This window comes from Myripristis murdjan, chromosome 12, assembly GCF_902150065.1.
Source record: "Myripristis murdjan chromosome 12, fMyrMur1.1, whole genome shotgun sequence".
NCBI lineage: Eukaryota > Metazoa > Chordata > Actinopteri > Holocentriformes > Holocentridae > Myripristis > Myripristis murdjan.
Window position 1 is genome coordinate 20174051 of NC_043991.1, and position 119967 is coordinate 20294017.

The 119967-nt window shown below is 39.9% G+C and overlaps 5 protein-coding genes across 5 annotated transcripts; 3 read left to right on the plus strand and 2 right to left on the minus strand.

Moving 5' to 3' along the window:
* Positions 1–780: 780 nt before the first annotated feature.
* Positions 781–59018, minus strand: megf10 (multiple EGF-like-domains 10). The gene is made up of 25 exons (XM_030065415.1): positions 58893–59018; positions 45181–45316; positions 42956–43057; positions 42282–42382; positions 38728–38820; positions 28011–28257; positions 25718–25838; positions 24898–25034; positions 19648–19860; positions 16606–16780; positions 15823–15943; positions 14948–15111; positions 11449–11551; positions 9283–9429; positions 8469–8603; positions 7585–7713; positions 6048–6176; positions 5234–5362; positions 4658–4786; positions 3650–3877; positions 3383–3498; positions 2731–2854; positions 2315–2359; positions 1999–2205; positions 781–1064 (listed from the first exon to the last, which is right to left on the minus strand). The coding sequence occupies exons 2-25, from the start codon at positions 45297–45299 to the stop codon at positions 898–900; spliced, it is 3381 nt and encodes a 1126-aa protein (XP_029921275.1). The 5' UTR covers positions 45300–45316; positions 58893–59018; the 3' UTR covers positions 781–897.
* A 4645-nt stretch (positions 59019–63663) lies between these two features.
* Positions 63664–68565, plus strand: c12h5orf63 (chromosome 12 C5orf63 homolog). Its single transcript, XM_030064622.1, has 4 exons — positions 63664–63796; positions 65496–65617; positions 67146–67202; positions 67298–68565. The coding sequence occupies exons 2-4, from the start codon at positions 65510–65512 to the stop codon at positions 67460–67462; spliced, it is 330 nt and encodes a 109-aa protein (XP_029920482.1). The 5' UTR covers positions 63664–63796; positions 65496–65509; the 3' UTR covers positions 67463–68565.
* A 251-nt stretch (positions 68566–68816) lies between these two features.
* LOC115368837 (E3 ubiquitin-protein ligase MARCH3) lies at positions 68817–85209 on the plus strand. The gene is made up of 5 exons (XM_030065210.1): positions 68817–68945; positions 78928–79241; positions 82000–82204; positions 82819–83028; positions 83400–85209. The coding sequence occupies exons 2-5, from the start codon at positions 78985–78987 to the stop codon at positions 83556–83558; spliced, it is 831 nt and encodes a 276-aa protein (XP_029921070.1). The 5' UTR covers positions 68817–68945; positions 78928–78984; the 3' UTR covers positions 83559–85209.
* A 7348-nt stretch (positions 85210–92557) lies between these two features.
* aldh7a1 (aldehyde dehydrogenase 7 family, member A1) lies at positions 92558–104586 on the minus strand. The gene is made up of 18 exons (XM_030065209.1): positions 104327–104586; positions 101975–102028; positions 101240–101305; positions 101066–101146; positions 100105–100228; positions 99684–99816; positions 99113–99157; positions 98931–99008; positions 97917–98014; positions 97775–97816; positions 97203–97297; positions 96046–96130; positions 95843–95949; positions 95467–95583; positions 94869–94966; positions 93733–93806; positions 93569–93644; positions 92558–93000 (listed from the first exon to the last, which is right to left on the minus strand). Exons 1-18 carry the CDS (start codon positions 104516–104518, stop codon positions 92946–92948), a joined length of 1620 nt encoding a protein of 539 aa, XP_029921069.1. The 5' UTR covers positions 104519–104586; the 3' UTR covers positions 92558–92945.
* A 3250-nt stretch (positions 104587–107836) lies between these two features.
* On the plus strand, positions 107837–114185 carry isoc1 (isochorismatase domain containing 1). Its single transcript, XM_030065840.1, has 5 exons — positions 107837–108146; positions 109661–109780; positions 110038–110241; positions 111419–111535; positions 111996–114185. The coding sequence occupies exons 1-5, from the start codon at positions 107883–107885 to the stop codon at positions 112140–112142; spliced, it is 852 nt and encodes a 283-aa protein (XP_029921700.1). The 5' UTR covers positions 107837–107882; the 3' UTR covers positions 112143–114185.
* The last annotated feature ends 5782 nt before the right edge of the window (positions 114186–119967 follow it).

Consider the following 119967-nt stretch of genomic DNA (forward strand, 5'->3'; position numbering starts at 1 on the left):
GAGCACATCAGACTCAAAAACAAAATAACTTTCTTGAAGAGAAGGATATAACAGGATATAAAGTGTGTCACAGAGTGTAGTCGTGGGGCCTGGACCAGGAGCAGCACTGAGATTATTGTGCCTCCGATCCTTTAGACGCACTGTGCAGAAAGGACGGGTGCCATGATTAACAAGAAGTTATTTTAAGTGAAACTGCATCACTATTTTCTCTGTATTTATAGATTCCACTGATTAATTGATTGCTATCTGCACATAAATACAAAGTGATTAAAAATGATCTAACATGGAATATGGTAAACAGTGAGGGGGTGCTCACCTCGTAGGCCACTGATTAAAAAATTGAAGACCTTTGCCCTAGGTAGATATATATATATAAAAAAGGCTTCAATGTCACCTGTACCTTTGGTTAACTTGAATACTAATCCAACACTGTCAAGCAGCTTGAGATCTACTCTTCCTCACAAGACACAAACGGACACAAACAATATTCTTTGATAAAATGGCTGAAAATACGTCAATTTAGCTGTTCTCTAATACTGTTAATCGTTATAAAAATAGAGGTTGATTTGTATTGAGTGTTATAAGCAAACGATATGACTCCACATATGGAATATGGAATGATGCATGAAGACTAAATCGCACCTTGAAGATTACTGCAGGAAGAAAACAGCTGTACCTCAAAATGACCTCCAACCTATTTCCCCCCTCCCTCCCCACTTTGTTCAGAAATAACAGCCATGCTACATGATTACAGTGATAGTTTAAAAAATATAACAGCAACAAAACAATTACTAGTATGTAGCAGGTGAGTGTAAAGAGTGCCTGTGTTTGTCGGCCATCGGTTCCTGGAGCTGGAGGTCCGAGGCGAGGCCTGGTCTCTACTGAGTCTTTGTAAGATCATTTGCTGTCCAGCTCGCTGTGGTCTGAGGTTGGACTTTCTCTGGCCGGCAGGAGGTCGTAGTGGCAGGGGATGTGGCTGTTTTTTGGTAGATCATACGGGTCCTGGCCGAACGGCACATGGCCATTGCTGCTCCCACTGGGGTGGATGGTGCTAACAGTGGGCTCTGACAACAAACACACACTGCATTACTTTAGTATTAGCTTTAAAAAAATAAATAAACTGAACGTTTGCATATCATTTTTAATACTCTACTATTTTCAAAGCTGTTTGATGTGTAAACTTTAATGTGATTTATTTTTAGATAAACTCAGCTGCTGCAGCTGCAAATAGTGATGGGATACAGCGAAGAAGAATAGATTATAAAGTGAAAAGCTGGTCACACTTTCTCTGTATAGTCCTTTATAGATGTTCGACAGAATGTCAATTGATATATAAGTTAAATATCAACTGTAGAATATCAGTAAGCAATAAATTATATCTCAACAATATATCAATATGTTGTATGTGTTTCTGAATTTTAACAAACATGTAGGCCTTGTTGACATTATTGCTGGACCCCCAGTGCCTTATTATGAAACCCACCAGAGTTCTGGGCAAGCTCCGCCCACATGGTTAACGTTAGGGTTCTGATTGGGTGACGACTCATGTCAAGTCTGTTTTAGTGAATAGGCAACAGGCCAACAAATTTTATGACCAATCACAGTGTTTGTGGGTGTATCCCAGAACTCATAATAACGCTTTACAGACATTTTGAAATGTAATTGATATTATACTGAATTCTTGTTGATATTTAACTTTAAATTGTATATCAGTTGACATTCAGAATCTATAGGGGACTATACAAACAAAGTGTTACCAAAAGGTTTAATTACCTTAAATTATCTTTTGTATTTGTGAAAGGGCAGTATGAGGTATGAAGTTATAAATCTGGAGTAATAGTATTAGTAGTAGCAACAGCAGCAGGATCTGTAGTTTTAGCACTACAGTTAGTAGTAGTAGTGGTAGTTGTAGAACTAGTGGTTGAATAGTAATATTGAAGAACACCACTACACAGGCTTCACAGTGATGATAGGCAAACGGCAGCTTTAACTCCTTACCAACTTCGTAGACATTCTTGTTGGTCGGGCTGGTGTTGTTGATCTCAGCGTACGGTGAATCCCGTCTGGCCGGCGACTTCATTTCCACGTAGCCGCACTCTGTGTTTTTGGGTGTGAGCAGGGGAGGGTCCTTGATGGTGGCGTAGGGGTTTTCAGAGCTGTTGAGGGAGCAGGAACTGACATGATAGGGCGTTCCCTTCACCAGATCTGAATGACAGGGGGAAGAACCAGCTAGAGATAAATACCAACATCACTTCAACCAATTAAAAGTTTTTTTCTTTCTTTTTTTTTTTTTTTTGTGCAAAATGAGACCCACCTCGTAACGATTTGCCCATGTATCTGCTGTCAACTCCATAGGCTCCTGGTATGATAAGGGAAGGAAAATGACAGATGAAAGTTTGTCCATGAAAAACAAGGAAGAGGTGGTAGAATTTCTGTGAAAAGGGTAAGGCTCCTACCAGAAGCAAAAAGCATAAAATACATGTAAGTGTATCTGAAGCCTCGGTACGCCTTGCAACTGAGAACGATACTCTTTTAGCGAACCTTTATCGGCAATATACATCTTGTGCCTCTCTTGTCTCTTTTCAGGTACACAGCACCACCGACACTGATCACTGATATCACCTCACATTTAGAGCTGTGAATATTTAAAGTTCGCCGGTATAGCTGTAGTGTTTTTATTTCTGAATCTGTGTCAACATCAGTAGATATTACATGCGTTTCCTGTCTTACCCAGTTCATTGAAGCAGTCTCCTTGTTTCCAGTCTGCAGGCAGCGTGCCGGTGTGATCGGCCATGGGAGATCTCTTTCTCTGGTCCGCGTTCTTCAAGTTCACAAACAGCTGGTTGTTCTTGGCCTGAAATAAAAATTGACAGACCACAGCAAAATAAATTGAAATAAAATACCTCTATACATCCATAACAGAAATAATAATGATGATGATATTAATAATAATAATAATAATAATAATATGTTTAGTTAAAAACTGCAGCTTCCTGCTTTGACATCTTTCCTGCTGTAAAATACAAAGATTCAATACAAGCTGTGGGACAACTTGTATCAAACTATTTATTTAACTTTAATTAAGACATATTATCTATTTTTAAGACTACTCATAAATAACATCACACACCAAAAAACACATGCAACAGGACATATTTTCCAATACTGACAATGTGATGAACCACCACTTCTGACCTCCATGCAGAGGAGACGTAACATAATGTAGGCCCATTTCTGATGGGTCATATGCCTTTATTACATGCAGTATTATATAACTAACAGCAGGCGTACTCCATAAGTATATTGTTAACCTGAGATATCAGTGCTCCTGGGCCAATTCTGTACAATCTAAACAGTAATAATACAAACTCTGCATTAGTACCTTTGCATATGGAAGACTGTTGACATGTGGGGGGCTGACGCACTGAGTCAGAGTGTGGTAGCTGGGGTTGGAGAAGTAGTTGCTGGGATGTCCTTCGCACGCTGGTGGGTGAGCATCTAAAAATGATGAGAGAAAAAAAAAAAATCAGAATACAATATGTTTGTAATTATCAGACCCCAAAACTAAAACTAAACTGCATCTCAACTCAAACAAATAAAGAATCATGATAAAAAAAAAAAATTAAAAAAAAACCTGATGTGAACCTACCAGCGATGGTGTAATCAGCGGCGACCCGCATAGCAGGGGTGTAGGTTACAGCGGGCATGGTGGGCTCTTTGCCCTTCTGCTTCTTCCTGTAGATGATGAAGAGGAGGAGGAGGAAGAGCACCAGCAGCACCAGCACAATGATGCCTGCAATGGCACCGATCTGGTAGGTGTCCACTGGCAAGGCTGCACTGGTCAGACTGTTGAGGTTTCCCACCACCACCAGGCCGGCTGCAGAGAGAGATGACACACAGAGGAGATGTTTTAGGATCGCAGAATCCTTCTTTCACTCAGCTTGGTGAAACTTCCCGTCTTTCACAAGGAGATTATGTAAATCTTTAGTGAAGAAGGAGCATGCTGAATGATTGTTACACTGATATATTGTGATTTATGGGGCCCATTACCCTCAAAATGAAATCTGCTCCACTTTGTGTCATGCACCTCTGATATGATGGACTTGATACTGTTTGAGTCATTACATATTAGTGGTAGAACTACCAAAAATTTACCAAAACATTTGTTTAAAAGTACTAATTTTAAAATTGTATTATGAGGAAAATTACCATTTGCAGTATTAATAATAAAAAGCACTAAAATGAATTTTTGTTTGAGGGATGAAAACATTCAACCTTTCAATCACTCAAACCACTTTTTTTTTAATTAGTGGTAGAATTAATCAACACTGCTTGTCTGTCAGAAGCCATTAACTTGATACTCATCAACTTTTTGCTCAGGTTTTACACAAAAATGCATGAAAATGTTTTATTGTTTGTTGTTTTCATCCTGGCTTTCCTGAAGAGATTTAGTGTCCAGTATTCAAGTATTCAAACTTCAAAAATGATATGTGTGTGCCCGTTTCAGTAGAGCGACTACAGACTGAAGGATCAACAGTGGGAAAATCCGTGGGAAAAGAAGTCAAAGAGGGGAAGAGAAGTAAACATTACGAGTGACTCACTGCCACTTCATCGACTGCGCTTACACGCGCACACACGTCTGTAAGGAGCCACCCACCTTGATCGCAGCGAGCTCCCTTCCAGCCAGGGTTGCAGTAACATGTACCAGTCATATGATCACAGGTAGAGTTATTTAGACAGTCGCACACCTGACGGCAGCCGTAACCATATGAACCACTAGGACACTCTGGAAATGAGCAAGGAGGGACAGAATATCCACAAAATGGGAAGCAAACAATCAATCAAATGAGCTCCAACACAAGAGAAGACATTAGATCCAACTTTGATGGAAAAACCTGCCCTGTGAGTGGAGAGGTTGTTTCGTCAACAGGAACCAGTAAGCAACAGCAACAAAACATAGAGTGTCATTTTAATTTGCTTCAACACTTTTAGAAGGACTGTACTGTATCAGTGACTTTAAATGTTTGGCCCATTTTCAACAATTTCAACACATTTTACATTGCAACAAACCATTTTGCAAATGATGGGGCATTCAGACAGGATAGCTCCATGTAAATGACAAACCATATTAGACATCTCTGACACTGCACATGCATTTCATTCCACCACTTAGTAATGTAATGTGTTTCAGTAATGTGGCAGTCTACAAACAGTGCGGTGAGTTGGTACTGACTCAGTTCGCAGTGGCGTCCCATGAAGCCGGTGCGACAGGTGCACTGTCCTGAGATGTGGTCGCAGTCGGCTCCATTCCTGCACTGACAGGTCTGCGAGCAGTCCTTACCATAGAAACCCAAAGGACAGCCTGCAAGCAAATGATTATAGTAATCATTATTAGATATATAACCAATGGTTTGCTCCAAAATGTTCTACTGCCATGTTGTGAGTTTACAAATTGTAGTTGTTGATATTCATGTCTTCACATTGTGATTATAATCAACTCTTCTTTTGGTAAACATAAACTTGAATTATGATGAACTGTATATTTTTCCATTGTGCATTCAGAGAAACACTAAGTACCATGATGCTCAATGCAGTGGTTTTCAGAGTGGGGTCCTGGGACCCCTGGGGTCCCTGAGAGCCTCAAGGAGGTCCTCAGCAAAATAGAACTAGTTTCTTTTTGCAGTAATTTAATTCACTAATGTTAAGATGCCCCCCACCTCAACCAAAAAAAAAAAAAAAAATGTATGTATGATCATTTTCACACTATACCTTAATCTTGCCACTTCTATTTGTAAGTATGACATCCAAGCAATTTCTCACAAAATGCCAAAATAGCATCTCATATTAGGTTTCCTGGGGTAAAATCACTTGGGGGTTGAAATGAAAAGCAACCTGGGGGTCCAGAAGCTTCATAGGTTCAAAAACCCTGCTGTAACCATAACCTCTGTACATGTACACGCATCATGCAGCTGTCACAAGAATAAACTTGTTTGAAATAGTTAAACCTGTCCTTGTTACACTATTTTTTGTGTGTGTGTAAAACTCACGCTGTGTGCAGTACAGGCCGGTCCAGCCTGGCGTACACTTGCACTCCCCGTCATAAGCGCTGCAGTAAGCTCCGTTGTGACAGTTACACGTGTGGATGCAGTTTGGCCCCCACTGACCAGGCGGACAAGCTGCAGCACAACAACAAGAGGGAAGCACAAACACATGCAAATTAGTCTACATAATCTAAATTGTGTCTCTAATCTGCTGTCATACTATGAAGCCAGGAACTAACAACACATCATAAAATATTATTACCAATTTCATTTTTTTCTTAACCCCTTGAAGCCTGAGCAAATTCATTTGATGCCTTTCAGAAAAATGAGAAAAAAGGTGATAAGCGAGAAATGAATCACAAGAAAATTACAAAAAGAGCAAAAAAATTGTAATTTCTTTAACATTTAAAATAAAATTACAAGAAAAATACCAGAAAATTACCCCAGAAATTTGGACAAACAAACAAACAAACAAGCAAGCACACACACACACACACACACACACACACATACACATACAACAGCAAAAAAATTAAAAGTAAAATGACATGAAAATAGAGTGAATTTTGTTGAGACGATGAAATAAAACCTCTAAATAAAAGCCTGCCAATGGGATCTTAGCTTTGAAAGAGTTAATATCTGCAAATGTAACTTTTATGTCGGATGTTATGAGTTTTGGCTTTTAACTTTTAATAACTGAATATTTGGCAGAGAAAAACATGTATTCAAGACTTCATTTACTGACCAAAACTGCTTTGAATAAATTATTTTTTTCCTTTAAATTACAGAGTGGACTGTCACTGCTGTGTGTACTGAATGTATGTTTTTAGCAGATGAGCAACAGGCACTACTGTCATTAGTATTTCATAAATATCACAAACTTCCACAAGATGGAGCCACATCATTAACAGTTTTTATGCCTCCTGAGTCACAACTCCCTCATGTTCTCAGAGGCTGGAAAATACAAGCATCGCTGCACCCAAAGTCTTCAGTAAAGCGAAGGGCAGAATATTTTGAGCTATTTACTGAAAAAAAGACTTGCCGCTGGAGTGAGTAAAGGCCATATCACCTGCCACTTCTTTTCACTACTGACGGGTTTTGAAGGAGGTGAAACTAAAAGGCAGCAAATGGAGCAACAGCTGATCGGTGATGAAGACGTATCACCCGTGATCAGTCTATTTTTTCTCTGGTTTTACTTTTTCTTTTATTGTTTCCTGTTTTATTTTTTGCTTTCATTCGTTGTCTATCCCTTTTCTGTGAAGCGCTTTCTGTTATCCTCCTGTAGTATTGTGTCAACAGGAAGTGGAAGCCACATGGTGGGGTTGATCTGCCTTCTTGCTTCTCCATCTGGTGTCCCTCACTGCTCCTCCACTTGTGCTCAAAATCGAGTAAGGTTCCCTGTGCCTACCTGGTTTTTGTACCAATTATTTTGACTCTGTAGTTCTGCCTCTTCCATAAAGATCTTTGTGTGCACATTTGTAGATATATATTTAACTATTTTATCCTGTGCATCCAGTCAGCAGCAGCAGGATATGTGACTCACGCTGGGAGCAGTCACTGCCGATCCATCCTGGATAACATTGACACGATCCGTCGATGGGGTTGCAGGTTCCATTGTTGGTGCAGCTGCAGCTCCAGGCACAGTTCTTACCAAAACGGCCACTGGGACAAACTGGACAGAACACACACACAGGTTGCAAAAATCATCTTGTAGCATTTCTGCACATTATGTTTTGTTTTTGAATTGTGCTTATCTAGAAAAAGTTGCTGCACATTCACACAGCAACATTCACACCAGGAGCTGACAGCATGAGTCGTCTTCTACTGTCTGCCACTGTGCAGCTTGAAAGGACCATCCCAGTGATTCTCAAGGTTTGGCCCATTTACTGCAGTTTCCCTACATTTTACATTGCAACAAACCATTTTGCAAATCATGTGGAGGTATTAAAGATTCCACAACATATAATCAATATCCCTCCATTTTCAAATTTTAATTTTCGGTTGAAACAGCCACCTTATGATGTTCTGCTTCTGTGGCAAAAAAGTAGTCACCATTCATAAACCACAGAACTGAAAATTGGCTGTGAAAAGCATGCATTTCCCTGGGGACTATTTTCTGGGAGAGAGACCGTATCACTCCGCCCAGTTTCAAGTCACCAAAACAAAACAGTGCTGCTGCTTTTAGGAAAACTAATGTGGACAACTTCATTACAGTGATGGAAAACTGCTGTGAAGAAAGTTTGAAGTCTCTGAATGTTCATTTTCATATCGTAGTGGAATGAACGGAAACCAACGGCTGGATAAAGGGTGTTGAAATGATATCGACTGCTTGAGTGGGGAAAAGACACCAAAAATACCTAGACCTATATAACTCAATCTATTTTTTTTTTTTTTGTATAGACAAACAGTATATAGTGTGGTGCTCACCCTCGTTGCATAGCGCCCCCTTGAACCCCGGCAGACAGTCACACTGTCCTGTTACATGGTGACAGGGTCCATTGCTGTGGACACATTGGGGGCAGGCCTGACTGCAGCGATGGCCAAAATAACCTGGAGAACAGACTGCAGGGAGGAAAAAAGGTTAGGACACTGAATTCATCCCTGACCTCACACAAACCCATACATAGCTGAAACTAAATAGTCACATTTACCGTAACATGAGTAACGGTTTGTTCCTAGGTTTGTTGTTACTGAAATTTATTTTCACTGGAATAAATTACTTGTCTCTCTTCCTCTCTCTCTAAAACCTGTGAGAAGTGTCTTCATGCAGTGATTGAAATGGGCAGGTCAGGTATCAAACTAAACTGGAATAACTGTAAAAATATAATATAAGGTCAGGTTTCAAATATGGCGGTATCCGTCAGGCTCAGCTGGGTTGCATCTGAAAGTCGTGGTTATGTGCCAGGTTTGGGCTTCAATGTCATACCTGTGCAGACCTCTACCAGTTTGCATTACTAGTTACCACATTAAATATGTAATGCTTAAAGGACCATACTAGTGATTTTGCAAGTTTGGCTTTGTTAGCTAGAGGATGTGTGGAAATTGAAGGAAATTGGACGTCAAAATCACTGGTGCGGTCCTTTAACATGTTTGCCACTGCTCTATGATCTAAATTCTTAAAAGCTCTCTTTAAAAAGGTCCTGAACATGTTGTTTCTGATTGACTGTTATCTCAGTGATCACACAGACTAAAGTGATACAGCCCTCACAGCTGGGGTTAATGTTGCTCATGTTGGACTTACTCCTCTGGCAGGTTGTGCCTCTGTATCCCGGAGCACATTCACACGTGCCTTCATCTGGAGAGCAGGATGCTCCGTTCTTACAGTTACAGGGAAGTGAACAGTTTGGGCCCCAGCGGCCTTCTGCACACACACTGTCACAGTGAATACCTGGTGAAACACACACACACACACACACACACACACACACACACACACACATTGGATGGCTGCACAATGGATGCAAGCAAACATGCACAAATCTTGAATATCACTTACTAAAAACACATTCCTGTATTCCATTCTCATGTGGAATTGACTGTCAGAACAACTTGATGGTCAAAAGAAACCACCTGAAACTCATTTAAAGCCTTTCCTGTGGCCTGTGGCTGCTCCTGATCAGCTGTTTCCCACTTCAGAAACATGCTGTTAGTGAGTGATAACATCTCAGTTCATGTTTTACAACAAAACAAACATTGCAAAGCAATGTCCCAGCCTCCCTGTCAAGCCTGTGATAATTCCTCAGCATGTCCATAACTCTTCCCAGCCTCCTTCCCTTGCTCCCCTCTCCCATTGTCTTGGCACTGAGCGATAGGCAAAAGAGTATGGAGTGAGGAGCCAAGTGGAGGAGGTACAAAGGCCTCTTTGAGGAGGCTGTATGCACGTTGCTAGGCAAAGCTGGCATGCTGTCCATAAATGCTCAGGAAAAAATGCTGGAGTATTTAAAGACCCTGAGACTGTGAGATGAGGTCCTGGCATCAGTATGCCGTCTACATATAGACCTGAGTGATGAGGCAAGGCAAGGGAAGGCAAGGAAAGGACAGGAAAGGAAAGGAAAGGAAAGGAAAGGAAAGGAAAGGAAAGGAAAGGAAAGGAAAGGAAAGGAAAGGAAAGGAAAGGAAAGGAAAGGAAAGGAAAAAAAGGGAAAGGACAGGAAAGGACAGGAAAGGAAAGGAAAGGAAAGGAAAGGAAAGAAAGGAAAGGAAAAAAGGGAAAAGGGGAAGGAAAGGAAAGGAAAGGAAAGCAAGCAAACAAAAGGAAAGAAAAGGAAAGGATAAGCAAAGCAAGGAAACAAAAGAAAAGAAAAGAAAGGAAATGAAAAGGAAAGAGGGGAAAGGAGAGGAAAGGAGAGGAAAGGAAAGGAAAGGAAAGGAAAGGAAAGGAAAGGAAAGAAACGTCTTTACGGCTCTATAGTTACGTCTCATAGTTTATACTCTGAAATGAAAAGGGTTGTTTTGTCCTCACCCTCAGCTTGCTGATTTCAACAGCAGTTAGGTTTTTCTTAAAATAACACACGGAAAATTGAGCCAGTCAAGCTGGCATTGTAAGGCACACCAAACCAACATCAAAGTGCCAGCGACTAAAAAGGCCGACTGTTGCGTTGCCTCACTTCACCTGGGTTGGGTCAAAATGTTGCACTTGAACGCACCACAAAAACTACAGCCCACAGCCAACAAGCACGCATGTTTTGAGTCTGCATGAGAGGAAATAAGTCTCCATACCAGCAGGTGGCAGTAATCTGTATTTGTTTTTCAAAAAGGGAAACCAGAAGACTCGGGGATGCAGACCGTAAACAAAGAAGCATTTGCTTAGCATTTTCACTCTCACTCACACCAGATGGCTGTGTAATATCTCTGTTCCTGATTGTCATTTGCAACTACCGATAAGACATTGCAAATTCCACTGGCATTGCAGCCATTGGCGTTTTGGTTGTGGAAGAAGAAAAAAAGTGAGGCAGAAGCGAAAAATAATCCCATTTCTCTTCTCATGCACTGATTTGCCAAGCTGATCAACCAATCAGAGTGATTTTCTCACTGACTGAGTCCACCACCAATTCAAAATGTTTAATTAGCCAAAAAGCCGCCGACGGGGTCTGACTGGTGCCAGTGATGCGGGACACACTGCACAAACCCGGGCTACAAACACTCACTGACAGCTTAACATTGGCTGACGGCCAACCATTGGCTTGGGGAGTCACGGCCTTTGAACTGAGACAATCTCTACCCTCTCAATGGCATGACTGATGAAAAACACATAAACATACATCAGAACAGCAGACAGCAGAAAAGTAAGGCAAATAATACTTTTTTGAGCTTGATCTGCACACATAATTGTCACATATTTGTTTCGATCGTGCGGTAGAGAGTTAACCACGTGAAGAGTGCACATCTGTGACCCGTAGAGACTCACCAGTCCATCCAGCCAGGCAGCGGCAGTGGCCAGTCGACGGGTGGCATCCATCAGCATGACTACAGTCGCAGCGCTCTTTGCAGTCCATGCCATAGGTCCCATCCTGAGGAGAGCAAACAATGACACCGATTCAAGAGATTGGCCTCAGTAAAATAAATATGGTCACAATATGTCCCAGGGGCCTCTGCTGGAAAAAATGGGCGAAAAAATGACTTACTATTTATTTATTTATATATCTTTTTATTAGAAGTTTAGCTGTTCGGCAAGGTAGACATGCAACAGGATTGCCTTAATATGAAACAATAGACCATTTAAAGACATGAAACAGCAGGTAAACATAGGTGTTACTAATGACATTAATTAAGATTCTGTTCAATTTCAGTGCAGCAGAGTCAACAGCAGGGCGCTGGCTCTGTTAGAAAATGGCTGCTGTGAAAAGCTCTATTATACTTTGTATTTTAAATGATAAAATACCAGTGAACGCACAAATGCACTGTGCACCATATCGAAATCCAACATCCGCTTTGCTCATATGACGTGAGACACGGACTTTCCTCAAACCAAGACCATCAGCTCGTCTAACCTCCTGACCTCCCTCTCTCTCTCTCTCCTGGTTAGGGGATTTATCAAGTTGTGGTGAAAAGCTCTGAATCAGGCAGCCTGGAGCAATTAGCTGTTAGCATGTGACTCAGCCACACACTACACACTGTGCACTACAGTTCAAGTGTACAATGTAGCACTTCAAATGGTTTAACACAAAACAGACTGATGATGGCTGCCAATGTGCCTCGCAGCTCTTTTTTTTTTTTTTTTTTTTACAGTGTCCTGGATTCGTTGGGTGTTCTAATAACCTGATAATCACACAAAAAGCCTGATGAGTCATCACCTGGTTGTGTGGACTTTGTGTGGATTTTTTAGCATCATTGCTACAATGTTACAGCAACATACTTTGTCTATGCATGTTCTCATTCGTCCAGGTCATAGACATCTAGACTGCATGAACTAATGAAGCCACTTGGATAAGAGGCAAAATGTCCTCTAAGACATATAACTAAGTCCAGTTGACCTGATTCAATTTCCTTGAGAAACAACATACTTTGATCATGCTAAATAAATAATGATAAATAAACTCACTACAAGTAGAAGTAAAGTCATCTTTGTGAACGTTAACAACCGGCATTCCAATAAAGGATGATGTGATTAAGGAGACACTGATCAATTTGACAGATGTTGTTGATGTCTGTTGACTGGATGAGCATCGTAAGCCTTGAAAGCTAAAGCTCCAATCCAGCTGGAGCTAGAAGGTGACAATCAGAGATCTTAGAAAGAGCTAGACAATGGGCTCGAAATGGGCTAGCGAGCAGCATTACAGAAAACGCATAAAAATGAAAATTAAAAATGAGATTCTGAGATCAATCTCAGAAATCTGAGATTAAAGTCAGAATTCTGACTTTAAGACGATGTTTGCCTCCACGATAGTGCCACTTTCGCTGCAGACAACATCAAAGAAATCTGTAGACTCCTCAGGTCAAAGAGTCAGAGGATGATTGGAACCAACAAGATCAAAATATCTGGAAAAAAAGTGGCTCAGGTTTCTCATAATGTATGCCAAAGTGGATGATGCTTGTGCAGATTCCTTGTAAGTGAGGTCAAGGTCATGCCTCGTGGCATTGTGGGTGGTTACTGAATGTGGCTTTAGACATGTGAGAGACTGAGGGCAGCTTACTAGGAAACCATCTTGAAATGATTTCCAGTAGCTGCCTTCAAGCATATCTTTGTGGTATAATAATAATAATAATAATAATAAAACTTTATTTGTATAGCACCTTTCATACAAGAATTGCAGCTCAAAGTGCTTCACAATAAAAAGAAGAACATTTGAAAACATTAAAATAAAACATTAAAAACAGCACAGGGTGGAATTAAAAAGAAAAGGCTAAAAACGAGAACTTTGAAATAAAACAAAAGATGCAAATAAAACAATAAAAGACAACAGTGTGGAATAAAATATGAGCTAGTTAAAGGCTAGAGTGAAAAGGTAGGTTTTTAGTCTTCTTTTAAAGATATCTAGTGAGCTGGCTTCCCTGATGTCTAAAGGTAGTGTGTTCCAAAGCTTAGGGGCGTAAGTAATAAAGGCGGCATCCCCAATTTTCTTTCGACTGTTGTAGGGAACCAATAAACCAGCAGCAGACGATCGCAGTGTTCTTTGGGGTGCATAGCCAATAAGGGAGTTGGCAATGTAGCTCGGTCCTAGCCCATGAAGTGCTTTATATACAAGTAGGAGAACCTTAAAGTCAACTCTAAATGTTACAGGGAGCCAGTGTAGGGCAGCTAGGACCGGACTAATGTGCTCTCTCTTCCTGGTTCTGGTTAATAAGCAAGCAGCAGAGTTTTGGATGAGCTGAAGTCTGTCAGTGGTTTTCTTTGGAAGGCCAGTAAAAAGTACGTTACAGTAGTCAAGTCTGCTTGAGATAAAAGCATGTATTAGTTTTTCAGCATCTTTTTGATTTATAAATGGTCGCACTTTAGCGATGTTTCTAAGGGGGAAGAATGATGTCTTCATCACCTTGTTAATGTGAGACTTGAAACTAAGATCTGGATCCAATACAATGCCAAGACTTGTAACCTCAGATTTAATCCTGGCAGCCAGTTTCCCCAAGTTAATGGACAGCATCTCTCTTTTTGTTTTGGGGCCAACTAACAGGATCTCTGTTTTGTCTTCATTTAGCTTTAAGAAGTTATCGCTCATCCATTTGTTCACTGCCATGAGACAGGTAGTGATGGGATTTATTGTTGTAACATCATTTGGTTCAGCAGAAATATACAGTTGTGTGTCGTCTGCATAACTATGAAAAAATACATTGTGCTTTCTGATGATGTCACCGAGTGGCAGCATGTATAGTGAGAAAAGTAATGGACCAAGGCAGCTCCCTTGTGGAACTCCGTAGCAGTTGTCCTATTAGAGGATTGTGCTACACAGTTCAACAATTAGCTCATTTTTGACAAGCATTCTTCCAGTAAATGACACAAGTGAAGCAGTGAACAGTGTGTCTACTGCACGTTTCACTCCCAGCCACTCCCTAGAGGCCACAGCAGGGGTATCCACATTTCTCAACCTTGAAGTCTCACTCCTCTGGGCTTTATGTGAGAGTTTCTTATCCACACAGTGGCTTTTGCTGCCTTATGTGAGTGTAATACGTCCACCAAGATTGGTCCACTAATTCCTGCCCTGTCACAAGAACAAGAGCTTCACTGAGAGTGTTCGGCTCCAAAATGTATGAAGAAGATACAGGCCAGAAAACAACACAATTTTGAGAAGCAACACAAATCTGGTAAAAAAAAAAAAAAAAAAGCTTCAAAAAATTTGTTTAAGTTTTATTTTCAACGCTCTTCTCAGTCCCCTGGCTTCTGAAATGGTCAACCTATTTTCTGCTGTAGCACTGACACTGTGTCAACATGCAGCGGTACTGTGAGGATTAAAGGGAATTTTTGTGCTCACCTGGCACTGGAGGTCACATCTCTCGCCTCTCCAGCCAGGGGCACAGGTACACTCTCCATCCAGGGCATTGCAGGCACCTCCATTTCCACACATACAAGTGAGGTTGCAGCCCAAACCCCAGGAGCCACTGGGGCAATTGATGGAGCAATCTACTCCATGCCAACCTAGGAGGAAATGTTTAAATAAGGGAATGAAGATCTTGACCGACACTAATAGTGTTTTTTACATTTGATATACAACAACTAAATAACCAGCTTTCCAGGGGTTTGCCAAGAGAATATTAAAGGGACATGCTGTACAATTACAATTGCATTTTTGTTTTTAAAGGTTTTTATTAAACTTCAATTAAACAGTGTCCTGTCTTCTGTATTTTCCGTTTTACTGATAAATACAAAACATAACTAGACATGCAACAACATGGTGTATCCCCAAAATGACCCGAGTTGGGCTTGAATGTGGAGCAAGAGGAGAGGTCAGGGTTCACCAGTATCAAAAGGCTTTTTCCTCTTGGGGTCATGAGTGTCAACACCAAATTTACACCGGCTTCAATGTGCTGCCTTAAATCCCCAAAAAGTTTTACTTGCATGCCCTCATTGTGAATTTGCATTCAATACAAATGGATACTGGAGACTTGCCTTATACAGCGAGTGTGAGGTTTTTAAATGGGACTTTTGACAACAGTTGGCTCTCATAAAAAGTATACATCCTCTTTTTCTCCTGGATCACATGGCTAGTGTTTTTTGGAATATAACTTTCTTCATCAGGGATTCAAGGCAGCACAGGGTGAGCATACTTGACAGCCTAATCACCATGTGCTGCCTTTGAGACGGTTAAGTTATCACATTACTTTATACTCCCCTCCTTTTCCATCTCACCTGCTTTACAGGAGCAGGATCCATCCACTGGTGAACAATGAGCTCCATTCTTGCAGTTACAGGTGGAAGAGCAGTTAATGCCGTGTGTTCCCACCGGGCAGGGGACTGAACAGTTGGAGCCCTGCAAACATCGACAGTCAAATGCTGATCATAACACAAATCACCACACCTGTAATAGATGGCTTTCAGGTGATGTAGCACCCTGTGGATGCCATGTTGGAGATAATCAGCTCATCCATTTTACCACTCAAATACACAGTATGATCAATTTCCTGGAGCCTTTTTTCCATGTTAAACAACCGTTTATCTGAATGAATGTGCTAATGTAATTTTTTTTTTTTTTTTTGTAATTTTAATGTAATTTTCACATGTGAAGCAGCATAACTCATTATGCCATGTATATGTATACACAGACACAGACACACACACACACACACACACACACACACACACACACACACATATATGTGCAAATGTAAATGCTTTTGGTTTACCCTTTGTGTTTCCTTATACATTTGCTATGCTGCAAAAGAATAGCCAAAATGTGTGAACCTTGTTGGCATATTGGGATTGTCACATTGTTACTGACAGGCAAGAACTCTGTACCCTGAAAACAACAACTTTCAAGGACCTGCTGCTTTCAGAGGGTTCTGAAAGGCTTTCACCAGCCAAGGCTTCACAAATCTCTGTCAGTCCACAGGGGACCGTGTCACCCTTCAACTGAAATTAAACCTTAAACATTCATTAACATTCATATACATGTCAGAGGTAGGTATGGGTTACCTTGAACCCCGGTGCACAGATACACTCTCCCGTCACACTGTGGCAGTCGGCACCATTCTGGCACTGGCAAACCTGCTGGCAAGCCTCGCCGAAAAACCCCGGGGTGCACGTCTCGTTGCAGTAGAGGCCTGACCAACCGGGCTGACAAGTGCACTCCCCTGACATCGGGTGGCAGCTGGGGACAAGACAGGAAAATGTGTTTACTGTTTTTTTTTTTTTTGATACCTCAGTATGCTCTGCAGTTGCTGTTTGCACACACAGCATATATGATTTAATTCATTTGTTTTGATAAGTTAGACTTTCTTTTTTCAATCAAAGTACAAAGCAAAGTGGAGAAAGTATACACACTGGATCAATGTTCCCAATCTGTTTATCTGAAATGGCTTGTTCATGATGTACAAATAAATGGATTGGGAACATTGATCCACTGTGTGAGTATACTTTCTCCACTTTTCCTGCTACTTTTTTATACCTTTGTATTTGGCTCATGCTGGGATGTGAATACATTTATTCCCTTTTTTGTATAAATCAAACGTACAGAGGAAATTTTAGGACTGCACAATATTGCACAGGTGGAGAGAAGCATTAGCATTTGTATGTGGCTGGAAAAACAGGGATGAATCAAAGACAACACTGAGGTTTCTAATAGATAAGCCTTTTCAGGATTCAGCGGCATAAAGTTGTCTGACATCTATTTTTGTACTGAACAGGCAAGCGGCTGGATTACAAAGTTGAGAAGTGTCTTTGGGCCTAACAGGCACATACAGCTGCATGTCCTGCCCGCTGATTTGAGCCAATTTGGATCCCAGGAGTTAGACTCACCTTTCCTTTTCTTTTCCTGTTTGATCAGAGTTCATGAAGCCGCTTGATCATGTGATTGATCAAGAGGTGGAGATTACAGTAACACTGACTGTACCACAGTGATTACATTAATGATATTTTGCACTCTCAAGTCCCCAGCTGAGGTTTTTATTTCCCATCCTGATCCTGACATTACCCTGCAGTAGTCCTCCTGTCCTCCAGATTGCAGATGCAGAAACAACAAACTAACAAACTCACACTTGTGTTGTTGCAATACTCTGCACAACTTCTGTGTTCTGTGAGAAAAATCACTTCTGGATTACCTGGGTGTCAACTGTGTAGTGGAGGAGAAAGTCTACATTAAAAAATACTTTGTCATGAAAAAAAAAAGTATTTACTTTTATGGATAGCTCTTCAAACTACTGGTACCCTGGTGGCTCTAATGTTCTAATGCAGTGGTTTTCAATGTAAGGTCCAGGGGCCCCCAGGGATCCTGGAGGGGCTTCCAGGGGATCCTCAGCAAAATGAGAACTAATTTAACTTCACTGTAATTTAATTCACTAGAAACTTTTGGAATGCAGAAAATGTATGGCAGATCATCATATTAACAAAATAACCTTTTCAAACCTGTGCATGTTCCCTTGATTTCCTTCAAGAACATCAAAGAGAATTATAAGAAAACTGGCAAAAAAAAATATATATATATATTTAAAGAGTTACAAGAAAACTATAATTTATAGGCCAGATCAGTGATGATGGATTGCCATCAGATTTTTGGTGATTAGGCTGTTTTTCACACCTTTCACAATCATGTCCATATAGGTCATAATCACTTCAAATTATTGAAAGTCAACTTAAGGGTCCAAAACATGAAAAGGTTTGAAACCCCCTGTTGCGATGCACATGTCATGTGGTTGCATCCAGCCCAGGGATTTTGTCACATCACCCCCTTCTCTCTGTCCTCAATCTTTCCTGTCACGTTGCACTTTTTTTTTTTTATTCTTAACTGGTAACCGGGCACAACATCTGCTTAGTAGGAAAGTAACTTGGAAGACAAAATAAGAAACATGAATCCCTTCAAAGAGACTGAGTATCCGGAGTAAAAGGAGGAATTCCAGTATTTATCCGGCAGTTTATGAGTGGACAAACTGTCCTCAGAGGTTCACTGACTGAATGTCTATATTTTGATATTATCACATACATGCAGGGTGGAGGATTAAAGGCAATCAAAGGAAGGAGGTGGAAACTACTTTTTCTTATGCGGTTGACTGACAGCTGCTCCACCTGAAACAGCAGCGCCATTGAGCAGCAGTGGGACAGCTGTCCTCACTCACAACACATGCAGGCCTGCAGCTGTGCCAACCTATCTGACAGTGGACCGCTGGCTCACAATGGCCAACTGTCTGCCTGGTTAACTGTGTGACTGACATACACATGCAGACCTGATATAATCCCAGACACATGCATAAACACTTTAAAGTCAGTTAACACAAGGGCTCAACTGGGTTTTGAAGGCAGTATTTTTGTCCTGAAGCTGCTCATTGCCACTATCTTGTGTGGCTATTCAGTATCTTTAATCTTGACTCAGGGATTCCACTAGATTTTTTTTTTATTCTAGATGAATCGAATAGTGCAGGTTTTACTGCAGGTTTTACAGGCTGACAGCCAACGGTGGAACAACTAATTACATTTCCTGTACTATTTTGGAGTTTTACTTTGTAAGTAATGTTATTTGTACTCAACTATGTACTTTTACTCGTGTACTGCACTTTAAATCACATTCATTACAGAGAGCAGATTTTCTGTCTCTCCATAAGCACGACAAGCTGGACCAGTGTAAACTGACACACTGCTTTTCCATGACAGGGAACACACACTCCGGTGTAATCTGACTTTGTGCAAAAAATTTAAACTCCATCCTCTTATCCTTTCATAATTACATTAGTACCTTTACTTTTTGGGTGTTTTATTTTTCAGGTCCTTTTCTTATATATTTTTTTAAACTAATTTTGTTCCCAATTTTCAGGTCATTTTCTTTTCTTTCTTTTTTTGGTGCTAATTTTGCAGGTAATTTATACATATCTCATATCTCATTGAGCTGTGAAGTAATCTGATTGGTTGTGGGGGGGGGGTCCTATACTAGATGAGAGAAGGCGGGCCCATAGGCACTGTGACTGACAGCTCTGATAATGGCAGCAGTATTTGTCGTTACAGCAGCAGTGATAGTCGATGACGGGCTACCTGCGTGTGTTCTGGGCAGAGCACGGGCACTTCTTGTCACATTTAAGGCCGTAGTGGCCCTCGGGACACAGCCGGACCTCGCATATCTCGCCGGTGTAGCCTGGGTCGCAGAGACACATCCCGCTGACGTGGTAGCATTTGGCATTGTTCACACAGCGACACGTCTGCGCACAGCCAACACCATAAGTACCGACTGGGCACTCATCCTGGCACCTGCAGAGGGAGAGACAGGCCAAGAGGCAGTGGTCAGTGATTTGCAAAGGTGACAGTATTCAATTATGGCTTCTCCTCTTGGTGTAATTGTGGTGGACTTGCTGCCAAAACATCATATTCTGTGAAAGCATGCATCATGTCAGGGTGTCAGGTAGTAAATTATCTTTTCCACTTTGAATAACACGTCTGTTCACACCACGGAACTTGAATGGAATAGAGGAGTCTCTGAACTGTTTGCTCCAGAATAAAACAGCGATTGTGATGAGCTGCTTTGTTGACAACACACGGCAGTAGGGCTGTGAAGTGTGTCACTCTAGTCCTCAAATGATGCAACAATCCTCCAGCAGCACAAAACCTCTCTCTCTCTCTTTAAACTTTGACTCTATTTGCCGGTGACCTTTCAGTGCATCCACTCACATTCAAGATAACAACATCCAAAACTGAATCTCCTAAATTATATGCCATTAATTTAAAAGGTATCAAGACCTTGGACGGGAAAAAATCCTTGCATGGAAACTGTAAACATTCATGAACCACAGAACTAATGATTCTTTGTGTAAAGCAAACGTTTCCCCCGGGGATAATTTTTCAGCGGAGGGACTGTTTCACTCCGCCTAATTTCATGTCATCAAAACACAACAGTGCTGCTGCTTTTAGGAAAACGTGGACGACTTTATTACGGTCATGGAATACTGGAGTGAAGAAAGTTTGAAGTCTCTGAAAGTTCATTTTCATATCATAGCGGAATGAATGGAAACTAATGGCTGCATAAAAAGGGGAAAAAACAGAGTTCTAAAATACGACTGCCTACTTTGGGAAACAATTAGCAGGAACATCAAGTTTATGCATTTTATAGATATTACGTTAAGCATGCAAAATCACCAGTGTGGCCCTTTTAAGACACATTCTATAGCTGACCTTTGACCTCCCTGTGGGGGACCATTGGATTTTGTGTGTGTGCTCACAAACACACACAAAAGTCTAACTTCACTCAAGTACATTCATCTACTTGTGCTTCACATACTTGCTTGGCACACACTGCTGACAGAGGCAAAAAGGCTACGGTTGCGGTTCCACGGGTCACTTTGAAGCAAAGTCATAGCTGGAGCAAGAAGGTTTAGATAATGTGGCTTACTGCTAAGCAAAACAAACTACTTGCAAACAAACAATTTGAAAATGAATGCAATGGGTCACCATTATCTTTCCCTTAATTACATATACCAGCCACAACCAACAAACCAAGCTATTTGTGTGCTCTCTCAGATGGTTTGCGAATGAAATGGCCCGCTGCAAGCTGATAATTTTAGAACAAGCAAAAACATGATATGGGAATATTAATTGATTTGGATTTATCACCGACTTAAGCACAGGGATTGGTTCTAGTTATTCCCAGTCTTCCTGAGAGGAAGATAACATGCTGCCAGTGATATCTAGTGCACTACATTGTATTCAGCAAACACAACAACAGAATAAGTACAATGGCTGGCCAACCTCCTACATGTTTTGAATAAAACAGCAGGCTCTCAGCAGGATTCCCTTGGGACATATTTATTATCCCAACTTATTGCTCTCATCAGGCCCTACAAACCTACAGCGTAAACGAGGGTGACGGTATTAGAGGAGAATCTTTCATCCAGCATATAAACAAAGAAAGACATAACAGCAAAATCCACACTGAAGCCTGCACTCCCACTGTGCACAAGATTAAAAACAAAACAAAACAAAACAAAACAACAATGTTCACCCCCCACGCCCCATCCCCAAGATCCTGTTAATGGTTTCCAGTGGGTAAGGGTGTGGTCGGCCCAGTTACCAGCGGTGCTATACCCTGACGTTTGGCTTCCCTCAAGCCCTTATTTACTCATAAAAGTGTACTTGAAGGGCTATTCCTGTCTCTTCACTGGTCTGGCTAAGTATATGGTACATGCTCTCTGATACTGCTAATTATATGGACTTAAAGCCCGGGGCAGCACACACCAGGATTTGTCTGTGAAAACACTGCCGTGGCTTCCTGGTTGTGACGGTCTGAAGAATGTGAAGGAGGGATGGGGGAGAGTATCAAATATATATCTAGACAGACAGATCTTAAACGGTCTTTCCAGCATCATTTTTACGATGACATTTTGAAAACAGGTGTGAATGTGCAAACAAAGGTTTTACTTCCCACTTTTATCGAAACTAAAGGTTTTTAGTTACTACAGTTATGCTTGCTGGCTGCTCATGTTACGCATTGTGATTAATGAAATGTAATTCACACGGTCTACATCAACTTTCCAACAAGTCCAAGCATAGCAGCCTTACTGTCGTTTCATTTACTCTGTCAACCAACCAAATTTGCAATTTTCCCACAGAAAGGAAAAACACAAAAACCACGAGCTATAAAAGCATAAGGGATTTCTGCTCCAAACTGTTGTGTGTTAAACACTAGTCTGGGATCCAGTGAATTGCACTGACCCGCTTGGTCACATCAGACTTTTGTCAGACACAAGTGGGTCAGGAATTCAGCTCAGTTTTAATGTCATAGGGTTTTCAATGTACTTGTGTACTGTTTGACATTAAAATAAATTCAGCACCAGCACCATTCGCTGGTAATGATGGGGGTGCATCAAATCACCCCCATCATTACCAGCGAACTGGGCACTCATGCAGTTCAGTCAGGCGGCTCACATAAACATATTTATTGATGCAGTTAAGTGTATGTTATTATTAAGGCATGTAGGCTGTGATCTTGTCACTTCCTGCGAGCACACATCTGAGCGAGCCAAAGACAGTGATGAAAGGAAGCTTCCCCACTGAGGGGTGGAGGTGGGAATAAAAAATGCTGCAGCCACTGAGTCATCTGGCAGCGAGCAGCCGCACAGCAGGAGGGCAGAGAGGGAGAAAGCACACTTGTTGATTTAACAGGCCGCCATATTGAGAGGGAGTGTTTAATGTGAAAGTCGTGAGCCATATGTTGAATCGCAGCGAGAGACGTGTGGTCAAGCTGTGCTGCCGAGTCACTGTTAACAACTAGAAAGACGTCATTTCCACATCACACAGTCGAGCAAATTAAACTTTTGTCACTTTTCATGCTTTTAACTGAGGGTATTTTTTATTGTTTTAATATTAATTTTTGTTGTTGGGGTTATGCACCTTTTTGTGACCAGCCACACCCACCACCACGCTCCCGTTTGGCCAATCAGTGTGAAAGCTTAATCAGCTCCTTCCCTGTCCCATGATCAAGCTTCCCACAAAATGTTGCCATGTTACATGAATCCATTTGGACTTTATGTGCCTTTTTGTGACTGCCGACACCCACCATCATGCCCCCTTTTGACCAATCAGCATGAAAAGTGAATCAGCTCTTCTTTGTCCCATGACTAACCCTTCCACAAAGTTTAGTGCGACTCCGTTCATAACTTTCTGAGATGTCCTGCTAACAAACAAAAAAAAGTTCAATGAAGGAAAATGAGCAACAACAAACAAATACACACACATACACATAGACACACATGCATACACACAAACAAAACAGGGCCAGAATAAAAATGAAAACACTAACAGTAATGGGATAATTTATGATGAATAGATCTGAACACAGGGTCATAATAAAAGCCGGAGTGTTAGAGAGTGTTTTGAGGTTCAATTTCAAACAAGAAACTGACTTTGCACGCTTGACCTCAGCATGACGATGCATCTGTGGGAAAAGGTGGACCAGATCAGAGCAGGTCATCTCTGGTTTTCTGGGGATATCCCCAAAACGTCTGGGCTAAGGTCTGTGGTGTGAAGTTAGAACTGAGGTTAAAGGAAAAAAAGCAAGAGTGTTTGTTGTTCTGAGGATGTGAACCCTGGGCTTTGAGTTTCAAGCGTGAATCCTTAACCCAGAGCTCACAGTGAGACCTGGGTTAATGAGAATAGTGTGAATCGAGGCTAACCTAAGCCCAGCTCAGTCAGCCTAGGGCTAAGGAGGCCAAATGTGACGAGGGCCACTGACGGGGAGCATGTATATGGCGAGGAGCATGAGTGCATTTCCCCCTGCGGCTGTCAACATGTGATGTCTGCATGTGATGATGAGGACTGATCTGTTCTTACTGAGAAGGTCCTGCCCTGTCTGCCAGATATGAACTGAGCCCGTACACAGCAGCACCTGTGAGCTCTACACACACGTCTTTACGCTGATCTGATAAAACCAAGCAATCAACGAGTCAAACGCTGCACTAAAACATAAGAAGGAAAAAAGAGCACGCTGAGAAGAAAACTACTCTTCACTTTAACCCTATGAAACCTGCGCAAATTCACTTGAGGTCTTTCAGGAATAAAGATAAGCAAATTAGCACGAAATTCCAGGAATATTTGTAAAAAGCAGATGGGAAAAAAATTTAATTTGAAAAAAAATTTAGAAAAAAAATTCTACATATTGAAATTATTTGTTAAAATGTCAGATTTCTTGTGCTCAATTGACTGTGAAACCTGAGTTGGTTCACTTCATTTCTTTCAAAAACACAAGAAAAAGGGTGATAAGAAGACTGGCAAGAAATGAACAATCAGCAAAACATTTTTAGTCAAGTCAGACAAGACAAGTTAAAAGAAAATGACTTTAAAAGTAGCTAAAAACAAACAAACAAACAAACAAAAAAAACAACTAGATTTGTTAAATCCCCAAATAATGAAACAATAAGAAAGGACTAAAAGGGATTTTGCTCCACAGAACTAAATTTGTCTTTCATTTCCACTCTTGCTATTTTGGTTGTTGTTACTGTTCATGAGAAGTCCTTGTTCTGTCTGCTGTCACACGTGTTTTTTTTCTCAATTCTCAACTGGAAATCTCGCCCTGGACTTTTAAATGAGGAATAAGAAAAACACCTTCATCGTTGGACAGTTTATGATGTATCTTCTCATGTGGCACCTGACCTGGATGCATCTTGGTTTGTTAAAGCAGTGGTACTTTGTTTTATGTATGTAATGTAATGAACACTGCGATCTGCGACATAAGAAAGAAAAAAGAAGAAGAAATCCTCCTAAAATCCTCCTGAATATTATATCAAACGTTGGTCTCACCTCTCTCCGGTGTATCCAGGGCTGCAGAGACATTGTCCGGTCGACGAGACACAAACGCCCTCGTTGTGACACTGACACTCCTGGGAACAGTTTCGTCCAAAACGTCCCTCTGGACACGGCTGGCCACACACTGTTCCCTAAACACACCAGTAACGAGAGGAAAGTCACACTTACAGGGACCTTTTGACAAGCTGAGCAGGATTTACGCCTTCACTCTGTACATATAGCATGACCTCTGTAGACCTGTTGATTGTTTGTATTCTCGTTCAAGTGTCTTCATAAATATGTTTTATTCGATTTCTGTCTATTTTACATTTGTCATATCTAAAACTGCATGTGCTGTTTTTTAAAAATTTATTTTAATATTCCATTAATAGAAAATAATCTAAAATAGCAAAATAAATAAATAAAAATAATACACAATATATAAAATAATAAATGAATATTTTTAAACACAGAATTATAAATATAGAATTATAGAAATATATAGAATTATAAATAATATTCTAAATATAGATATAAAATAAGATATAATAATATAATAAATGATTACAAAAAAATGTTGTGTATATACATCTATATCTATATACATATATATATAATGCTGTGTCAGTAAGTCTGTTTTCCCACAGAGAATCACAAGAATCAGTAAACTTCAGCCTATCAACAAGCAAGAACAAGACACAAACACATCAATAAATAAAGAAGAGTAGGACGTGTGTGTGTGTGTGTGTGTGTGTGTGTGTGTGTGTGTGTGTGTATGTGTGTGTGTGTGTGTGTGTGTGCATGTGTGTGTGTGATTGTGTGTGTGTAGGCGTACCATCCATCCTGCAGGACACGAGCACTCTCCAGTGACATGGTGACACACTCCTCCGTTCTGACACGGGCATCTCTCCTCACACTGCTGCCCGTGTTTCCCGGGTGGACACAGGTCCTCACAGCTACGCAGCAAAACAATACAACACCCAGTTATTATTCAGCATTTATCCATTTATGGGGTAATATACTGTCCTTTTATTCAATATGTAAGGGACAGGCAGCTATGAGATGGTCTGTTACTGATAATTAATTACCGAGGTGCACTGATGTTATCTCAGAGTGGATTATCCTGCTCATTACACAGCGGTCTACATTCAAATGTGTCGGTGATAAAAGCAAAGAAATTACAATAAACTTTTTCCCAAGGTGGGTGGTGCCGTCCTGTTCATGTATTAAGGTTTCCAAATAGCTCAGATAAGCTGTGACAGTCGGGCAGCCAGCTGGGAGAGGCGCTCACCTGCTCCAATATCACATGAGCCACATTCGCTTCACCTGTATTACTCCACAACAAGAGCTGCCAAGTAACATGTGATTATCTGGCGCCTACAGCTGATTCTCATTGTTGCTTACAAGGGACACGTCTACAAATATGACTTTTGGTTCGGAAAATGAGACTAAAGAAGAAAACGTTCATCAGCGTCACAGAAGATGAGTTGACAGACAGATGGCAGGGCCCTCCACTTTGTCGACAGTTGGCTAAAGGCAACAGTATAACAGATGTAACGTCGCATGGTGCCTGTAAAAAATAAACCCCTCAGATTGGTTTATTTTGCAAAAGCTTTAGTTTGGGGAGCTATACTTTTCGGTGGAGCATTAAAAACGGTAGTAGACGCTTTATTTCTGCGATTTATTTGAGATAAAAACAATACTGCTAAATCAGTGTGTCAGTGTCTCCCACCTCTGACGAGACCAAAGCTACAGAAACACAGGCTGTAAAGCTCACGTGACATTTCCACTGACACTGAAAATTTTATTAGCCAGCAGCTCTGTAGCTCCCTCTGTTGGTCTGTCGGCCAAACTTTGTAGAAACACACACATACACACTTTTTTTTTGCCACGCCCCCTTTCATAACGCCTGATCGGTTCGTCACAGAGCCATGCGGAAGGCGTCAGTGGACTTGCCACGCCCACCCTAGAGCTCACATTTGTTTGGTCATTTAATTGCTCCATAATGTGTGACTTAATTGTTCATTTGAAAGCAGTCATGTGTTCCACCGCAGAGGAGCTGTGACCCTGCCTCCAGCAGCTGCTAACCCCTAAAAGGTTATCAGTGATCTCAGTTTCACCTGGCCTTTAGGGAAACACTGAATACTTTGGCATATTTTTGGCAAGAATAATGGACAAATTTATGGATCTTGGACATCAGCACAATATATCAGCAACGTCAGTTTTGAAATATTTGTACTCGGTAAAGCAACGGTAGCTTGTCAGGTTATTACTTGTGTTAACCTGTTTACATGAACCTTTAATACCATGGCCACAGCCCTCCTTTCAAAAGTGAGGGAGATTTAATGTTCAGGGGTAAGATGTTTTTTTTGTGCATTAAAGTAATTTAACAAATTTGTTTTACTTTTATAGTGCGTATATACGAATACTTTGAAACTAGTAAACAAATTCACTTGTTCCTTGTTTCCTTTCATATCCTGTTGTCTCAAGTCACATGGTTTTAGGTAAACACATGGAAACGTCATAACTGGGCAAGAACAACCTGTTTGGGCTGTCCCAGTAGCACACCTGGTAGAGTGCGTACCACCGATCAATACTCAGTCCTTACCGCAGCAGCCTGAGTTCGAACCCGAGCCATTTACCTTTCCTGTCTCTCTCTACTGTCACTGAAAACCAGATTATTTCAGAAAATGGTCTTAGAAGGGAATTTTTCATGTGAACACAGCTGTTGATCCATGTAAAAGACAAACCACCGCTGAACGCTACGCACATGTGTATGCCTTTCTGAATGTGTGTTTCCTGTGATAACTGTGGCCTTATTTGCACCAGGCCACAGCAGAAGTTTTGATATTAAAGGTTCACCATGAAATTCTGAAAAATATTTGTTTATATAGATACATTTTTTAAATTAATTGTACAAATAAAAAGAAATCAAAACACTGCTTTCTTGAATTGTAAATATGCATGTAAAGAAATCTGCAGGTCCTGCTACTGTAAATAACAGGAAACTGCTAACTTTTCAGTATCGTAATATATAGGATTTTTTTGACTCTCTCAAAACAACATAGTGCACCTTTAAAATGTTACTGTTAGGCTTATAAAACAGACTCCCACACAGGCCAACTCACAAGGCACCAGTGTATCCTGGTGAGCACTTGCACTCTCCGGTCACATGGTGACAGGCGGCACCGTTCTGGCACTGGCATTTCTGCTGGCATCCGTTCCCGTAGGTGCCCGCATCGCACTGGGCCTCGCAGCGCCAGCTTCTGTAGCCCGGGTTGCAAATACAGGCACCGGTGATGGGGTTACACAGGGCGCCGTTCTGGCACTGGCAGCGGTTACTGCAGTGGGGACCCCAGTGGGAACTGTCACACGCTGAGGGGAGATGACAGAAAAAATAAGATTTAGATTAGACTGAGCACAGATTTAGCTACTGAGGCAGGATTGAGTGAAACTGATGAGAAGCCGAGAGTTCCCCCTGTCTGTGATCTCAGTGATGATACAAATGAGTTGCATTTTATGTTTTTATGTCCCTTATATTGATTGATTGTTTCATTGATTGACTGATTGACTGGTTGAAATCCTCAGAGAACACAGTGAGGGAGAAGCAATTTATAGTCGTGCTGAGGCACAGGTATACAATACTAAACAATAAATATGCAATAAAAATACAAAAAAAAATAAAAAAATAAAAAAATAAATAAAAACACCACAAAATCACAATATGAAGCTAAAAAAAAAAAAAAAAACATTGTCACATCAGTTAAATATATAAATAGAGTATGATCAAAAAAATTGTTTTATTATAAAAAAAAAATCAAAATGTCACCAGCAAAGGTGGTTAAAGATAAACAGTAAAAGACAGCCAAATGGGTTTAAAAACAATAACAATGAAAATCAACAGAGATAAATGATAAAGTGGGGTGCCCTCCTCTATGAAAATGCACAGTCTGCCTTTAACTATGGACGCTCCTCCTGAAGTTCCTGTATCTTATGATATTTGTTGTATGATATGGTTTTTAATTTCATTATGGATGTGCTCTTTTATATGTCGTATGATGTATTTTGTCTATTTGATCTAGATATCGACGTGTGTGATGTCAGATTTTGATGGATGGAAATTAGTCCAATCCCTGCTTGTCATCAGCAACAACATATTGTCCTCTTTCAGCTAATTTAGGTTTTGATAGGAGGTGGTGTGGCACCACAATATCAATCAGTTTAGCTCACTTTAACGACTATAAACTTTGGAGGTTGAGATCGAAGCTCGTCCCTGACATCCAGAATAAATGATCCTAAAGGCAGGAGTCAATTATTTTAGGGCATGGTGTGCAGCTAATTTAACCCACATGATTAAGCTCCTGCTGCTGCACTTCAACCACATTCAGACCACACCTCATCCACACAGAGGAGCCCAGCCATGTAGCCGGCCTTCCCGTCATCACGTTCTGCATGGTAGCTCCATCATGCACCCCTGTAACCGCAGTACACTGGTAAACTTGAGGAGAATGTGTTTTACCGCATGTTTATTCTAGATGGCTTTCATCTTGCAGAGAACACGTAAAGAGGCCGCTGCACTCTTATAGCCTGGCAATGACTGGGAGGGGAAAAAAGGGAGTCAAGAAGGTTTATATTGCTTTGACTGCCAAACCTTTCATTACAGGGCCCTACGTCATGGAGATCTATATAAAGCTTTGGGAAAAGGAAGAATCCTTTTTTTTTTTTTTTTTTTTTTTTTGCAGCAAAATGCTCGGGCAGAAAATGAAAGTTCAGACAAGGACATTATCTTATGACCTATATTACGATTGAAAGTACTGACATATTCAGGGGTCACTGACCATTATCTGTCAGGCTTTCAGACACTGTTAGTGCTATACTAAGCTTTGTATTCTTGGTGTTACTCAAGTGTCTTTCCATTTAACACTGAGATGTGAGCTACTACACTCAAAGTTACATTAGAGTGACAAGACGTCCCCATTTTGTGGTAACAATCCCCTGATATCATGCTTTGACCCAAGATTAGAAAATAAGAAAAAAAAAATTAAATAAATAAAAAAATAGCAAAAAGGTACCTCAAAATTTGCACCCAAAAAAGTAAAAAAAATGTCCTTAAAAGCAGCAAAAACTCCAGAGAATAAGATATATTATTATTAAAATAATAAATTTAAATGTCAAGTCAGTGATTCTGGATCAATGTAAGATTTCTTGTCCACTTAAGAGGGCGTATCATTTTTGTTTGATTCTGGAAAACGTCTCCTGTTTTCATTGCTGGTCACAAAATCACAAACGTACCCTGATTTGCTCTGAAAAAATCTGGTCACCTTCAGTTACATGTGACCAGATATAATTACTTTTCAACAGTCGAGCCTCTGTTGAAAGTCACTCAGCCCTAATTTAATCCACAACCAACCATCGGCTTTAGGTTTTTCAGAGCTTCACCCGCTGCATGAGCGTGGTGGGAGTGTGTCTGCTGAAACCATACAACCCCTCTCCTTCCATCATCCAGGCCCTGACGTCTGCGGCTACATGCGTTACTGCAGCGCTGATTACAGAAAAATAAAGAACTGATGAGGGCAGAAACATGGTGGCTGCAGTAAATTATTCTAGCATGTGGACGGATGCTGCCATTGGAGTCGTTACGTGTGTGTGTTTGTGTGTGTGTGTGTGTGTGTGTGTGTGTGTGTGTGTGTGTATAACATGTTCACTACTGCAGGGAGAGAACCTGTTGCCACTTGATCTTAAGGCACATTATCTTTATTTTTTATGTTATTACTATTCTACTACTATTTAGTCATTCATCATTCATTCATTTCACTTCTTCTTTTAACTTGCTTGTCACTTTTTTTCCCTTTTTTTTTGGAAAAAAAGTGAAGTGAATTTGCTAAGATTTCAAAGCTTCCACAAGCATTTAAACCAAAAAGAAAAAAAAAAACAGATGCAATAGTGATGACAGCGGTAAACGATTTACTAACTAACAATTTGCAGGTGGAATAAAAGCTGCTCTTTCCTCCACAGAGGGCACAGGTTCCAGCCATGAGCGGGACGTGTCTCCCCATCCCCCATGTCTGTGTGTGCCCCTCCCCTCCCTGCTCACACACTCATGTTTCCTCCAAGATCCCACTGTAGCCAGTAATAACCCGAATCCTGCTCTTCTGTATCCCTGTTCTCACTACAACAACAGAAACCTACAGTAAGAAGGACAAATATAATTCAAGAAAATGCACTGAACAATTTTAAAATAGCAGATGCCACGTTTTAGATATTATCACTGAAAACTGTGAGATAAACCATCAAAAAGATGTCAAAATGCACAAGTGAAAAAAGTCAGAATCTCAGGAAATCAATCTCAGAATTCTGACTTTATTCTGAAAATTATAACTGTAATCTCAGATTTTTCCATGGCCCTAATCCTCCTCTGTCCTGCGAATGCTGGTTGAGGCCACCACTGAAAGGAAGCAACACCACACGTATACTGGTCTTCATGTGCAAAGCGTGCACAGTAACTCAGTCATGTACGACCATTCTGCCCAGGAGCCATTCAAGCGATTAACAAGCTCTTTTATTTCCACTTGCATTAGCTCCTTTCACTTTGACCTGATAAGGAAAAAAAAGTGCATTTTGCCTTTCCTCGGGCGATCACGCTCAGTGTGCCACAGTGGAGAGGCATGGCATGTAGGGAGAGAGGGCGACAGACAAAGAGCAGGAGATTAGACACACACAGACACACATGTAAAGCCCTCTTACATTCAACTCTGGAATCCTGGTACCTTTGTGAAACCTGACCTAGATTAAAAAAAAAAGGCCAAACTCCAGAAGCCTGGGGCTCCTCATCCCCTTGCCTTGGGACAGACTGTTCTCTTTCATCAGCCTATTCAAGATGCCGTGGCAGGACAAGGGAAAAAAAAAAAAAAAGAGTGCAGTGTGCAGTGTGCCAGGGTTTAATCACATGGCTGTATGTGTCACAGTCTGAGGTAGATGTTCATCACAAACAGAAAAAGTGTCAGGATGTATCATTGTCATACTTCTTGATAAATCCATATTGTTGTCATAAGAATTTTTGATAATTTCATCTGTAAAATATTATCTATTGTCGTGAACCGAAGAGGACTTCTAACTCTTTCATGTGTGAATAGGGACCAGCAGAAATAATCAAATAACACTAAAAACAATATAAATACTCATCACAGCTCACAAAAGGAAGGATTTGAAGGGGGAAACTGTCTGTTAAATGAAGGAAAAACACCATCCAGTAATTTGACCTGCCAGTTGTCGAGAGCTGGCACAGATCTTACTCCCCATCCCCAGACCAGGGAGGGATGTTTTTTCCATCTATTTTGTGATTACCCAGTCTACTAGGCATGGTGTGCTCATGGGAACAGACATACATTTCACAGAGATATGGAGGATTCCTGGTGAGAAAAAACATCTGTAGCCTTCCACAAGTTTTCCACGGCGACTGTACATGTGCGCAAATCTTCCTCCGTGTTTTTATCGTCGCTTTACAAAACCGAAATATCCAAAGCCATCCCATCCAAAGAAATCAAAGCTCCACAAGCACTTCATAAACTGTATTCGTGTTTGAATTCAGTGATTTAACACGGAAACTGACTCAGACTATTTGCGCAAAAGAGGAGCCATCACACAAAATGGGTTCACACCCCGACTAAACCCTTGACCATAATACAGAAAACATCATCTGGAAAGCCTCTTCTCTCCTCATTAGTCACAGTTTTTCTAACAGCTCTGTCACCCATGCAACAATTTTACAACCCATATTTCAACTACATGCTGTAGGATGAGAGACAGGAAATGAGACGAGAGACCGGAAAGCTATAAGACAAAGTTTAATTTATCGCACCTAGAGATGCTTTCTGCTAGCTAAGGTTAAATCTGAAAAATCCTCCACAGATTGCACAGATTGTATGCTACCTTTCTGCAGTCTTTGGAGAGTTAAACAGAGAGAACTCACCAGCTTCGTTACAGGATTAGGATTGGGGTTACTACAAATAGAAACTATAGTCGAATTAGAATAAGAATCTTACATTAATTTATGGGAGGAAAATTGGTTAGATTATAGATTATTAGATTAGATTAGATTATATTAGATTAGATTAGATTAGATTAGGCAGATTTAGATTAGATTATAGTTTTTGTATGAGCAGTTCATATGCACCTCAAATTTACTTGAACTGACCAACAAAGTGAAGAGCTGATAGCTAAAATTTGCTGACAGGTCCTTGAATGATGGTGCAAATAAGCAATAAAGCCGTTATCACTTGATGCTAACAAAATCAAACTACTGTCATAAAAGGATTCTGGGTAGTCATACTGTATATCACTTTGCTGATAGATGGATGTGATGCATTTGATTTGATGGATTGCATGTTTATTATATTGCTGATAACGCACTCAGAAGGAAGTCTGTCCCTTAAACTGACATTGAAACCTGATGCAATGACACCTTTTGATTAGACAGCACACTAGACTCTGTTGTTATTGTCGTCGTCATTGTTATGTTGTTAGTATAGTAGTTATCAATGTTGTCATCTATTATAGTATTTATTGTTTTTGTTGTTCGATGTTGGTGCTACAGTTGTTGTTGCTGTCATGATTGCTGTTGTTGTTTTTAGTAGCATAGTAGTTGTTATTATTGCTGTCATCATTATTATTGATGTATTTGCTGTCGTCGTTGTCAATATTAGCTGTTATTGCTGTTGTCAACATTGGTGTTATTGTTATTGTTGGTAGCGCAGTAGTTTCATTGCTGCTGTTGTCGGTGGTTTAATAGTTGTTCTTGTTGTCATCATCATCTACGGAAGCCCTAAAGGGCCATACATAAATATATTTTATTTCCTCCGTTTTCTCGTGATAACGAGATAATTCCTCCGTTTTCTCGTGATAACGAGATAATTTTCCTCCGTTTTCCCGTGATAACGAGATAAATTTCCTCCGTTTTCCCGTGATAACGAGATAATTTCCCTCCGTTTTCTCGTGATAACGAGATAATTTTCCTCCGTTTTCTCGTGATAACGAGATATTTTCCCTCCGTTTTGAATGAATGAATGAAACGTGATAGGCCTGAGATTTCCATCATACGTGACATGTCATGCTGACTGACGTCTCCTTGGACACATAAAACAGGGGTCACCAATCATGTGCCATGGAGGGCCGAGAGGCTGCAGGTTTTCATTCCAACCAAGACCTCCACCAGGTGATTTCACTGATCACCTCACCTTGTATCAGAAAGGAGGAACTAATCAGTGAAATCACCTGGTGGAGGTCTTGGTTGGAATGAAAACCTGCAGCCTCTCGGCCCTGCATGGCACATGATTGGTGACCCCTGACATAAAGCATAAAGCTATTTCAGCCTGTGTCAGGCCTTGATTGAACAGATAAGTGATGCGGTGATCGATATTCTCCTGCTCCTCTGACATTGCTACACTGACTGATGTCTGCAATGCTTTAATAAACTAGACAATCGCTTTGTTTTCTCGATTTAATTATCTCGTTATCACGAGAAAACGGAGGAAAATTATCTCGTTATCACGAGAAAACGGAGGAAATTTATCTCGTTATCACGGGAAAACGGAGGAAATAAAATATATGTATGTATGGCCCTTTAGGGCTTCCGTAATCATCATCAGTGGTATCATAGTTGTTGTTATTGTTGTGGTAGGCAGTATAGTAGTGGTTATTATTGTTGTTGTTGGCAGTACAGTAGTTGTTATTACTGTTGATGTTGTTGTGGTGGTTGGCAGTATATTAGCTGTCATTATTGTTGTTATTGGCAGTGTAGTAGCTGTTATTATTGTTGTTATTGGCAGTGTAGTAGCTGTTGTTAATGTTGTTGTTTGTAGTATAGTGGCCGTTACTATTGTTTTGGTACAATAGTAACTGTTATTGTTGTTGTTGTTGGCAGCAGCAGTAGTTTTAGGAATATTAATAGTAGTAGTAATCGCAGTAGTTAAGCTCATACCAACTTGAAAACACTGGGATCCAGAACCTGCAGAGTCATAAGAAAATCCTCTTAAGCCACAAAGCTCTCTTTACTCCTCGTAATGTTTCACTTCTTTGCTCTAACTGGTGCCAGGAGCTGCTCTGACCAGAGCATTTTAAAGCAGTTCTGCTCAATAGACACAGAGTGGCACATCTTTTTGTTATACCATCATTGGACAGATTTCATACCAACTTTGTAGGCTTCCCAATAACCAGCAAAGAAAAGCCTCTGCAGTAACAGCTTTATTTCAGCAGACAGGATCTGTGTGACTGCGACCGTGAGAGGGAATCTTCTGCAACAGCTGTGAAAATCAGCTAATCTGAAGCATTTCTTGGGGCACTGCGATGAGTTATGCACTAGCAAATATCTCAGCTCAGAAGTCTATAGCTGTTATTACTGCCTGTTTTTGAAGGTGGGTCTAAATGAATCTGAACAGTGACAAACAAAAACAGTTTTTTTCACTTCTTTTGTTATAATGTCACGGCTCAGCAGAAAGGTCTCCTGAACATCTTGTGTTGTTATCATGTGCACAGCCAACCAAATCACAAGCTTTAGGCCCTAAGGTGATTTCCTACATCATGATTTGACCATCTTTCATGCAACGAGAGCTTTCCACCCTTTCCTGTTCTTGGGCCCCCAAATCAATCCTTAGACATATTGTCGGGACCTGCTGACCCGTAAAACAAAGTCAATACGTCTGACTCTGGTGCTTTTCTTGAGGAAATGAAAGTTATATTACAAACCAGGATGTTGAATGCACAGTGACTAAATGCAGTCAGTGGCAGACAAGATCTCTTTCAGTGAAAACGGAATATAGCGTACATGTGCTGCTTTTTTGTTTGTCTTGCAAAGACCTGGATATCCTACACAGGAAAACACTGTTCCACTCAATGACCCATCTCTAATCTCTCAATATAACAGGATGGAAACAGGTAGAATATAGCCAAAGTCTTTTTCCTCCTGAAAAACATTAAACTTTTCTCAGAATGATGATGCACCTCACACGTCTCTAAACACATGATAATATCTCAGTCGATCAGAGAAGTACTTGTGCTGAGAAAACACACCTCAGCGGTCTAACTAGGATTTATCCTCATGTTGATTCATGGCCATTATATACTGCAGCCACTAATTACATTATACCCCTGGAGTCCTGTGAACACCGAGAATAAATGAGACAGAGCCATGAAAAACAAAATACCGAAGGAAGGAGGAGGGTGTGTATGATGTTTGATGGCCACATTTACATGTACAGTAAACACAACCTTTTAAAACTGGCTCCTCAGCTGATGTATGGTAGGCACATACAGAATAATCTGGTCAGCTCACACTGACTGTGAGAGGTTTGGTTCAGGCCTGGACTGTCTCCCATTTAATTAATTGGCTACTGTAGCATGAAAGCCTTTTAATGCTATTCACTTTTTTTTTTTTACATACACACAGCATTATGGGTACATTTTGATTTTAAACAGAGAACACAAGGATACACGTTCTGTTTAAGTCATCATCAAGCAGAGCTGATGGACTGATGTCTCAGACTCATTTCACAAGCATTTAACCCTTTGAAACCAAAGCAAATTCAGCAAATTAGCAAAAAAATGACCTATAAATTAGCAATTAACAGAAAGAAATTACTAGAAAATTATAATAGTTTTCTAGTATTTTTTTTTTTTTTTTTTGGCTAATTTTCTAATTGTTATAATTCTATATTTTAAATTATGTTACAAGAAAAAAAAATTATAATTCAACCCAAAAAATTGTTAAAATAAATAAATAAATACTTACCACAAAATTATCAATAAGTGTGAAAAATTCGCAAATAATAATAATAATAATATAATAAAATAAAAAGACAGTTCATCTTTTGGATCTACATTGATCTATTCATGTTTAACACTAGGGGCCCCAAATTATTTTTCGCCATGGGCCCCCAAATACACCATTACTACAATCACCATTCACTTCCCTTGTATTAGTGGTAAGTTCATATTTCTCAGGCAAACAGAAGGGGGACATATTCTGTTTAAATATTCTTGGAAAAAAAAAGATGACCACACTGAATCAGAGCATGAGTGAGGCTGCTGTCTAGATAAGTGCCGTCGCAGTGCTGCTGTGTCCTCTGAGACGGCGCTGTGGGGGCCAAGTGGAGCCCCGGGACCCAGACACAACAATAAGCTCCTTTATTACAGGCCTGAAACCCAAGGCAGCAGGGCGCACCCCTTGGGCTCCTCATACATATCAGCATACAGGCCTGAGTGCACACACATTCATGGGCGCAGAGGGTAATAAGCGGAGTTCCACAGTGGCAAAAATAGTCGCCCACAAACAGGCTTGTGTGGAAACACACAGTGACACACTTTGTGGAAACAGTCTGCCGCTTTCCTGTAAACAAGATCTCACACAGTCCAAACAATAGCTATGAAAAACACAAACAAAAATCTTTATATGCTGAAGATTTCACAGCCATGACTCTAACGGAAATGGAGGACATTGGCCTGTCTGAGTCTGGTGGCCTGGAGGTGTGAGTGCCGTTCAGCTTAATGCAAAGACGAAGCTTCGACAGTCTCACAAGACACACAGGAATTCCCCCACTTTATCCACAGCCGCCTATAAAAAGAGCGAACTCGCAGTGTTTTGTGTCAAATCTGCTTTTACACATCAAAGACTTGCCACAAAGCAGAAATAGTAAGACAAAAATCACACCGCACAAGGAATTTTTATGTAAAACTCATCCATCAAGCCATCCTTTCAACTCAAATCATGATGCAGGGAGAGTCCCATCCACTGACTGAGCCTCCACAGGTTCAGCTCGTCTCCTCACATAAAATTCAAATGTTGCTGGTGTCGGCCCTGGACGGATGGGGCCCTAAACAGCAAAAATAATCTGAGGGGCCATCAATAGATCAATGTCCAGAACATGAACAACCTGAACCCTTTTATTCCACCCTCTAAACAAAATTTTATTTTTCATTTCAATTTTTTGTTTTATAATTTATATCTGCAATATCTACAAAATGTATAAACTTCCTGTTTCTGCTAATCTTTTCCCAAAGCTGGAAGAAGTCCCATATCATTTTTAGACAGCCAGTGGTTTCCAGCCAGTGGTTTCCATTCATTCCACTTCAATATGAAAATGAACTTTCAGGGACTTCAACCTTCTTCAAACCAGCATTCCATCACCATAATAAAGTTGTCCATATTAGTTTTCCTAAAAGTAGCAGCACTGTTGTGTCGAGATGACTTGAGTGAAACGGTCCCTCCACCAGGGAAAATAGTCCCCTGCAAAATGTTTGTTTCACACAGCCAATTCAAACTAACTCAAATCAAATTTAATAATGCAGGGATTTTGATCACATGTTGTGAAATCTTTAGTGCCCCCACATAATTTTGTGAAATGGTTTGTTGCAATGTAAAATGTGGATAAATTGTAGTGAATCAGCCAAACATTCAAAATCATTGGTATGGTCCTTTAATGTCTTTACAAAAAGACAGAAATACAAAAAAAAAAAAAAAAAACTGCACAAACTGTGTGTTCGCTTGTGTGAATTTGTCTCTAAAATGCTGACTGCAAGAGCACTGTAAAAATCTGCTTGCTCTTGTAATGTGTTTGACAGTGATATAAATATATATGTGTGTGTGTGTAAGTTACAATGAAAGACATAAGTAAAGCAATACAAAGATACATAGAATATAAGGAGTCTGTTTTTCTCTGAAAGTTCAGTGTGCTTTCGTAGAAAATCCAAGTCTCTCTCTCTCTCTCTCTCTCTCTCACACACACACACACACACACACACACACACACATATACACATACATGCTCACAGACATGCACAGCTGTAAGGACATACCACTGGAGCAGTCAGGCCCTCCCCACCCCGGCTCACACTGGCAGGTGTTGGGGGCCACACAACGGCCGTGAACACACTTCTCTTCACAGTAAGCTGGACACAGACAGAGGAGAGGGAGGAAAACAAGGGGAGAGAGGAGTCAGAAAGCTCTTTAAAATGCACATTTTTGCATTGCATCCCACCCAGTCACCCACTCAAATGAGATACACAGTTTTAAACAGAGTGATACTCTTTCATTGTGTCTTAATTCAATGAACAACAGCACATTTTGCCGTGGGTAAAGCAGAAGTACTTTAACTTAACAAGTTACTTCACAGCACCTGTTTCTGCCATGTATGGGTTCAAAAAGGAGATGCTGAATGGAAAAGTCTGTCTCTCACTGTCAAAACTTCTTCCTCACTGAACAGTTTTGAAAGGAAAATGAAAGCATGGCTGCTAGACAGGGTTCCTCTATAAGTAACATGTGTTCTTGTTGCTGTTGTAATGAAGAAAGTTTTAGTGTTTCATTTGGATTTTAACAGATATCGTGTTATTGGTTTGGTTATTGCCAGTTGTAACTTTTATTATGTTGTACAGATTCTCTGATTTGGACTGTGTTTCTCTATTTTTTAAGAATTAGTGCTTCCAGATTGTTTTAATCAAGTACCGTACAGTGTATGCGGCTTATTAATCAAAATAAATCATTGATCGTTGGTGTATAAAATTCCACTAAATCTGCCTCCATAGAATAAAGCAACCCTTGTTTATCTACTGAGAATCCAAGTTGATAGAGCAGATCTTTGAGTTTAATTCATTTTCTAACATGCAGAACTTGTCACTTCCTCGCAAATATTTAATTTCATCTTAACGCAAAACGAAATTCCCTTTCGGTCTGCCTCTCATTTGGACGTGCCATCTTGCCTCGTCTTGCAACCAAGCGGTCGACAGAGAGGCTTGAAGTATTTGGCAATAACTGGCGCCCCTTGTCCTTGTTAGACTTTATTGATGAGGGATAAAGTGGGGTTATTAATGGCAGCATGTGACGGTCTCTCTCAACAACACGGCCCTTTTACACTCGGGAGAAAGTCTCTTTTCAGCTCCGCAGTCACACCGTCACAATCCTAATTTGAAGCTAATTGCGAAGAATGAAAACAAGCACTGGCCTATCAATCTATCTGCTAGAGCATTAGAGCTCCTCCATCTGTAATATCACCAGAGCTCAGATACAGTGGGGTTTTTTTTGGGGCTCACTAGCAACTCGCACCATGACAACAACAGGCTGAGTGTTGAGCTGACATTTCTTTTTACGACTGCTGTTACTGCAGGACCACATCAGTTGTTGTTTTTGTCGCTGCCCACTGTGGCCACTGTTTTCCTCCGGGCTTCACACCTGTTCCCTCTGGCTGGCTAGAAAGAGAAAGGGGAGGAGTGGAGCACAGTATCTTCATGGGGAAACAAGATCCTCTCGGTGTTTTTGGTGTATCTGTGAAAAAATGTGTTACTGCACAAATGTACAGTCACATTTTCTTTTTTTTCGTCCTGCCAGGCCTCTGTGGCTCCAGTGGCTGCTGTTACAGGCTGGTAAACACAACGTGTGCCAGTGATGGTCATTCAGCCCGACCATGTTTCCTGCCCTCCCACAGCAGGGCAAGACCAGCACTGTGATGTGGACGTGTGCTTGTGTCCACTGTGAGCTGACGCAACAGCCTGTAAGGACAGAAATCTGGTTCATATCAGTTTGATCGGCCTCACCGTCACTTTTCAACAGCTCAGAGCCGTGAGGCCCATTAGGAGGATCAGGCACAATGGCAAGGGCCCCGCCTTCCTCAACACAAAACCTCAACACATGAACCGCTTGAAATGTGAGCAAATTCACATGATTACTCTCAAAAACACAGGGAAAAAACAAGTAGCAAATTAGCAGAAAATTACTGGAACATTAGTTTAAAAAAGTGGGAAAAAACTGCTCTAGGGTTTGGCAAAAAATAAAATAAAACGAAAAATAAATAATAAAATATTTGCAAATAACTTTTGCAAAATTACAAGGGAAAAAGAATCAGAACATTTGTAAAAAATCACTAGAAATTACAAGAATATCAATAGAAAATGAGCCAAGAAAATTCTAGATATTTACTAAGAAAATTATCAAAACTAAGTTTAAAAACATAAGGATATATTTAACCCTAACCCCCATATGAACAGTTAACTTAAAGTTCCATAAATTTGCATTAAAAAAATTGTAAAAAAAAAAAAAAAAAAATTGTAAAAAAAAAAAAAAAAACGAAAGAAAGAAAGAAAGAAAACAAAAGAAAAACATGAAATGACCACAAATCAAAAAACAATACAATTGTAACAAAAATTACAAAAAAATTTACAAAAAAATGCCAAAAAGTCACCCAAAATATCAAAAATAAAAGAACTAAAGTGAATTTTGTTCAGAGAGTGAAATAAAATCTCTCAGGTTGTTTTCAGACCTACACTGATGTCTTAATAAAAGGCAGGGGCCTCCAAAATATTGTTTTTGGCTGGGGCTGTGACATGTCAAGGGACAGCAGTGAATCTGCCCATAAATTGAAACAAGTGTGTTATTTTTTAAATCCCTTGCTGGGCCTGCCGGTGGCACTACAGGAAGGGTCATGGTGCCACCAAAATAGACTGGTTTCCACCCCTAACCAGCTTGAATATTGTCCCCGAAATCCATGGCGATCCACCAAGTGCATTGTGGGATGTGCCCTCCTGGACCTAACTGCTGATCGACAGACCGACACAGTGACGACTCACACTGGTCACTCTTACAGCAAAGCACACACAGCATCATGTAAAACAGCCAAAAATATCAAGACAGTTCCACTTTGGGCGATGTTCACTACTGGCTGTGAAAAAACTGATGAATACAAAGGAACACAAGCATGCCATAGGTCTTCCATCTTAAGTGTTTGAGTCCAACCAGGATGATTTATGACCAAAAGTAGACACCTTTTTCCAAATAACAGCTTAATCACGTATAAAAAAGTGCAAAAAAAGTAAAAAGTGTAACATAAATTGTATGAAGTTTGCTGCTACCTCTTCATATCACTGAACTGGCTGTGGGATGCTTCACAATTAACAAGCAATAAGAGAGCAGTAGTTTCCACAGGCTGTGTAGGTTGACAGGTTAACCAGACAGTGGTGGATCTAGAAATGTTTACATGGGGTGGGAAAGGGGTGGCATGGAGTTTTGGCAGGTGGTGGGTGGATCAGCCAGCCTTCATCTAAATTAGTTTTATTTACTTTGATTGGTGGTGTCATTATGACAATTACCTACAGCTCATAAGAAACCCCCTCAATGAAAGAGACAGACTCCTCAGAGATCCTCTCTACAGAAAGATGACAGTCCAAACTGGGACCAGGACCCGTCCACTTCACACTAGTTGTAGTGAACATCTCTCTTTGGCAGGACTGCTTTACTATGGCAGTGCACCAAAACCTTAGGACATCAGTTGCTATTGAATTTTAGTGAGATGGCCTGTTCATCAAACTTGAAATTTGTCAAACTGTGTGGTGGATCAGTTGTATCTGGGCAAAAAAACACTTACGAACACACATCTCTCCACTCTCATAGAAACCCGGGCAGCACTGGGACTTTCGGCGGTACATGGTCTTCTCTCCTCTGCGATAGGCTGTCCGGTAGCTCACTCTGCAAACAAGAGGGAAGCATGTTAAAGTGATTGATGGATTCTTACCTATACAGTGGCATTTCCTCCTCCATGCATGTGTGATACGTTTGGTCCATTAAAACAGAGTGGATAGTGGTGGTGTGCATCTTTCACAACAAATTTTCAGCTTTGTGCTGCTGATTGAAATGGCTCTGGCTTTTGTGACTGTGAAAGAATTTATGGACCAAACCTGGAGGATGTATTACACTCACATGGACCAGCAAATACCACTATATGGGTAAGAATCCACACCAACACTTTAATAATAAGAAGGAAACATTTAAATTATACAGCACCTTTCATACATGAAATGGAGCACAAAGTCTAGAATTGGGCAACAGCAGACCTGTATGAATCGCTACAATTTTATAAAAAGTTAATATGTGATTCAAGGGTCTGGAATCAGGCTAATGATGTAGCATTCCCTCTCATATCTTATTGCTCAGGGAGCCAACTCTCTCTCTCTCTCACTCTACACACACACACACACCCACACACACACACACATACACACACAACCTCTTCTTCAGCACCCCCAGCAGTCCCCTCCTCACCTGTGTCTGGTGCACTTGAACCAGTTGAGGATGTCTGTGCAGCTCGTGTAATAAATCTGATCGTAGGGATGTGCGTACGACTCCTGGACTGTGACTGAGTAGCTAAACGAGAGGAAGAGAAAGACCAAAGAGAAATCTGTTTATTCAGCCGCCAATGTTCAATCAGCAAGATTCTTGTAAGTCACAAAGCGACTACACCAGGGGTTTTCAAACATTTTCATGTTCTGCACCCCCAAATTGAAGTGATTTTACCCTGGAAAGACCCTGATATGTAAATTAGAACATTGACAAATAGATTTTAAGTTATGAGACTAAAAGATAATGTCAAAACAATCATTCATAGTTTTTTGTATTTTAAGAATTTCTGGTAAATTGTTGTGAAATTAAAAGTGCTCTTTGCAAAATGCCCATGGCTTGATTTAAGTACCATTTGTCTCAACTAACAAAAAATCATGTAATTTGAGTTGTGTGGGTGATGAGAAGCATGTAGTCTAATCCCTCAAATGATATGCTTTTTCCACATCTTTTTGTCAATAGAGTCTAAAAGTCCTTGTGTGATTCAACCCCCAGGCAAATTTGCATCATGTACCTTTCCACTAGTCCTCATTTGCTGAGGACACCCTGGAGGCCCTTCAAGGACCCAGGGGGGTCGACGGACCGCAATTTGAAAACTGGTGACCAACAACAGCTAGTCTAGCCGCTGAGTGCTTTAATAAGGCCATCATTAAGCTGCCTGTGTGCATCGAAGCAGGATTAGGTATCAAACAGTTTCCTCGACCTCCCTGGTTGGCTTTGTCCGGCACTGATCACTGAACGATACCGCTCCGTGCTGTGCGTGTGTGGCCCTGCATTTTTGCAGTGGGAGTAAGACGACGTGGCCTAAATTTGTGACCATTTTATATAAACACTTGAACGATTATGTCTAGCAGGCAAATCAAAAACACAAAAGCTCCCTTGTGACTGTGTTGTGAGCTGTGGCTCTTTTGGAGACACACATTTGACTACAGTTTTAACAGATCAATGAAATCTTCTTTGAAAATGGGAGTACGATACTAAAACACCCAGAGGAAAATGCTTGTTTCAACATTTCATATTTTACTCTTGTGGTGATATCATAAACTGACACTAGTGATGATAACCGCTTTCACTACATGGAGCTTGTGTCGTAATAATTAATAATAAATAATTATCAACTGACTGTGTGGAAATACAAATGTTGCTAAAGATGGCTTAAAAAGTTAATTCATCGATGCCATGCCAACCGTCTTGTTTTCACTGTCTTTTCTCTCTCCCTCTCTCTCTCAGTTTCTGGGACAGTTGCAGCATGCAGTGAAAAGCTTTGAGTGTGTATGCAGCTGTTTCCTCAGATTAGTCGGTGAAAGTCAATATAGCTGGGAAAGCTACCTCCACTTTTGTTCTTTCAGTCTGGCTTAATGGATTTTGAAGCTTCCTCCTAATTTGGAAATCATCAGCTCATTAAAACTTTTGTGATTATTCCAGCGTCCGTTACAATCCAGCAACTTTTTTGAATGGTTTGATGCTGGATAATGTAGTCTAATCACACTACAATCTAGGAAGCTACTAAGTATGTTTGATTAAATATTTTTTATTATAAATTAATCTATTAAGGGCATAGTCCTCATTTACACTTTAAAAACTGTGGTCAAAATGTGTTTGTGGGTTTGTGTGTATCTGTGACAGCAAATGATTACCCTCAAGCACCAAAAGTGATGTTAATGCACTCATTCCAATCATGTATCAACATTTTTTGAAGTGCTTTTTCTTTTTTATTATTTTTATTTAATTATTTCTACCTAAGCAGCCGTAAAAGGTATTTCCAGACACATAAATAGAGAGCTTAAGGGCTCAGTGGTGACCTCTCAAAGTCAAGGAAAATGCAATGTTTAGGCATCATTTAATTGCATGAGATGGTTGAAAGAAACTTCGACTCAAATGCATAGTGAACATTTTTTAAATTCTAGATGTTCAGATGAGAGAATGATGACATAATTCAATGTCTTTTAAGAAAACGGCTTCTTTTTCCACATAGATGTTCAGTCAAATTTTCCAAAAATTAGTCTTCAATTTTTAGATTTAGCAACATTAAAAATGCATACTGTTTCCACTCATCCTCCAAAATAATTTCTGTTGACTGAATCTTAGGCCTCACTGCACAGCGGTAGGTGTGTGGCTGTAACATCTTGACCCTTTGTAGTGTGACTGACCTCTCCCAGTGGCTGCAGACGTTGGGATCCTCCAGGTTGAGGGAGGAAGTGATGCAAGGCAGGAAACAGAAGGCGACAGCCAATAGGATTGTCCTGCTGCACCACAGTGATACGGCCATCTTGGTCAGAGCTACACCTGAAGACATTACATGATTTGGTAAGTCAGCTGTCTGCCTCTCACATGTTTGTATCAGTTCACTGATACAGAAAGGTTTCATATAAACACGCAAAAGTAATGAAATTATTTCTTGTTGTCACATTTTTCTCTGACATGATGTGAAATCATACACATTTAAGAAGCTGAATACAATTTCCAACCAGAACAGCAAACAACTTGCAGTGGATAAAAAGCTGTTGGGGTCAGTGTATTGATGAAGAACTCTTTGACATCTGGATGCTGATGTACACATTAGCTGTTATGTAGCTCAAGAGATTGATTATCTCTACAGTCATGAGGCCTCTGTGACATGATGAAGCTGCAGATACTTAAATGTTAGGATTTGTCTACAAAACATGCATATGTATGAATCAGGGCAAAATGCGTGTGTGCATTTAATTTTAGGATTTATGTTTGCCTCAACAATAGCATGGGAACAGGATGAATTTTCAGCCACCATGAATTTAAATTCTTCCAAACTCAAGAGCTCAACCGCAGGACAGCTGATAAGTCATCTGAACATTCAAAGTGTATGCCAAAATTTGAACAAATTCATAATTTCCTAAATGACTCAAATTTGAACTTCCTCTGCTTACATGAGGGGGGTGGGTTATGTGTACTGTCAAAGACATGACTTGTAAACAGCTAACCAGCCGTCTAGCAGTGAGCGATAATGTGTTGCTATAGATTTAACTCTTTCATGACAAATATCTTTTACTATGATTGTGTACATTATTGTCGCATAGTTAGGTGCTTCATGAAGAGTTAGTTACTCTTTTGAGCATGATTTGGAGGAGCTGTTGGTGATGTGTTTTGTTAATCTGAGCCTTTCATACAGCAAACATTAAGGTGGCTTTTCCAAATTAACAGGGTTTTAAATGTTCACTAAATACAATTTATTTGATACAGTTATACTTTACTATATATATACATATATATATATATATATATATATATATTGATGATGATATATATATTGATGATGATATATATATCATGATATGATATATATATCATCATGATATTGGTGTGCCACAGGGCTCAACTTTGGGTCCTCTTTTATTTAGTCTATACTGATGACTTTCTTAAAATTAGCACACCAGATGGTCTTATGAATACTGATGATACCATACTTTATGCTTACGCCAAAAATAAGAAGAAAGCTGTGCAAAAACTCACAGATGCGATACATAGTGCTATTAAACACTTGTGAGCGTCATCTCAATGTGAGCAAAACTGTGTACATGTGCCATTCAAAGAAGGCTGATACTGATACAAGCTGGGATGTTTTAGTAGCTGGGAAGAGGCTTGAGGCGGTGTATCAATTTAAAGACTTAGGTATCATGTTTGATTCGCAGCTGAAAATAAGGTAAGAAAAAGAATCAAACTGGCATCCATGACAGGACTTACAGGAGTTTAATAAAATTCAACAGGTGGATTGAGAAAAACTGAAAACAGATTGACTCTGTGTAAACCTGTGTTTGTGTCTCAGGTCACTGGCTCTGTCAAGTTGCAACTTTAGAAAGGCAGATGTTCACGTGTATGTTCTTTTGAAATTATCTGAAATGTTAATTTGAAATAAGGAACAAAAACTGAGATCTACATGGTTCCCCATCTTAGGGTTAAACCAGGTTATTTCTGGAAAGCTCTTTGCCTTTGTTTCTGTTTTCTTAGCTTTTTGTGAATGTGAAATCCAGAGGATCTGCAGTCTTTGCAAAATGTAGAACGCTTACACCACTAAGTACATACATGCGTCTTCTACCGTGAACCTTCAATTTGAAAAATTGTGCCTTTACTCTAGCAAGAAAAATGTTTCATTAAAACAAATCAAGGCCATAAAAATGAACCGTATTCAACACAATTGTATCTTTACTGGAGCATGTGGAACCACAAAACCTAAGGACACTTTGCTTTCCTTCACCAGCTGTGGTATTATGTTTACAGGAATGACAGGACTATTCCGAAAGATTGTTGATTCAAAAATGCCCAACGCTTTTTGGGAATTCCAAAGCCTCCTGTAATGACAAGGAGGACAAGGCACAGACCAAGTATTTCGTCTAAGAAGTAAAGTTTCTTTTGCTCGACAATAAAACTAGCAATTATGTCCTTCCTTCAAATAAAAATGACCAACAATGACTGCACACAAACAACGACTGATAAAATACTTAAAGTTAAGGATTGTTGTATCCCCTGTTTCTAGTGTAGGAACATGAGAAACATGACAACCCTACAATAGTTGATTCTCTCTGTGGACTGAACTAAAACATCATAAATCTGTTCCTCATTCATCCCCACTTTGTAGTGGTGGCCCATCGCTGTAGCATAACCCCAAAATGACTACTGTCCCAACTGTTCTGTTTGATTTACATACTATTGCATCTAGCTCTCAAAAATAAAAGGACTCTATGCATTTGGATCACTTGGAGAATCATATCTATATCCAATAATAATAATAATATACTCAAAAATAATAATGGTAACCCTTTCTTCGATTAGTCAACTATATATATTCAACAGAATGCCAGTTGATATAGAAGTTAAATATCAACAAGAGATCAGTAGATTATCAATAAACCATAAATTACACTTCAACAGGATGACTGTAAAGGCTCACTATGGATACCACCCAAGTTCTAGGTAGAATAAGCCCACCAATGCTGTGACTGGTCATAAGAATTTGTTGGCCTGTTGCCTATTCACAAAAACAGGCTTGGCGTAAGCTGTCACCCAATCAGAATCCGAAGCTTAACCATGTGGCGCATCTTGCCCAGAAATCTGGTGGGTTTCATAATAACACTGCGGGCATCCAGCAGTAACGTCAACTAGGTCTACATGTTTGTTCAAATTCAGCAACACATACAACAGAATGTCAATAGATATGTCAGTATGTTGCTGAAATATAATTTATGGTTTATTGATATTCTACTGATCTCTTGTTGATACTTAATTTACACATCAATTGACATTATGTTGAGTATCTATAGAAGACTGTCCAAAAAAAACATGACTTTATCGTTAGGCTACTCAGTTATTCAATATTTCAAATTTGTAGTTTACAGACACATCACAGGTCATTTCTCATTCATATAAACTGCATGAAAAAAGTAACTATTTATGAAGAAAATGCACATCATGGATGAGTGGATGTTAAAACATTTGTGTAATGCCTCATACATCCACAGACACACTTAACTCCTCTGCTGCTCTGAATACTTTAAATTAATGATTTTCCTTCCTACCAGGTGATTGTTTTAGGAAGTGAAATGCTGTTAAAGAGAAAGTGTGTGTGTGTGTGTGTGTGTGTGTGTGTGTGTGTGTGTGTGTGTGTGTGTGTGGCATACTGTGTAATACACTACTTTCTTGTCCTTTTTTGAGCAGATAACAAATAAATAAGTAAATTATAATTCAGGTCATATCTATATATTCAAGTAGAGTCATTTGATTAATGTGGTGATTGCAACTGGTTGTGATCTACTGATGTCTCGAAGCTGAAGTGAATACAGGGGCAAGGGGACATGTCTTCAATTTCTACAATTCAGGAAAACCAAAGCCTTGTTTGTCGTGCACCCCCGATTCCCCCCTTCCCCTCTCTCTCACTACAGCATATTTTCTTGTCTGCCCAGTAAAGGCCTCACAAAGCTCCCCTGGCATCAGTAGTCATGTCACATCACCTGTGTGGATTTAATCTGGGAGGGAATGGGCCATCAAATAAACAGGCAGTGAGAAAGGATTAACTGGTGATATGTGTTTTATGCTCATCAGCATGTTCACAGACATGAAACAGGACAGAAAGAGAGACTTTAAAACTGTACAAAATATGCGTGAAGCCAAAATACATTGCTACCTCAAAGTATCCAGAAGTTGTTTATAATGAGAGATACCCAATATGATTTAAGAGGAAAGAGTGTGTTAGGAAACCAAAGGTGAGGATTTATGTTAAAAATATATGTCAGAGCTAGTGCCTGAAAACATGCAGCACACTTTGCAAGTTTAAAACATGATTACAAACAATATATTTAACAACTTTATGAGTAATAACCAGTATTTTGGCATTAATATGGAATGGTCAGTGTAGCTGCAGATTACTGAGATTCCTAATGCCTTAGATGCCTTAAGAAAGGTACAGACAGAAATACACCTAATAATTTCAAGTGCAGACATGAGTTTTAACAAAGTCTATAAGAAATATACTTTTACATGGCACAAGGCCATGTAGCAAGCAGAAGTAACTTCCTTACATTATCTACATAATGAAACACGTATCACAGTGGAAAGGTACACCTGCAGTCAGTGATCACTATGATGCAAACACCTAGCAACAAAAAAGTCATACTTTCAAAAACGCATTGGAACAAGTTGCATTCCTTTTGAAACGTAAATCAGAAAGGGTTGGGTCAAAGTACAAAGGTGGTAAACACTTTTCCCCAAACTTATGATTCAAGTGGGTTTACAATCCGCTGCACGCCTGCCTGCATTTTAAAGACCCCACTGCATGCAAAAATGTATTTTCTTTATGTTTATGTCCCCTAAAATGTCTGACCTTGATTATGCTAACTAATATCTGTGCAAAGTTTGTCACTAGAGAGGTGTCACCCTCACTGAAGGTGGAGGTGTGCGTGCACGTCCCTAACATCTGAGATTCAGACGTCCCCTTAGTCAGCTAGATTTGGTACGTCACAAATCTCGAGTGTTTTATTTTCAAAAAACACAAGACCAACTCAATATGCCTGCTTCACATGAACAATTTTAGTGTAACTAGTAGATTCACCGAATTTTTTTTTTTTTTTTTTTTTTTTTACATGGATAGATTATCAACACTGTTAGTGAACAGAGATGTTTTTTAGGGGTTTAATAAATGGCCAGACGGGGACTATAAGGACTTGTTTGCATATTCAGATTGCGTGGGCCTTTTCTGTGATATTCCTTGTGGTAGAGAAACAACTGGTGACTGCCCCACATGATATGCCCATTTTATTGCACCAGCTGCTCGATGCATCTCTCGGCAATAGTGGGCAAGCTAGCTAAACAAATAGAGACTTGGCCACCAAGGTTAACCCTTTGCCTTTTGGCTAGCCTCCTCTTGAAACCTTAGTTGACAGTGAAAGTCTGCAAGATGTCTTCAGTGGCTGTGTGCCTGTTGACAGTGTGTCTGTGCTGGCGGTTAATGGGGCCAGCAGGGCCAGTGGTCTCTGGTTTCACTGAGCTAAGAGGGCACAGCTGCAGCCACCAACACTGAAACCCTCCCCACCCAAAGACAACTGTGCTGCTGCACAAACAAGGGCGATGGTGTGTGTGTATGTGTGTATGTGTGTGTGTGTGTGTGTGTGTGTGTGTGTGTGTGTGTGTGTGTGTGTGTGTGTGTAAGACTGCTAGACACACAACCCCTAATGGAGCGGATTAGGCTGGGCTGCACAGCTTTGATACACTGTTCCAAGCGGCCCACTATCGACGCCTCCTTGTCCATTCACAAAGGGCTGCCAGGAACCAAGACCTGGCGTCTGAAGTTCCTCCAAGACCAGACAAAGGCTGCACTGAGGCCACGTCAGAAATATTTATTTGCCAATGAACACAGGCTTCTTTGGCAGCTCTTGCCAATTCTGGGATTAAGTCCAAAGTTAGCTAAGAAGACCTACAAGGCACAGACAAAAATTAGCAATCAAAGGTAGCCAATCATGCTTTTACATAAAAAAGAAAAAAGAAAAAAACAGTACATCAGAAACTACTGGTAATCATGTTGGTGTACCACAGGGATCCTTTTTGGGTCCTCCTTTATTTAGTTTATATTGACAAATCACTTGAAATTAGCTCACCAGACTGTCACCAGATGATGATACCATACTTTGTTTATGCCAAAAAATAAGGAGCAAGCTACACAAAAACTCATGTATGCTATGCATAGTGCTTCCAACTTGCTATTAAACACTTGCGGTGTTAGCCTAGCTAACCTGTTGTTAGCCTAGCCCTAGGCTGACTTCCTAGAATAATAATAAAGCTAGGGTACTTCTAACAAACAGGCTGAGGGTCCTCTCTCACGGGCTAGTTTATAAATTTAACTTTTGCCAGATCCCATCAGCAAAATATAAAAACCATCTTCTCATCTCAGGAATTTCTTGAGTACACAATGTTGCTCTGCTTTGAGTGTTTTTAGTTTTAAGTTATTTAAAACAATGTTGATAAATGGTTTATAACTTTTGTCATCTGTCTTCACATGTTTGCCAGTGTTAACTAATATGCTATGATCTCTGGCATAGTCTGGTCACATCAACAACATTTGTCCCACCCTAACTGCGCTGATTGGCCTGGTTAGCTTTTAAACCAAGTAATTCCACTTGAATTGGGCAACACCTGACCAGTATGATTCACTAGATTTTTTTTTTAAAAAAAAGTGAATGTGCAATTCACATCTTGTACCAGGCTTACAGTCTTATCTTGGACAATGAAGTGGCAAAAGCATTTAAATGGCTTCAAAATTTTTCAGTTCAGCCCTGACTGGCTGGGTACGAGAAAACACAGCTGCTGTGTGTATGTGAGCACTACTGTGTCTTGTCATGTTGTCTACGTTTGTCTTTCACCTGGCAGAGTCAGCTGTTATCGTCTCTCCTGCAGTGCAAGCTTTCACTGGGGAAATGCCTCACAGTAGGTGTGATCCTACAATGTCAACAAAGCTCAAAACAGAAATAGAATTACATAAATGCCACTGCACTCAAAAAGACAAAACATAACATCACAAGTATGTCATTCATATCCCATGATAAAATGTTTTTTGTTTTTTTTTTCTTGGCACTGCTGCACTGCTTTGGTGAGACTGCAAGCGAAGCTTTTTCTCATGAAATCATTATTCTCATGATGAGACAATGACATGCACATGCAGGCTGGCATTGTGATTCCCCAAAGATCAACTTTAGCACGTTTTCATTGCTGGAAGTGCAAAGAAAGGCCCCTGTATACATGCAGATTGACAAATACTGTTTTTTGCTCACACACCATGTGTTCAGGGCCTTTTCTGACCGATTTGTTCATTGATTAGGTGGCTATTCGATCAGGGATGTACTTAGTGAAGATTTACCACATTTTATATGTTGGCCTATACATTTTTATATTGTAAATTACAGCTGTGCCAAAAAAAAGATACAGATGGGGATCTTGATAATATTTTTCTCATTTCTCTCACTGATACTCACTGTTTATGCAGTTCATTATTTCTGCCAGCAGAGCAAGATGCGGATTATGTTTTAGGGATTAAATTCAGAATTCTAAGGACAATGGTCAGATAGAATCTCTGTGCGTGTGTGTGTGTGTGTGTGTGTGTGTGTGTGCGTGCGTGTACTAATCCTCTTCCGTGTGTTTGTTTGTTTGTTTAAACCAGGTGTAAGCAACCATGTGCCATGGAGAGCCAAAAACTCCACCAGGTGATTTCACTGATCACCTCACTTTCAAGCAGAGAGAGGGGACTAATCAGTGAAATCAGCTGGTGGAGTTTTTGGTTGGGATGAAAACCTGCAGCCTCTCTGCTCTCCATGGCACATGGTTGCCTACCCCTGGTTTAACAAGATATCTAATAAAGTTATGAACAGATCTGCATGAAACTTAGAGTAGAAGCGAAGCCATTTCTGTAGAGTACTGCAATGTATTGTGATACAACTCATATCAGGACCCATGTATTGTGATTGCATTGTATCACAAGGTTCTTGCCAATACCTGTTCTTAATATGAAGCAACTGACTATCAAACAGACATACACTCCATGATTTGAGAATAGGATCTTTTACGAATGAAAGCATGAATTTATGTGCATGTATTTTTTGACAGAACAAAACAAACATGCAACTTTCAATTGCAGATGGCTCTCCAATCATTACACCACTAATCTCTCCAAAGTATGCAACAATAAGTGTCATCAGAAGTATTTACCAAACTTGAAAAAGTAACTTTGGGCAGCAGGTTGTGATCTGAGGCCACCTAATAATAGAAGGAAGTCCAAAGTACTGAGAACAGCATATTATGTACTGAGCCAAACAAGTCCCTGAAATCTGTTTTTGTGGTGGCACCTACTGCTCTTACTGCGGAAAAGTGTGTGTGTGTGTGTGTGTGTGTGTGTGTGTGTGTGTGTGTGTGTGTGTGTGTGTGTGATGTTGACAGCTGCAACTTATTAGCCACATTAAAGTCTTTCAGGCACTGTTTGTTAAAAAAAAAACTCCCTCCAAGGAGTTCCTTACTACTCTTAACAAGAACAGGTGGCACATTCAGAAAAGCTGTATACTGCACTGGAATGACAAGTGTCCATGCACAGAATAGAAATGACAGATTTACAACAAACAATAAAAGTCCACACTTGAAGACTGCAAAAAGGGGGAGCCTTGTATCTACAATGTCTCAAAAATCTGCGCCTTGAAAGATGCGAGCGTTTGATGAAAAGACGCCACAGGTCTCATGATTCAAACCGAGGCCTTCACACACACGTTTGATGAACTGCAACACAGCATCATCATTGTCCTGTTGTTTTGCAAGAGAAAACTTTCATTTAACATAATGTATTACACATATTCACTGTGGTGGGACACTGGGATTACAGATAAACAAGAAGTCCTACAAATGTGGAACAAATTATAGGAACCAGGACAAACAGGACAAGGCAAAGAGTATGTGAAGTTACTTTCATTGCAAATTTGGGTTAGGGTTCACTGAGATCATCCAGCTTCCTGAGGCTGTCTTGATATTGTGATTGTTTTTGTGTATTTTCAGACTGCACATATTCCCTCATTATGTTCTCTGTCTACGCTCATTATTCTACACGTCCTGCAGGCATGCCATGACTCATATTTTCATACTTTTTGCGTATCTTCTTGAGTAGTAATTGGCATCTAGGCTTCTATACTGTCATTTGTTTTATCTATCAGTCATGAAATCAGATTTTATTCATATAGCTCATTTTGTGAGCTTGTCACAGTTCTACATGGTGGAACAACAAAGTAAATAAAAAACAATGAAAATGACATAGTTTTATTTTGATCATACTTAAAATCTATAACCTTTTCTTCTTTGCCGTATTCTGTTACTGCTCTATTCTGTTGCTGCAGTGGATTAATTAAGTTTTATGTAGTCTCCTCTAATCTAATCTAATTCTGCATGCATGATGATGGGCCTTGATGACTGAAAAGGAGTTATTCATGTCCAGTTTTGTGTTTATGAGTGATTTCGGTGCACAGAATCTTGCATGTCTTCGTCCATATAAAGTTGATTGGCTCAAAAATACACACGCGTATCCTCTGAATACGCGTGTGAATTATTAAGTACAACCTCTGATCCCTTTGCAGATGTAATTTTCAGAAAATCTAAAAATACTTGATAATACTCACTCTGAACTGTCAAACATTCAGAATACAGAATTGCCACAATTTTGCATATCATGTGGTTAGAGCACCTTTGAATGGAGAATACAGTAGTGAAGCTGCTCATGTCTGTCATCTACCCAATCTAATTAAAAAAAAAAAAAAAAAATGTTGTTCCTTGTTGGAAATTTACAATACCAAATCTCCAGTGTCCAAGTTCAAGTGAATGCAGCATGGTGTGTGGAAACCTGCGGACAAATGACACTACATGTTTTCTGTCTCAGCACTCAATGGCCTTGGCTGCTCTTTCTCTCTACATAGACTTTGCATGAATGGATACAGCCACCCTTTTCAAACCTGTTAGCCCCGGGCTAAGATGTCCATTAGCCCTGACTGAGCTGGCTTTTCACACCTGCAGCTCCGAATGTGGGATATCCCTCCTCTTTACACGGCAATAACCGAACCCCGCTCCAGAGCAGGGCATCCCTGATTTCCTGGGATATCTGGGATATATAAGCTGATGTGAAACTGATTGTTGTAAAATGTTGTCAGTTTCAGAGTATTTCCACTATATTCTGCTATATGGTATTGTGTTTTAGCCAGTTTTAGCACCTTGTGTCACCCCCCAAAGTGGGCCTAAGGTATGTCTTGTTTGTCTATATACGTATATGTATATGCACACACACACACACACACACACAAATACAGCCTGGAGTGTATAGCCTAGAGTTTGTGCTGCTTTTCTAGTCACTTCGCACATTCCAGCCTTATCAAAAGTGTCTCAAGCTTGCAAACATTAAACTAAAGATATTGTTTTCCACTTTCATGCTGTTACTACATATCAGTGTCACACAGACCATATCATAGGACCCTACCACTAAATATAACAGATTTTTCCCTCCCCCCTATTTTAGATTGTTACCTGGACATATTTGATTTTGAATTAGTGTGTTAAAGCATGTGATTTGCCTTTGCATGCGCCATATTTGTAAAAATGTAGGATTCATTCACTCTGCGGCAATGCCATAGCCAGTTCTAAAAGTTATTCTCTTCAAAGTCAATGAGGAGTTGATGTAGAGCAATGTTGGAGAGAGGCGCTCTACCAGCACATCATGCAAAACAATCTTCAACATATTTTCCCAGAGGCTGTCTATGTAACTCCTGTGCAGCTCCTCATCACCACTCCAGTGACGTCACTCTCATCACACATGACTCCCCATCCCTGCTTCTTTTATTCCCCATAAAGAGCTTCTAGCTCATTCCAGCTCTCCAACAGTCACGTCAATGAGCCCTGATCTTTGCCCTCCTTGTCTTTGGGTGCTTGTAATTTTCTGATGACATAGCAAATGAAACTAATTCTACTGTTGCTCTTAAAGGACCACACCAGTGATTTTGAATGTTTGGCCCATTCACTACAATTTAGCCGCTTTTACATCACAACAAACCATTCTGCAAATTATGTGGAGCTTTCACAACATATAAACAAAATCACTCCATTTTCAAATTTGACTTTTTGGTTGAAACACCCACCTTATAATGTTCTGCTATGGGGGCTAACAAAGTCATCACCAATCAGAAACCACAGAACGGATAATTGGCTGTGGAAAGCAAACGTTTCCCCGGGGACTATTTTCTGGCGGAAGGAACGTTTCACTCTGCCCAATTTCATGTCACCAAAACACAACAGTGCTGCTGCTTTGAGGAAAACTGATGTGGATGACTTTATTACAGTGATGGAACACTGGTATGAAGAAAGTTTGAAGTCTCTGAGAGTTCATTTTCATATTGTAGTGGAATGAATGGAAACCTATGGCTGGATAAAAGGGAGGAAACATGATATGGGAGTTCTAAAATATGACCGCTTGCTTTCTGAAAAGATTAGCAGAAACATTAAGTTTGCACACTTTGTCGATATTACACTGAATATGCAAAATCACTGGGATGGTCCTTTAAAAGTCACTGTGAATAGCAGCAGCAAATATATGCCAGACAGCTGGATCAGAAAAACACTTTTCAGTACTGAGAAGGATCAAGAGCTTCCTGAGCAACACCATGACTCAGAGTAGATGGGATCAATGAGGTCAGTATGCATTTGCCATGCTCTACATAGAGTAAAGGGGAAGACTGCCAAGGACAGAGCCCTCCCAAAAATCTGCATAACGTGGTTAGAGGCAGTGCCCAGCAGCACAAGTTGTCCACAGGAAGCAGACTGACTCTGACTGTAAGCCATGCTCAGAAATGGACATTTAACAATGCCATTTGGCAAGATTGCCTCAGTTTTTATAGTGTGGACATCAGATTTAAATGAATCAATCTCTTCTTATAGCAATAGAAAATAAGATGCACTACCCACTGGCACTCACGATCCATGTCTTAGCTTTCCCAGCACCATTAGAGAGGGTTTTACAGGACCATTGACACAAATGAAAACATGGAAGCATTCTGCCGACAAACAAATCAACCGAAATTTTTTTTATCCCTCTCATTATGTAATTGTAACCCCTTACTTATGATGAGACATAATGTTTTTATTGCTCATAACTGGGAAGGTAAATGACTCCCCACAACAACCAAAACTAGTGCAATAATGAGACGGACTTTGTAAAGGGATTACTGTGCTTTAGTGCTGTCTCTCTGTGAACTCTTCCCATTTGGGGTGTTTACATCCATCATTACATCATTACTTTCACTGATTACAAGCTGGGATTTTAAGCTGGAAAAGACCTATTTCTGCTAAATGGATCACACTCATTTTACAGGACTTTGAAATGGTCTCATACTTGTAAGACATGCCATTCGCTGGCTATGACATAGCGGGCAGCCACAAATCCTGTGCAGAGATTTTAATCACTATTAGACAATTGGATGATTCCCACATGATTGGAGCACTGATGTGTTCATTAGAGCTGCGAGGAGGTGGAGGGATGATTGACGACATCATAGGGATTTTAAGTCAGGTTGATTTGTGTCAGGTGGGTGGACATTATACTTGCATCTATTTGATTGTATGTCAACATAAAATGAACAATATCTGATTGAGTGGTTCAGTACAGACTATAAAAGCCTTACTTCCACTTGGACTCTCAAACACCGAACAAAAATTTAAACATGAAAAAGGTTTCGGTTCCCTGTTTCATGAGCTAAAACGACATCCCCCATCATTTTCCACCAAGTTTATTCCTCTCGAATCTCTAGTGCCTTGCTGTACCAAATGGGCCAGGGAACCACAAATCTCCCATTCAGACACTAAAACGGAAAAGAAGCTCTTCAGCAGGACCTTTGTGCTCGCTTCTTATCCCGAGGCACCAGAGGCAACATTTCCCTCAACAAAAATAGTTGTGCCTTGTGGCGAGGACCAGTTCACTCTGTTTGGTGGCGTCCCAGACATTTGGGGTAACTTGGCGGGAGCCTTGCTATTCAGAGACTGTGAAAGATGAATCAGAGCGATAACACACAAAGTGGTGAACAGACATCACAGACACACAGGTACATGTATTCAAACTGCACACACATACACACTCACACACTCACACTCTCTCTCTCTCTCTCACACACACACACACACACAAACAAAGCGCTGTTCTCAATTGCATGAATGGCCCAGAATAGAAGTGGTATTATGCCACTGCAGGCAACAACTAAGGATGAAATGGGAAACAGGGAGGCTTGTGCATTAAACGTGGGGAGATTCCTAGATTAGCTTTGTTTTTTTTTTCCTGCGAAGGAATAACAAACTTTGAATTTGAATGCTGGCAAAGCTCTACACCGCCAAATGTCCAGCTGCTCACTGCATGACTGGAATAAGACAAATCATGTAAAAACAAAACAAAACAAAACAAAACAAAAAAATGTATATATATATAAATATATATATATATATATATATAGGCTATATATATTAAGGCTCATAAAAGTTGTTAGGAGACTTCTGTAGTCTTCAAATTGGACAGACAACATGTGAGAGTCGTGTTTGGACGGCTAATCAACCGTATTAACACAGTCAAGTCACAGTAAACAATTTCCATGAGCCTTTGGTGACTTTGTTGAACACTTGTTTTTGTCTATTGCGAAACTCCTTTGCGCATCCCTTGGTCGTTTGCGCTGTCAGGCGTGCAGGCTGATCAGTAGCCTGCGTTTGCAACTTCCACACCTCTGCTGTAAAATATGTACAGCACGTACATATTGTTGAATGTAGGGGCGGGGGGGGGGGGGCAGTGGGCACTTACCTTTTCTATAAGAAAATGACGATTGTGCCTTGGCTCATGGATCCGTCCTTTGGTGCGCTCCGCAAAACTGGATAATCTCCGAAATGCAGCCTCATTAAACAAGTTAGGTTGTTCAAATAACGCAAAGCGGCAGAATATTCCTCCAGAAAAAGGTGGTGATGTCAGGTCATTTGAGTAGCTGTGTCTTGTGCTGCTGGAAGTCCGTCAGAGGACAGCGTAAATCACGACCCGTCCCGCTCGGCGCCTCCTCGACAGTAAGAAACTTTCTCCATCCTGAAATGTGCTCGCTGCGCTGCGGGCGTGACGCAGCGGCCGCCCGGCCAATGAGGCGCACAGGGGAGATCAAAGCCCCAGAGGCAAACTCATAATGGTAACGGACCAGTTTAACCCACTCGATTAACAAAGGACTGATGTTTAATCATTATTTCCTTTATTAACAAGAACACAGTGAGGATCAAAGCTGCCAGACATCACCTTGTAGCTGATGATGACTCTTATGAAGGTTTATTTTGGCGTTGGGATGGAGTTTGTCACACCCGTACTCTTCTTCTGTGTGAGCAGGGCCGTAGCGGACACCTGGGGTGGCGAGGGGACCTGCCCCCCTCACCTTGTTTTTGGGGATTTTGAACCATTGAATCAGAATTGGCTCTCCCATAGAACCACTGTGAAGAACTATTTTATTTTTCCTTTCAGAGATGAGAATTACAATAAAATGTATGCTACTTAAAAAAAGAAAGAAAAAAAGTCAGTAGAAATTAGCTTCTACTTTCAAGTACAATTTCTCTTGAATTGTTTGAAGCACATTTGAACCATTTAAAGAAATGTTGTTTTTTTTTTTTTTTTGTTTGTTTTGTTTTGTTTTTGTTTTTGTTTTTGTTTTTTTTTTAAAATGTGGTCAAGATGTTCTTTGTGGAACCAGAAAAGGTTCTCCTATGGCATCACTCTGAAGTACCACATTCGGTACCAACTGGCACCTTTATTTTTTTGTGTGTAGTGAGGTTAATAGCTAGAAGTTAATAGCTAATTATTGTCCTATTGCCTGTTCACCAAAATTTATATTTTCTATTGAGCCATTAGCCTATATTACTACTGCTGCCCTAATTGTGAAGTTGTTTTCCACTCATATAAAAAGGTTCACAGAGCTGTCCGAACTACATGCAAGTATACTCTCAACATTATGCCATAAAAACAGTGGGTATATAATAATAATAATAATAATAATAATAATAATAATAATAATAATTAAGGCTGTTGATTGCTTTTCACTAACACAAATTCGAATATAATTGATCATTTCTTGATATCTTCAACATAGATTACCTGATTCCATTAAAGCGCAAAAACACCAGATAGGTTATTACTGTCATACACTGCAGATTCAACAGATTGAATCAAGTCAAGCCACAAGACAGGGTTCCATCAAAGTAGATATATGATCATTTATTGCAGTTAAAATTATACATATAGCATTTTCAATAAGTTCATGCTTCTGTTTCTCTGTATGCAGACCTGTATGTTCTTCATGGAAAGTGCAGAGGTTGATGCATTAATTGGAGCTAATCTCACACTGCCTATATAAATGAATCAGCTTCAGTAATGAAAAAAATCAGTCATCAGTGTATAATATAAGCTATATATTTATGGCTATTCGAATGTCAGCAAAGTTGCAGATTACAACTTCTCCGATGGACAAAAATAAAATTATAACAAAAAGAATAAGAACTTATTCAGTTCCTGGGGGAGCACAATATATTTGACACTCTTCAGTTTGTTTGTTTTTTCATTGTCACTAAATGAGCCAGTTACCAGCCACAACCACAGAGCGCTATTTTAACCTGCTATAACCACGTATCACCACCAGAGGTCAGTGTTGCTCACACGTAGTGTAATGTGTCACTTGCTGGTGAGAGATAATCTGTGATGTTTGACTGCCTCCTTTTGTTTTGAAAATTAATTCAGTATAAGACAAATTATTTGTATCAGTCTATGACTGAAGAGAAGAACCACATCTGTCTTTCCTCATGATTATATCATCACACGTTTTATAATGTGATTATCTTTGTCTGCTGACAGTTTCTGACAGTCTAACAAAAATGACAAATGAAAACAACAATGATATAAAAGACAGCTTAAAGGTCTTCTAAAATAAGCCATCCAGGAGCAAATTTTAACAATTGTAACCAATACAAATATAAAATGTCAACAATGGCATATGTATAAAACAAAATAGATTTTTTTTTTTTTTTTGTATGTATGCCTCACATTCCAAAACTGATGCCAGGTGCCAGGCTGCCCATCAGGAATGGTTAGGGGTTCAACATGCTCTCTGGAGGAGCTGAGGAATGAACCAGGAACCGTCTTTTTATTTATTTATTTTCTGGCATTTCTGATTTATTTGACAGTCACAGTAAAGAGAGACAGGAAAGGCAGGGGAGAAAGGAGGGACAACATCAAATTTATTGTTATGTTTCTTGGGAATCTGATGTCAACTTTTCCAGGCCAAGAACACAATCGGTGGCTTCATCACCATCAGGTCCTTGATCAGCTACAAAACTGTGGTCAATATACAAAACAACTGATCATACTTTCCATGTGGCGTCCTGTTTGTTTCTAGAGAACGACCCCAGTTATTTTAGGCAGCACTTCAGGGTCGTGGTCAGTGGTGCTTAAGAAACTGTTCCTACATGTCATCATTTAAAAAAGCTCTGTACTCTGTTATCCAGAAAAGAGAGCATGCATGTAGTTTCCCACAACCCACCTGTTTCTTTACAGGACCTAATGTCTAAAAATCACTGCTCTAAACTGGTGTGAATGTGTGTGTGTGTGGCTGTGTTTGTTGCTCTGTGTGTTAGTTATAGTACCCTTGTCTAATTGAACTGTTGCTCCTCTGATGTCCAGGATATATTTATTAAAAGTTTAGAAGGGCCACAGTGTACTGTATGTGACTGTCCAAAATGAAAAAATTACAATAAAAAAAAAATGACTGACTATATCCGAGGCTGCTGCTGTGAGGCTACCTGACCATGCACGTCTACTTGGTCAAAAGACATTTACTGTTAGTTTAAAACAGTCAACTTGAATCGAAGTAAACCTTTATTGGAGTTTCCTGGGTGTCAAGGTGCATCGTCATTTTGAAAATGCTGTGTGTTGCCGAGTGTTTCTAAGTTTGTTTTTGTTGTTTGTTTTTTATCTGGTGTGTTTATATTTGATTTCTTTGCTAAATATGTGAAATCTGTGTGAAATATGGCTTGTCTTTGTGGAAACTATGACTGTGTGTTTCATAATATAATTTAACCCTCTATGGCATGGTGTTGCCCTCAGGCAACAAACCACTATTTTGGCCCATACACAACCCCTTTAAATTTTTTAAAGAAAAACATAACATTAAAAGTCTGAGGACAAGTCTGTGACCAATCAAATTTGAGGTGGGTCTTCAGCGTCTTCATGGCTGGATGACTGAGAATCTACACAGAGACCAGCCCTGAGTTCCAATACCTATACTACCGTACTATTTAGTATGCAAGAAAAAAAATTAGTATGTCCCAATACATAGTATGTCAGATGCAGTATGCCAAGAGTACCAGGATGTTCTTCTACATCCGGTCAGATTTCGCAGTATGCATGTCAGCATGCTGCTCTGGCCATTCTGACCCACAATCCTTTGCGCAGCGGAAGTTACGTGGCACTGACTGAGCTGCGTGTACAAGCCACGCCCACATCTGGAAGACAACAAGACACGCACATTACACTCACCTGGCTCAGTGACAGCAGAAGCGGCAGAAAGACAAAAGATAAGAAATATGACAGACGACAGCGCATTCAAGTGTAAATGTGGCGCTTTGGATGGTGCCGTAAGTGAGCAAGAGGGTCGGAGTTTAGGGATGACGTATATAGTGTGTCCCAAAAGTATGCATACGCATGCATACTGCATACTACACTACATACTTTGTAAGGGCAGCTGCAGTACATACTAAAAGTAAAAAGTAGAAGTATGCAATTTGGAACGGAGCCCTATTCTGCCCTATTTTGTGCTTCCTAGTTTCCTTTGAAAACAGATGGCCTGTCTGATGACATTGAGTCTGTGGATGAAGAGGAAGACGAAAACAAAGATGATGTATCAAAAGAAAATGTTCGCTGTTGTTGAAATAAAACTTGTTGAAATTGTTGCTGTTGTTGAAATAAAACTTCTTCTAATGTATTTATTGCTTGTTTGTTCCTCATTCCACTTATTACATAATGTAGAAAACCTTGGCGTTTTAGTACCCTGATAGCATGTTGTTGCCCTGAGGCAACAAACCAAAATCTGGTGGGGGGTGGGGGTGGGGCACATTTTATGATTGATATATTATCAGGGACCCCCAAGCTCCCAAAAACTAGGCTGAAATATTATTTTCCTCCTAAAATAAAAATTCATGCCATAGAGGGTTAAATATATGCAAAATATTTAAGCGCGAGTGTGAAATATATGCAAAATGCAATAAAAATTTTGTTAGAAGAAGAAGTCATCCTACTTTTCCAGCCCCATTGTCGTTAATCATAATAACCCCAGATTGCTTTTTAACTAGTTCTAACTAGTCTAATGCTGCAGCCAGACTAATCACTAAATAAACTGAAGACATATCCCTATTTCAGCTACTTTCTTCTTCCTTTTCTCCTCCTTCTCCTTCCTCTTCGTCTGCTTTTGACCACACTCCAGTTCACAAGGTGGCGGTAATGCATCTGAAGCTGTTTGCCAAACGCCAAACACACCAGAAGAAGAATGTCTGCTCTTGTGGCCCCTCCTCTTCCGTTGTTTTTCTTCCGGGTTCATCATCGCAGCTGGAGGTGAGCCATGCTGTGAGAGTGTCTGTTCAGCTCTGACCCGCATCACACCGACTCTTCACCTGTGGCTGCTGTTCTCACAGGTGAGACGCTCATGGCTCATAACTCAAGTAGAAGTACTGTTACTCTGCTGATGTTTCACTGCAGTACAAGGAGAAGTTCTGCTGTAAAAATCTACTGAAGTGAAAGTAAAGAGCAGCTCATGTAACTGGGTGTAAAGGTTAGTGAGTCACGTTTTCAGACCAGTAACTGTGTCAGCTGTGATCTTGATGCAGTTAGAAAAGGATTCGAGCTAAATTTTTTAAAGGTGCATTCTGCAAAACTGCCGAGGGTAGATTGAAGTGAGGACCCTGTAGACTCAACTGGCAGATGTGGACTAAGCACATAATGATTCTGGTTGAGTCTACATGGTTCGGACTCACTGATATTTCCCCCTGTTTTTCAGCATTTATTCCACATTTTTACCAGTTGAGTCCAAACGGTCCCCATCTGCAGTTTTTCATGTTGCAGCTTTTATTTTGAAATTTGCAAACGACAAAAAGTAGAGCCAATAAAGCAGAAGCAAATACCTCTTCTCATATTAGCTGACTGAGCTTTTATTATTTTATTATTATTATTATTATTGTGAAAGGTTCCACAATCTGTCACTGATTTGCTCTCTGTAATCGATGCGATTTAAAATGTAGTGAAGTCCCAGAGTTAATGGTGATGGTGATCAGTGAAAAGTAGCTATAGTATTAAAATAATAATAATAATACTGTTCTAATAATACTTTTCTAATAATAATAATAATAATAATAATAATATAATGATGATGATGATGAACTTAATATGTACACAAAAAGCTTCAAAAAGCAGAATTTACAAAAAATGAATAGAATATACAATACATATTTATATTTATTATATTTATTTATTTATATATATTCATAAACACTCAGCTCCACCAGTCTAATAAAGTTCAGTGCAATAGCTCTGTCATAAATTCTACCTTTAACAAAGTTTGTAATGTCCCGTTTTTGTTTACATTGTGGAGAAAGTGTAAATTTAATTCTATGTTTATTACTGAGGTTGTAGTTTGCAGAGCTCTTGTACTGGAATACATTATATTAGAGGTGTTTCTATTTGTTTGTCCTCCCCTATTTATTTACAATGAGGGGGACAGAATAGTAGAAACACCCCTCAATAAAATGCAGCCCAGTACAACAGCACCACTAACTATGAGCTCAATGCCAAACAGAGAATTGAATGAACACCTCTGTTACTGTGGCAACAAGAAAAGCTGAGCATTATAGGCAGCAGGAAAGTAAACTTTATGGCACAACAGTTGTATTGGATTGTATTAGATTGTACATGTTGACCTAATAAAGTGGCCACTGAGTGCATGTTTATATAGATCTATATATCATATGATTAAGTCAGGTGTGAATAGTGATGGATCTCAGCTGTCCACTTGTGTTCAGATCACCGGGACAAATGTTAAAACCAAGTGTAAACATGCAGGGTCAGATATGATCAGAGTTATTATTGATCATCAACCTGCAAACAGCATCTGTGTTCGATGTAACTGTATTATTGTTGATTCAACATCACCCTGCAAAACCAAATGAATGCAGCCTTATTTTGGGGAGTAAAATGACTTTTTGGCCTAAGAATGGGGTCACTGCCCAAATTACTGAATGAATGCAATCAAAAACACAGATATTTATGCACTGTCGTCATGGTGTCTTTGGTCTCTCTCTCTCTCTTTCTGTGTCTCCTGTGGCTCCTATTTCATTTTAGATAATTCACAGACAATGTTTGCCCTGACACTGAGGAGCTTTCATCACACAAGGAATTCAGCTCTTCCTCTTCAGAGACTCTTCTCGAAGAAGTCACTGCCAACTTTAACACTTTTTACCAAGGTAAAGCTCCCTTTTCATGTGAGTCACAGATCCGTGGTGTGAGTCAGTGCTGTTGTTAGGTGATTCATGTTCATATCAAAGAAACGCTGCAGTTCCTTTGCCAGTGACAGCATCTGTTTCATAAGAGGTGTTATGACAACCCATTCATCATAAAAATACTCTGGGGATTTTTTTATTTAGTAATTTATCCAGTCATTCACTTATTTTTTGGCAGTTTTACCCCTTTTCTTCCAATTTAGTCATATCTGTCTGTGTGCATCACAGTCCTTGTCACTGCCGCCCAGCACTGTTGGTGGTTGAGGGGGCAAACTGCGACCTGACGCCTCTGATAAACATGGAGGTGCATGTTTAAGGCCAGAGTCACACTGGACACAACAGAAGTGTAGAGTGTAATAGTGTAGAATTTAATGTCATAGCCGCAATACACTTCCACAGAAAAGCACATATACAAAAGACAGTGAGGCCGGTCGTGAGAAAACTAGATCAAATTTCCCTTGTGCCACAGCATTTCTGAGGCATTATACACAGCCTTTACAGTGTGTGACACCAGATCAGATTTGATGGGAAATCTCTTGAATTGCTCTACTGCACAAAACAAGAAGAAGGCCTTATTCCTCCACAGAAAAAGAGTTTGAAGTTGAGGCGCCCCGGTGGCTCAACTGGTAGTACATCACATCATGGACATCATATCAAGGCTTTCCTGTCTCTCTCTACTGTCACTATCAATTAAAGCAAAAATGGCAAAAAAAAAAAAATCTTTAAAAAAAAATGTCACTGGCATTTCCAGGTATGGCACATGGTGGAAGGAGTGAAAGATCAATAGAACAAGCATGTTATTTCTAATGCAGATGCAGTGCTGGGCCTGCTGGTGGCGCAAGAGGGAAAGTCATGGGGTCACCATAATTGCCGAGGTTCATCCCCTGTCCAACGTGAATATTTTCACCAAATTTCACGGCAGTGCAAAACCTTCTAGAGATATTGGTGTTCAAAATTAACAGTTTGACCTGTTGGTGGTGCTAGAGTGATGGGGTCACAAAAATGACCAGCTTTCATCCTCAAACCAACATTAGTGTTGTGACAAAATTAATGGAGTTGGAGATTTTTCACTGTAATTTGACAGTTTGGCCTGCAGGTGGTGCTAGAGAGGCAGACAGGAAGCAACAGGGTTCATGGAAATGGAGCCTTGATTTGGACAAACAATAACAACATCAGCGGTGTGAGACAGAAGCTACCGGCCCACCGTCACGTCATTATAACACAGTTTTACCATATATTTTTGTTATATATAGCACCTGTGTATGCATTCCAGGTATAACATGGCTGCTGGTAAAACTCAACATAGTGCATCATTGCAGATATTAGGTTTATTAAGACTTCCACTTTTGAGAATACTGGTTTTCTGAGTGATGAAATTGCTTTTTAATTATATTGTTTTTGGTGTTGAAGAAGAGTAACAACTCCCTCCAGAACTGGATATGTAACAGTGTGTAATGACAACCTGTGACTGTGTCTTTGTCGTTTTATGAAGGACCCATGTCCACTGTGTGATGAAGCCAAAGAAGTTCTTGAGCCATACAAACACAGGGTGAGAATATTGTAATTTGGACTGAAAATGAAGCTCATGTCATTGTAGTACATGGCGAGCAGTGTGTTGTGTAGTGATTCCTCTCTCCTCTTCAGTATATCTTCCAGCAGATAGACATCACCCTGCCAGAGAACAAGGTTTGGTATGACAAATACAAATACGACATCCCTGTCTTCCACCTGAACGGACAGTTCCTGATGAAGCACCGAGTCAACACTTTCCTGCTGGAAAAACAGCTGGCCAAAGCAGAGGACGGATGATGAAGCTTTTCCTTTTGTGTATTTATTTAGATTAGTCACTCAGATTGATGCACATCCAGTCACTGTCCACAGATTGTTAAGTAAAGGTGTGATTTTAGTTTTATTTGAGTTCAGGGGCCTTCCAAGGTTAAACCTACTGCCATTTTTGGGCACATTTCCTTTTGTTTATTTATAGAGATCATTCAAATCAGTGCACCACAAGGCACTTGTACCAACCATTGAGAGATGTTTTATTAAATAAAGGTATGTTTGTTTTTTTTATGCAAGTTTAATTTGATTTCACAGGCTTCAGATGGGTCGGCTGCTGCAGTTTGTTGATATGGTGCACACCTTAGCCAAAGTCCACTGAACTCACAGTTTTCCTGATTGTAATGGAGAGTAAAGAAACACCGTAAATTATTTGTGACATCTATCTGAGATGATAGTTCAGTGACCTATACCTAATAATTTATCACCAAATAATAATACATTGTAAAACCTTAGACAGAAATTCAGTAGATAAAAGGAGGTTTGTAAGTTTTGGTCGGAAATGGAAGAGATGTGTTTTTACTATTAGTGTCATTGTATTGTTATTGTCATTTTTGCCTAAGAAAACCAATATATTTATAATAACAGCTGACATTCACCAATGATAGATATTAGGGCAGACAAGCCTTCATGGGACACTGCAGGTTACCCTTACCTAAAACCAATGCTTTAACGAAAACTGTAATATATAGAGCCTTTATGTCGAACTGGAACAAACTACTTCTCTATTTAACCCAGATTATGAGTAAAACCAGTTATAAAAACAAATTAATAACAGCAGCAACACTGGTAGTATTGTACAGATGAATATATTTATCTCACTATCTGATATTTACTCTTGCTGCTGAGGTGACATTGGGAGAACTTGGGAGAGAGAACTACTTTTTTTTAATCTTTTTTTTTTTTTTTTTTTTTTTTTTTTCCCAATTTATATTTGTTGATTGCCCAAAATATGATGTTTGACTTTTGTCTCTCTCTGTGTGTGGAGCCCCTTGAGGAATGGTTATTATTGCGGTAATAACTGATGGAGATCCTAACATATGTACATATATAAATAAAGGAATGGTTGTTTTTTCTGTTCGTTTCTGTATTTATTGGTTTGTACACAGATTATTACATTTTTTAATATGTGAAGTGGGTGGGGAGGTTGCAGTCCTGTTTATATTTCACTTGTCACCATCATCCCTCCTCCAACCCAAGACCCTCCCTCCGGTGACGCCAATTGCCATCGCGCTGATACGATTGGCTCTCTTGTAAACGTCATGGTATTGACGGGGCGTGATTGGCTGAGCGGGAGCCAGGACGTTGTATATGTCCGCCTGAACAACACTGGCTCTCAAAGCGGAAGTTTGGAGCGAGTGTGGATAACGGGAGTCACAGAGGGAATTGCTCTTCCTCTTTCTTCGCCATTCAGCCTGTCGTCACTGTGAATTAACTAAAGCCATCGACTTCAGAGGTGAGTTTCTGTCTAGCTGTGAGAACAACAAGGCGAGGGGCGGCTCTTTCAGGCCTGTCGTGGCTGTCATAACATGGCATGCGTGTTGTTTGCGCACCATGCCTGGACTGCAGAGCGCCGTTTCAGGCCAACACACTTCCTTTTCGCATTATCATGGCTGTTAACTATACATTTTAGGCTTGTAATGTGGTTAACGAGGGTGAAATGTGAGTATAACACGCTGAAGAGGCTGTCATGACGCCTGGGTGAGCCGCACCACACGGGGGCAGAGACTTCCTCCCCGCCGACACGGGGCGCAAACAGCTGACATGGCTGCACACACACACACATCTCCCAACTTAGTTTGATTAGTCAGGGCATTTCTCAGTGGTCCCGAGTGTCGCAGCTGTCGCATAGCTTCTCCTGCTGGGGCCTCGCTGCTTCTCGACATGAAAGCCAAACTCACCGTGGGCTGCATGGTTTATCAGCACGTCGCATCCACCCGCTGGAGTCATTTAATAATGTGAGCCGTCCAGCAGGTCGTGTGTCCTGTGCCTTTAATGTGCTGCTGCCCAGCCGAGTGACAACAGGTCAACTGGTTATCGGTCACTTATTATCTGTAAATTAAAAGTGCACCTGTTATGTCAGGGGTTTGAGCCGTAAAGACAGTAACAACAGGTGAATTAGACATGCATATGGTTGAAGGAAAAGAAGATAAATATCAAAATATCACGCAGGGATTGTCATGTGGAAAGTACCGTGATCTAATACAGTGATCTAAGGTACTTCCAAAATAAGTAAAAATTAAATAAAAAAAATAAAAATTTGACTAGTGAAAACGATTCAGTTACTAGTCCCAAAGCCTTCATCAGTATGTTAAGTTGTATTTATGATGAGCCTTTAGCGTTAAAAAGCTTTTGTTGTTCTTTTGTACAGTGTTTGCTGATGTTCTCACTACAACACAATGTGATCATGCTAATATGAATACTAATAATACCAAAGATATGGTTCAAAGCTTAATGTTAATGTGCAAAAAGAAAGGAGCTAGACGAAAAAAAGGGAGGTCAAATAAAAAAAGACAGTAGCTGAAAACTCAATACATGATAAATACAGTATGTAAAATAAAGTTTAAAAACATTAAAATAGATATGAAACAATACAAACGTCACATACTATATGAATTTATTTTCTGTGCATTTATTTCAACTTAAGTAATTTAAACTCACTTTAATAAAATATTTTAAAATACATTTTTTTATAGGTAGCAAAGTTAAGGGAAAGTTGTGATGGTCTACATGCGCCGGCTGTGCATCATACAAAACAATATACCAATTCAAAGCAACTTTATTTATCCCTGCAGAAGGCAATAAAAGTGGCTCACAGACAACATGCAGCACTAACACGTTTAAAACATTTAAAAAGGCGTTTAAATCAACACTAATGGCATCTTGATCTCATGTCGGCTGCACCTCAGAACTGACCGGAGAGATCTCATCCTGTAAAGCACAGGACAACCTGAGCGTCAGGCTGAGCATAATAAGGATCTGACGTGCTGGGAATTTGTGCGGAGACAAATATTTTATTGTACAGGATAATTCGGCACGGTTCAGTGGACGACAAATGGTCCTGTCTTGACCCATATTGATTCATCAATGCTGTCGCTACCAGGAAGCAAATTACGCGTCTGTGCTGTGGGCGTTATGCCAGTCCTGCAGGGCAGTCATCATTAAAACGTGGAGTGGAAGTCCTTTAGAGGGCAATCAGCTGAAGGTCACTTGGAAATGTTTGTGCTGGTGTCTAGTTTGAATCTGATGGAGCTTGTATTACTGATGCATTTAATGGGGATGAGCAGGAATTTATTGATGAGGCTGTGAAGTTGGGCTTGACCTGGATGTATCTGACAGAGTGCTGAGTATGAAGCCAGATATGTGTTTGTTTAAAATGATCATCCTTCAGTGTTATTGTCGTGATGTACCTTTTTACGCCACTTAAAGGACCATCCTGATGATTTTGCATGTTTGGTGTAATATCTACAAAATGTATAAACCTTTCCCCAAAGCAAGCAGTCGTATTTCAGAGCTCCCATATCATTTTTCCTCCTTTTTATCCAGCCACTGGTTCCCATTCATTCCACTACGATATGAAAATGAACTTTCAGAGACTACAAACTTTTTTCACTCCAGTATTCCATCACGATAATAAAGTTGTCCACATTAGTTTTCCTCAAAGCAGCAGCACTGTTGTGTTTTGATGACGTGAAATTGGGCGGAGTGAAACGGTCCCTCCACCAGAAAATAGTCCCCAGGGAAATGTTTGCTTTACACAGCAAATCATCAGGTGTGTGGTTTATGAATGATGACGACTTTGTTATGAAGCCACATTGTGTATTGTTTGAAAAGTTGGTAAAGAGATGATCCTGTTCATGTGTTATAGGTTTCCTGGTGCAGGTGTGATGAATACAGGAGGAACACTGTTCTCTCTAAATTTTCTGCTGTTTGCTTAGTTAGAAATGGAATTTAAGAAGTGTCCAGAATCTAGGATGGCTTCTTTAAATTAGTTGTGGTGGATTGGTTTGATTGGACAAGAGGCATTCCACTGTGACATTTTACTATCAGGTATCACGTGGCTTTACAGGTGTCCAGTAATAACCGTTAGTTGTGTTAACATTCAGGATCTTTATTATGACTAAATTTGCATCACGATGGTGCGGAGATGGAAACGCCTCTAAAAATAGTAATAGAGTTAAATCATGAATGGTGGACGAGGGGAGGAAAGAAGCCTGGATACTGCCTCTTTGTGTGTTTCGTGCCCCAGCTGTTGACTGTACTGCAGCGGGCTGAGGTTATGATGAGGGTTAGGAGATGTTGCAGGAAACTTTTGGGGCAATAAAGTTAAATGACTGGATGCCGTGGAAACCTCTAGGCAAGCTAGCTGGAAGTTAGCTATCAAATCAATTGAATTCTGACAGAACTATTTTTGTTTGTGGAACCAAAAAAAAATGTATTAAATAAATTAATCATAATCTGTTATGGCTTATTACCTTTATGTGATAAATTGCTTTGTTTGTGGAACTGGATACATTTGGAAATAGTCCGATTGCTGTTTATCTTGCATTTAGAAATGGAATGGAATGAAATATAAGATGGTTGGTGTAAAATAATTAACAGCAGTGTAGTGTAAGCCCAGTCCACTGTGTTTATAAATGAGAGGCACCTTGATAATGTTTGCATTTCATTTCATTCTTGTCCATCAGAGTATTTAGAAAAAAAATTGCTGACTGATTATAAAACCCTTCTTCTCTTCTGATACTGGGTTTCGGACATCAGCCCCACTTTACAGCACTTCCTGTTACAGATCTGCGTAATGTTTGTCCATAAGACATGGTATTTCATAATGGCAGCTTGGCAGTGCAGTCTCAGAAGCCAAGTTCCCAGCAAAGACTGACCCACTTTTTTTTTACAGAGCGACCTTTAACCTGCGTTTAAACAAATTGCACTAACTCCTTTTAGAGACTTTGTAGGGAAGGAGCTTCCTCATGCGTGAAGTTGGGACTGGCTGGTGGTTTGTGTCTGTGGTCTGCAAGGTTGTGGAAAAGCTCTGATCGTCCGGGTGGGGAGAAGTTATTTTTAATCCCAACTGGTCGGCTTTCCCACAACTGTCAGTGCTCGGGGAATGCAGGAGGACACATCAAGATAAAGCAAGTGGTATGGCTTGTTGGCAAAATGCGGTGGTACGCTGTTAAAAAGAGAGATGATGTATAGTATGTTTTGAAGCAAAGCATAGTTAATATAGATGAATGCAATGAATCATACTCTGCACAGTGGCTGTAGTTGTTTATTGCTTTTCATCCTCAGGGGTTTATGATGGTACGAGAGGTAATACAACATCATGTGGGTTACAAAATCCCCTGTAACCCACTTTATCACTGTTTGTTTAAACCAGGTGTTGGTGATATGTCTTGCATTGCATATCTCGCTCAGAGTGTTGTTTGTCGGTGTGTTTGTATTTTCATGGAGATAGCTGGCTAGACGTCCTAGATATTTCCAATACAGCTTCAGTTGAGTTTGATAGCAGAAAGGCATTCTTGAAAATGTAGAATAACACCAGCTGAAGTAGACAAATGGAGGGAAAGCTTATTAAAACACCTCCTCACAAAATGAGTTCTGGAGTGCATTGAATACATCACAGATTTGGGATAAATAATGGTGACACATTATCCGAGTGTCCCTCTTATGAAGCTGAAAATCCAATTTAGAGTGAAATGATCTAGCAGGCAGCTTTCAAGTTGAATCAAGCCATCATTTCTCAGTCTGTGGTGCCACAATGTGTGCCAGAATGCTCCAGTTCATTCAGTTTATCCGAGGAGAGAGTAAAAACTCAGGGCCAGGCAAACGTCCTGACAAATCCAATGTCACGGCGACCATGTCTTCATGTTTGTCCCTAGAGCGTAAGGTTGTCCAATAAAGTGTCACAGCACTTGACTAATGGATCTGATACGGTGGAGCTTTTCCTTTCTCCCTATTATCTTAAAAGGATCATCATCCCAAAGACAAAACATAGGATGAATTTAGCATGCAGGCAGACTTTTAAGGAATAGAGTCATTTCCCATGCCTTAGGATAGTTGGCCTTACAATTGTTTTACAGCACCAATACAACTAAATATAGTGAGATACTTGACGCAGAACTAGTGAAGCCTTTTGAAGAGGTTCTGCAAGTTTAGCCTCATATCTACAAAATGTACACACTTCATGTTTCTGCTAGTCTTTTCCCAAAGCAAGCAGTCGTTTTTTATAACACTAATTGCACTATGATGTGAAAATGAACTTTAAGAGACTTCAAACTTTGTTCATACCGGTATTTCATCACTGTAATGAAGTCGTCCACATTAGTTTTCCTAAAAGCAGCAGCACTGTTGTGTTTCAAATTTGAAAATGGAGGGATTTTGATTATATGTTGTGAAATCTTTAGAACCCCCAAATGATTTGCACAGTGGTTTGTTGCAATGTTGGTAAACTGTAGTGAGTGAGCCAAACATTCAGAATCACCGGTATGGTCCTTTTTTTATGTCATGAGTCACCAACAGACAAACAGTGATGAAGTTAAACCTGATGAAATGATGAACTGACACACTCATCAGAGAAACAGCTCTTCACACCCACTTATTTGCTTTTGTTTGTGTTCTAGCCAGTATCCAATAAGGTTTTAGCTTTATCTCGTGTTTGCTGACATTTGGGCCAGAGATTGTTCTTAAATATCAGCTGTCAGTCTGTCAGTGTCAACCACCTCTGATAACATGGAGCATAAACCTGCAGTGACATCTGTTTTTTTTTTTTTTTTTTTTTTTTTTTTTTTTTACATTTAATTGTTCAGTAATGGTTTTGTAGCTTAGCTCTTCATTTCAAAACAGTAATGTACCACTGAACAGCTGTGGTGGGTGGCCCCACATCAAAGACCTGCTAACTCTCATTAGTCTGGGTTTCACTGGCCAGTTTCAGTGTCTCACGATGGTCTCTGCACTTTATGAGGCTTTTCCATCCTGATGAGAATAAAAATCTAGGTTGACCACTGAATACTAGGAATTCTTGGACATGAAAAAGTGTTGACTGCAGGACTCCAGAACCCCATAGTAGTCAAGCTCTAGTATCCAGTGTGGGCCACACCTCATCCTGAAAAATGCTGATCACATTCAAATGCCCGTTTAGCATTGAAGAGATGACAACTGTTCTGGTGCAGCTGTGAGCAAAGGCTCCTGCAGCAGCTTGTCCTTTGGCGGTGGAGGTCACTGACTGGGAAAATGCTGTTTACTTCCTTCCCGGAGTCTTGTTACAAATATAAACACAACAACTTCCCAGTCATAATAAACCCTTTATGGAATAAAGATTTGCCGTCCACACTGTGGCAAGCCTGTTACGATACGAAGATATCAGATATATATGCTGATATGAAAACGTTTTTCCTGTCACTGTGTAAGACAAGGTACAGTAATAAGTTTTCATTACATTTCTGATAAGATTTCAAAGAGACTCTGACTCCTTTAATGCTCTTCTTCAAACACCTGGTTCACATGCAACATCTCAGATCCTGCTTTCAAACCATTAAAATATTGTCCTAAGTAGTTCAAGGGCATGCTCATGGCAAGTTAACTCCATGGAGTCCATTTTCAGGCATTGATTTTTAAAGTTTTTTTTTTTATTATTATTTTTAAGTTTAAATGTTTTTTTTCCCCCCAAAGCAAGCAGTGGTATTTTAGAATTGCAATATCATTTTTCCTCCCATTTGTCCAGCTATTTGTTTCTATTCATTCCACTACGGTATGAAAATGAACTTTCGAAGACTTCAAACTTTCTTCACACCAGCCTGACTTAGGTCTGGGAATTATTTTAGGTTTTTTTTTTTTTGTTCAAGCAGCTAATTGTTCTGGCCTGCAGGAATACCCTGGATGTTTTATACTAGGCTACATTTTAAATGAACAAAGAATAAATTATTGTAAATCAGCAGGGGGATCAACAGTCTCTGATGTATTTGTTCAGTCGCCCAGCATTATTATGAATCTCCTGAATTTAGTGTACACCCTGGGTTTTGAATTTGTAATATTACTAAAAAAGCTGCCAGTAGTGTCTTTGATATCACACCACCGCCAGACAGTGAAGCATTGCATAACACTTTAACTCATTGCTGTTCCATAATATGCTATTTTAAGCAGGTGTGACCACTGACAAACGGGGGGTTTTCTCAGGAATCTCCACCTCATTTATCAGTAGGAGCTTTTAGTCTTATCTGTGCAGAACAGTGCTTAGACTGTGTCACAGCTTAACCCTGTTTTGCATGCACTTACCAGCCAATTCCCACTTCAGCCCCATCAGAAAGTATGAAGACTCAGTGAGAATGTTGTTTATGCTTAACTGTAAACCAAGGTATTTTATTATTATCACATTTAATCCTAATGCTGTACTACATAGCTGACCTTGTATTGAAGGATGTCAGCATGAGGTCGGATAAAATGACCAAACAGATAAAATAAACAAGAAGCCCTGCCTTTATTAACGTTCTTCTAGCTCCCTCTTGTCTTAGACCTCCTTCCCACCATTAACATTGTGGGTGATTGGACTGTGTTCAGAAAGTGCAGAAATGCATACGGTGTAAATGTTCTTAAGATGAACTGAGGCACACAGACACATTTGGCGTCATTAACAACAAAGTATAAATGCAGTGTTTCTTCAGTCCACATCAAGGAGATGTGCAAACACAAGTGGATCCAAAGAGTGACCACAAAACAGGGATAATTATGTACTCAATCCACAGCCATCGGTTGCATTAACCAGCCATTAACCAACAGATTATTGAGAGCTCAATTAACCTTTTGAACATGGGAAAAAGGTGATGAGCAAATTTAGCAAGAAATTACCTGAAAATGAGCATGAAATTAGTTCTTTTTTTTTTCTTTTCTTTTTTTTTTAAAGTGCAAGAACATGACCTGGGAATTAGCCCAATAAAATTACAAGAAAATGGTCAGATAATAAAAAGAAAAAAACAGGCAAAAAGAACAAAATTAGTCAACCAGAAAAACACCAGAATATTACCAGACAATTAGCCAAAAAAAAAAAAAAATTACCAGAAAATTATCACAAAAATAGTTGTTATAAATTATGCAGTTAAATGTATGTTTTAGGTAACTTTATTATCATAAAATCAATCAGATATTTTGTAAAATTGCTAGCCATAAAACTACCAGCACTGAATGAAGGAATATATATTTGAGTATGTCACTACTATTGGACAATACTGGGTCTTTAAGAGATGTTACTGAGTTTAGCCTATTGATGATGATTATTTTTTCACATTTACTGTACAGTACGCCTTTGACAGGAGAGAACACATTACATAAATCCCATACAAGAACATACTTTAAACAGATGTGCCTTTGTGTGCCAGAGGAGTTTTCCCAGTGTTGTGCTCAAAAACGTCCTTATGAAAACATTTGTACCCTAAGGAAACTGAGCAGGAAATGCGCTCATGTCAAATGACCAGTTGACTAATGCACAGCCTGGCAACCTCCTTGTAGGATCTATGGGCACTTGTGGTTGAAGAGGAGATCACAAACAAGCCGGAACTCTGTTCAATATGACACTCTTAGGCGTTCAATATTTGTAATTCTATAAATACCCAGACATACACTGTTTATTCTGTGTTGTGAATAACATCTGAAAACCTTGTACGGTGCCATCACAGCACTTTCTGTGAATGGGAACCAGCATAGTGAGAATGAATGACGTAAATAAGACATAAAGAAGATGTCAAGCACATAGCTAACTGATAGTGCTGAACAATTAATCAAAATGCTATAAAAACCACAATGGTGTTTCAGAGATAGGCCTACCAGACATAAGAAAACAGACCCCAAAAGTCTCATCATTACTGTAAGAGCATTTTCAGTGAAAATGAAAACTGTTGTGTCAAAAATGAGCATCCTCACTCAAACTGTAATCATATCACCATTGTAGTATCTGTCAGTATAATAGCAATTTATTTTTGTAATACCTATATACCAGATGTGTTGTTGGAGAGTAGCTCAGAGCTGACAGGTTGTTCAGTTGTGTTGTGGCAGGTTTTATTTTCTCAGCGTATACTGTGTGATATAACTCAGCAATGACATTGATAACAGCAGAACCAGACACTTCATCCTGTGGCAGGTGGAAACTGATCCCTTTCCTGCTCCTTAGCATAATGGGACAAACCCAGTTATCAAGCAGGCTCTCTGTTGTTTCTCTGCTCCAAGCTGATCTTTGCCTGGTGATTTCTGTCTTCTTTTGTTTTTGTTTTATGCTCGACAGCAAATGGTACCATAATAAATAAATGGCAGATAATGTAATAATTTATCATCAGATTTCCTGCTAAATGTAAGAAATTTCTGCACATCATATCACATTATAACTCATATAACTGTCACAATGGCAAAACTTTATTTAATTGATGATGCAGTAATAATATTGACTAACAATGTCCTCAATGAAAATGCAATAACCTCAGTTGATTTCATTATTAGTCAGTGTTATTATAAGATCAAAAGTTAAAAATAGATAAAACCTTATATGAAGCAATAATCACTGGTCAATCCATTAATCTAATACCTACATAGATTGGATCATATTTACAATCTCTTTGGAGTGGCATTTTCTTTTAATTTATTTATTCACACACAAAAAAACAGTTAAAAAACTTAAACACTTCAAACACATTAAATGAAAAAAATCATGTTAAAAGTTTTACAGTGAAACTAATTAGAAGACAAAATATATATTTATTTACACATATGCACACATACATACATAAACCATAAAAATTTAGTAAATTTCTGTTTGACAGGTGTATAGAGAGGCACTTTTAAAACCACTGGTTTAGTACAACTATTAACTTTATTTTATTTTATTTTACTTAACTGGAACAATGCATATTAACCTTAATAAACAATTCTATAAATGTGCCAGAATTAGCCAAAAGGCTAGTTTTCATCTACAAAAAAAGTAAAAATGTAAAGGTAAAAAACTAAACAACATAATTATGGAAGTACACGCTAACAACGTTGTACTGAAAGAAATCTGCTACACTGACCGTGGTTTACGTTAAAATAAATTTTCATAGAGCTGAAATAATTGGCCCAGATGGACGGGGTGACATAAAGCAGCATTAAGTAAATGTGAGCCTGCAGCCTGATGAATACCTCTCCAGCAGTACCATGTGTCATTTTGTGCCAAAGAAACCCTGATTCACTATTCCTGGATTTGTTTTCGCAGTTTTTCTTCTTATCACCAGTTGTTAAGCTTTTTGTCACTTGTGTTTGGCTTGGCTAGCTCTCCATACGCTGGGACCCAGACTGATGAATCCAGTGGGAGTTTTATGACATATCCTGTTTGCCTGACCCTGCCTCTCATCAAATAAAATCACGATAATAATAATACTACTAATAATAATACTAATAGCCCTAACCCTGTCTTGTCCCTGCAGATGGGAGATGCCCAGTAACGTCCTCAGTTTGGCTCCAGTCTTCAACTCTCTGCCACCATGATGGCGAGCCGCTCGACTTCGCTGCCGGAGGTTTCGCCAAATCAGCCTCTCTCTTCTCACGTGGGATGTCGGACCGGCCAGGACTCTGAACCGCTGAGTGTGTTGGACTTCGCTGCTGAGCCCCCTCTGCCGGGCAAAACCATGGCGGACTGCAGCGCGCCGTCTACTGGCCAGCCCCAGTATTACATGCAGGTGTCGACCAAGCTGGACGGTCAGCTGCTGTCGCCGGTAGTGGAGGCGTTCTCCAAACAATGGTAGGCACTGCTTTTTGTCCACAGACTCTCTAATCAGCATTATGTTATTGCATTATGAAACTGTGGCTTGTCCATTAAAGGTAATGGGGTTCAGTTTTGGAAAGTTAAATTTCTTCTTGAACATTTCCTCAATGGTTTGTTCCTTCTCTCAAGGTCATTTAAAAGTTAAATATAGATTGCAAATGTGCACGATACAATTCAAGATTAACTTTATTATCACCTCCGCAGGGAAATTCAGCAAGACACTAAAACATAAGAGCTAAGAGACGTCCTTGTGAAATTGGTTTTCAAGTAAATTGATGAAGTACAAAACAGTTTAAACTACCATTTTTAAATGCATGTAGTGGTTGAGTCATCTGACAATACTGTAGGTGATTTCGGTTTTCCCTGAACTGGCGTGTGTGTGTGTGTGTGTGTGTGTGTGTGTACCTCCATTTAGCCAGGTACACTCCCGTCCAGTGCACAAATGGCACCAAAGCAAAACAGCTAAAACCAAAAATATAATTATATGGCTATGTTGAATACTTGGTTTTGATTGGACAATTAAAACATTCTGCATTATTTTTTTTCCTGAATGACTGATTGTTGTCGAGCTGCCACCTCATCACCGAACCTAGGTTTGAATAATAACACATTTTATGCCAATAATTACAAATGATTTCATGTTACTCTACACATTTAGTGGTAGGTGTCCCTGTGTTTCACACTCACACTCTCACACACACACACACCCACACACACACACCAATCTCATATCCCAGCTATCTCCACACCCACATGCCCGTGGAGCCAAGTGGAGGCTGTGGATTAGACAGCTGCCAAAGCTACATTTGTACAGGCACAAAACAAATGTGAAATATCCCACATATGGACATACAGGAAAGGATTATGTTATTTAGCCACGTAGTTCAACAAAATGTGAAAATGAAAAAAAGTTTGTTTGCTTTCTTTTATTTATTCTAGTCCCCATTTTTGTTGCAAAGCGCTCCTTGCTGTTGTGTTTCTGCACTGCACTTCCCAAACATCACCAGCACTGTGACGTGGACTTTCTTGTCTTCGTCTGTCCGGCCATGGTGGCTGTTTCTGATCATGCTTACCACCCCAAGGGACAGTAGTTCTCAAACTTCTTTAGGCTAGGGATCCCTTGGACGAGAGAGGTTTTTCCAAGGATGCCCTTTCGACCGTGTTAACGAGTGTTACGCTGGTTTTATTGCATGACATGTTGCCACTGGTCCCCACGTGTCAATATGAACTTTTTTTAATGAGGTAGCACAAATGTTTTAATTACTTTGTGGACCCCTGGCCATGTGTCCTCTGGAAACACTGAAGCTAAACCTGAATCCTGTCTTATTCACTCCAGAGCAGCTGGTGCCAATTTTAGAGATCAAAATTCATCATAGAGCAATCAGTGATAGAAAGTAGCCAAACTGACATTTATTTATATGAAAACAGCCGTGGAAAGCATTCACAAGTTTACAATTTAGAGCCCTGACACACCGCTGTTGTGGAAATAGAAATCTACATAAAGCAAAACAATTAAAGCTGCAAAAATTACAGGGGAGATACAGCTGTGCAACAGTCCTGCCCTTCTGCATTGATTTTCAGATGACCAATTGCTCTTCCTCTTCTATTGGTGCCTGAACTGGAAATGGATGATACTCGCAATCGATAGAAAATCAATAAGTGGAAATTGCACACTAAAATGGCCCTGGGTGGAGAAGAAGTATTTCTACTGTTTCATGGCTGTAAGCGGTATTATTTAGTACGTTGGTGTTAACGCTGACAAAGATGCTTTTTTTCTGGTGGATGTATCACCCTATCCCCATATGTGTGATCTGTTTATTTCATGAAAGGCTGCTGAGAAACATATGCCATTAATATGTTGACATAATACCCAAACCATTTCACTATTTGTTTTCATGAAATGTTCATCTGTTTGCTGAGAGGAGGCATGTGTTCCAGACAGAGATTAAGAGATTTACTCTGTTTTTGTATCTCCAGTGTTGTTCAGCAATGCTCTCTGCCACGGGCTGCTTTGTTTTTGTTTTTGATGATCGCTCTGATGTTGCTATTTTGTTTATGTTTTGGAGATTCTGAGATGGGGGAGGGGGAGGACATTCCTCCGACAGTAGCTTATTTTCCTGGTGCAATACGGCGATAAACATGCATCTGTAATCTTCCTGGTTGGAAAAAAAATGGGTAAATCATAGATTAGACACTCACACCGTGCTGAATTGAAAAGGGCAAAAGAAATCCTTGATGCAAATAATATGCCAATCCAGATCATATATAGGTCAGTTTATCATGGAAAGCAAAATATCATGTTAATGTATGTGTTTATGTAGGTAGATTATGTACTTGATGTTCAATTTAATCTCAGTGATTTCCTCATAATTGTTGTGCAAGGTTTCCCTGGAGACATTTGGCTTTTGTGTTTTAGGGAATTTTATTTGACCTCATTACACTTCAAAGCAAATCATACTTGACTTCATCTAGATAAATGTAATGAATGAAAATTATGAAAAGGACACACAATCCAAACAGTCCTATTCAGTTGAGGGGTAAAACCTTATATTGTTGTATCAAATTTTCTTATTTTCGAAATGTTCATTTATGATGAGAGTAATGACCTGATAAGTTACACAGACCTACTGTTCTTATTTGTTGTTCTTCTTTTTCCCTGTGTTTTTGAAAGACATCAAGCACCAGACAATCTGGGATAAATAAGTTAATAAATATGTCATCCTCCCTCCTCCAGCGCCCTCACAGAGCGACCCATGTGTCGCATCTGCCATGACAGCGGGGCCCAGGAGGAGCTTCTGTCTCCCTGTGAATGTGCCGGGACCCTGGCCACCATCCACCGGAGCTGCCTGGAGCACTGGCTCTCCGCCTCAGGAACCAGCTTCTGCGAGCTCTGCCACTACCAGTTCAACGTCCAGAGGAAGTCCAGGCCGCTGCTGGAGGTACGGCACAACCTGCATGGGAATTTGGACACATTTATAGAGGAGTATAGGAGTGCTTCTGTGTGTATTTGGGCCTTATTGTGTTTTTGTTCAAAAATCCAAGTCTGTTGTCCTGTAAGAGCAGGACTAAGTAGGTTTTTTTCATAGCATAGAAGCATAGACAGAATGAGCTTCATTGAATTACAAACCAATTTTGACTTCTGTGTTGAAGTGTTGCCATAGCTGCGTCATAGTGGCTTACATCAGTGTGAGCATATTGTTTTGTGTTAGAGCAAGATTGCTTAAACACGAGACCAGCAGTAGAGGTGTAGCAATGCACTATTTTGCAGTGTAATAAAGTGGCAAGCCAGTATACAGTGTTTAACTTTTTCTCCTTCACATTTTTGACAAATCATATATTATACACACAGAGGCTCTGAGACAAACTAAATCCATTGAGGAAAAAATCCGGTCCTCCTGGCTGTTCCTGAAGCTTTAATCTCATTTGTTAAAACTGACCTCACCTCAAGGAATATGACACGGATATCAATGTGAATTACAGCATGATGAGGATGTGTAACTTAAGTTAAACGGCACGTGTTGATGATTTTGCTTAATGTTCCTCGTTCATGTAGTGGATGCAGAACCCGGGTCTTCGTCAGGAGAAGCGCACCCTGTTTGGAGACATGGTTTGTTTCCTGCTCATCACCCCCCTGGCCACCATCTCTGGTTGGCTTTGCCTTCGTGGTGCCGTGGATCACCTCCATTTCTCCAGTCGCCTGGAGGCTGTAGGGCTCATCGCACTCACTGTCGCCCTCTTCACCATTTACCTCTTCTGGACCCTGGTTAGTAGGCCGGGAAGTGTGTGTGTGTGTGTGTGTGTGTGTGTATGAGAGAGAAAGACTGAGGAGGGGGCGATTTGGACACAGTCACCTGAAATTATAATGGATATATTTTGTTTCTAAGCGATTACTGTTGATCTCAAACTAAAAACAAAGAATGAGTCACTAATGAACAGTGTTGGGGGTGTTGTCACGTTTCCAGTTTGCTGTGGTTCACATCAGTGGAATAATTGATACTTTGTTGTGTTGTTCATTTGGTTCAAACAAACCAAAATGTATCAACAGGAGCCATGTGGGAGCTGTCAGCTGATCTGGTCTGATGGTTAGACCTGACTTCTTATTCTCATGTCCGTCCTCTCTTGCCTCTGTTCCAGGTGTCTCTCAGGTATCACTGCCGTCTGTACAACGAGTGGCGACAGACCAATCAGAGAGTTGTTCTCCTCCTTCCCAAGTTGCATTGTGAGCCGTCGGCACCGCCCCCTTTACAAGGCCCGCAGCGAGAAAAGCGGCCATCCAAAGAAACGATAGTCTGACCAGCCAGCCAGAAACTCTCTGCATTGCACTTTAAAGCGTTGGCTCTGAGATGCTTTGCCAGATTTGATATCACAGATGGACGCAGATACTTTGGGTCTTTGTCGCGCCTAAAGACTCATCCTCCTCAAAGTTCATTGTGAATAATGGAGGTCCCTCATCCTCCAGACTGAAAGATACTGCCAAGCGGAGAAGGTCTTGGATCCTCGTCCTGGATGGACTGCAGTGTTTTGGTGGACCAAACCAGGCTAAACTCTCGTCACTGTGATTGTAACCCGTGACTGCCATAGTGAGAGACGTGCATTAGGTTCTTCATTTGAAGTCCCTATTACATGTTCACACACCATTAAACCAACTGCCTCTAGTATAACTTAAAGGAGCACACCAGTGATTTTGATTTTTATCAACAAAATGTATGTACTTCACCTCTCTGATCATCTTCTCCCAAAGCAACCAGTCGTATTTTTCCTCCCTTTTCTCCAGCCACTGGTTTCCATTAATTCCACTTTAATATGAAAATGAACTTTCAGAGATTTCATCCCGTAGAAAAGTCATCCACATTAAAGCAGCAGCACTGTTAAGGCTTGGCCCGATATCTGATAATATGGAGTATTACGATATTTGTAGCTACATCCATCATTTTCTTCAACATCAAACAAATGTGCATAGATAATCATAGATAATATTGATTACATTTGTATGGCAATTTTGCAATTCATGCAAGAATGCATGTTAAACATTTAACTTGGGAAATTTTAGAAGAAATTTACGCTAAATTAAAATAAATGGAAGTTTCAAATTGTTTGGTTGATGTCAAAATCAATGATGATGGATATTGTGATATATTGATGAGACAGTATTGTCAAATAGGCATAGGTAATTCTGATTAGAAGAACGTTTGATGATTTGCAAAATGTGGGTAAATTGTCGTAAATGTGCCAAACATGCAGAATCACTGGTGTGGTCGTTTAAGAGCGACTGCTGCGCTGTAGTCGCCTGCGTTGAACAAGAACAAGTGATGAGTGATGAAGGCGAGACGCGGGCCGCAGCGACGCAACACGACCGTTTGATATGAAGTGGCTCACTCGATTTCACATCACAACTGATACTGGACTGGACTCTGCGTGGGTGTTTTTTTTGTGCCTCAGATTAGGTCAAGCACAGCCTTAAGGTGCTGTCCTGGTAAATGTTAATGTACACTAACAGCACTGATTTAATGTAATCGCAGTGAATTTGAATAAAGTATGTTAACTAACTCCACGGACAGCTATGGCACTAACGCTGATTGATAGGGACACATATCAACCAAAGGATTTTTGTTTTTTTGATTATTTGAGACAATTTGGCTTCAATCTTGGTTTTGTGTGTGTCTGTGTATGTATGTGTGTGTGCAAAAACTGTAATATACAATGTTTATTACCGGTGAGATGTTTCACAGTGTTTGTCATTTATGTAACTTTATTTGCTTGTGTTTCAGACAAGGTTTTCCAGGCTAAATGATTCATGGGGACCACAGACGATGCTCAAAAAAATTCAACAAATTTAATGTTTTCACGCTCCTGTCATTTACACCATGTAAAAAGCTCTGGAAGCCTACGGAAGCCTTAATGCATTCACTTAAAAAAAAAAAAAAAAAAAAAACACAACTAAACATGCTGCCCTTTTTCTGAATTAATGTTTTATTTTTATTATTATTATTATTATTATTATTAAATCTGCAGTTTGAATTGACAAAATTATTGTATCAGAGATGTTTATCATTAATTAAAAATAAGCAAGGCAGATTTTTTTGTTGTTGTTGTTGTTCCATCTTATTCCTTTTTTTTCCATGAATCCTTTTCTCACAATTCTGATTCATTTATCTGATTAATTCAGGGCATAATTGTTTTGTTTTGTTTTTTTTTTTTCTAAGTGAATGCGTTTTGCGTCTGTAGAAGCCTGTGTCCTGACATGTGATGTGTTCATATTTTACTTTGGGAAAGCTGACAGCATCACTCTGCTGCAGTTCCTCAGTTTTCTGCTCATGAAGGCCAAAACCAGTCGATCCGGAACAATCCTCTGAAATGAAGTGATACATGGAGCACTTATGTAACAACAAAACCTATTTATTTGTTCAGTAGCTGTCTTTAGTCTTAAATTTGTTCCTTTGGGTAACATGGAAGAATCTTTTTTTTCTGTCTCTGATTAAAATTTGGTGATTTGTCTTCTGTCTGCACCTCTAGTTTATATTAACTTTAATTCAATCAAAGTGTTTTGACAACTCCATGACTAAACTGTGGAAGTGGTTTGCTGACATGTGAGGCTCGGCCCGTGGCTTCGTACCTTCGACCGCAGCACGCCAGAGTCTTCATCACTGAGTATAACGCCCCTCATGTGTTATTGCTTAATTCAAATTAAACCCAGCTGACATGCCAACAGCTTCCCTGGTCACTTTTTCTTTCTTTCTTTCTTTCTTTTTTTACAGACAAACAAAGATGAGTGCTGTCTTTTAAAATGTTCTTGTACATTTCTGTCATCATTTTTTGTATATTATTTCTAATCATGGCTGATTCTGTCCCTTGTAGTCTCCCTGAGCTCAATGGAAACTACAAAACTAGAGGATGAAATGGGAAAGCAATTCAATACACCATAACAGGGCTGCAAGAAATCAGTGCTTCTTTTAATTAATGACCAAAGTTTGGGAGTAATTTGGTTACTCAGATTACTGTAGTTGTAGTTTTTCCAGTAATGAGGTAATGTAAAGGATTATGTTTTAATCACCTTGCAGTTCCTGTTCTAATAAAATTCTCATTACTTGTGTTGCTTCAGCACAGTAAGTATGGCAAATTAAACACTTGAAAACTCACATCTCTGGGCGATCAAATCACTCCCTCCTGTTTGTGTTGATACTCTTCTGCAGTGGGCGGCATCATTACATGAATTAATATTCAAAACACACCCCAGATCAGTACTCATATAATTTGGTGTCTGGTCTTGTCTTCTCCTGGTGTCCAGTAGTGGCTGATCTACGTTCATTAGTTGTGTTGAAAACCTCCATCATGTCAAAGGTGCACAGCACTGCCTGAAAGCTGCCATCTAGTGGTGAAACACTAGAGTGGCAGGTGGTGACACCAGCTGGCACAGAAACCCCTCAGTGCCTTGCTAGAAAACCACACTGACCTTGAAGACCATGAGACTCAGAGACTGGCCTCTCAGACTGCTGCCACAGCGTGAAAAGGTGTGTCGAAGAGCATCTGCGCCTTTGAAAACAGGCCTCACTGTTAGAGTAGTTCAAATACATCAGGAAACGCCTAATGAAACTTGTTACTGAGTTTTTGGCCTTAAAGGAGATGGCTGTCCAAACTCTTCACTATATCCAATTCTCTGATTGTTGATTTTACTCTGTTTATTTCATAATGCTATGACATGAAAAAATAGCATGACTGTTATAAAACAGTAGCACGTCATAACCATAACAATATCATCATCAGCCGTATCACACCTGCTTTTTTTGGACTGATTTGTTTTAGGCTATTTTTAGTGCTGGTGAAGCACATAATCACATAACCTTGTGTAAGAGTTAATTTTGGCAAGGAAATTAATATATATATTCAAGCTGACAAAGTGTTTAAGTTTTGTTTACTGTTGCCATATTTAAATTACTAATTTAATGGTATGGCCTAATTCATTCACTATCACTCATTGTGAGTATATTTAATTTTGTTATATGTTCAGTTATACCAGTTTTATTGTTAAATGTTGTCCAGAGTAGTTGCAACTTCCGGGTGAGGAGGTAGAGAGAAGGCGAGAGGGAGGAGAGCAGGAGAGACTGTGCCGGACTGCCGCCTGTTGCTTCATGTTGCTCACTAAAGTTATGAGAAGAGCTCAAGTGTTTGCTTGTTCATTCACACTCAACTTTCCACCCACGACGCTTACACTTGTAATACAAAGTTATCATTTGTATTTGATGTTCAAGATATAATCATGTACTACATCCCACATGGAACAAGCTGCAATATATCAAGTATAGTGGATATATCGCCCCACCCTTAAACTTTCCTAGTACATATTGCATAATTCTTATCCTGATCCTGAAACTAATGTCTTTCTTGGGCTGTTACATTTGACAGTGAATATACTGGTAAGATACCTGCTCTTTAATGAGTTACTTAGGCTGTTGTATTGGGGATGTAGCAGGAAGCTGTCAGCACCATGGACAGCAGTCAGACACATGGTGACATAAACAGATGGCCAATCAAATCAACTAATCAATCAACTATAGCTGGAATGGTTACATAACTATAAGTATGTTTCTCTCCCAGATCCTGTTGTGTTAGGGTGAGAGTTTGGCCTGTCCTGTTGGTTTACACTTGTGACTGATCCCTCCCTGCATTATGTCCTGCCCAAACATCCTGTTTCAACAGGAAACACAGCAAATCAAGAGAGGAAGAGTCCACTTCATGGAGTCTTTTTTGAGACGTTTATTTTTTGACATGGATAAACTGTTTCTGCAGTTGCTTGTTGCTGTTGGCTTCACAGAGCAGGGATGCTTTCATCAGCTCATCTCCGTGACTGAGATGTCGGGAGAACATCTCAGTCACAAAAAGAAAAGAAAAGAAAAGAAAAGAAAAGAAAAGCAGTTAAAATGTGCACTGATGTGTCATCACTGCAATACAAAAGACTCTGTTGCCCAAGTGTTGATGTTCTGACTTTTGTGTGTGAAAGGCCTTGACTGCTGACTTGCAGATGTGACGTTTAGATTTTGCACCTCAACTCGCTGTAACCTAACATCTCATCATATCAGCAAATAGAGACTTGACATTGGACAACAGAGGCAGTGGCAGACTCAGACTCTCTGAAGGGCAGGGGCCATAAAAACCTGAAAGGACACCTCCTGCTTGACAGGTGGTCCCACCAGCATGCAAAAAGCTATGGTGCATGGCATTTTTTCTGATGCTGTTATTTGCCATTACTGACAAAGAATTGAAATGAACTGGAGGGAAAACTAGTTCACTGCAGCAGCACCTGTGGCAATGGGACTGAATGAAACACCTGAATTCAGTGATTAAGAGGTGTGTTTCAGTACAGTAGTGTCCATATAGTGTATGTACTCAAATTACTGCCGCCATTGTTTTTGTTGTATTTATTCAGTTGCATTACTGGAAGTTGTCTTGTATGTGTTACACATTGCTCCTCTGATGTGTATTTCATCTGAAGTTCAAGTTTCTTTCAAGCCCAGCATCACTGTTTACAATCCCAAAGGGCTGTCCATGCCCACAGGTTTACAGCAAACAGGACATCCCCTTACTTAATCCTAAACACAGAAAACATGATCAAATAACCTTTTTGAGGAACAACCTATTTGTCCCTACCACTTTTCACTAGTTTCTCTAGTTTTTTCATTCTTAAGCCACAAGCCAGTGCTTCCTCTTTTTGACCACAGGGCGATGCACAAAGATGTTGGGAATAGCATCTGCTCTCAGCCTAGTCTTGCCTTTTTTGGTCTTGAAAAACTGGTCTGCCTCAACACGTGCCTGCAGAGGGACTTGAGTTTACTTCCCACACACAGCAACTCGGGCATGTCTACCCACAGGAATATCCTATAGGGACTGAATGCACAGTATTAAGGAACACCTGATACATACTGGACACGTAATGAGTGTATCATAGGAAGTTGCCACCCAAGCCTATATAGATGTGTTTAAGTAACCCCCCCCCCCCTCCCCTCTCTCTCTCTTTGTGCAAATGCAGTGTTAGAATATATTACCCCACATGTTTTGTTGTTGTTGTAATCTTTAGTGATAGTGACATTGCTCCTGCTGACCTGAGCCAACCATTTATTTCTCTCTCTCTCTTGGTGTCAAAGGAGAAACCATACATTTGTGCTTTGAATGATTACAGCATCCCCATGCAGCACAGTGCACCCTGGTGGAGACTCTGTGCAAGGACAACACGGAGGACAAGGCACAGACAAACCGCTGGACATGCTAGTCCTGTTTCTGAGGTTATTAAGAGATTTTTTTTAAATGAATCCATAGCAATAAATAAGTGCATAGTAAAATGACAAAAGACATGAAATATATATAATGTATTACTGTGTTTATTAATGGGCACATACTTTATTTTGTCACAGAATTAGATGAACCTGCTCAGTGTACATGCCTCCAAACAAATGTTGACCTGTATTTGGTCAACATGTAGCTGGTTATTCTTTCAAATCATGAGACTAAACAAGCTTATGGTTCATTGCTCTCTATCTACTAGATATACTACCCAAATACAGGAGTGCACAATGTGGTTTTAAAAAATGTAATTGTGATTATTTTGCAGAATATAGCAGCTGCAATTTAAACTGGTTTGGTCAAGGAGGAAACTTGTATTTTCTCTTTTAAGATCTTCCTGAAATATTAAATTATTTTACTTATTTAAAAATATATACTTATATAACTACACATACACATTTACCGAAATTACCTAAATTGGCAGTTATGTTTTTGTAACGGATGCTTTTCAAATTGCCCGCCATAAACATCCGGGAACTCGCTATTGAATCACGTGACGCGCAAGCCCTTTGAACTTCCGTTGACTTCCTGTCTGCCTGTCTGCGCGGCTGTACGTCCCTCTGTCAGTCTGAACAGTGTGTCAGACTGTCCTGAAGCTGCTGCTCAGCGTCACTTATAGTAAACTGTTAGGACTCTGACAGTAAGTAGTTATAACGCAGAAAGACGCCATTTTCTACCGAGCAGCTTTCATTAGCGTTTGGGTGGTTTGTTTATAAAATGGCGTCTGTGTTCGCTTTTTTTAAGCAGGTACGGCAAGCGGACTAGGACAGAAATGGGCCAATCCGCAGCCGCACACATGAGGCTACCATCTGTGTCTGTCCTCTTGGAAACAGCATGAAATATTTTACATTAGCTTTCTAAAACCTTTCTGTGGCCACTTAACATCAGTAAAGTAAAGTACAACATACTCATCACATTTTCTGCACTGATTTTTCCCGTTTAGTCGTTGCAGGTGATTTTAATGGACACAGATAATATTAATGACAAGAATACACCTGAACTCCCTGTCACCTTTCAGATCCCAAAGGGCCCATTGTGTTTTGATTTGTTAAGTTTGTGCAGTGTAGCTTTTTGTTATATTGCATCACAGACCTGAATATCCTCCCACATGTTATGAGACACACCCAGACTCTGACTGCTTTTACATAAAAGCTAAAAACTTTCGACGGCCCACTCTAACAAATAATGACAAAAACCATGTATTCTAAGCTTAGTTTATAAATGGCCTTCATTGAAGTGTGTTTTTAAATATGTTTTTAATTTTATTTATTGTGCATCTAAATGTGGGAGTGCTTGCTGTGTTATCTTTTATTATTTCTTATTTTTTTGCTTGATTTAAACTGCACAAGTTAACATTTTAATCTTGTATCTCTTGTACTGCTTCCTGTATTTTTGCACTTTTGACATTGTAATTCTTGTACCTTTGCTGTATTTTTGTTGCCATTCTATATTATACTGTAAACTGTTATACACATTATACTGCACGTTGACCTCTCTGAAAGAAGAATCACTGCCATGTTTAATGTCAGCATACTGCTATGATCTTTCGCAGTGTGTTTCATAATGCTAACTCTAAACCAGAAGTTAAATCAGCATTAAATCAGTTTCTCCATCATGACGAGGGCCTATTCGTGCTGTTTGCTGTTGAGGTGCTCGTTCCTCTGTGATGCAGGGAAAACTCAGCCTGCAACATCCACCAGCAGCCACAAGATGGCGCAGCTAGACGTCTGCTCTCATGATGTCCTTTCTGCTCCTCAGGATTTGTCAACCTGATCTGCTTCATCTTGAATGCAAAATGTAAAACTGCACTACAGGGGGTATGCGAGAGAAATCTGAAAATATACAAATATAAGAATAAATCATAAGTATATTTTGTGCTTTTGAAAATGTGTCTTCCAATGATAATAGTGAGATTAAACAGAACTACACTTTATAAGAAATATTTCCCATTTTCAAATGGTGCAGCAAGCAGTGCAGACGCGATGGGAAGTGAGCATTCACAGCTTGAATCTGAAGGCGAGCTAGCGATGAAGTTTGTTAAAAACAAAAAAAAAAAAAAAAAAATTGAGAGGTGGCTTTGAAAATCACCCAGAAGAACCAGTTCAAAAGAAAAAAACCCAAACATCTGGTTTACTGAAATGTTGCAGCCCGTGTTCAAATAAATCCACTCAGAAGGCACTATTTGCAACTCTTTCGCTCCATTTCTTATTTGTATTCTTATATTCTTCAAAATGTGGGTTATCATTCATTCATTGCATGATATCTGGTTTTCTGTTGCAGTTTTCCAAGTGAGATGTTGTAGTCAGGTAAAGAAAGTGGGTACATGGATTCAGAAATCAGAGAGGGGGTTACTGAAGCCAAATAAGTTTGAGAACTGCTGCTCTATAAGATGCCTCTGCAACAGAGAAAATGATTCCCTGATGGCTGCTCTACAAGTGAAAAAACATGATGAAGTGTCCTCTGTGGTGCCCCAGTGTGCAAGAAAATGTGATGCACTGCCCTTTAGGCTCCCTGACGTGCGAGGAAATGAGATGAGTTATGAGTTACATGAGTTAATGCCCCCCAGATGCCCATAACCTTTAAAAACAGCTCACAGTTGATTTACCTGACATCTAGCCTGCTCCATTCGATTAATTTTGATGCAGGACTCAGCCACACACTCTTCAGTCTCTTTTGAACAGTAGCTATTCATTTCAGACTTTAATCAATGCCTGAAAGTTTTAAAAACATTGTTTTAATGATTTTAGTACGATTTCAGTGTTACTAAACAATAAAATCTAAACAAAATGTTTTTACATTTTATATTATACTCAGTTGGTTTAATCTACATATCTATACAGACAGACACACACACGCTCACTTACATACACATATACACACACAAACGTGGGTGTGTGGATGTGGGTATATGTGTATTTATATATTTTAAAATATCTATAATGAATGGACAAATCAATATGTCCAAAATAAAGGCATGATTTATTTCCTCAGTATAAAGTATTTGGTACAGTATTAGAAGGCAAAGCGTTTAAAGAGTGCACACTAACATGTAGGCTAACTCTATTGGACCGTTAACACAAAACTTTCAAACATTTATTTTATATCCATGGGTAATGCCAAAAGCCAAAACCACATGAATGGTTTCTAGGACTTAATTCTGACACAGAGCCCAAGATGTATTAGTATTGCTTTTCGTTTTCAAACCTTTTTTTTTTTTTCCATAAAAATAACAAAAGCTTTATATGTTTTAACTATCAAAGTACAAAAATGTCTAGAGTCGCGTTGTCCGTCTCTGCTCATCAGGGTTGAGAGGATCATGGAGTTTCAACACCAAGCCGCCTGACTGCTTCACTCAAACTTGATTCCCTGGGCCAGAGGAAGGTCCTTGCTGTAGTTGATTGTACTGGAGGGACAGAAGATTCATTACAACAGAGCTTTGCTTTGCACAGTATACCAGACTGTAATGCACCTGAGGGACCATGCCAGTGATTTTGAACGTCCATGCAGGGCTTCTGAAATTTTTTAAAACAGGGATTTTGTTCATATGCTGTGAAATCTTGATTTTTTGACTGAAACATCCACTTTATAATGTTCTGCTTCTGTGGCTAACAAAGCAAATGTTTTCCTGGGGACTATTTTCCTGGCAGACAGACTGTGCCCAATTTCAAGTCATCAAAACACAACAGTGCTGCTGCTTTTAGGAAAACTAATGTGGACGACTTTATTACAGTGATGAAATACTGGTGTGAAGAAAGTTTGTTGTCTCTGAAAGTTCATTTTCATATCGTAGTGGAATGGAAACCAGTGGCTGGATAAGTTGGGAAGAATTATATGCCAGTTCTAAAACATGACTGCTTGCTTTGGGAAAATATCAGCAGAAACATGAAGTTTGTACATTTTTGTAGATATTATGCTAAACATGCAAAAGCATTGGTATGGTCCTTTAAGTGCTGCATGTCTGCCTTACGTACCATGTTGAGCGCCTCATATACTGCTTCCAAGAGTCACTGCCTGACTCTCTGCCGCCGCCTGTGTGTTTCTCTCCACCTAGGAAGAGCCAAAAATGTAAACATTAACTCTTTTTTAAAGCCGCCTTAACGCCAACAAAGTCACAAATGAAAGGGGACGAACGTACCAAAGGCTCCTCCGATCTCGGCTCCACTTGTGGGAATGTTGACATTGACGATGCCGCAGTCTGATCCTTTGGGCCTGGACAGAAAACACAGTTTAGTTTTAGATCAGGCTGACCACCATAACGACAACCATGGCAATTCACGACATCACCATGTGTACATGGCGCATTCTTCAGGACCTACTGTGACAGCAATCTAAGATAATGCCAGCAGGAAATCTTTTTTTTTAAATATCCCAAACACCCAGGGAGAATATGTAAAAAGAGACTTACACTGACATATTATACACCAAACTGTTCAGCATTTTCTGTTGAATCTAAAAACATACGGGTCGAAGAAACTGCACTTCTACTTTTTTATGCCTTTATACTTTTTTTTTTTTTTTTTTTTTTTTAAATACAACTTCTGGAAGTCTTAGACAGGCTTTTCAAGCAGGAACTACTGAATCCAACAAGATCAGGTTTGAAGCAGCTGCAGCTCTACTTTTCACGACACACCTCTCTTAAGTTGTCTGCGTCACGTGCGACACAGCACACCTCCCATCACCGCAGCAAACAAGTGAATCAGGACTCATGTTCACTACTGTAAACCTGTTTGTCAGGCTCATACTGGCCTGTTATTAATGATTAAATGTGGCCCAGTCAGTGTGGCCCAATACGAGTCTGGGAAGACCTTAATCTGCATTAACCTGATACAGAGTTCATGCATTTCACAGAGGCTGATGTAGATACACAGTATCCTGATTACTTTTTAAATCATCTCAGAGTTTATTGCTGTCTCAGTGTCCCATGTTCGAAATAGTGTTTCTGAAACTTTTACATCTGACAAGAACTTGGGGGGGAATACAGAATACTTGGAAGGCTGTGGGATTTGTTGTTATGAATATGGTGAAATTCAGGGAAGTGTAATGCACTCATCTGAGAAAAAAATCCACTGTGTTTTTCTGAATTAATGAGATAATTATCCCAGAATTCTGAGAAAAGTTTTACTGGGGAAAAAGTTGAAAGTTTTAATGGGGTTTAAAAATATATATGTAAGTCCTGTTTTTCTGAATTAATGAGATAGGGCTGACACTTTTTTCTTAAGTGAACTCACTGACTATAAAAAGTAACTGTGTCAGATGTATAAGTCGTCTTACCCCAGCCAGCGGAAAACTCGCCCCATGTCCTTGGTGAAGATGCTGCTGGACAGGCCCTGCTTGACCTCATTGTTCCAGGCGAAGGCCTCGTCCTCCGTCTGGGGGAAAAACAGTCATTTTTAAAATGAGCAGAACGATGAGGAGGAAATCATCGTCCCCTAAGACATTTTTTTTTTTTTTTTTTGCTAATATGACAATCAACTTTTTCCCCCATGCTTTTTAAAGAAATCAAGTTTCAAAGGGTTGATGGCTTCCAGTCTGAAGTTTTGTTTTTTTTGTCCCCATGACAGATGAGTTTAACTGGCCCATATCTGGGACAAACTCTACAAAGCCAACACTACATCGTGCTTTTCCCCGCTCATCCTTTCCCTACCCTCTGTTAAATAACCTTCTTTTCACAGGCATTTGCACTTTGTTTTCATAGTTGGCGTTTTCGTAGCTTTGTAGCACAGAGCTGCAGGCTATTTTATTTAACCTGCCACTGTCTGCTGGACTCAAAATCTAATTTGTCACCCTACATGTTGCATTAAGCCAAATGTAACACAACATATGTATTTCAAAGGATGAAATACAACCAGCCACTCAGTATCTTGCACACCTTGAACTTGAGAACGTAGAGGATGGGGACGAAGGTTTCCGTCTGGACAATGGAAGCATCATGGGGAAGTCCGGTGATGATGGTGGGCTCCACGTAGTTTCCAGCACGGTCCATTACCTTTCGATACACAGGGACAAAACAAAGAGTGTAGGTACATTTTCCATCATCACAGCAGAAACATGAAGTATTTACATTTTGCACGTATGAGGCTTAAAACATGCTACAGTGACTAGCATGGTCCTTTACTGTCACATTCAGGTAAGAACCCATACTTCCCATTCCCATACTTCTGTCAGTACTGCCTATTTAATTGTAATGTCTTGGTGTTTTTGCAAACAGAAGTATGGGAATGATGCTAAACACACATCCCGGTCACCTTTCCTCCGCAGATCAGGGTACCACCCTGCTGCTTGGCCTTCTCAATGGCTGCCAGGTACTGCTCCACGGCTTGCTTGGTGTGGAGAGGGCCATACAGGGTGCTGGCTGTGGAAGAATTATCATTATTATCATTCATTCATCAGGCAGCTTCATTCATCTTCTTTAACTTAGTAAACCACATTAGAGTTCTGGTTAACTTACGATCCCAGGGATCTCCGATGCGGACTTGTTTGTAGGCCTTGGCGACTCTCTCCACTACGGTGTCGTGAACGCTCTCGTGCAGCATCTGAGGAGATCAACACGGAGGCCGTTCAGTCAACAGAACCTTACAGCTGGGACAGGCAGTGTGGGGTGTACGACCTCACAAAAATCTTTACTAAAAACCTTTTTGATGAATAGTGCGCCATTTCTATGGATTCGATTTTGTTTTCCTCTTCATGCTGATATCATTCACAGCCAAATGCTGTTACAGAGGCTTGACTTACAGATTCAGGCAAAACTCAACCTTTTTATAACAAACTGGAAAAGTTTTTTATTAAAATACATTGTTTTCACTCAAAAATCACAAATAATAATCCAGAATTAGTGGCTTTAAGACTTTCTTACAAAATGTCATTTAAAGAAGAACAATTAGACAATAGTCACTTCTGAAGGCTTTATGGTTTGTCTAAAATAATGAACTCATTCTCTTGTTTAAGCAAAAATGATTGTGTTTGAGAATCACAGCAAAGTTAACCAAACTGTGTCTGAAAAACTCTGATCTTTTACATGCAGTCAAACAAAATGGCAATAGATAGTTGTTTATTAAAGTGATTAGCAAGGAGTCTTCAGCCGTTACACATTGTTGCTGAAGTAAAAAAACAAAACAAAAGAACATTCAACCTGAAACTGATCCAAAAACTCACATTCTGTTTCTCCACAGTTTAAAAAGTAAATCATTGGCTTCCTGGTTGGCTATGACACTTTTCAGAAAAGTTTAAATCATAACCAAGTTGGATTATCATTCACACCACGGCTGTGTGATGGATAAAGTTTTTGCAACATAATAACATCTGCATGTGGACACTCCGCCCACTTATAGCTGCTGAATTTTTCTGTTGTGTTATTTCTAATGCAGGGGCAACACTGGGCCCTCTGGTGGCACTAGATCGAAACTTGCAATGTTGCAACCACATTTCATGACAAAGCTAAAGCACTGAGAAAAGCTCCGCGACATCAATGTGCAAGGACAAAGGGAGGGAAGGTCAGAGTCGTCCAAATTGCGAGGTTTCATCGTCTAGGCAACACAAATGTTGTCACAAAATATTTGTATTTGTGCTCGTGTTCTGACTGCATGATAAGAAATGTAAGATCCTCACCAGCCTCCTGGTTGTGGTGCAGCGCTGGCCAGCAGTTCCCACAGAGGCAAAGACAGCGGAGGGCACCACCAGATTCAGGTCAGCATCCTCAAACACTAGACACACACACACACACACACACACACACAAAACAATGAAGTCTAGTGGATCACCCATCCTATTCTTAATCAATGGCCAAACTGACAATTTTTTGGATAGTTTTGATCATATGGGTGTCCTGGCAAAACTCTCTCTTCTGCACAAGAGCTACCTCAGCACATTTTTGGTTGGTAATTAAAAAAAAAAAAAAAATGGGTCACACACCTTGTTTCCATAATGACCAGTTAGAAAGTCAGCTGGTAAACTGACATAAATTAGCAAGATCAAGGTCCAAATAATGCCCTCAGCTGTGACTGGGTAATACTGTGCTGAATCTGAAGACATGAGCTACTTGGTAAAATCTCCCCGTGCAGCCTCGGGCAGCCCGAGGAGGCGGCTGCAGTCTGCTGTGCATCTGCGCTTTTTAAAAGTTCTTGTCATCACCGTGTCTTTGTCAGTAATATATTAGCTGAAACAAAAGCACATGTCCATACCAATGATAGCATTGTTTCCCCCGAGCTCCAGCAGCTGACGACCTGCAATGAAATTACATCGACATCGTCAACAAATCTCAAAACTGTTAAGTAATTTATTATGGTTAAACAGTAATTTCTCTGTAAATCAAAGATCACTCACCGAACCTTTCCTGCACCATCATGGCTACCATCTTGCCGACGTGAGTGCTGCCGGTGAACGACAACAGATCCACACGCTCGTCCTTTGCCATCGCAGTGCTGCGGGGAAAACTGTGATCAGTGTCAAGCGGCGACAGCAGCTCTGCAAGTGGTGGTGCAATCTGACCAGTTTTGATTCACTAGTCAATAGGAAGTCAGTGCAAACACTCCACAACTGAGGAGTGAGTTTATAACACTGTCAGAGAAACTCTTCTTTTTCTTCTTGGTTTCAGTTGAGCTGAATCTGCTGCATAGTTGCAGCATAATTGCTGGTTTTGGTCATGGGCTCAGACCCATGACCAAAACCAAACCAAACCAAAAAACTGTTGTATCAAGCTCCTGCTACCTGCTTCCCACCAATAACAGGCAGATCACAATAATGTGCTCCTTTCAAAAGCTATTCTATAAAGACATTATTGTAATATGTACTATTTATGTGATTCATTGCCATCCATTCATACACTATTTTTAACAGTGGCTGTTTTTGTTTTGTTTTTAGCTACTTGGTAATTTATTAGGCTTTCTTTATTTTTCAATGTGTTATTTTGTTTTTAAGCAGAATGTTTACTGTTCACCTCAGGGAATGTAAAATCAATTTACTCATCTAATTGTTGTTTATGTTGTCACTGCAGTCACTGTGAGTGAGACCTTCTTCATCAGGGACTGATATTAATGTCTGAACACAGTTTTATTTTTGTGTGGCCCAAATACTCTTCTGATAAAATGCTATTATAAAATGAAATGAGTAAATAGTATTTTTATAAGGGTAATGTCGCCCATTCTATCAGAGTCTCAGGAGACACAGTCAGACACTGAGGCACTGTGGCTCAGGGAGACAGTAGGAGGCGCTATACAAACTGAGAATACTTACAGTCAGACAGGACTGATGTACCCATGGAAAAAAATAATCTAATAAAGAAGGCTTGGCTGTCTGTCATTGAGGAACAGATAAATGAACTAAGACGAGGAAGCTTACCCGATGTCGGCGCCTCCACAGGTCATGGAGCAGATAGCACCGGGCAGGTTGTTCTGCTCCAGCACCTCGGCTACAATCCTGTCGAAACAACACGTCACACTCATTTGATCCATCTACCTGCTGTCACTCCAAGTCAGTCCAACTAAAATATTATCATCTCCTCTAAACTATAAAGCACTTACTTGGTGACAGCAACACTTGTGAGAGGTGTGGTCGGGGCTCCTTTCCTAGAGGTGAAAACAAATGACTCATTCAATCCCAAGACAAATGTAAGTCTTTGTTTATGTGATTCAATAAATTCCACTACAGCCTCTGTTTTTAGTAGCACAATGAATTTAGAGAAGTTACTTATGAAGTTCTAGAAATAGTGAGGAAACCCTTGCCCAAAAAGCAAATTACAGCTGAAATTTTGGTAGAAGTTCTGTGTCAGTACTAATTCAATGCAATCTTCACCAAAATATTGAAGGTATTACAAGGATACAAAATTCACATCAAATAAAAATCCCCAATCATTTCTAAAGAAATTACAAACCACCCAAGTAATTTCACGCCTGTGCAAAGAGGCAGTTTGTGCAGATTTCAGAAGTGGGCTTGAAATTTTACTGAATTTCATTTGGACACAATTGAACTACTCTGTTTCATCAAAGCAGGCTACTTTCACAGGCAACCAAAAAGTGAATAATTCAGAAACATTCAATAATTCTGAATATTTTGACACAGGTCTAAGCAAAAGAAGATCATGTTTTTCCTTACCAGAGGCAGACGTTGCCACAGATGAGTGCGATGGCGTTGTTCCAGCCGTAGACGGCCACAGGGAAGTTGAAGGCGGTGATGATGCCGACCAGACCCACCGGGTTCCACTGCTCGATCAGGGCGTGACCGGGTCCTTAAAGGGCCACAGGAATCATTACAGCCCGATAAACACATCACGAGGTTGTTATACATATACAACAGGAAAAATACCCACGGGCAACTTAAACATTATTTAAGTCCGGGGTCACACTACACAAATGAACATGACACTTAACACAGGGACATGAGGAGCAGACAGGTTTGACTCAGTGGCTGCTAACAGAGTCCACTCACATCCAGGCCTGTTTTAAACTCCATAATGCACAAGAGGACTTATGTCATGGACACTCATCATTACACATTACAGGTGAGCTGAACTTACTTTCTGAGGGAAGGATGGGCCCACCGATCATTCTAGACAGGCCAACGGCGTAATCACAGACGTCGACGTATTCTTGCACCTCTCCCACTCCCTCGACGTAGATCTTGCCCATTTCCAGAGACACCTTCCAACACAAGACAGGTTTCAAGTTCATACTGATGTTTTTTTTTTAATCCATGTCCTCTTAAACTGTGTATATCAAGTCCATGATGTTCTATGCTCTCCAGGAATCATTTTTATTTTGGGATGGAGAGGATTTAAAAAAAAAAAAAAAAAATCTGGGAAGTTTGGCAACTCTTTCTTTGGATCGTCCCCTACAGATATTCAGCAGAATGCCAAGTGATACAGACGTTTAACATCAACAAGAGTTCAGTAGAATATCAATAAGCTATAAAATACATTTCAGCAACATAACTGAGCGTTATTATGGATCCCACCAGAGTTGTGGACAAGGTGCACCCACCACCACTGTGATTGGTCATAACATGTGTTGGCCTGTTTCCCATTCCCTAAAACAGGCGTCACATAATCTGTCACCCAACCAGAGCCCCTGACTCTGAACTCTGGTGGGTTTCATAATAACACAGCTGGGTCCAGGAGGTCAAAAAAAGATGGGAAGTCAATCTCTTGACAGCCATCTTGGCCACACATCAACCAGCATCAACCAAGTGGTGAACATCAGGTTTCTGACAGTAAATCCTCAATGGCAAAGTTGGATATAAGGTAGAAATTCAGCACAAGTGGACAATAACATGATCAGCAGCATTGCTGCTTTGCCAAACAGCAGTTAAAAATAGACCTGTATCTGACGGCAGTGGGTCTTGCATTAACATGTCAGATCCAGAACCGATTTAGAGAAAATTGTGGGTAACAAACTAAAAACCTGGACCTGTGCAGGACTCATCAGTGTATCTCATGACCACATTCAGATATGTATATGAACAGCCAAAAGAAGCTGTACCAGACTCCCAAGGACTTTGATCTTCTTTCTTAGTGCATCACCAATCTGCCTCACAATCTCCCCTCTTTTGGGTGCTGGAACCTGGACAAGACAGGAAGAAAACTCAGTGTCAAAATAAATCTCATTAGACCAAACTGATTCACAAAAGGCTCGATAACCGTTTGCTCTACTTACCTCTGCCCACACCTTCCAGGCCTCCCTTGATTTCTGGATAGTTTCTTCATATTCCGCCATGGTTGCCTTTAAAACAACAAAAAACACCATGCAGTTATCTTACCCGTGTTAATGTTTCACGGTTTTGCCACTTTCTAACAGAGCTATCTTCCAAGAAAACAGCTCCACCCTACTACGGGATATATCTTTTTTTCTGTGTTACAATAACATCCATATGTGACACAGTATTTCTCGATAGCAGTGTGATTTAAAATTAGACAAAGGGGGTTGCTGAAGGCCAATACCAACATGGTGTGACCGGCACTGCCAATTACCAGTATGTTCAAATTTTGTTCTAACACTTAAACATCAATTAATTTGAAGGCTATCTTGCAAAAATTCGGCATGTACGGGCAAAAAAATCCCCTTAAACAGCATTAACATCATGGGACATTCATTCCACTATGATATGAAAATGAACTTTCAGAGACTTCAAACTTGTGGGTAAATCGTGGTAAAGGTGCCAAACATTCAAAATCACTGAGGGCTTTCCAAAGAAAGCCAATACAGTGTTGATAATTTCTACAACATGCAACCAATCACACTCATCACATCCATCATATTATCACCGTTACTAATTAACTGATGTCCTTACTGTACTGATGTACTTATAAAAAAGGCCAGTATGAGCCCAAGATATCACTAAACACAACATAGTGTGTCTCAGATCATGTTTTTCACTAGGAGAGACTTTACCTGGCGTACTCTGGCAATGGGCTCATTGTTTGCAGGGCAGTATGACGTGACAACCTTGAAGACACAAGAAAAAAAATACAGTGAGACACAACATCTTATCACCCTGAACAGCAACTTGGAATAATGAGCAGATCATCTGTAACATTTAAAAAGAACGGAGAAAAGCATGTATCTGCTGCAAGTGAACTCCTTTTCATATCATGAAACCAACTTTTAACAAACTTTTTAATGCATTTACCACACGTCATTATTTCCTCTGTTGCTCGTCTGTGTTCAAGTTTTACCTATTCTGGTCTGCATGTTTAAGGATATACAAACTAGGGCTGAACGCTAAATCAAACAGATTTGGCTGTTCAATAGGATGATTCAACAATTCTTAACTCAACTCATCTTTCGACATGGTGTGAATGTTTTTTTAAATAGGATTTTTGTTTCATTTTATGCACTGGGTGGAGTAAAAGGCACAAAAACTTTGGTTTAAGATGCTTTGGTATGTCATAGGTTGTGTCTTGTCAGTATGCATTAGGCAGAGAGGTTTCAATTTGACATTGCAAAACAATTTATGTCTACTTTGTTAAAGAATAGCTCAGACTGGCCAACAAAAGACAATTTTCTTATTTGGAGATGGAAATGTACAAACTTTACCTGTGGTAGTAGTGGTGTGTTTCAATTTTTAAGAGTGGAGGCTCTGGCTGAAACTCCCTTTCATGCATGATGAAGCATTATGAAACATTTTAAAAAGGGCATTTTGACCATTAGATTGGTGTTATAAAATAAAGGCTTGCCTTTATTTCCATATGATACAGATATTTTTTATTATCATACCATCTGTTTGACTTATGCCATCATTCATTGAAAAAGGCTGAGGACTAGGAGATATCTCTCCTTTCATCCAAAGAGGTAAACTTTTTTTTTTTTTTTTTTTTTTTTTTTTTTTTTTTTAAATCTAAATGAGTTGTGAGGTACAGGTTTATCCAGATTTTGATAACATATTTAAGGTTGTATTGTGTCTGTGGCTGAAAAATCATCTCTTCACTGTAGTGCACATCACACATCAAGGTATAGTTTACCTAGGAGGTTATAAGCATATTATTACAGCAGTTTGTGATGATTACAGCAGTTCTGTCTTTCAAGACATTTGTTGCAGGTTGTTTGTTTAGACACAATTTTTCTGCTGGGCTATGGGAACTTCCACTGATTGACATCTATAACTCCTTGAAAAAAGATCGTGATTTTTTAAAATAACTGTATACATCTTTACAACAAAACAAAAAGAAAAATGACCACTTTATTATTCAGTTATTCACTCATGAAAGGGTTAATTAATATTTCACTATATGTGACTTTTTTGTAATAAAATTTTAAAAGAGCATGAGTCTTTGAAGTGTTCATTAAGGAATGGGAGTAATTTTTCTACTTCTATTCCCTAAAACTGCCTAGAAACACAATACGACATGAATTAATTGGGCCTAAGGGGGAAAAAAAAAAAAAAGTTCTGTCCCAAGGAAGCCACTTTTCGGCATGGGTCCATTTTCGGACACCGTGACAGACGTGGCTAAGAGTCTGAATAACTTTGTCAAGCGTTCACTGCAATGACACTTTACTAGTCGCCTGAATAATAAATCATTATCTGACTGCTAACAAACACGAACAGGCTGCAGGGCTGCGAGCTAAAACCTCATTTACACGTCGGTGCTCCTTTGCAGCTCACCGACACGAAATCAAGTTCAAGTCCCAGTCAGCAGGCGTCCATATGGCGTGTTAGCATGTTAGCTTAGCCGCTGCTCCCCAAACAACCGGATTATTTACAGAAACTGTCCCGTTTCATTCAGCCGTGGTTACCGGCCATAGCCTAAACTAGCCTAAACAGCTAGTACGACAACTTTTACGAACTGTTAAAAGTTAAGTGTGCATGAAATACGTGTTGCCCGGAGTAAAAATAACAGCGCCGAATTGAAGGCTGGCTCCTTCCACAAGTTTAAAGTCATGTCCGACACATGTCAGTGTGTGTGTTTCTGCCTGAGAGACTGAACTGCACTGGACTTGCGGGACTACAGCAGGGCCTGGTGTCACCTTCTGAACCGCATGCAGGGTTAGAGTTCACTGGTGTCACTCATCCCGGGGTTAACTCACATCTTTGACATAAAACCAAGAAGTGGAAAAGTGCTCAACAACTTCTGAAACACCACTTTAAATCATTTGTCGGTGCAGTTTTGTTTTATTTTTCAGCTAACAAGTCACGCGGCCTCTGCAGGAGCGGAGGTCTTGCAAGCAGCCATACTTTTCCAGAATTAGACAGCTTATATTTGGACGGCCGGGTCAAAGGTAATCTCATCGGTGTTGTTCACCCACCTCGCCGCTGCCGCCCCAGGTCCCGTTGTAAACGCCGTGGTTGTCCTCGGACAGGCCCAGCTCCTTGAGCCAGGAGTACTTGGGCTGGCTGATGAGCAGGGAGGACATGGCTGCTGCCTGCCGGACGCTCACGGCTCTGTGTGCGAGCAGCCTGCTGTGCCTGGCCACGGTCACAGTGAGGCAGCGTTGCATACTTGCTGGTTGTAAACCGGGTTAAAGTCTCCGTGGACAGAAGCGAGGCAAAGCCACGCAAAGCCACGCAACCCGCACCGGAGACACGTCACGGCCCTGCAGCTGATTGGTCCGCCAGGGACACCTCCTCCTCCTCCTCCTCCGGAACGAGCGTTCAAAACTGTCGGAGAAATCAGCTGTAATACCACAAGTTTCATTCACTATTCATTCATTGAGTCGTTCGTTCATTTTACCATCATTATTATGCACATAGACTAGATTATATGGTTGCTAATTATCCAACCTAATAGTCATACATTTTCCTTTACCCGTTGAGCACACCACCCAGGGTTAATTATGATTCATACAATTATTCATAATTAATTACAGCAAGCTTTAATTCACATACTAACTTCTCTGTAGGTTGTCCATTGCTTGCAATATTTTAAAGGAAAGTTAAGTTTAATGTGTTGTCAATCCTTACTAAATAATTATAATTACTCTTTCCTTCGCTATGTGCAAATAGAATAAAAAAGAAAAAAGAAAAAAGAATGAAATAAAATAAACAAACAGGCATGCTTGTCAATTCATCCTTTGATTCCAAAGGGAAGATGACAGGCTGGTCATTTTAGGGTGTTTTCCATACTTTCATTTCTTTGTATAGTAGTAAAATAAGAGCATCAACTGCAGAGAAAGACACACCATACTGTATTTTTGGTGATTACAAATTTTGCTGTTCGTCATTAATGGTGTTTCTTTCAGACTGTTGGAGGAAATCTTCTTACAGTGTGACAGTCAGCAGCTGGTTAAAACTGGTTTGGACAGGATATATTTGTTCTTGAGTATGTATGTACACATTAGATATGACTCTCCAAAGTTTGCTTTCTGTGTTGAAGGACCATACCAGTGATTTTGCATGTTAAGCATAATATCTGCAAAATGTACACACTTCACGTTTCTGCTAATCTTTTCCAGATATCATCTTTCACTGAGTGCAGTGTTAGTTCAGACAGGCCACCAGGTCAAGCCTACATCAGCTGATAACAGCTGATTTCAAAAGCCAGCCCCTGTTAGCTGACAGCTCAGCTAATTCCCTTATGCATCCACTGATGGCTCAGCTGATCTCCCTCTCTGCATTCAATTGGCAAATCTCATGCCAGGGCACCTAATCAAAACTGCTTCAGCGTGTCTACCCCTGCTGCCTCCTCTGCAAGCTCCTTTTGCAACCCACCTCCACCCCAGCTCCTCCTTTACATGCTGTATCTTAATCAGTGTCACTGCTGATGTCATTGGTGCCTGCTCTGTTATTTACCCTGTGGCTGCTGCTGCTCTCCCTGCCTCCAGCCCTCCATGTGCTCATGGGAGGACACAGAGGTCCTAGAACAGAGCCAAACCGCAAAATATAATTTACTGCAGATGGCAATAAATTTTTCTTACTATTAAAGAAGTGCTGACTGAACCGACTTTAATCCAGCCATTAGTTTCCATTCATTCCACTGCAATATGAAAATTAAGAGACCACACTTTCTTCACACCGGTATTCCATCACCGTGATAAAGTCATTTTCCTAAAAGCAGCAGCTCTGCCATGTTTTGATGACTTGACAGTGGGCAGAGTGAAACAGGTCCCTCTGCCAAAAAAATAGTCCTGAGGGAAACATTTACTCAACACAGCCAATTATCAGTTCTGTGACATTATAAGGTGGCTGTTTCAACCAAAAATGTAAATTTAAAAAAGGAAGGATTTTGATTATATGTTGTGAAATCTTTCCCCACATGATGTGTACAATGGTTTGTTGTCATGCAAAATGTGGGTAAATTGTAGTAAATTGGCCAAACATTCAAAATCACCGGTGTGGTCTTTAAAATCATCTTACTGTGACTCAGAGCCTCTCAGAGTCTAACCCCCATGCCCTCATCATGAGAGGTGGGAACAGACAAAGTACAGTATTGCCTAATAGTGTAATGTGTGGTGGGAAGATCAGCGGACCATGAGAGCAGAGGACTTTATTTGCTTTATTAAATTTGAGATGATAATGATTATAACAGTAGTAGTAGTAATAATTTACATTTTAAAAAAGTGCAGCCTAAAGTATAGCCCAATACTAAGTTACAGTACTCTGCCATAGTCTGGTATTTTTTGCATGCACTAGCTTTATCTTTATTGAACAACGCTATTTGGGATCAGCACTCCAGAATAAAGCTCTTCTGGTTGATGCGCCCATCTAATCCTCCTCTTTAGTAATAACAATGTGTGTGGCACTGGCACAGACTGAGCTAAAACTGAATAAAACATTTAATTTTAGTGCCATAAAGAAAACCTAACTCTTTAATTCCCACCGTTGGGTTTGCAAAGCACGGCGTGGTCATCATGGAAACTCTCTCACCTGTCTGCAGATCAGAAAATGTCACAGCAAAAAAGCAAAAGACATTTATTGTGAGTAAGTGTGGTGTTTGTTGCTGTTGTCTCATTTTTTTATCAGGGCATATACACGGGCTCCTGCTCTAGATCATGTCACACACTATGGAGGAGCTTTGGGGCCCACACACTTTAGGATCCAAGGATCCAAGTCCTTGGATCCTTGGATTAATCTCAGACATTATACTTGGAATACCTAGAAAAGAGAAATAATCATCTTGCCAACAGGAATCACCAAATTTCATTGCATTACAAAAAAAAAAAAAAATTGTGACATTAGTGTGCAATATTTACGATGAAGCCTGAGGAAAGGTTGCAGCGTTCAGATTTCATCCTCTGGCCAACATGAATGTTGTAACCAAAATTCACGGGGACTCACCAAATAAATTTGAAGATATGGCCCTCTGGACTGAACTGACTGACGTATAGTGACGTATAGCACCCTGCTTTCTGCTGGGGCAAAATAATCAAACAAACAATCAAACAAACAGTAAATAAAAAAAAAAACAAATAAATGAATAAACCAGCCTGGTAAATTCAGTAGCAACACTGTGACCACAATAATACTGATCCATTGAAAGAGTGTTACTTTATCATAATGATACAGTCACCCCGTTGTATTATGGTCTGTTCTCAATAAATGCACCTCTATCACATCCAATTTCCTTCTGAATAGTACTTAAGTTTTGTAATGACTTGTAATCCCCTTTAAATATGCTTTGCTGTCTTTGCCAATGACACAGAGATTTTCTTTATGGTTTTGCACTAGTTACACTCAGACTTGAGATGCTGGTAAATGCGGATGAAACGCTACACCTTGAGGCAGTTTGGGGTAATGCACCTTTAAGCAGACGGCGCAGAGGGTCATCCCAGGTCAAATCGCTGTAGTCGTCCTCGGTTGTAATTTCCAAATTTCTGACAGCAAGTGAAAGCAGCAGCGGCTCAGCCAGCTCTGTCATATGGCATCATGGCGGAGGGTCAGAGCAACAACCAGCACATCCCGGTTCTGCTCTCTTTCTCGTCGTTTTCCCGGCCGTCAGCAGTGCCTTCAGGGTCTGGATATGAGGTCCTTATTCAGAAGTTTTTGTCTATTTACGGACACCAGATCGACGTGCATCGGAAATTTATGATTCAGCTGTACTCGGACGAATGGGGACAGTACATAGATTTACCCAAAGGATTCAGCATAGCTGTTAAATGCAAGCTACGACTGGTGCCTTTGGAGTCAGACGTAAGATTTTTATTTTAATTTACGCCTATAGACATTTTATCCTACACAGGTTACATGTAGCCGTTCATTCAAGTCCGACCGGCGCCGTCCTCTGTTATGGAGAAAACGTCTCGCCAGACTACATTCATTTAAACATTTACACTCAAAGTTGACATTTACAAATCTGTCAGTGAATTCAGACTACATATTGTTGCCCTAAAATGTGATTTGGGACCTTAAACTTCAATTCGGCGTTCATATTACCCACCAAACAGCATGTAAATCACTGAAATTCAACTTATTTTATTTGGTTGGTAATGCTAGCTAGCTAACACAAGTGCTTGCTAGTTGCTACCGCCCAATACTCTTGTTTTGCAGTCACAGTTGTTCCTGTGTTGTTGTTCCTTATGTTTCCCATAAAAACACAAGTTAGGAGCTTTCCACTCTGGCTTTTATTTTGGAGTAATGTTATAGCCTTAGTTTTTCAGTTAAATCGTAGGTTTTCATATTTACTTTTGTCTTTGTGGTTATTTTATTTTATGTTTATTTTATTTTACACACACTCAATGCTTTGTTTTTAACATTTTCTAATTTGTATTGTTTTTTAGTGCAGGATTTTTTTAAAATGTTGTCAGTTTTTTTTTTCTTTTTCTGTGTTATTTTAATCTTTTAGTGGGAAGCACTTTGGCCTTTATGTTTGTATGAAAGGTGCTTTATGAATAAATTTGAGTCAAGTTGTATTTTGGTGGAGAATATGCCACCTTCCATGCAGAAAAATGTAGGACGACCACCACAGTGCTGAGGGTTCCCATCTCAAGACTCAAGACACCATTTAGATTCATACTTAAAGTTTGAATTGCTTTATTAACAATGAACATTAGAAATAATAGATTGTTCATTCTATGAAACTGCAAAATATTGTCTCCTCCCTCAGCTCTCTTCCACAAATAGTCATCAGTTCATCGGAAAGTTTTCTTCCTTTTCTGTGTGGAGCTTACTTCTTTTCTTTGTACATCTTATCACTCCTTAATGGTATTTGCTGTGGTGCATTCATCATGAAGTTCATTCATGTTGACTTTATGGATGAGGTTGAGCTTACCAGTGACTCTTTCAAGATCTGAAGGTAAGCACGGTGTAGAGAGAAGGTTGCAGGGAGAACAACACCGTTCGTTCTCCGAAAAGTCGAACCATTTCTCAATATATGAGGCTGGAGTGATCAGAAATGCAGTGAAATCCGGTTGCCTTGTTTGCATCATGTGGAAGGAGACGCTTCAGCTTCATGTTCATCAGGGAGCCATAGAACCAGTTATCTTGTTTCTGTGTGGGTTTTGGCTTGAAGTTATCCAAGTTAACCATCTCACAGTGTGACTGCTGCATTGAATTACAGTGCACTTCATGGGGTTTGGAAGCCAGGCTACTATATTTCAAGAAGCCAGCAGACAAACAATATTCAAGTGTTTTTTCTTTAAATACAAGATACAATGTATTTTTCAGCTCCATGACTTAACTGTAGGTCCTGTGCTTCGTTCCCCCAGGTGACGACACTAGGAAACCTGTCCCCGTCCACCACCGCTTTCTTCTGCTGTGACATGCAGGAGAGATTTCGACCTGCCATCAAGTATTTTGGTGACATAATCAGCGTGGGACAGAGAATGGTATGCTGATTCATCTCATTTTTTTGTCTTGTGTGCACACAATGCATTTTCTTGATTGGGTGTTGTTACTTTGCCTTTTTCATATTTGGTCTTTTTATGGGCTGGGACACAAGCAGTGAGTTAATTTAACATGTATTCAAAAATAAGTTTCAAATGGGTTAAATGAAAATAATTTCAAATTGTAGTTGGTCCTTGCAGCGACATGCTTCTCTTTCTTACCTACTACTACTACTACTACTACTACTACTACTTTTCAGCTCCAGGGGGCTCGTATTCTGGGAATCCCGATCATCGTGTCGGAGCAGTATCCCAAAGGTCTGGGCAGCACTGTCCAAGAGCTGGACCTGACGGGAGCGAAGCTGGTCTTCCCCAAGACCAAGTTCTCAATGGTTCTTCCTGAGGTGGAGGCTGTTCTGGCAGATCTACCAGCCATCCGCAGCGTCGTGCTGTTTGGTGTAGAGGTAAGGATTTAACGTTTCTGCATTATAATTACAACTGTTACAGAGGTCTGAGATGATAATTCATTAATTCAGAAAAATGGCAGATTATTTATGATGAAGTTTTCTCAAAATTCTGAGATATTTATCTTGTTCACTCAGGCAGAATTTTTTCAAAAATCTACAGAACCATAATGCATTCACTTAAGAAAACAAATCTGCCTTGTTTTTCTGAATTAATGAGATAATTACTGTATGTCAGAATGCTGCAGAAGCATAATACATTAACTTAAGAAAACAAATCTGAATATTTTTTCTGAATTGATGGCATAAATGTCTCAGAATGCTGAAAAGTTTTCATGCGGGATAAAATGTGCCTTATTTTTCTGAATTAAAGAGAAAAGTATTTCATTAATTCAGAAACACAGCAGATTTCATGGGGAGAAAATTTGGCCCTGTTTTTCTGAATTAGTGAGAAGTTGTCTCAGGATTCTGAGATAATTAAATCATTAATCTGGAAAAAACATTCAGAATTAATTATCTCAGATTTTGAAAACAATTACCTTCTTAATTGGGAAAAACAGGGGGAGAATATTTTTCCATGACAAGTTTTCTCAGAATTCTGATGTAATTGTCCCATTAATTCAGAAAAGCAGCATATTTGTTTTTCCTTATTTGAATGATTATACTTCCATTCTCAGTCTAAGTTGTTTCCATAAATATAGTCTTTTGCCCTCATGATTTTTGAGTTGATAGTGCACTTAGTAAAGCTCTCTTTCTCAACAGCAGTGATGACATCACCAAAATGCAGATTTAAAAGCACGCTTTAAAGTGGCTAACTTAAAAGTACTAGTTTTGTAATGACTTACTGTAAGTAACTTCATAAAGAGACTAATTTCTCTCAAAAGTAACGTTCCCCAACACCCAGCACTTTTACATGAGTATGACAGTGTAGTCCTGTTTCCACCACCACCAACATGATGTTTACTCAACAAGCACAGAGGATGGACACGGATCAGTGGCACATAATAACTTTGAAGTTGTACTCCATCTTGTGCAGGACACTCAGATAGGTTCATTATACGGGAAAATGTGAACCTATTTTTTACGGTCTAATATGCAGTGAGCAGCTCTGCAGTTGAAACAGGCAGTAATTTAAGCCTGTTTGACGTCTGTCCGCACTTTTCCTATGCTGGTTTAGACCCACGTGTGCATCCAACAAACGGCTCTGGATCTGATTGGTCGAGGCTACGAGGTCCACATCGTGGCTGACTCCACCTCGTCCCGCAGCATGATGGACAGGATGTTTGCTCTGGAGGTACAGTAAGATCGAGTGCACCCCAACATTACACCTGTGGTCCAGCTAATCCACCATCTTTTCATTCATTCATTCATTCATTCATTAACCTTTATGTTACCATAAAAAGTTTGCAATTTGCAAAAATTGATATGGTCGGTGTATCTGTATTAGGTTGATGTTTTGGTCTGCAGTCCTTTCTCAAGACATCACAGGATACAGTGACAGTATTACATCCAGAGTAGCTATTGATTCTGGGAAAATCCTAATGATAATCAATACCAGGTCATGACACTGTGACACAGGAAGTTTTACAAATACACAGGAAGACTTACAAATATAGAGTACAAACACCATTTTTTTTTTATGCTTCGTTTGCGTCAGTTGAAACAGGTAATCCTTGTAAAGCCTCCATGTAAACGTAGTTATTGCAAATAAACATCATTAAGTCCTTTTCCACTCTTCCTCCTCCTCTTCTTAGAGAATGGCTCGTGTGGGCATCATCATCACCACCAGTGAGGCCGTCCTCCTGCAGCTGGTGGCAGACAAAGAGCACCCCAAGTTCAAAGAGGTTCAGAATATCATCAAAGCTAGCGCTCCAGAGTCTGGTCTGCTCTCCAAGGTATAGAAGATTCCTCAATCCTCAGAGGAGATGGCAGGGACTGTTGAATATTTACACAGAAGACTCTTAAAAATGAAAGAGGGTGAAAAGTGAACGCCATCATTTACTTGGAAACTTTCTTGCTGAGATGTCATGTAACTGAAGATGCCTTGTTACTCCTGGATACATCCTGTTACTGTCTGTGGTAATATTTTTAACTCTTTGGGTGGATGCATAGCATCAGCTGACTGCTTCCTAGCAAATGTTACAGATTAGGCTGTGTCAATGGAAAAAAAAATCCAACCTGATTGGGAAAAATTGTGTTGAGTGTTCAACCTGTAAAGGGACAGTCTTCCCAAAATAGAAGAGAAGAGCAGATATTTCCAGACTAGGAGAAAAACATCTGCTTCTCAGACTTCTGAGATGATTGGGATAATAGCAGATTTTTTCCAGAATTCTGAGATAATTACCTCGTTAATTCAGAAAAACAGTTTTGTTTTGCTTTTTCATGAAAACGTTTCCTGGAAAGTCCTTGTTTTTGGAAAGAGTTGTGGCTGTTGAGTTTTTTACATGTACATTTTTAATGGTTTGACCTCCATCCAACTCCATTGTATTGGGGTGCTGGTAGACAGCGAAGATTGCAGATAAACACAAACTGTGCCAAGTCTCACAGAAACTATCTGAACAGATAGATCGCACTAGGAGTAGGTGGGAAAACATCTTCTTTTTGTATATTTGGGTGAACTGTCCCTTTCAAAGTATGCAGTTATGCAATTTGGTTTGACCATATTAGTTGTACTGGAGTGCACAATGTTTTAAAAATATGCAGCCCCGGAGAGGCCATTGACATTTTTTATGTATTTAATTTTGTGCGCACAAAATCCTAAATCATGTCCACAATTTCAGCTCTATGAAAATGTAGCCACATTTTGGTTTGATTTTACTCTCAGCTAAAGAAAACATGTCCTGACAGCAGCCATCTGTGTTGCCTGAATCCTTTGATGAAGGTGTACTTTGACATGGGGATGTGTTACAGAGACACGTTCACGTCTTCATAGTGAGCAGGAGGATGCTAACGGTGCATGAACTCTACCAGCATCAACACTGATTTGGATCAAGTCATTGAATTTAGTGTAAACCAACTGCAAGGCAATGTCAGACTGCATGACTATAGATGGATATACACAGAGTTTACAGGAGGGTATCTGAATTTTTAATGTAATATGAACTGTTATTAAAATTCATATTAAATCATATAATTTATTTAGAATTTCCTGGCAACACAGAAGCACATGCAGCAGCAGGACTCCAGTCCCTGACTTTGTGGGCACATTTTCTTTAGACCAGAGCACAAATTATACAAAACGTGGGCACAATTTCATGAATTTCACAGCTTGAAATAAGTAAGTTGTCTGCACAAATTAGGATTTCATGACCGATTGGGTATTTTGTGAGCTTGATTTAGTACATTGCGCACATGAAAAAGGTTTAAAAAAAATCTGTTGCCTCTTGGGGGCTGTGTAGATTTAGCTACAACACTGGATGTTTATTGTAGATGCACCAGGCTGGACTGAATGATGTCCTTTTAGAAGGCTGCCATCTTTGTAAAACATAGTCTCAGCCTTTTCAATAATGAGTAGATTCACCTTCAGCAAGCATTTATTTGTGTGGTACCAGTTATAGACCCTTGTATCGTCTGCCATATGTACTGTACATGGTTTTCAACTGAAAGTATGCTGAGACAGAGGGACGACTGGAGTCCGGGGTGAACACAGTCAACTCTCAGCCAAATAAACAGAAAGTCGCTTGGTATGTCGATCCTGGAGCTCCACATCCACATAGCGCAACTGATGCCAGACCCACTCTGCAAATATTCATCATTCAGCGCAACCACAATTAGTCTGCAGCAAAGGGATTTGTTTTTAAGACCCATGCTGGGGCTGGCCAAGGATATTATATCGATAACATGATATAAGACTAACTATTGTGTGAAATTTTGAATATTGTGATATGGCATCAGCTTTAAAGGCTTTACATGCTGCATAACAGTACTGGGATGCAATTTTCTGACTTTAGACTGTTCCTGACTGTTGCTTGGTCATCATATCCACATCACTAATGACTGTTTAGTAGAAATCTGTTGTGTGTAAACGTCTTATGAAAGCCCCACTAGTCATCCCTGCAATATTGTCTCAGTATCGATACTGAGGTATTTGGTCAAAAGACTTATAGTCCAGTCATTTTATGAAAAAGCCTAGGACAAATTGCAAGTGAAGCAAACTCAACTGATTTTGTATCCTCAGTTTGTCCTGAGTGAGGGAAAAAAAGTCCCAAGAAATCCCATTGGTGGAAAGTTTTGAAAATCACCTATTTAGGACCACATATTACCAAAAAACACTGTTTTTAACACACGGGGAAAGGGGTTCAAAATTTTACTTTCAGATATCACTATAAAAATTCACAAGATGATTACACACACAAAGACAAGAAAAAAAGTCAATTACAAGTTCTTTGAATTATTCTGTTTACACATGTGTATCACACATTATCTGATTTGATATGCGTTACTTGGAATATAAGGAATAAATGCCAGAACAGAGTGAATTAAAAGGTTACTATATATACTATACTATATATATAGTAACCTTTTAATTTAGTGTTATATAGTAACCTTTTAATTCAAGGTTACTTTATATATAGTAACTTTTTTAATTCACTGTAAATGTCTCTTCTGGCATTAATTCCTTATATTCCTTATTAGCGCATATCAAATCAGATACTGTGTGATATGCATGTGTAAACAGAATAATTCAAAGAACTTGTAATTGACTTTTTTTCTTGTCTTTGTGTGTGTAATCATCTTGTGATTTTTTATAGTGATATCTGAAAGTAAAATTTTGAACTCCTTTCCCGTGTGTTAAAAACAGTGTTTTTTGGTATTATATGGTCATATAGAGGTGATTTTCAAAACTTTCCACCAATGGGATTTCTTGGGACTTTTTTTTCCCTAACTCAGGACAAACTGAGGATACAAAATCAGCTGAGTTTGCTTCTCTTGCAATTTGTCCTAGGTTGACCCCAATTTTGGCCTAAAATTACTGGACTATTTGTGATATTTGATTTTGTCCATATCGCCCAGCCCTGCACTGAGGTCGGCCAAGGCCTGCCTGTGTCATCTGTCACTGGTTCCCACACGGTGTGAACATTCCCAAACCAGATAATAATAGCAGATGATGCATGGCATCAGATGATGAATCCATACCCTGTCGAAGTACTACTTCTAAAATAAAGTGCTGTGTTATGACACTGTCAGTTGTGCTTGTTTGGTCAAACTTCTCTAGTTACATATGATCAAACACATGAAGCTAAAATTCATGCTTTCAGAAGTTGGTGTTTTAAGAACTAAACATGTTCTTAAGGATGATCTAGTCCTGCACTATAACACACTGTAATACAATATGTTGTAAAGTATAGGCTATATGTATGTCTGGTGCCCTATACAGTCAGTGGTAGAGGTATAAAAAAAATGGTTCTTTTGCTTTACTCTTGACAAATTTAAATTTGTGACCAAAATATGAATAGTATTAAACTTCAAAATTTGTCATAGTAATTTGTCATTTTGAGTTTTCAACTTAGTGTTCTCAGATAGCAAATTTGACTGAGACTCCGAACTTAAGAAATTTGCACTATAGTGATATGTACAAACTGCAGTGACTTTGCACCCCAAACATAGGCAATGATAATTTAATAATAAACTGGATAATTTGAATGGACTGTCTCTGAGTATGGAGGCACCACAAATATACAATATTCTCCACAATATTAATGCATACTGCACACAAATAGTTTTAGGCCCGTAACAGACAAGAGGGGGGGTGGTCTTGATGTGAAAATTTACCTTGTTACAAACTTTGTCTGTAATACATCATCCTACTTTCAAACACTCCCATTTTGTATGAATTGGTGGTAGATACAGAGCAAACTGACGGATAAGAGTCATATCCCACATCTTGTTCCTTGCCAAATTAAAAATATTAAATATATGCTGATGTGGAACAAGACAATGATATAAAGCACCACTTTCCTAAGGAGATGCAACTGCAATACATGATCTCTGCAGCTGACATCTTAATAACAGATCTACAGACGACCAACCAGCAACATTTGTTTAGGTCTCCCGGGTGGAAGAACAGTAGCAGCTGAGGCGGCCATACAGATGAGATCCAGCTCTGCTCCAGGATGGACGACCAAAGAATTCCCTGCCAGGGACAATGTAAAATACTACTGACTAAATTCAATGTCTCAGTAACTGGCTTTAATATACACTATATGGACAAAAGTATTGGACACACCCCTTAATCAGTGAATTCAGGTGTTTTATTCAGTCCCATTGCCACAGGTGTATAAAATCAAGCACTTAGCCATGCAGTCTGCCTTTACAAACATTTGTGAGAGAATGGTTCATTCTAAAGAGCTCACTGAATTTGATCACGGTGCTGTGATAGTAATGTAAAAGAATGCCACCATTGCAACAAGTCAGTTTGTGAAATTTCCTCCCTCCTAGATATTCAGCTGTAAGTGGAAGCGTTTAGGAACCACAGCAACTCAGCCACCGAGTGACAGACCACGTAAAGTTACAGAGCGTGGCTGCTGGTGTGTATAAGTGGGCAACGATCTGCTGACTCAACTCAATACATTTTTCTCTCATAAATTTTATGTTTGGACTGTTTGGATTACAGTCGACCTTGGGTCTCAGTCAGTGGTGGTTTCCCCTGCCTCTGTCTTTCAGACGCTCATCTCCAAAACACTTGGTGTGGAGGTAGTGTTGTCAGACTCCCACAGTCAGCCTGCGCAGGACTTCCCTGAGGACCCAGAGGCAGAGAAACTCACTTGAGACGTACCATCTGGGGTGCCAAGTTTGTCGTGGGATGAAGTAACTAATGAGCCTCAGTAGTCTTTTGTGGTAATTTACATGCTGACACAATGTGGAGACTGGCTCTCCGAGGTTAGTAAGCAACATAGGTTATACATGTTGAAACAGAGCTGGCTATTGTGTTTTATCTTTCTGCACAGAATCTGGCACACATAACAGGGTGCAGTTACCCAGGAGCATACAGACAATCATGAGTTTGTTGCTACTTTGAAGGTGGAAAAGTGCAGACACAGCGTGTTGTTTTGTGAAGCAGACAACACAATGTTTTTCACTCAGTTCATGAGACATTACAGAGGTTATAAAGAGGTTATTAGTTTATTTTCACAAGAGCTCCAAACCTCCTCTGGCATTAATATCAGCTCAAAAACCATGAGCTGGGAACTTAATGCCATGGGCCGAGCAGCCGCATGCAAGTCTTACATCACCAAGCACAACGCCAAGTGTCAGGTGGAGCGGTGTAAAGCACGACACTGCTGGACTCTGGAATGGTGGAAACATGTTCTGTGGAGTGACCAATCACGCTTCTCTATCTGGCGGCCTGATGGACGAGTCTGGGTTTGGTGAAAGCCAGGAGAACGTTCCCTGCCTGACTGCATTGTGCCAACTGTAAAGTTTGGAGGAGGGACAACGCTATGGGCTTGTTTTTCTGGGGTCGGCCTCGGCCCCTTAGTTCAGTGAAGGGAAATCTTAATTCTTCAGGTCACCAAAACATTTTGGACAATTCTCTGTTTCCAACTTTGTGGGAATAGTTTTGGGAAGTCCCTTTTCTCATCCAGCATGACTGTGCTCCAGTGCACAAGGCAGCTCCATAAGGGCATGACTGGCTGAGTTTGGTGTGGAGGAACTTGACTGGCCTGCACAGAGCCATGACCTTAACCCCATCCAAAACCTTTGGGATGAACTAGAACAGAGATTGCAAGCCAGGCTCTCTGGTCCAACATCAGTGTCTGACCTCAAAAATGTTCCTCTGGATGAACGGGCAAAAATTCCCACAGACACACTCCAAAGTCTTGTAGAAAGCCTTCCCAGAAGAGAGGAGGCTGTTGTAGCTGCAAAGGAGGATCAACTCCATATTAATGCCTATGGATTTAGAATGGGATGTCATAAAAGCTCCTGTAAGTGTAATGTGCTGATGGCCCAACACTTTTGTCCATGTAGTGCATCTGTATTATTTACCACAGTAAAGATTGTTTTGGAATGATGAAAGACTTTTCTTTTCACTGGCCATGGTCTCCATTCTCAAAGTTTTGTTTGTAAAACATAAACGTGGCATTAGTACCTTTCAGAGATGACGCGAACATTTGCGCATGTGCCAGATTTCTTCTGGACTCTCTTTTGCTGTGTTTTTTATTGTGCAATACTTCCTCCATAAAGATCGCAATTCCTCTTGTTGGCAAAGCTAGCAGTGCAGACTGAAGTATAAAGTGCCGAAGATGAAGAAAATTGGCGCATGAACAAGTGAGCCATGTTAGCTCTGAAGGTGCCCACGCCACATTTGGTGCTTCCTAGCACCTAGTAACTGCATAAAAAATGAATAATAGAAGTTGAAAACTAATTGCTATCTCTAATTTTTATTTATTCAAAATTAAACTAGCAAATAGGATCATACAGTTGCTCATATAAAGTAAAGCAAATAATCTATGTAATAAAAAAGGCAGTGAAAAAAGGCGGGAAAGACTGATTGTTTATTTCATATCCCAACCATGATTGTACTCTGTAAGCACAGTCAATGAGTCCATGTTCACAAGATTGTATCGGGTGATGGATTATGGCACAGAACAATGGTTTTGTGGTTAATGATTGGCGATTCAGTTTTAGCTTGAGATCATCCTTAAAAAACACATATACTTCTGGAAGTGAAGAAAAAACGTCCCTCGAAGGTCAAAATCAGTCTAGCAAGGTAGAAGAATATCCATCCTGCCCAGACCTTTGATCTGAGTTCATTAAATTTGTCCCTCTTGTTTCCTGAGATCCAAACCCAAATCAGGGTACTGATTTTTCTCCTTTGTACATGAAAGGAGCATTCCTTAATCAGATAGCGGGAGGCGCTGTGTAGAGATGCATCTGAAGGTCAAAGAGGTTTTTGTAAAAGACTGCAGATAAATTCAGTGAGAGTACACACCTCCACCTTACTGTTGCATTTCTATGACTGGCATTAGAGTTGGACTTTTTTGTCACAATGCTTTATCTTGCAGTTAGCAGAAGCTCATTTATAGGTTAATGCTTTGAATCAAGTGTTGTAGACAGTCTGTCATGGAAAATATCCCTCAGCACTGGAATCAGTCCAGCCAATTCAGATTGTTTGCACACTGACTTTGACTACATTTACATTGACTGCAATATTCTGATATTTACCTGATTAAGACAATACTTGGAATGGGAAATGTCCATGTAAGCAGCACTTTTTAATTACCTCAAACCAAATAAGGTCATGGTCAGAGTAATCAGTACTTGGATTAAGATGTGTAGTACTACAACTTTAGTTGGGTTACTGAGGGGTATTTTAGCCATGTATCCACCTTAATCGTAACATTAAACTTCCTGTTTGAATTTTTGCGGCAGACTGCAACACATAGACCCGTCCAGCCACTTCACGGCTCATCTTTTTGTGACTTTCGTGGTGAATCCAGGAACTCACGCTTTGGAAAAGACGACTGAGAACAAGAGCTAAAAATCTCAACATTTTTGGTGTGAGGTGGAAACACACTAAATGCTTAATATTGCTAAATACATTCTTCCTTCTCCTCTGACCCATTTCTCCATTGTTGTATGACTTGCCCTCTCTCTTTAGGGGTTCAGTTTCTTGCTGATGCCCAGGTTCTCAGATTGCATTTGCTTTTTTTGTAGAATTAAATCCATTTTAATTAATCAGAGATGGCATACTCTATATTATAGGGTATGTCATTTAGTATCAAGTTT

Bases quoted from the DNA above. Each gene is read 5' to 3' on its own strand.
- megf10 (XM_030065415.1), bottom strand. From the start codon at position 45,299: ATGGCCGTATCACTGTGGTGCAGCAGGACAATCCTATTGGCTGTCGCC. The intron at 42,383-42,955 runs GTGAGGAGGGGA...TCTTGTTTGCAG, and splicing joins TTCAAGTGCACCAGACACAG to AGTGAGCTACCGGACAGCCT. The intron at 2,360-2,730 runs GTAAGACAGGAA...TTATCATACCAG, and splicing joins AGACTGCTTCAATGAACTGG to GAGCCTATGGAGTTGACAGC.
- c12h5orf63 (XM_030064622.1), top strand. From the start codon at position 65,510: ATGTTTGCCCTGACACTGAGGAGCTTTCATCACACAAGGAATTCAGCT. The intron at 65,618-67,145 runs GTAAAGCTCCCT...CGTTTTATGAAG, and splicing joins CTTTAACACTTTTTACCAAG to GACCCATGTCCACTGTGTGA. The intron at 67,203-67,297 runs GTGAGAATATTG...TCTCCTCTTCAG, and splicing joins TTGAGCCATACAAACACAGG to TATATCTTCCAGCAGATAGA.
- LOC115368837 (XM_030065210.1), top strand. From the start codon at position 78,985: ATGATGGCGAGCCGCTCGACTTCGCTGCCGGAGGTTTCGCCAAATCAG. The intron at 82,205-82,818 runs GTACGGCACAAC...TCGTTCATGTAG, and splicing joins AGTCCAGGCCGCTGCTGGAG to TGGATGCAGAACCCGGGTCT. The intron at 83,029-83,399 runs GTTAGTAGGCCG...CCTCTGTTCCAG, and splicing joins TTTACCTCTTCTGGACCCTG to GTGTCTCTCAGGTATCACTG.
- aldh7a1 (XM_030065209.1), bottom strand. From the start codon at position 104,518: ATGCAACGCTGCCTCACTGTGACCGTGGCCAGGCACAGCAGGCTGCTC. The intron at 97,817-97,916 runs GTGAGTGATCTT...ATTTCATTGCAG, and splicing joins GATGGTGCAGGAAAGGTTCG to GTCGTCAGCTGCTGGAGCTC. The intron at 93,645-93,732 runs GTACGTTCGTCC...GGCTCTTCCTAG, and splicing joins CGAGATCGGAGGAGCCTTTG to GTGGAGAGAAACACACAGGC.
- isoc1 (XM_030065840.1), top strand. From the start codon at position 107,883: ATGGCGGAGGGTCAGAGCAACAACCAGCACATCCCGGTTCTGCTCTCT. The intron at 108,147-109,660 runs GTAAGATTTTTA...TCGTTCCCCCAG, and splicing joins TGGTGCCTTTGGAGTCAGAC to GTGACGACACTAGGAAACCT. The intron at 111,536-111,995 runs GTACAGTAAGAT...TCCTCTTCTTAG, and splicing joins ACAGGATGTTTGCTCTGGAG to AGAATGGCTCGTGTGGGCAT.